Genomic DNA, 144,179 nt, shown 5'->3' with positions numbered 1-144,179 from the left:
ATCAACATATATTACTGTCTGCACAAGCCAGTGAGCATTTTCTCCCCCTGCAGCTCTTAGTGGTGAAATACAGAGTTACACAACTGTAAATGGCCCTTTGCGTGTCATTGGGGAGTGGGGGGCACAAATACACAGGGAGAGGAATTGTGAAACTGTCTGTCTGCTATAGCACTGCTGTTTCTGTCAGATTAATTAATGTTCCCCTTTCATAAGAATTATGGGAAGTTCTAAGCTTACCCACTAACCCGTGTTTGATTTTGAGTTTGAACTTGTGGCTTTAAATAATAAATACTGTACAGTAGGCTTTGTCCCAGGTGAGGCACATTAGCTACAGCATACAAGGTCAGATGATCACAGATCAGTTTCAGAGACATCTGTACGGTATTTAGATACAGTATATAATCTGTTATAAACACACATTTTGGATTACTGAAATCTGAATGGAATTGTCCATTTTCTTTTTGGTACTCTTGAAAGTGTACCTACAGTATGTGGTGGTATCTGTCTGATTATGTTTATCTCAAAGTCACACTAGAAAATAGGCCACTGTGAGTATCTGGCCATGAGAGAGCAGCTGTGACTCAGTGAGGACATTTTGAGAAGGCAGCAGCAATCATACAGTCGTGTAATTTTCCACCCCCTCTTGAATGAGCAATAATTTCCTGTGCATCCTGTGCCGGTTGAAAACATTGCACGCTCTTCCTCACAGTGCTGTAAGACTAAAAGTCCTGCTTTATTACTCTGCGATTCACTACCTTACTGATAGAGTATGTGTCAACATCTCAATAGACTACATTCTACATGTCTGAATCTTTCTCAGGCATTGGTTGTCCATGTGTGATTTAAATACTCTGTTCTCCCTGGATTTGAAAAACATTGCACGCTCAAACAAAGAACCCACGTTTTTTCTCCTGTCTTGCTGGAATTTCCTCAGGAATGTTCAATCTTGTTAGTATTTCTTGTGCTTAACTGAAGTTAAGGAACAGTAAAAATAATATTGTTCACTAAGATTTATACACTTGCTGTTAGCCATTGGAGTATACTCTTAGAAAAATGTGTTCTTTGGTGTGCTGTATAGAACGTTTAGGTGTTCCATGTATGAAGCAAGCGATAGAACCCTTTTTGGTTCTATATGGAACCTTTTTCCAAGACTATACAACATAGACAAATGTGATTACTTCAGAGCCAATGTTTTTGCGCAGTGTATACAACAGACATTAACAAATCAAAAGTTTATCTGTAGCGGTCCACTTCTGTCATTTTTCTTCTCTTGTTTTTATCACCATACCTATGCTATCTGGAATAACAATAAATCATCAGGTTTGACTTGCTCTCCCCAAAAGCAGATTTATAGAAAAATCACAAGGTTTTATATCAGGAGTGAATGTAGAGATGTAAAGATGCTGAAGGTTTATGGTCTCTCTCAAGACGTCACAGTTAGTCTAATTGAGGGGGTGGGTGTGTAAAGATCAAATCCACGCTGATTTATTACGTTTTAAAATGTCTGCATGAAAGTTCCCAAATGTTGTTAAAACTCAAGAGTTAGTGTGTTGCCAAAATATCTGAAATTGCCCCCCTAAGGGAGTTTCCCAAACTCAGCACGAACCTGCTGTTCTTGTAATTTAGTCAAAATTTACTTAGATGCAAATGCTGCTACCAGCCAGTCTCATCTTCTAAGTTTGTAATTAGTGGTTGTGCCGAGGATTCAGGGGCAGACTGGGACAAAAATTCAGCCCTGGAATTTTAGCCACACCAGCCCCCATCCACATAATAATTCACATTTCCCTTTGCTGCCGGATACTTTCCCTATTGTAGCAAACTGGCTCAAATTAAGATCATACATTGGTGTGTCTCTATTTTCTTCCTACCTCCACTGTACTCACCTCTGAGCTGTCTCTGCTAAGCCTCCTTTCCCACAGCACTGGTAACAGAAGACCAGGGGACCCCACTGCCTGTGCTGGGCCCAGCAGCATCCTAGTTGTGAATTAATAAACACATGTATTAGATAAAAAATAACAACAATTACTGAATAAATGCTTAATAGACGACCATTGGCCCATAATACCTTATAAAATCCTCGGAGTGCCTGGCTGTCATACATGTCCTCCCCTATCTTAAGGGTTAATTACTATTACATACAGTGCCTTCGGAAAGTATTCAGACCTCTTGACTTTTTCCACATTTTGTTACATTACAGCCTTATTCTAAAATGTATTAAGTCGTTTTTTCCCCCTCATCAATCTACACACAATACCCCATAATGACAAAGCAAAAACGGGTTTTCATTTTTTTTTTGCTAATTTATTAAAAATTAAAAATGGAAATATCACATTTACATACGTATTCAGACCCTTTACTTACTACTTTGTTGAAGCACCTTTGGCAGCGATTACAGCATCAAGTTTTCTTGGGTTTGACGCTACAAGCTTGGCACACCTGTATTTGGGGAGTTTCTCCCATTCTTCTCTGCAGATCCTCTCAAGCTCTGTCAGGTTGGATGGGGAGCATCACTGCGCAGCTATTTTCAGGTCTCTTCAGAGATGTTAGATCTGGTTCAAGTCCAGGCTCTAGCTGGGCCACTCAAGGACATTCAGAGACTTGTCCTGAAGCCACTCCTGCGTTGTCTTGGCTTTGTGCTTAGGGTCGTTGTCCTGTTGGAAGGTGAACCTTTGTCCCAATCTGAGGTCCTGAGTGCTCTGGAGCAGGTTTTCATCAAGGATCTCTCTGTACTTTTCTCCATTCATCTTTTCCTCGATCCTGACTAGTCTGGCCACTCTTACCATAAAGGCTTGATTGGTGGAGTGCTGCAGAGGTGGTTGTCCTTCTGGAAAGTTCTTCCATCTCCACAGAGGAACTATAGAGCTCTATAGAGCTCTGTCAGAGTGACCATCGGGTTCTTGGTCACTCTGGCCAAGGCCTTTCTCCCCCGATTGCTTAGTTTGACTGGGCGGCCAGCTCGAGGAAGAGTCTTGGTGGTTCCAAATGTCTTCCATTTAAGAATGATGGAGACCAATGTGTTCTTTCCAAATCATGTCCAATCAATTGAATTTAGCACAGCTACTCCAATCAAGTTGTAGAAACATCTCAAGGATGATCAATGGAAACAGGATGCACCTGAGCTCAATTTTGAGTCTCATAGCAAAGGGTCTGAATACTTATGTAAATATGGTATTTCTGTTTTTTTACATTTTTTAATACATTTTCAATATTATTTAAAAACCTTTTTTCACTTTGAAATTCTGGGGTATTGTGTGTAGATTGCTGAGGAAACGTATTTAAAATATCAATTTTAGAATAAGGCTGTAACGTAACAAAATGTAGAAAAAATCAAGGGGTCTGAATATTTTCCGAAGGCACTGTATATATTATAGAGGAGCCAAAATATTAAGAAACTGTCAGTACATCTCTACAGCCTTTTAGCGAACGAAGTAGGCTTTCCAGCCTCCAGTGGCGATGCCTATGTAATGTAATCCGACACCAGAGTCACTCGTTACTACATCTCATAAACTTATACCCACTCGCTGACTGAAGAGACTGAGATTCAGAAACATTGACAAAACAATTAAAATAAAGTATTTTATTTGACCTTTAACAGAGGATTATTTAGCAATTATTACACATTAATTCAGTGTTTCATTGTAATACATTATAACTTTAATAAAAAGCAGTAGCACAGTATTTAATGTCTTATAGATGGCTATTGGCTTATGCGTTATAAAAGCCAATCTAACAACCTTTTAGGCTATTGCAAGTTAGTGTCCGTCATATGTGTTCCCTCGAACCCCCCCTTCCCTAATTAGGCCTCCGTGTTAATTAGCCTACTATTTCATACGATATATCCCCCAAATATTAACTGGCAGCATTAGGCTACATATGTGTCTTTTGTCTGTTTTCTCCCTACCTCGACTGCGCTGTCTTCTACAGCAGAAGCTGATCCGTCGGTGCTAAGCCTAGCATCATTTCTCAGTACAGTCACACAACTCAGCAGAACCAGAATTTTTGGAGAATAAGTTTGTTAATTTCACACATTTAGCAGCGTAGGCCTCGAGGCATCACCTTTTTACAATCCATGATCTGGGCTGACTGATGACAGAGTCAGAGCGGGTGTCTTTACTGAGGTATGTTTGAGTTTGAATGTGACATTTTTTGTGACCTCAGCTCAGCCAATCAGAAATCCGGGCCGTCCCAAATGCTCCAATATATTATTGACAATAAAGAAATTGCACAAAAATCTTTCAAACCAAATCTTGACAGGCACATGGGCCGCCGGCCATGTCCGTTTTTTTTATTATTTTGTTTTGTTTTTACCAGCCAGCCCAACAAAAAGATGGTCTGGCCCATCTGGCATTTGCCAGAATTGCCAGATGGACAATTTGCCTGTGTGAGGCTTGATTTATACACAGATGTTATAGATAAAAACCGCACCAGAGCACCTGCTCTGGGGCCTCAGGTTAATCTAATTGTATAACTAGTTTTACATGAACCAAGGCTTTGGATTCAGAGCTATGTCACTCTCTCAGGGCTCACTACAGTGAAGAAGACAAATAAGCTGAAGTCAATAAAACAGCAGACAGCATTCCAAATGAGCACCGTATTCTAGCCTGACTGGTCTGTCTGTAGGCTTATTCACAATATCCCAGAGCAGAACTGTGTGCACTTTCTTCTTCCTCTTTGCATTATTTCCTTCCTAGAGCCACTCTGTGGAAGTGAGCACATGTTTCCAGGCAACAGCTCCAACACCAGGACAGAAAGAGGATGTGGGAGGTTGAGGCTCAGAAAGCAAATCACTTGAAGGATTTATGCATGGTTTAAATTGGTTGATCCTTTCAGTAGGATACCACTCTGCCAACTTAAACCACGGTCATCAGCAGGATATAAATCGGCAACTAGACTACATTAACAAGTTTCCCCTGGCTTGTACAAGCTCAGAAATCGGTCATTAAGGGAACTTAAAAGGAGTTTGACTCAGTTCTTGTGCTTTAACCTCCAACAAAGGCAGTTTCACAGTGGCAGCTCTCCATCCCTTTGATCTGGACAGGAAAATAGACACACACATATCGGATGACCCAATAACACATCAGAGCTCTGCCACATGTAGCTGGAGGCAGTGGTGGAAAAAGTATCCAATTGTCATACTTGAGTAAAGTAAACATACCTTAATAGAAAATGACTCTAGTAAAAATGAAAGTCACCCAGTAAAATACTACTTGAGTAAAAATATATTTAAGTATTAAAAGTAAATGTAATTGCTAAAATATACTTAAGTATCAAAAGTAAAAGTATAAATAATTTCAAATACCTTACATAAATTCCTTCATGTTTTTAGACAGGGGCATAATCCAACACTCAGACATAATTTACAATACAGAGCATGAGGGGCGGCAGGTAGCCTAGTTGTTAGAGCGTTGGGCCAGTAACCTGAAGGTTGCTCGATCAAATCCCCGACCTGACAAGGTAAGAATCTGTTGTTCTGCCCCTGAACGAGGCAGGGGCAGTCCTAGTCCTAGGCTGTCATTGTAAATAACAATTTGTTCTTAACTGACTTGCCTGGTTAATAAAATAAATGTGTGTTTAGTGAGTCTGCCAGATCAGAGGCAGTAGGGATGTTCTCTTGATAAGTACATGAATTGGACCAATTGCCTGTCCTGCTAAGCATTCAAAATGTAACAAGTACTTGTATGGAGTAAGAAGTACATTGTTTTCTTTAGGAATGTAGAGAAGTAAAAGTAAAAGTTGTCAAAAATATACAGATACCCCCAAAAACTACTTAACGAGTACTTTAAAGTATTTTTACATAAGTACTTTACACCACTTGCTGGAGGCATATCATGACTTTCTTTACCCTCAAATTACTGTAAGGGTTAAAGTAGAATTGTGTTTACAGAGCAACAACCCCGCTAAGCACTCCATCATTGTGTCTATGATCACAATAAATGGTCACCAAATGTCATGGACAGAGTCCAGCAGTCCTTTTTTCTGAAGAGTGGCACAGATCCTTCAGGTCTGATGGAGATGTTCTCTTTGTGGTCAGCAACACAGTGTATTTATGTTTGTAGAGTGGTCTTATGCAGATGTCAGGCTATCCTCCAGGACATGTGCTGTTTTCCTCTGGAACATGACACCTGTCTATTCTGAGCATGACTTCCCTGAAAGCTGCCTTACCGGCTCCACTATTCCTTCCCTGTGGTTATACAGTGTCATATAAACCTCTCGGTACCATTCTGAAATATGGAACAGGATCTCTGGATCCAATCGCTTCTGCTGACTGAATGTCTGTCTGACTGTCTGGGGGAATGTCAGTTACCAAAAAATCTGCCTTGTGCAGTCACTTCTCACCGTAAGAGTCTTGATCTCACTCACGTTGTGAGGACCTCATGTTACTGTATGGCCTATTGGTGTAATGATTGCACTGAATATGGCATCAGTCCAGTGTTTCCCTGATTTTTCAATGTCGATTTAAGAACATCAGAGCATTCTTTGTGTGGGATCTTTATACATGGCGAGAGTTCACTGCGTTTGTCAGCTATTTGCTCATTTATTTGTGTGAAATGAAGAAAATAATGTGCCACTGAATGAGGTCAAACTATTGTGCTAAGTGGATTACATACTGTATGTCAAACTTCAAATAGCTGGACAGACAGTATTTATGTGCTTTGTGTGTCTGAAGTTTGTCCAGATAAATCTTTCTCCAAGTCCAAGAGGACATGTGGTTAATACACACTGCGTGGGTCAGACAGGCCACCAGACGGCAGACAGCTGCTTCACCTCTCCAGTGCCTGCTTCTGTGTAAATTCATTATTTTCTCCTCTCTAGATGAATGACATTCCAAGGGGCCGGCCAGATAACGCCGTGTTTTTAACCGTGTCCAAGACGCTCTCTTTTGTTTTGGCACCGCTACCTGAAGAAGCAGCCAGATTTCTCAGAGTTGAGATAGTACAAGCGAGTTATGAGGGCTGGAGAGGGGCAGAGTTGTTGGCGGGATGCTGGAACATATGGTTTTCTTAGATTGTTGTCCAGCTCTGAGGCGTAATGTCTGCTTATCAGGGGTTGAGGGCTTCCTTCCTGGTTTCCTTCAGTTCTCTCGGTAATTAACTGCATTACGTGTCATTCCCAGCCCTCCCACTGTTTTCCTTTGAGTCGTCAGCTTCCCATTGTCTTTTGATAGCTTGAGGCTGTGTGGAGCAACACAGATGGACATCACGTCATTGTTTTGTGTTTTACTGGTCTAGCAGTATGTACTATATTGCTCAGTTTCTATGGCCATGGCTGATGTAGCAATAGGCCCACTTATGAAGTTATTGGCCAGTGTTTACTGCCTAATACCATGTATTGCCTGGTTGGTTGTTATTAGACCAAGTCTTAATACACCCTGCCACTGGTGTTGTTGTAAAGGTATTTTAGGTCTTAAGGTGACTTGGGATTCTCCTCATTAAATGCGCTCCACTACCAGTCTCATTGCATGGAGATGCATGTGTAACTGAGGAGGGGTTTAAGTCACAGCTGATGGCTAATATGGTATGGAAATTAAACATATTTTGATTCTTATCAAGAATATGTAAGCGCAAGAGCAACCATGAGAGCGTCAGCTATAACAAAAATGTAATAAATGAAACATTTCAGAACATTGGTTAAATAGCTAGTGTTTGAATAATTGTTTTGTTCTCAAAGAAAATGTGCCGATGATTTACAGGTTAATAATGCGTATACAGGTATGTGTGTGTTTTGAGGGAGTGTTTGTCTCTGACTATCTCCTTTTAGCTGTTCTGCCTTGGCAGGCCAGCTGTAACAGGTACATACTTCACATCTCTGGAATTCCTCCTCTGGAAACTGATTGCATGTGCACTCATCCCTCTGAAACATGCACTGGATTACTTGAACTCAGAAAAACCTTCAGGAGATATACTATATACTATAGCTCTGCCTCAGTTTCTCTGTAGACTATACTCTGTCAGAGTCATGAGTCAAGTGTCTTTGAATAACAAAGTTATGAGAACTATTATCTAATACAATAACAGGTAACTGAGACACCTGTGCTGTATTGTGAAAGCACCAGTGATGGGATGGTTTGTTTGATTCATTGTTAAATTTATATTACAGGCATAAAATGAGTAGCCAGTGTTTGCAAATGGATTAGTAATTAGCCAAGTCATAGATGGGCAGATATGATTTAAAAAACAGGTATGATTGTTGAAACCTGTACAGTATGGTGAAATCGAGCGCCCAGGTTCGCGTAAAAACTGCTTGGAATGGCCATTGATCCCAGCTGCGGTCTGCTCTTTGTGTCTCTCTCTCTCGCTCTTTCTCTCTCTCTCTTTTTTTGTGTGTGGGTTTTTTACGGGTGCTCTGTGGCTTGGTGCTGTCTGCCTGCGGATTGCCTTTCCATGCTGTCAGATGGAGATCATGGGTGAGGTCATGGGATTCCATCTGGGACAATGTAGCCTCAGCTCTTCTAGCTGACCGTACAGTGCCTTCGAAAGTATTCAGACCACTTGACTTTTTCCACATTTTGTTACGTTAGTGCCTTATTCTAAAATAAAAAACGTAAATATCACATTTACATAAGTATTCAGACACTTTACTCAGTACTTTGTTGAAGCACCTTTGGCAGCGATTACAGCATTGAGTATTCTTGGGTATGACGCTACAAGCTTGGCACACCTTTATTTGGGGAGTTTCTCTCATTCATCTCTGCCGATCCTCTCAAGCTCTGTGAAATTGGATGGGGATCGTTGCTGCGCAGCTATTTCAGGTCTCTCCAGAGATGTTAGATCTGATTCAAGTCCGATCTCCGGCTGTGCCACTCAAGGACATTCAGAGACTTCCCGAAGCCAGTCCTGCGTTGTCTTGGCTGTGTCCTTAGGGTCGTTGTCCTGTTGGAAGGTGAACCTTTGCCCCAGTCTGAGATCCTGAGCGCGATGGAGAAGGTTTTCATCAAGGATCTCTCTGTACTTTGGTCCGTTCATCTTTGTCTCGATCCTGACTAGTCTCCCAGTCCCTGCCGCTGAAAAACATTCCCACAGCATGATACTGCCACCACCATGCTTCACTGTAGGGATGGTGCCAGGTTTCCTCCAGATGTGATGCTTGGCATTCAGGCCAAAGAGTTCAATCGTGGTTTCCTGATACCAGAGAATCTTCTTTCGAATGGTCTGAGAGTCTTTAGGTGCCTTTTGACAAACTCCAAGCGGGCTGTCATGTGCCTTTTACTGAGGAGTGGCTTCCGTCTGGTCACTCTACCATAAAGGCCTGATTTATGCTGAGATGGTTGTCCTGCTGGAAGGCTCTCCCATCTCCACAGAGGAACTCTAGATTCAGTTTCTTGGTCAACTCCCTGACCAAGGCTTTTCTCCCCCAATTGCTCAGCTCTAGGAAGAGTCTTGGTGGTTCAAAACATTTTCCATTTAAGAAAGATGGAGGCCACTGTGTTCTTGGGGACCGTCAATGCTGCATACATTTTTTGGTATCCTTCCCCAAATCTGTGCCCTGACACAATCCTGCCCCGAGGCTCTACGGACAATTCCTTTGACCCCATGGCTTGGTTTTCACTCTGACACGCACTGTCAACTGTGGGACCCTATATCGACAGGTGTGTACCTATCCAAATCATGTCCAATAAATTGAATGATCACAAATACTCCAATCAAGTTGTAGAAACATCTCAAGGATGATCAATGGGAACAGAATGCACCTGAGCTCAGTTTCGAGTTTCATAGCAAAGGCTCTGAATACTTATGTAAGTAAGGTATTTCTCGTTTCATTTGTATTTATTTTTTAATTTGCTAACATTTCTAAAAACCTGTTTTTGCTTTGTCATTATGGGGTATTGTGTGTAGATTGATGAGGGAAAAACGTTTATTTAATTCATTTTAGAATAAGGCTGTAACGTAACAAAATATATAAAAAGTCAAGGGGTCTGAATACTTTCCGAAGGCGCTGTAAGGGCAGTGTGCGCTAGCTTCCATTAACCAACACAGAAAGACCTCTCCAGCAGGTGTTAATACTATAGCTTTTTAAACAATTCCTGAAGCTTGGAGCACAAACCCCTGGTTGTATTTCAACTTTCCAAGCAGAAGTTGTAGTTACTGTATGTCTTAGTTGGAAATGGTCTGATATTGTGATAGCCACATATTAAAATTGCTTCCTGAAATGTTGTTTTGGGAGTACAACTACTTGTTAATGGAAGCCCAAGCGATTGTTTACTGTAGTTCAACAGAAGTCCTTAAGTGGGTATTATGAAATCTATACAGAAAAAACTGTTGCAAATACCATCATGTGGTCACATCCAACAAGACCAATATAACCAGAGGACAAAGCGGGCCATTCATTCTATCCACTACAGGATTTTCTCACCATTTGCTGTAGTTATTTCAACAATGGTGTGAATGCAGATGTTGTCTTGTATCACACCTTGCAGGGCAAAGGGAACAACCTTACGCCACAGCAGAATAATAATACACCCTTTGCATAAACAAACGACCCTGCCCCAAACTAATTAAAGCACCTGTATGCTGTGCTGAGCCCCTCCCAGCCATCTCTCAGCACTCATAAACATTACATCACAAAAACACACTGATAAAGGACCACAGAATGGGCCCAGAGTCATGAGCACGCCATTGGATAACTGTGGTTGAACCATTGACAGAGCTCGGTAGGCGTTGCCTCTGGTTCCTTGTTGATAGAGCAGTTCAGTGTCATGTGAGGCATGTAGCGTTGGAATGCGGTCTGTGGCTTGACTGTCTCCAGAGAGAGGCCTATAGGGTTTTGTATCTGACACTGGGACAGGAGCCGGGGGTCACTATGGTGTGTGTATCAGCCTGGGGGACAGAAGTTGACACCCCTCCCACATTGTCCTCAATACGAGCTGGCATCCCATTATCCAGGATGAATGACTGTAAGGCAAAGAAACAACAACAGCAAACAGGATGAAAAATATACAGCTAGTTTGGGCCAAACAGGATTCTGTAAGATAGGATGCTTTTGTTTGTATGAGAACTGTTTTCAGTGACCACAAATAGTGCTCATGTTCCAGGAAAAATCTATATTTTGGTATTTCTTTCATTAGTCCACGTTATATAGTCCCAAAATACATAATCATGAGTGACACTTTGCTTCTTGAAAATCCTATATCTTGAAAACTTGACTGCTGACATGCAAAACATTTTGAGACTGTATCAACAGTGGACTAATGAAAAAAATACCTAAAGATCATTTTTGAGTGGATTTTTCCTTTTAAGTATGCCTATTTAGAGTTGTTTCCCAAAACGCATCCCTGAAAGCTGTCTGAGAACTAAGACTCGGTTCAAGGACTTGACAACAGAAGACAAGTCTCATGTATGGAGTTGCTTATCATGTGTCAGTGACATAATAACACTTTTCTTCATGGACAGATGGCATATCGTTCTCTCAACACCTGCTGCACAGTGGAAGAGGAGAGGTGGTGTCACTTGGCACAACTCCAGTAGGCAGCAGAGCAGATACCCTACATGACCCTTTGCTGCTATAACAGCCTCCACTCTTCTGGGAAGGCTTTCCATTAGATGTTGGAACATTGCTGCGGGGACTTGCTTCCATTCAACAACAAAAGCATTAGTGAGGTTCTTCCACACCGATCTCGACAAACCCTTTCTGTATGAACCTCGCTTTGTGCACGGGGGCATTGTCATGCTGAAACAGGAAAGGGCCTTCCCCAAACTGTTGCCACAAAGTTGGAAGCACATAATTGTCTAGAATGTTATTGTATGCTGTAGCGTTAAGATTTCCCTTCACTGGAACTAAGGGGTCTAGCACGGAACCATGAAAAACAGCCCCAGACCATTTGTCCTCCTCCACCAAACTTTACAGTTGGCACTATGCATTCGGGCAGGTAGCGTTCTCCTGGCATCTGCCAAACCTAGATTTGTCCGTTGAACTGCCAGATGGTGAAACGTGATTCATCACTCCAGAGAATGCATTTCCACTGTTCCAGAGTCCAATGGCGTTGAGCTTTCCACCACTCCAGCTGACGGTTGGCATTGTGCATGGCGATCTTAGGCTTGTGTGTGGCTGCTCGGCCATGGAAACCCATTTCATGAAGCCCCAGACTAACAATTATTGTGCTGACTTTGCTTCCAGAGGCAGTTTGGAACTAGTGAAGCTACGCGCTTCAACACTTGGTGGTCCCATTCTGTGAGCTTGTGTGGCCTACCACTTCGCGGCTGAGCTGTTGTTGCTCCTAGACATTTCCACTTCACAATAACAGCACTTACAGTTGACCGTGGCAGCTCTAGCAGGGCAGACGTTTGACAAACTGACTTGTTGGAAAGGTCACGTCCTATGACGGTGCCAGGTTCAAAGTCACTCAGCTGTTCATTACGGGCCATTCTACTGCCAATGTTTGTCTATGGAGATTGCATGGCGGTGTGCTCAATTTTATACACCTGTCAGCAACGGGTGTGGCTGAAATAGCCGAATCCACTCATTTGAAGGGGTGTCCACACACTTTTGTATATATAGTGTACCTCCCCCAGGCCCTGTAGTGTTAGTTGAGGTGGAGAGTGGGGTCGGCACGGCAGCAGGTCCTGCTGGGCTGGGCTCACCTCTCCCATGGCCAAGCACAGGCCAGCCCTCTCTATGGATGATTTGAATATCAAATGAATGCTGTTCCCAAACCTCACAGAAGCCATGGTCCCCACCCAAAACGTTCCCATATTTTTAGGAGAAGTTTCCATCTTTTGCTTTGATGTTGTGCTCTGGTGTGGATTCCCTGGCATGATTTTCAAATGTTTGATTTGTGGTTTTTGAAGGAGGGGATTGGGTTATTTTTCTTGTGTCAGTTTCATTTTTCAATATATGGTGTGTGAGGGTAATGCTAAATGTAAAAGTAAGTATATGTGACCCTCAATCATAATTATTGAAAAGTTTTCGGTCTCTCTCAGTTAAGGTGTGGCCTGAGTACCACCCTGGCCACTCAATGATACAGAGAGGTTGTCCTCAAACTAATATTCTGTTTCACTTTTATCCTTCGGACCTGTCGAGACATCAATATTATCAGTGGGAATTCAAAGGCTTTGAAATCCTAGAGGGGAGCGAAAAAAATACACAGGTCTCAACATTATCTCAGAGCATTTCATATTATTATGTACATAAATCCGTGGACATTACATTTAGTGTGTGTTACGTTTCGTATGGTATGTATTCATTTGTAGATGTTTGTATGATATGTTAAGAATGACAATTCATTGATAAGTTACGTATTGCAATTCGTACAATATGTTATGAATTTGCAAAACATACAATATGTTATGCATTTGCTAAACCTCTAATATGTTACAAATTCCCATTTGTTGTGGCTAATGTTATCTAGGTTGCTAATGATAACATTTATTTTTTAGGGGTTAAGGTTAGGGTTAAGGTTAGGAGTTAGGTTAGGGTTAGGGTTAGGAGTTAGGTTAGGGTTAGGGGTAGCTAAAAGAGTTAAGGTTAGGGTTAGGGAAAGAGTTAGGTAAAATGCTAAGTAATTGCAAAGTAGCTAAAAAGTAGTAAGTAGTTGCAAATCTGCTAATTAGTAAAAATGCATATCACTCATACTAATTTGAGTGTCCTGGTTGTACACTTACTATGTAATGTAGACCTATGAGAGCAGTCTACAACTCTAGGTAGTATATCCAGGGCTAGGAGGTGTCCCTCTTCAAATGATTTAAAAAAAAAAAAACATTTTTTACATCTGTCGAGTTTTCAGCTGGAGAGCAAAAGCCGCAAGACAAGCACTTTTTTCTCCCTGATTAGCAGTATGTCCGTGTCCACTAGTGCCAAGTCAGTGATGTGCAAACAGGCATGGACAGAACTGTCTGTCCTCAATGAGCTGTCTGGTATTTTTATCCATAGATTTGGTCATTAGAATGAAACAAACTGTATTTTGTAGATGGAAGCCATGATTCATTATTGTGTTGATATTCTCTGTGTTACTGTATGACCTCCTGTATGTCATTTAGTTCATAGAAATGGGAATACTGCATGTTTTGAAGCAGGTTTCTATTTTGAGCTTTTGAACTTTGGCAGTGACTTTTGGAAATCCATTGTTGTCCAGAAATGAAGACAATCATTATCCCAGGATCTATCTATAAACAATCAGTTAGTATGGCATGCTGTATTAGTTTGTCAGCAAGTAAAAATGCTTTCCATGAGAATTCAAACACATCTATTCTTACATTGGAAATGTTACAATGCATTATCTAATGCCAAATGTTTCAATCTGTAAGTCAGTGATTTGAAGTAAAATAAATGCAATGAAACCCATTCTGTAGAAAACCAGTGATTGTTGCAGGCTGGTTAATTGACTGTCTCCCTAATTATCTTCCTCATGCCCTATATGAACTAGTCTATTCCCTCTGTGATTATTCTGAAGAAGGCTATTGAAAGCCGAAACGTCAACCTTTTAAACTTACCTAGTAAAACTAATATTTTTTTATATGGTTAGGGAGGGTTGTCCCTTTTCCTGTCCAATATTTGACTGTTTAAACAATTTTTCCACTGTTCCATAAAGCCATCTGTTAAGGATTCTACACTTCTAAAGGCCGTGCGATGACATCAGACTCAATATGTTTTCTCTGTACCTCCTCAGATTGGGCAGGACCATGGGGGCCAGGCTGTGGGTTTAGCCACTGAGACAGCTGGGGGAGAGCGAGAGAGGAGGAAAGGCAAGCCAGCACCAGCCAAGCACCCTGCACTCCTGGTGGGGAAGATGGGGGAGACAGAGGAGGAGAAGGACCAGGCAGGGAAGCTGTTTGAGAATTTCATCCAGGCCTCTACCTGTAAGGGCACCCTGCAGTCCTTCAACCTCCTGTGCAGGCTGCTGGATCTAGACCCTCAGGACCATGAGACATTCTACTGTAGTCTGAAGACCAGGCTCACCTCCTGGAGGGCCAAGGCCCTCTGGACCAAGCTGGACAAGAGAACCTGCCACAAGGAGTACAAGAAGGGCCAGGCTTGTGTGGGCACCAAGGTAAGCAAACAGCCACTCACCATGACATTCAAAGAACACTTGTTTTATATCATACAGAGGTGTTGAATATACCTTTGGTGTTATTGGTACACTGTAGACAGAGCTCTGTTGCATGGAAGTCTTTGGAGACAAAAGAGACAAAGAACTCCAAGACCATCAGTGTGAAAATTGTCTTGACAGTGCACAGTGCACACCCTACAGTAGTCTGAAATAAGATCCCAATATATTCATGTGGAAGTCATATTTATGAATGTTATGCATTTCACTTCTCTTTGTGTAGCTGTGAGTTGTATGACTGGTCTGACCCATTGGCTTATGATTAATCCGGATTGAAGTCACAATAGTGAGGTGTGACTGATTCTCTGCATTTTTCCCAGCTGTAATCGGTTTTAGACAATCGGTAGTTTGTCCTTCCTTAGTAGAGAAGTGCTCTGTCATAGGGAGGGTAGTGACTTAGGCAACGTCATGGTCTTCACTTTAAAGTGCACCTGTCAGGACACATTAAATCCGCTACTATCCTTTACTGCAGCTGACGCATATAAACAGCTGAGAAAGTGTGTTCTTCTGGTCAGACAGAACTCGAAGTTCATCTCAGAACACACACACACACACACACACACACACACACACACACACACACACACACACACACACACACACACACACACACACACACACACACACACACACACACACACACACACACACACACACACTGCCCACAATCAAACAAACACACACAGACACTTAGGGCGTCAGCATGCTTCAGTTCAGTTGGTGCCAGTTCGAACTCACCTAGGCGAACCGAACAAGCGTGCTCACATAGTCCCTTGAAAAACTAGAAAAAAGTGGCAAAGGTACTGTTTGTACATTTTGAGACCCCATAGCCAGTATATACTTCCTCAAAATAGTTAGAATTAATCTAAGATAACTCAACAAATCTGTCATTAATTTTGACGTTTTTGCAGAGGATAACTTGGGCAATTTTATATCAAACTAAGATGTTTGGTTGCAGATGCACTATTTTTCTAAATGTGCCCAAACAGCCGAAAACCCCCTCCAAAACGAACAAAAAAAACACCACAAAATGTCATCGTAATATATTCACAATCTCTTCTGAACTGTTTCGGCTGGAAAGCATGCCAGTGCCTTTACTGTAACTTACTCCCTCCCCTTTACTGTAACTCACTCCCTCCTGCACTATCCTTATTCCTCCTCATCCACAGCTCTACAGAGTCTTGCCTCTTACAGCACCCTCAATCAGTCACCAGAATGCTTTCATAACACACATCCACAGACAGAATCACTCAGCAAGTGTGATTATTTTCCTTGGTTGTACTTAGGGGGCTGTGTTCTTTATTGGGCCCTCCTAAAAGGTTGGAACCATGCCCAGATTGTTATTAAAGTGTGTTTTAAGTTATCGAAAATAAGACAGGTTTTACAAGTTCTCTCTGATACCAGCTATAAACCAGCTTGGAACACCATATACCCCCTTGATCTGAGAGTATGCCATGATTAGGTGCTATTCCAGTTCTATTGAACCTTTCATTAAAGTGTCTGATTGTCTTTAGTCCCATGCCAAAGAGTTTCAGCTAGGTTTCCTCAGTCTGACAAGCCACAGGACAGCGTAGAATGGTCTTATTTATCAAAGTAATAAAACAGATGTACAGTCTCTTGGTTCTGGGTAATTAACCATACTGTTGGTACAGTAGGAGAGACTCACGTAAGTATTTGATTTACGCTGGCTGTGTGGATGGAAACAGGAACGCCCTTGTAATAAAATTGAGGCTAGAATTAAACTTACCCTCACTTCTTACGTTTCAAGTCTGTTTACAGAATTGGAGATTTAAGGAGTAAAATAATTGACGGACATCTCCCACAGATAGTGGTACAGCATGTGGCTCTCCTGTTGTGATTAATTGCGGCCCACCTGCCATAACTTGATAAATGACTTTACTTTACTTTCTTCAGAAGGAGTGGATGGCTTAAGCGATGTGTTAGGGTTTGGTGGTGGTTCACAGGTAATAATAATGTGATAACATTTCTCACCCAGCCTCCAAATGCCTGCTGGAGCTACAATCTGTATAGGATATGAAGTCATCCCCAGTTTGTTACTGCATACAGCTGGCTATAATGCTAAGGACACACACGTACTGTTGGTTTCTTATATATACGTTTTTAATGAGGAACACAATGAAGGCCCACATTTATTTATTTTTTAAATACGAAGCAGATACACTGAACAGAATGGTCAGAGAACATATGTTACTGGGCTTAAGCTCTTTCACTGATTATGCTGTTAAATGTAAGCGCTTTAGGCCTATTGAAGTGGCTTCTTGAGCCCGAGATCTGACAAGCTTATTTTATTAGTATCAGAGTTGCTTTGTGCTCGTCTCATCTGAGAGGTCTGGAGAAGTGAGTTGGAGTGGGAAGAGGCCCAGTGAGAGAGACGGTTAGTTTTCCAGGGCGGTGCCACTGTCCAGTGCCAGATTCTATGGAAACTATTTGAACCGGCTATGTCCTGAAGGTGAGCTCCTGACCTGCACTTCAGCGCCAGTATACCTCAGCAAAATACAGACACTGTTTTCTATTAAGAGACTGATTTGTCTGTTCTCTGCATTTTTAAACATTATAATTATCAGGCAATCAAACTCCACATTATGACACATACTATCATTGCAATAATAGCCTAGTTAAATCATATGGCAAATAGCATGATAATTTGTAGTCTCAGTTGTGCAAACACAAAGCTCCTTGAGCTCGGTAATATGTTTGGAATGGTTTTGCATTCATGAAATGCCTTCAATCATAAGTGCTACATTTCATTTCCTTTTTCTTATGTGAACTGTTATGCCTGTATAATGTTGGCACATACCTCATGTATGAAGCACATGGAAACGTTTTCATTATATTATTGTTTATTACCCTGTTATTCAGTTCCCCAGTCTCCTGCCTTTTAGACTAAACTACAGCAAAGACATGAACTCTTTACTTCACAACCCACTGAATGCGGGTTAGAATTAAAGACAGAACAACTGTTTTTTAAGGATTATTATTTTCCCCCTCATTGTAGAGGAGCTCTCCTTTATAACAGGTTGTCTTTGTCATGCTCGTAAATCTCACCCTAGATGGCCCATCATTGAACAGTGTGTCATTAACATTTCCATGCTTGGCATCCTCCCTTAACAATTGTGACATCTTGACAGATGGACCTATTTTCCCTTAATTATATGGTTTGATACTGTGGAAAATTGTGCATTCACTGAGCAAATAATTCACTGTATGGAACCTTCTACGGTATGATTTGAAAGTTCAGAGACACAGTGTGCCCTTCTTGCCTGTTTCTCAGGCCTATTTCATGCCCAGACAGGAGTATTGCTCCTTTTCTCCTGTTCTAATTCCCATCGAGTCCCAGATGGCTGTCTGCGAGGGTTGCCAGTTCATGTTGTGGCTCTCCCGGTGGTCTCTCTCAGTTGATTGAGTACCTTAAGTCTGACGTTTTGTCCTAAAACAGCGTGAGCCACCATCGTGCGCTGGGCCAAGCTAGTGAGGCATCACATCATGTCTGCATGTGCACGGGCTCCGCTCGCTCGCTCGCTCACTCACACAGTCAGTTTGTTTTACTCTGGTGAAGCCAGAATAAGCATGTGTGTTAAGGAGCTCCACTCAGCCCAGTGTTGGGGGGTGTTCCTGTCACTCTAACCTGGCTGACCCGGTGAAGTGGCTGGACAGCATGTACACACTAGAGCCCACCAGTCAGCTAATGTCTTAGACCTTAGAGGACATACTATACTCCTTAAAGAGATATAGCTGTAGAGTTTAACGAGTCATTTGTATTCATTCAAAAACAGTGCCATTAAGGAGGATAATGTTTGGTTCAGCAGTATCCTATAGTCTTGAGCTCTATAGATTGATCAGGATTCCAGGAGACAATAATTGCCAACTGCCTGACATTGTGTCCACTTTCCATTTTGATAAGCATGTTTGAGTTGACCTCTAGTCTACATTCTGCATGATGTGAGTATGATAAACTGTGTACGTGACCAATAAACTTTGATTTGATTTTGATTGACAGCTAATAGGGCTCCAGGTGCAGTAATGTAATGAACGGGAGAGAAGTGAAAGGTGAATTGGGGGGGTGGGGATCTTCCACTCCTGGTGAGGGTGAGCGGGTGAGGTCACAGGTGGGGGACAGACAGGAAGTAGCTGTGGTCTGACTCAGCAGAACTGCAGTGGGCCCTCAGGAAGCCCTCCCATCTGCGATAACACAGCACCGCATAGAAACAGGAAAAACAAACCACTCATCTCTCATAGCACCATAGAGACAGACTAAAACAAAAGTAGTGCTTTGATAGTGATTATCTAGTTCATATCAGGTTTGATAATACCCCACATTGTGGGATGTGTGGTTAGGCACATCTGAATAAACTGAGCTAATGTTGTTCTGTGTTTGTGAATAAGGCATTGTTCCATATGTTTTTTTCTTTTTCCTCTGTGGCGGTGGATGCTTAACACACCTGGCACGTCTCAGTGACTGTCTGATTCTCCTGACAATGGTTAAAGAGCCCATTCACTTTAATCACCCGTCGTGATGAAAAGAACTGGGCCAGGCCTGTTCAGACACAGCCACGTGCAGCCACCTGGGTTTGGCTAGTATACCTGATGAGTATTGAATACCTCATACTCTTACCCCTAGGCTGCTAATGTTATGTTCTCCTTCGCCTTCTGATGACACCCTGCAGCAGACTCACACACGCAGAATGAGAAAACAGAATGACTAAAGCCCAATATTATTTTTATTGCTGGGAGCAGCGGTACCATTTATGGTGTTGTCTGGGCAGCTGGCACGTTTAGCTCTGTAAACAGCACCCAGAGAGAGAGAGAGAGAGAGAGAGAGAGAGAGAGAGAGAGAGAGAGAGAGAGAGAGAGAGAGAGAGAGAGAGAGAGAGAGAGAGAGAGAGAGAGAGAGAGAGAGAGAGAGAGAGAGAGAGAGAGAGAGAGAGAGAGAGAGAGAGACAGAACGAGACAGAACGAGACAGAGAGAAGGATAGAGAAAAAGAGAGAGAGAATACCCCATTCAGCACATAGCTACAGTATTCAAACATGATAAGGCTCCCGAAGCTGGGGCTGAAACACGACCGTGTCACAATATTGACCGGATTGACACCTCCTGTGAGTTCCTGTGGCTCTTCAGGCAAACACACAGGGCGACAGGAAGTGAGTCCTGCTGTTCAAATATACTGCTGGCCCTTCCTGCACACAGGGGGGGTTTAGAGGTCAGGTGTGTGGGTTGACTGGACTGGGGAGGAAATAAGGGATCTAAAATGAATAGGTCACAGTGGGCTGAGATGGCTGAGCCTGGTTGAGAGAGGCTCTGATTGGTTATAAGGTTAAGGAAACAGGAAGCCGCCCAACTCGTTGGCCACTGCAGGGGCTACTGTCTGACTCAGGAGTGGTTGGATGGTGAGATGATTCCTCAGAAGAACTAACACTCCCAAAAAGTTCCTTCTCATCCTTTCTAGAAGGCTGGATGAAGTCATGTTCTCACCACACATTCTCAGAAGGATCCTTTAACCCAAAATAACTGACTTCATGCATATTTGAGTAGGCAGATGAGTGAGGCAGATGCATGAATCATGTCTTTGATATGACTAGGCTGTAACAAGGATCTACGGTTGAGGTAATGACACATACTCTCCCAGCGCTGGGTCAGAGTAACACACACTATACTGTCACCATAAACATCCACCCCAGGCACTTTACTTGACAATATACAGTAAACACTCAACTCATCCCCTCATATTTAATCTGCTATTGAGTATGTCTACAGGTTTAAACAATGATTCTATTTTCAGTAAGTATTATATGATGGTGATAAGGTACGTGTACAGTATATGATCTCTTCGGCAGGCATATGGTTATGATGCACACGTATTGTATTTTGTGTAACAGAAATGTGACTATGAAATACAATTTTGAGTCCTTTCTTTGCACTCATAATGATAATGGTGTCCCTCTGTCATTCTTGTCCCTGCAGTGCCTGATCATCGGGGGAGGCCCATGTGGCTTGCGGACGGCCATCGAGCTGGCTCTTCTGGGGGCCAAGGTCGTGGTGATTGAGAAGAGGGACACCTTCTCCAGGAACAATGTGCTGCACCTGTGGCCCTACACCATCCACGACCTCAAGGGCCTCGGGGCCAAGAAGTTCTACGGCAAATTCTGTGCTGGAGCCATAGACCACATCAGTAAGTACTTTTACATGTGGGGTAAACATCTCATCAGGAAACCTTTCCGCCCGTACAGCCATAACAGTTGTTATTAATAACAGCCATTTCCCATAGCCCGACATGTACTTACTTTTGCAATGGAATATTTTGCTTATCGATATTGTTAGATTCAGCTTATGATTATGCTATTGTATCCTATTCCCCTCCAAAGCAATTTTTTGTCTGGTAGCCTTGATGCTGCCAAGCCCTTCCATTGCATAATGTCAAGGTTGTGAGCCATAGAAGGTGAACCTTCCATCTGCTCTGAGCTACAGAGATACAAAGCATAGCTGCCAACTGCTGGTGTTGAAGGCAAATCTTTCTACAGCTCTCAAGTGACAGAGGCCAAAGGCCAAGTTTTGTTGTGTGTATAATGTGTAAATGCATGGATGCCTGTGCAGTGTGCATGTACTAGGTACTGTATTAGATAAGGCAGAAAATACAGCTGGGTTTCTTGCATGGTTCTAAGAACTCCTGATTCTTGTCTGTGTTTGCCAGGTATTCGTCAGCTCCAGCTCATGCTGCTGAAGATCGCCCTGCTCGTAGCTGTGGAGTTCCATGTCAATGTGGAGTTTGTCAAACTGCTGGAACCTCCAGAGAACCAGGAGAATGATGGTGAGTGGCAGCCCACTTACAGGCCGTCACTTACAGTAGCTGTATGTCCATTGAACTCCATCAACATTGGCCTAGTACCCATCAACCCATCATCCCTGCTCCTTCCTGCTAACCATTAAGGATCTTTTGGATGTAGTTCAGGGGTTCAGGCAAGGGCTAGTTTACATCATTTGGTACCAGACTTCCAAAATCTGGTTGAAGGGCTTCATGCAATGCATTTGGAGAACATCAACAGTGCACCTTAACATGAGCCTTGCATCAGCAACAGTCAGTAAGACCGATACAGATGGTTTTAATTTGAGCCAGTTTGCTACAGCAGGAAAATAATCATGCAGCAACAGGAAATGTGAATTGTTATGTGGATTACAATTAATGGACATTTTTGTAGAGTTTGATACATTATTCTTAAGGAAAAATCAAGTCTGAAATTTCGAAGTGGAAATTACAAACTTCAGAAGCCTTTTGAAAAACCTCAAATACACCACAAGTTTAAAATGTCCTGCATTGCAGGAAAGTTCTCCTGCAACAGGGTGATCAAATTAAGATCCTACATCTGTATGTGGCTGCCCAGAGGATCCCAACACAGTAGATTCTCTCCCACACCATAGCATTCTGCTGCTTTCCATCACTGTACCTTGAGCTACAGGGAGTTACTGAAGTCCATAACTAGTACCTGTTGGAGTAGTTCTGCCTCCCCATTCAACAGTGTATCTCCTTGGCAACCAGCAGTAAACAGCAGCACTGTAACAGCAGTGCACTGATCACCCTTTATTTGATATTTGCATTGCCATGGAAATCAAGATGTTTAAAAGTAATAATCATTGCTTCGCCATTCCTATTCAGCTGCTAATGGTTAGCAACCTCCCCAGATGCTAATGTTATTTTATGGTTGCTGCTGAGCAGAGCACACAGTAAATTCAGTGAGCAGAGCAGACCTAGTGGCTTTGTTTAAGGAGCAGCAGAGCCAAATTACGGCCGTGGAAGTTAATTAAGAGCTGATTAGCCAGTGTAATTACAACCGTGCCACCTCGGCTAAGTTCTTATAACAGTACAGTACTAGCTGCTTCAAGATGTGAACGCTGCGGGGTGTGTGGTGATGTGGCGCCGAGCTGAAAGGCTGGCTAGCTGAAATACCTCTACACTTGACCCCCCTCCCTCCTACAGAGCTTTGCTGATTGGACTCCTGGACTGGAGGTCATTAGCTATCCCATGTGGCCTCGACAGCGACATCAACCAACTGATAAAAACAAGAGTCTTTACTAAATTTGGATACAGAATGGTCCCCTTACATTTGCTGTCACAGGGTGCTCGGTGTCCTTGATATGATGGAATGCGTTTTTGACATGGTGATATTACACAGCTGATAGACAGCCAACCCAACGCTGCTGGGGTCTCACACTGCCTCTGTGGCTGACATCATTCACCACATTTGATCCACTACGTGCTAAAATGTTGTGATGTATTGAATTATATACTGTAGATGGCTAATGCCCTGGTATCAATTATACACTACAAGTGAGACTGACATTTTTATTTATTTATTATTTAACCAGGCAAGTCAGTTAAGAACAAATTCTTATTTACAATGACATGCTAGGAACAGTGGGTTAACTGCCTTGTTCAGGGGCAGAACGATAGATTTTTACCTTGTCAGCTCGGGGATTCGATCTAGCAACCTTTCGGTTACTGGCCCAACACGCTAACCACTAGGCTACCTGCCGCCCCACATTAGCACGCTATAGTCTGCTGAGCTAAATTACACAATGTGTGTGACCTCTGTGTCACCCTCTTTGTTGAGAGCTGTCAGGATCAGCAAACCATTTTCACCACTGGTGTTGATAGGCATCATAAACATTGTTCCCCAGAAATAACAGGCCAAAAGAGCAACCAAGTAAATATTGTGTCTGTTTCTCTAGCCCATGTCCTCTCATTCTCTCTATCTGGGTTGAACTCTACCCGTTTGTATACTGATAAGTATGTTTGTTTGAGGTGTGTGTCCCTGTGAATGTGGAGCTGTACTAACCCTCTCTCCCCTCTTCTCCTCCCTTCCTGCTCTCTCTCCTCTCCTCTGTCTGTGTTTCAGGGCCTGGCTGGAGAGCTGAGATCAGGCCTGCCGATCACCCCGTGGCTAGTATTGACTTTGACGTGGTGGTGGGGGCTGATGGGAGGAGAAATACCCTGGAAGGTGAGAACTCTGGAGGGATGGGAGGGTGACGGGCTGTATCCATGCAGAGTATATCTACATACCGTTAATGACCTGACCCCAGACATAGGATATGGTGATATGGTACTGTATATGATATCATGTGATGACATCCGTGGAATGGCTCTCTCTGAGATTGCTCAATATGTTTACTTAACACTACTTGCTCCGAAGCTAAATTTAGCTCCAAGTTAAAATGCAGTTGGATGTTATCTGGAGCACCTTCAAACACAATTTCTATATTGAAAAGTATGTTTATGTTGCTTTGTTGACAGTAGCTTGTTTCAAATAATATCCAGGACACCTTTCACATATAATTATTTTGTCTGGATAACAGCCTAACAACTGTAACTAAGAAACATACGATTGTTATTGGCTGCGGCCTTTGGCTACACAAAGCATCCATTTAAAAAAGCATAGTCTCATCCAAGAAAGTTAGAAAGCCATAAAATCAAGCTCACCTCTGTAAAACGATACCCTATGTCATTAATCTCTCCTTCAAAGGGCAAGGTTACACATGAAATCACCATATCTCTGTACCTTAATAAAAAAGATCTGGGACCCTGTTTGTGTAGTCATCTGGATGCTGTTCAACAGTTGATGCATGCATGTTGAACTCTCCCTCACAGATGCCTGTCATCCCCTCACCAATCCACATCAGATGCTTATTCCTAAAAAGGGCATTTTCTGTCTCCAAACAATGAGGCGTTTAGGTCATCGTCTGATGACGAAAAGCCTGAGGAAAACTTTCTTTTTAGAAGTCCTTCTACTTTTGAACTGCCATGCAAGCCCTGTCTGAGAGGAGGGTTAAATATACCGCAATCTGTTCTGTACCCAGCTAATTGTCTGAGAGGAATACAGCTGCATTGGAAAGAGTGATGTGAGGGGGGGAAATGCCCCAGTGAATTAGCAGTGACCGTAATGGAACATTTCTGGCTCATATTAAAATGCTACCTCCTCCTAGAAAAGCGTCTCTCAGAAGCTCATACATTATTTTGTAGGAGGAAGAGAGGCTGAACACATTAGAACATTCATCCTCCTTTCCTTCCTGCGTCACAGGTCTAGAGGTAATGAGGAGGTATTTTCTTTCACTAAAGGGCTTTGGTACAGAACCCTCCTCTTCCCCAGGACAGATATAAGCATACTAACATGTGGCCTGTGGGACATACATCCTGGAGTGACATATCCTGGGTATTGGCTGTGGTTGGTTGCCTTTTCCAGGCTTTAGGAGCTTTGGTAGAGCTTTGACACCACAAAAAGACTTTTAAAAATTATATCACCATATTCTCTTTCACAAAGGCAAGGTTTTGCATGTCATTTAAAAAGTAGGTTTTTTATAAAACCGTAACTGTGAGAATAGCAGCAACAGGAACCCAAGTGAATAGCAGTCTGGCATTAAAAGTCTAAGCCCATGCTTCAGTCTATTTTAAGGCTTGTCTGCAGTTATGTTTGGCCCTGGATAGGACACAGAAAGTTAATATTAAATGAGCCTCTAAAATGTCTCCATTAAAAAAAAAGAAATTCAGGATCAGTGAGAGGATAGCATTAAACTTCAATGCAAGAAGCATTTCCCCAATGTTTATATCTGAAGAGGAACTGATTGTGTTCCATTGTTGTAGATATCCTTAATAGCAGAAGTGTACGCAATTGCAGCCCATAATAGTACATATTGTAAAATCTCACTGGGAAAAAACGAGACTGCGCCTTCTCTTACAATTGTCCAGTTCATGTAAGGAGTGGCTGCACTCTACTCCACCTGATGTTGTGAAAGTTAATCAACCTGGAAAACATATTTATTAGATCATAACATTTTAGTACTGACCCAACTCTCCCGCCAAGGTTTTTGTTCCCCTGGTGATGTAAACAGTATCACCTCGGTAACAAGCCTCTCTGATCCTAAAATAACTGGCCTGTGATTACAGCTCAGTGCTAGATTTCCTCTGGATTAGTATGACTCCGCTGGCCAGAGAATATTAACATCTCATCTCTCTCTCTCTTTCTCTATCCCTCTCTCTCTCTTTCTCGGCCTCTCTCTCTTTCTCTCTCTCCCTCTTTCTCTCGCTCTCAGGGTTCAAGAGGAAGGAGTTCCGTGGTAAGCTGGCTATCGCCATCACGGCCAACTTTGTCAACAGGAACACCACGGCCGAGGCCAAGGTGGAGGAGATCAGCGGTGTGGCCTTCATCTTTAACCAGAAGTTCTTCCTGGACCTCAAAGAGGAGACAGGTGGGCCTGAGATCCCCCACAGCCAATGAGTCAGCCAGAGGAGCATACTGCCCCTAGAATGCACTTAAATCCACACATTGTCAAACAACAGCAATCTTCAACCCTGTCACTTTCATGGGGGGTTTTAACTTTCCTGTCTGTGTCTGTCATTTGTTGCAGGTATTGACCTGGAGAACATTGTGTACTACAAGGACAACACACACTACTTTGTCATGACAGCGAAGAAGCAGAGCCTACTGGACAAGGGGGTCATCATTCATGTGAGCAAACATTGTTTAGATCAGGGATCATCAACTAGATTCAGACGCGGGCCGATTTGTCTTGCTGTCTGAGGGTGTTGCATTCAGATGTGTGTGAGAGAGAGAGGAAGAGAACTAGAGAGAGGGGGAGAGAGAAGGAGAGGTGAGGAGTTAATAGAGGAGGGTGCCGGGTCGGAGGAATCTCATCCTTGGTGGTCTGCCAGCTGAACAGCCCATGAGCTGGGCGGGCACCACAATGACATCCATGAAAGCTAAGTGTTATAAACATCCCTAAAGGAGCACATATTTCACTGGCTTATGACTCCCTCTCAGCGCCTGCTCTCACTTCAATTGCCAGGGTTCTTCATGAGTCATCGAATGAATTCATTCATAAAGACAATGTGGGACTTTGAGACTGGCGTCACAGTACAATTTAAAGAGCATCCATCTTTAATGGTCCTCTAATATACGAGCTGAATAACTGTTATTACACCTAGGGTATCAATGTTGCATCTCCTTTTGCCTCTTTTACTTCATCCTTTTGGTCATGGTCTGTCATAAACACAATTCCCCTGACTTTGTCTCGTAGGACTACATAGACACAGAGATGCTGCTGAGCAGTGAGAATGTGAACCAGGAAGCTCTGCTGGGTTACGCCCGTGAAGCTGCTGACTTTGGCACCAACTACCAGCTTCCCACACTGGACTTTGCCATAAATGCCTGTGGCCAGCCGGACGTGGCCATGTTTGACTTCACCAGCATGTATGCCTCGGAGAACGCAGCGCTGGTCAGAGAACGCTTCGGACATCAGCTACTGGTGGCACTGGTTGGGGACAGCTTGTTAGAGGTGAGGAGGCTGTGACAACAGGGTTCAATCATGCTTTAAAATGGTTGGACAAAATGTACTGTTATGCTGATGTTATGTGTCTGTGTGCAGCCGTTCTGGCCTATGGGTACAGGGTGTGCGAGAGGCTTCCTGGCTGCTTTTGACTCAGCCTGGATGGTGAAAAGGTGGGCTGAGGGCAGGACCCCTCTGGAGGTGCTAGCTGAGAGGTCAGTGGTCAGCACACACACACACACACACACACACACACACACACACACACACACACCACACACACACACACACACACACACACACACACAAATACAAACACATACTAAATATATATATTTCTCCAGGGAGAGTCTTTACAGAATCCTGCCGCAGACAACCACTGAAAACATTGGCAAAAACTTTGAGCAGTACACCATTGACCCTGGGACTCGGTATCCCAACCTCATCTCCACCTGTGTCAGGCAAAACCAGGTACGAAGGCCGTTCTCAAGGATCACATTGCTTACTGCAGTATTCACTTTCTGCTGTCACCAATATCAGATTCACCCTTAACATTAACACAAGAAGGATGGACTGTGCTTGTCTTCTTATCTCTTCTTATCTCTTCTCATCTATTCTTCTGCCTAAATCTCAGCTGTGTCTCTTTGTTATTTCTTCCAGGTGCGTCACCTGTACATCAATGGGGAGCTGCCAGTGAAGTCGTGCTCTCTGGAGCGTAATGCTACAATACGTCGCCCTGTGAACCTGGCCAGACGAGGTGAGCCACACGATACAAGAGAGGCCAGAGAGACTGTGGAGTTGGGAGGCTTTAGTACAGTGTGTTTGGATACCGCTGTCTAGTATGGACTTACCTCTGATCCAGTGCATGGCTCCAACCCAAATATCTGCAGCACTCATTCATTCAGTGGCCCGCATGAATCTCTGCTTAGGAAATAAGTTGCCGTCTGAGGTTTGTTTTTTTCAATGATCTATGGTGAGAGGGGAGTTTTGGTGAAGCCTCTTGACTGTGGACAGGGTCATATAGGGTACAGACCCCCCCCCCCCCCCCCCCCCAGACCTAACAAAGTCTAGCTGGTTACGTTTCAAGATATTTTTGGCCATGTTATTTTCATGTTAAAGATGAATACTGTCTCCATCATCAGAAAATGTTTTTTTCCATGTATACAGTATATCTTTAAGCACACCCTGGCCTCTACATAATGCACTAAATACAATGTTACACAACTATTGGTCCTATTACACAATGACAGACAGGTTCGACATGTCCTGACAGAGTCATATGCATACTTCAGCCCCTATTCTAACTTACCTCTTATCAGTCTTACCTCTCATTAACGTCACCTGCTGTCACTGTCCCACATCTATGATCTAACTTCCTGTTAGCTCTGTGTTTGTGTTGCCGGGTGAGTGGGTGGGTGGCTGTTAGCTGGGTTGTGGTTAGTATTTATTTGGATCCCCATCAGCTTTCGCAGAAGCATCAGCTACTCTTCCTGGTGTCCACGAAACCACAACACATGACAAGTGACAAAACACTGATACACTGATAGACAAGGACAGTCACACAAATGTAAAATGGGGCAATGGAAAACAAACATCTATGTTCTTCTTATTGGACCAACTTAGGTATTGCCTCCCTTTTTCACGCCGTTTTCTCCCTACTGAACACCTTGTTCCTGTCTGTGTGTGTAGAGTCGGAGATCAGGCCGGGCAGGCTGCTGACGTGGTGTCAGAAACAGACCGAGGGCTACAGGAACGTGAGCGTGACAGACCTGACCACCTCGTGGCAGAGCGGCCTGGCTCTCTGTGCTCTCATCCACCGGTTCAGATCCCACCTCATGTATGTAGAGCAACACACTGCAACACACAACTACCCTGTAAACCACCACAGTAAGACTGGCTTCATGTACCTTACTGTAACTGTAAATGACCTCCATGTGTGAGACTTCTTCATGTCACACCCTGGCATGTAGCACTTCGTCATTGTAAGTCGATAGACTGGCTCCTCATAAAATGCCTCTATGGTATATTGTGTAATGGGGAATTTCCTCATTAGGCTAACATTTACATCAAGACACCAGTAATAGCAAAACTTCTTACACCAACACCGTAATATTGTCTCCTTCTGACGGTGTCTAATGTAAACCATGCCAGGCATGAAAGTATGTCAATGTGTGTCCTGGTGTACTATCTACACACAAGCCCCTGCCTCTCACTCACAAACCGTCTTTGTGTGAGAGTAAATGTAAGTGATGGGTGTGAATGACTTTTGAGCTTCATCGAAGAGCCTTTTTCCTGATGTCAGTTCTCTCTCTCTGTTACTGATAGGTGTGATGAAACAGAGCACACAGAAGACACAACCGCTTTTAGAGAAACCCTATAGTATGTGAAAGGGAGTTTGGAAAGCATAACTATGTATTACATGTCACACTCAGTATGTAGGGCAGTTTGTTATTTATGACTTCTTCTTTGTGGTAAAGTGAGGGCTACACTGCTAGTCTAGAACTGTTTCATAACTTCTATTTTGACACCAGCTTAGTCTTATAAAGCCTTCACCTAGTTACCCACACACCATTACAACAACATCGCGTGATATCATTACAATCGGTTTCCCTCAGAGAGTTTGATTCGCTGAATGAGGAGGATTCGGCTAACAACCTCCAGCTGGCATGTGACCTGGCTGAGCGGGAGTTTGGGATCCGGCCCTTCACCACTGGGGAGGAGATGGCTGCTGGTCAGGAACCAGACAAGACGAGAATGGTCACCTACCTCTCCAAGTTCTATGAGCTGTTCCGCGGCACCCCTCTCCCCGTCTCAGGTACGCCACACACCCCTCTCCCCGTCTCAGGTACGCCTCACACCCCTCTCCCCGTCTCAGGTATGCCTCACACCCCTCACCCCGTCTCAGGTACGCCTCACACCCCTCACCCCGTCTCAGGTACGCCTCACACCCCTCTCCCCGTCTCAGGTACGCCTCACACCCCTCACCCCGTCTCAGGTACGCCTCACACCCCTCTCCCCATCTCAGGTACGCCTCACACCCCTCACCCCATCCCCCAGCAGACACGTGTGTCCTGAAGCCCCAGACTTCAGATTTCACTCCCGCGCACACACACACACACACACACACACACACACACACACACACACACACACACACACACACACACACACACACACACCACACACACACACACACACACACACACACACACACAGTAGCAGCCCTTTATATCATCAGGTCTTTTTAAAAGGCTCCTTCCCATGTCAGAGTTATTTTTAAATGCAGCAGAAGCGTTTGGCTCTGAACACTTCATTAGGAGGAGCGGACAGGGCGGAGAGGCATACTCCCCCTGTAGACACACACTCACACACACATTCATGCTACACTTACATCACAACGGCTGCCACCAAACTCTCATTATTATTGCTAAATACTGCACAATTTAAATACCAGCACCCCTATCCCCCTTCCCCATAATGAGTGTAAATATTGGACTATAAATTGTGCCTTCCTGTATTATACTTATGGTAAAATATTTATTCTATTCTACTGAGCCATTTACTTGTTGTTCGTATTCTTATCATTTCTTATTTCTTATTGTTGTTGCATTGTTGAGAAGGAACCTGCAAGTAAGCATTTATTTGTTCTGTGTATACCATGTGTAGCCTGTACATACAACTAATAACAAAACCTGATACTTCATATTTTAACACCTCGTCATTGTCACCCTCGAAGGCCCTACCACTCCACTGTGTCCACTGTATTAAAAGCCCAGCCTCTCACTTTTTTTGTTTTCACCGGGGCCATTTCTTTACATATCAAGCTGTTTCTGTCCTTAATGTAATTCATCCCTTTGCTTCTGGGCTGACCCCTGCTTTCTTTCAGATAGCTTATGTCTTTCTAGAGACACTTTAGCTGGTGTATAAGAGGGTATGAGATTTCATCTAGCTTCCTTTGAAAGGAGGTCTGCGTTGCACAACCCTATCAGTCATGTTGTCTGGCATGAGAGGAATGCACATCTGCCCAGCACAGTGCAGGTTACCTTACAGATAGTTTCTGAGTCTAGGATGCCTGGAGAGAAAACACTACACCTTACTCCCGTTTCTGGTCTGAGATGCCTAAGGTGAACAGAGCATATTATTGCCACAGGGACATCAGTTGTACTAGCTTTATGGTCTCTGAGAGGTTACATGATATGCCTCTATCCACAGTAAAGCTGGTTGCCCACATGACGGAATGAGGATGTACTATTTAGCAATAATTGTATACATTCCTATGATCTGAAGTGAATTGTTCCCAGTATTGGTTTCCACAAAAAAGCCTTTTATTTATTAGGTGGCATTTCTCAGGAAAAGCAGATGGTCTTACCCCATCTGGTTCTTTCCAACACAATAATATTAGGTTTCTTTTAGACGTAATGTAAAAAAAACATTGGCCATTGCTTTTATTTGGCATTCATGGCTGAGCTCCGTGGATTATATCATACCTTTTAATGCATTCGTGTTTCATTGCAGATTCTAGAGGGGCCGACGAAAACAGTGAAGACTATCCTTCAAAGGCAGTCAGAAGTATGAACAAAGTTCTGAACTTGGTACCAAGAAAAAGGGTACCAAAGGTAATCACACTCGTCTCTCAAAGGTGCCTGTCTGCCTTGAGAGCCTTTTCAGCCTCCATGTGTTATCATTTTAAAAGTCATTTCATTTGAATAAGTGGACTGTATTGGGGCCTTCCACAAGTTAAATGTATAAAGACAGATCATTCTTCTCGAGTTTTTTTGAGATGGGCTCTTTTTAATTAGTTCACTTTCATGTTGAATCTTTTTACCATTGAGTGCAGTCGGACATATTTTGTCATATACTATGGCCTGTTTGTTTTCTTTCAGGATGAGAAGAAGCTAGAAGATACTGACCCAACGTACAAAAGGAGACGAAAAGTCTGCAGTTATTTGGAAGAGGTAGTTATTATCATCAAGCTACAATTTCATAATGACATTCTAAGCGCACCAATGTTAAATACGACAAAATACTACTTATTTTGGCCCTGATAACTCAAGTCACTATTTCTCATGACAGGCAACCAACTTCTCCAGTCAGAGTGCGTCTTGTGTGGGTGAGGGGAGGGAGGTGAAGGAGAACAAGGTCCGCTCCATGGCCAGCCAGCTCCTGTCCAAGTTTGAGGAGAGCAACCCCAGCTTCACCCTCCGGAGACAGGTCAGAACCACCAAGATATGTCCCTCATCCCCCCTCCTCAGGACTTTGTCAGTGTTGGACAGTGTCCTCCATAGCTTATACAGTACTGTAGTATGGTATAGTACCTGGCATGTTTGTTGTCAGATGCTTTATACCACAGTGTGCTATAGAACAGAGGCGTCCCTACAGACACCCTAGTTCGATTCCAGGCTGTATCACAACCGGCTGTGATTGGGAGTCCCGTAGGGCTGTGCACAATTTGCCCAGTGTCGTCCGGGTTTGGCCGGTTATGGCCGTCATTGTAAATAAGAATTTGTTCTTAACTGTTTGGTGAGATACTTAACTTATCTCGCAAGTCACTTTTTCTCTTTTCTTCCTTTTCTGTCTTTCTACTAACCTTTTTCCTTGGCTTTGATTCTGGCTGACAAACCCCATCAGTCTCAGTGTGATTGGGGTTCTGGGAGGGCCCCTCGGCCGCGCTCCATGGACATGACTGAGACCCCACGCTTCACCAACCTCAGGCAGCAGACCCCACTCAACCCTCCCCCCAAGACACAGGTAGAGGACTGGAGCAGGCCTGGTCAACATACTGTAATACACACACATACCCACGCTAATACACTCTGCAGAACACACACTGTCACTCAGTTTTGGTATACACTCACTCACAAACCAGTCATCACCTACCTGGGGTGAGATTGTTTAATGCTCCCTGTGGGTTGGAAATGAAAAATAAGCCCCCCAGTGAAGTAGATTCACACGATAAAGAAAAGCATGGGGCATAAATCTCCCTCCTATTCTCTCCAGCTGTTAAACTACTGGAGCCTGTTAGCTGCAATTGCTTCTTGTTTTTTCATCAAGCTCACCCTGATTTGATGGAGAGCCATAGAACTGCAGCTCACATGTGCTGTGTGTTTCCAGTTTCCGTCTGCAACCTGTGCCAAATATGCAGCTGAGTGCATTGCTCGACCCCCACCACAGCCTCCTCCCAAACCCAAGCTCTCTCCCCAGCTCCAAGCCCAGCTTCAGTCTCAGCACCAGCCCCAACCCCAGTTCCAGCCCCAACCGAAGCTCCAACCCCCATCCATCCTAAATCCCACACTCAGGAAGGTCAGACAGGCTGATCAGACATGTGCTCAGACGCAACCCCAGATGCAGCCTCAAAAGCCAGAGAGCACAGAGTACCCTGGCTACTCTCCCTCCTGCCACTCAGCAGTCCTAGCCATGTCTAGAATGCTCCAACGCCTTCAGGAAGTGGAGGAAAAGATCACCCAGGTGACCTATTCCCCTCTCCTTTCCTCTCCTTTCCTCTCCTTTCCTTTCCTCTCCTTTCCTTTCCATCTGTCTGTTTCTCTTTGTCTGCTCTGTCTTTTTCTATTGTTACTGCCTCCTACTGTGTGATCATATAAGACATCCTTTTTAGGAAAAGGCTGAATATGAATGTTGAGATAATCATCGTGATTATACATTTAGCATTGTATAGCACATAGTCAGCTGGTGAAGTCAACCCCTAATCATCCACACTGACCACAATGGCAAGAACAGACCCACATCCCTGGCAGAGACAAAGAGGCACAGAGGCTGCTGACTGGCAAGTTTAGCCAGTGGGCTGCCCTTGTGGCCTTGTTCTGTGCCAGGCCTGTGTGTCTGTCTGTCTCTGTCTGGGTCTCAGTCTGGGTCTCTGTCTGGGTCTCAGTCTGGGTCTCTGTCTGGGTCTCAGTCTGCTGTTCCAGGAGCACAGGTATAAGAGTGGAGTCATCTCTGCTGGTGTGTCAAATTAGTGTTATAAACACTGCCACTCTACTCCACACAGCAACACTATTGTTCCCCACCATCCAATAAACAATGGGAAAGCAGGACCAAAGTCCACTTATCATGCTTGATCAATACCTTTGACATTTTAGTCATTTGGCAGACGCTCTTATCCAGAGCGATTTACAATAATGAGTGCATACATTTCCTACTTTTTTTTCTCCGTACATTATAACGGATTTGGGAGTTTATAATTACTATTCAGACTCATTCATCAGACAGGGAGTATGTGGTACTGTGTTGCGGGTGCAGCTTTCTCTTTCTGATGCCTGTTCTTTGTCTCTGTGTCTCATGGTATGTGTCCTGCAGAAGAAAGCTCAGACCCAGAATGCTAGAGAGTTTCACAATAAAAGTATCAAGGAGAAAGCGGTCCACCTGAGAGCACTGTTCTCTGGGGATGTGACCTCTACGTCCCAGGTGACTATCTGACCCCTGTACTCTGACCCCTCACCTCTCCCGTCCCTCAGTGTGTTTGTCGTGTTGCACGCTCAGTCTTGTTTGGCATTACTGTTGCTGCACAGAGTTCATATAATCCTCCCTGTGTTGAAATTCAACATCCATCATCTCCAGAAGCATTACCTTTTTGGCGATGTCTTCATCAGCTGCTCAGAGTCTATAGCAACAGAACACAGCCAGCGCAGGTGATTTCAGGTTATTGTAGGACACAGTGTTCTGTTATACAGATGTCGGATCTTAATTTGAGACAGTTTGCTAAAACAGGAAAATAATCCTGCAGCAACAGGAAATTTGAATTATTATGTGGATTATAATTAATGGCCATTGTTTGTTTTTTTGTGTTGATACATTTTTCGTTAGGGCAAAGAAAGTCTGACATTTTAAAGTGGAAATTACAAACTTTAGAAACCTTTTTAAACCTTGAATACATTACAAGTTTGCATTTCCTGCTGTGCAAGAAAATTCTCAGCAACAAAATAGTGATCAAATTAAGATCCTACATCTGTAATTTATATCGTCCTTCACTGTCTGTCAATATATGCCTGTTTACGTTGTGGGTTTCAACAAGGCTTTCTTAAAACAATATAACGCCCTGTGAAAACACATCAGGCAATTCGTTGTTTAAGCAGAAATCATCGTGATCGTATACTCCCACTGAGACAGACCTGCAGAAGAGAGCTCAGGCTGAAAACTAGGTAGCCTCCTCTCTCAGCTCTGTCTGTGATGGCAATTCACCTACTCTGTGTGCTCAGAGACTCAGAGGGTTTCAGCATGGACACTGTTGAAAGGTTGCACTGGGTTCTCTGTGCTTCACTGGAAGAGGCTGCAGTCATCAAGCAAGGTGTTTAGTGCTGGAGTAGTCATCATACTGCAATTTCCATTACAGGAAAAGGTATTTCCATGGTATTTTATCATCAAAAAAGATACTGCTCACCTTCTTTAAATGAGTTTCCATCTCAGTGGAAACCAGGGTAAGCTGTTGTGTTGAGGCTCAGCAGGTTGGGGTTTAGTTAATACTATGATAGGATAGTGCCACGGAATACCTTTGCTTAAAGCCTATCCCCCTGTGCACGCCAGTTCTCATTGTAACTTATATCTAATTACTAACACTCAAAGCTCTCCTTTAACAATCCTCTCCCTCTTTTTTCATTTGCAAATCTCCTCTGTCCCATTCCTCACCTAGCCTGATTCTGATAAACAGGCCATTCCCTCAGAGTCTGATCCCATCCTCCCTAACCCCAGTCCAGAAGTCACCTCATTACACCTTTACCCAGAAATCACCCTTTCTACCTTCTCACCTCCTCATCGCTATTCCTCGTTCTCATCCTGTCTGCCCCAACCTCAGGTAAAGAATAACCACATCCATGTCTGTCTCACTGTCTTGTATGTGTCCCTATCACTGTGTGTCATGCTACAACCTTTGTGATCATTCAACATTTATCATGAAGAAATACACATTTTATCTATATCACTCTGAGTTTCCATTTCAATGGAATGCAGTGTCATGGAATACCAGGCGCTTGAGGCCCAAACCACTAAGCATGCAAACTCTAATTTAACTCCCATCTGATGCTCATAATATCTTCCTCTCTTTGACTTTTCCATTCCCACACTAGTCTGGATCTGCTGGACAAGGTCAGACCATTCCCTCACCTCACATCCTCCCTGCTCCCCGTCCTAAAATCTCTTCATCACTACTTTGTCCAGAAATCACCCTTTCTACATTTTCAACCCCTCATACATATTCTCCATCCTCCTCTTCCTCCTCTTCCTGTCTACTTCAACATCAGGTATAAATAACCACATGGATGTCTGTGTTTCAGCATGTCAAATCAAATCAGATTATATTTGTCACATGCGCAGAATACAACAGGTGTAGACCTTACAGTGAAATGCTTGCTGTGTCCCTATCGTTGTGTGTCATGCTAAAACCTCTGTGATCATTCAATATTCATCATGCAGAGATATTGCATGTCTTTAATCTATAGCACTATAGCTGAGTTGACGTCAAAATGGAATGTAGTGTTCTTGAGTTGAGACTAAGCAGGTTGGGGCTTGGTCAATAGGACGGTAGAGTGCCATGGAATACCAGGTACTGTAGGCCATCAAACTGAGCATGCCAACTATCATTTAACCTATCTGATTCTCAAAGTCTCTCTTTTAAAAGTCCTCTCCCTCTTTGACTTTCCATTCCCATTCCCACCCTAGCCTGGATCTGCTGAACAGACCATTCCCTCTCCTCCCATCCTCCCTGCTCCCACTCCTAAAGTCACTTCCCTTCTTTGTCCAGAAATCACCCTTTCTACCTTCTCACTCCCTCAAACCATTTTTTCATCCTCATCCATTCTACTCCAACTCAAGGTGAAAACAAGCACATCCATTTCTCACCATCTGTCTGTCATGATGAAACCCATATCCCCTAATGGCAGAGCAAACATTATGCTAGTATTTTGATGCACTAACCTATCCCTTATCTGTCACTGAACTGTTCAACTAAGTTTTCTTCTCTGTTTCCTCTAATTCCTTCATTCTTCATGGAAAACCAAAGACCAGTCAATCTGGGGCACTAGATATGCAGCTTTGTAAGAAAGAAACGCTAAGAGATCCCTTGAATGAGTCACATGTGGTGAGTGCCTCTTGTGTGCCTCCAAACCATAGCACTATTTATGGCCACATCATTTCTATATGCAGAGCCTGCTGCCTCAGAGAAACACAAAATGAAGGGCTGTCTGTTTGATTTTAAACATGATGTAATCTGGTTAATTATATATATTTTAGAAGTATATATTTGTTTAACTTCTAATCTCATTTGAATGTAACTTACAGTTGTAGTTATTAACATCACAGTCATGTTGCTGTTTCAGTGTCACAGCAGTGGCTCCACATATGTATCCCAACAACAACGCACTGCAATACTCCAACCAAAGCCAGAACCTGGTTTTAATAACGTCAAACAGGTATTTTGCCCCCAGCGCCACATGCCTGCTAAAGTAACTTGTACTATCCTCTAAATCACAAAGGACACGTGTAGACACAAAGGTCTTGCATGCAAGAAGCATTTGAGATGTTTTTTAGCAATCCTGGGGCCTCTCATGCTAAGGTTGAATATATTTTTGTGGTGCTGCACTTTGTGGGTTAGACTGCCCCTCCCTGTCCACAGATTTCTGATCATTTTGAGCCAGCGCCGTGCAGTCAGTGCAATCTGAAGCATCCAGACAGGCTCACTAGCTAACCATAATGAGAAAACATTCCCTCCTCTTCTGTGGCCATACTTTTGAGCTGAGACTCTTATTTTGATGAAAGAACTTTACTAATTTCCCCAACAGCGGCCTTAGTCAGAGAACAAAGTAGTCAAAACTATCTATCTATCTATCTATCTATCTATCTATCTATCTATCTATCTATCTATCTATCTATCTATCTATCTATCTATCTATCTATCTATCTATCTATCTATCTATCTATCTATCTATCTATCTATCTATCTATCTATCTATCTATCTATCTATCTATCTATCTATCTATCTATCTATCTATCTATCTATCTATCTATCTATCTATCTATCTGTCTGTCTGTCTGTCTGTCTGTCTGTCTGTCTGTCTGTCTGTCTGTCTGTCTGTCTGTCTGTCTGTCTGTCTGTCTGTCTGTCTGTCTGTCTGTCTGTCTGTCTGTCTGTCTGTCTGTCTGTCTGTCTGTCTGTCTGTCTGTCTGTCTGTCTGTCTGTCTGTCTGTCTGTACGATGTGGACTATCACTTTTGCTTTCATCATTCTGACCTTTATTCTTACTCTCTTTCTCTCTTCCTCCCTCTCGTCCTCCCTGTCTTCCTCCTGTCTTTTCCTCCTTGCTGCATGTCAGCGGACGGTGGGGAAGGTGTCTCTGGCTATAGCAGCCAGGGCTGAGACGCTGGTCACCCTCTATGAGACTGACCACAGGCCTAAAGCCTCCTCCCCCTGTTCACCCCCAGCCTCTGCGCCTCTGTCTCCGGTAAGCATGTCTGGCTGAGCATGCAGCCACTCAGACTGTACCAGCCTTGAACAACAGCCCTTATCTAGGTGAAGAACATAGACTATGTCCCAGGCCCTGGCTCTGAGTCAGATGAAGAGAGATTGTGTAAAATAAGGATTGGGATGAATATTCTTTGCAGGACTCTATGACTCATTATGCTTTGTGAACTAAAGGCCAAACTCGGCCATAAGGCCTTTTAGGGTCAAAGTTGTGGAATCTGACACAAGTGCATCACTCCCTCATTATCGTCATTTTCTGGGCTGACAACGTTTGTAGCACTGTCTGCCTCTCTGTTCTGTTTCCCAGGGTTCCTTGCGGAGGGAGTTCCCCGGGTCTGGTGACAAGTGTCACTCCTGTCAGAAGCGCGTGTACGTGGTGGAGAGGATCAGTGCTGAGGGACTTTATTTCCACAGGGAGTGCTTTTGCTGTGACACCTGTGGCTCCGTCCTGCGCCAGGGAGGCCATGCTTTCGACTCTGAGCAGGGTATGTGTTTCCCATCACTAAGGTTTAGATGTTCGCTTACTGTCAATCAATCAATCTATCAAATCAGCAGTTGTAACAAAGTGCTATACAGATACCAAGCCTAAAATCCCAAAGAGCAAGCAATGCAGATGTAGTGGCACGGTGGCTAGGAAAAACTCCCTAGAAAGGCAGGAGCCTAGGAAGAAACCTAGAGAGGAACCAGGCAAGAAACCAGGCTCTGAGGGGTGGCCAGTCCTCTTCTGTCTGTGCCGGGTAGAGATAATGAACTGTTTATTTGCCAATTTTTCTAAATCCTCCTTTGATCATGTTCAATTAGGCAAGTTATACTGCAAGCTGCACTTCACACACCGTAAAAATGGAATGAACCATCGGAGGACATTCAATTCACATCTGGTAATTGTTCTGGATCATTCAATCATCCACTTGCCATTGTCATTTTGATGTTAATTTGTGGGACATCTTTGTGACTAAATGGGTCTCTCCCTCAGGGTCAGAATGGAGCCGAGGTTCAGGAGGGACCAAGGAGACAGACTCCCGACTGTGACACAACAGAAGGCCTGCAGAGCCAGTCACCAGGTACCTTCAGCTCCCGCCTGAGGAAGAGCCTGAGCTGGCCCCTGAGTGTGACCCGGGCTGTGTGTGACTCCCCCCGCCTCCTGTCTCGCTGGGTGCATGGTACGGCCCATGCTGTGGGCCTCCACTTTAGAGCCAATGCGCAGGACTATGTCTTCCTGTATGAGCTGCTGAGCCTGGGAGTGCCCCTGCTGTTCATGCTCCAGGAGGTGCTGCTGCAGATGTACTCTGAAACCGGGCCTGTCTCCCAGTCCATCCAGCCCCTACTGCTGTGGCTGGAGGAACACCTAGGCCACAGGCTCATGTAGAGGCCCACCAGGGAGGGAAGCCTAATCCTAACCCTATCCCTAACCCTCGTGCAATAGGGTCTGAAGCCTGGCCGAACATTAACTGGCGTAGCTTGCATTTGTGACATGTCATATGATGGCAAGCTACCATTTGACCATGTGTACAAGCACCTTCTTAATATTTTCTCACAGAATATGTAGCTGTGAGTGCATTAGATCTAGTCCTACACCAACCAAAGAACAAATGACATTTCCCAAGCAGTAGCTTGGTTTGTGATACGTGTGATGTTTTCATGAACATTACATTTTTCTTTATGATGAGGGGTAATGTGCTGTACATGGTTTCATGGTGGTCTAAATCATTTACGGTATGTGGTTGATATGACTGCTGAAATCATCCAATCTATATTACTCTAGAGTTGAGTCTTTCAACAACTGGCTGTCAACATTGAGCCAGTTAATACATGGCTTAACTCAGGTTATGACAGAGTTTTTGTGTGGAAAAAGTAATCTAATTGAAAAGACTGACTTGAAGCACTTTAACTTGGGGAGCTGCCTTGACCTGTGGCTGATGCCTGATGAATGGTGTGGGAGTTAATGGCTGCCTAATGGCTGTCCAGGCCTTGGATAATGACTAGTGCTGACGCTGCACGTTTACTAAACCCTGCTGAACTCACAGGTCGGGGTCGGGGGCCAATGTGGATCTGTGCTCGACAAGGTTTTCTCATCTTTTTTTCAATTTCAATATGTTTTTATTGTAAGATCTCGTATGACACCATGACCGTAGTGTACTTTCGCTACACATTATAATAACTTTTATTGCTTTATTTTATGGCCCAGTGCCTCCAGTATTTTTGTGCATTGTCCGTTGTACTTAAAAAGGGGAAGAGGCTTCATGGCCATGGGCTTCGGTTTACTACCCCAGTTCATGGACTGTTTAATGCTTACTCATTGCTGCCACCTGTTGGTGAAACAGATGCAAGGCCAAATTCAATTTACTGTATGATGAGGTGGAATAAGAGACAATCTTCTAAAGAGTTGTTGTATGTTTGTAATAGAGGAGGTTTTTCTTCATTTTTGTTATTTTGTACAGGTCTATTTCACTTCAATATGTTTTTCATAATGTTAAGAATATTGCTGAAAGGAATTGTTCAGAAGGACTGAATCTGACATGATAACACAGGCTATGTTTGAATGCTGTGGTGTGTATGTGCTTGCCACTAATCTCACTGTTAATAACCATGTTAAGTATGATAGCAGGATCTCAGCTTTACTACCAATACAAATTCCAAAGATACAGTTGGTGCACTTTAAAAATGAGAAGTGTTTTCAGCCCTAACCAGAAGTTACATCATTCATGCAGTACACTGTACAGTGCTAAATTGCATGTTGTTGAACAGCACAATCTCATGTTATCTAACAATTACAATGTTTCTATGCATTTTAACTGGATTTCATCCTTCCTCTGATTTTTGTCTATTCTAACCTACTATATTTCCTTCCTTTCATTTCTATTCTTGTTCACTTGAAGTCTATTTTCAACTTTCTGATGATGAGCCTCCTGATTGGTTAGGAGACATGCCGTTCTGAAGGTGATCACCTGCATGGTCACATGGTTTTGTGAATAATGTTTTGGAGTGGATGCTTTGTTAGATTAGTCCCAGTTACTGTCAGCATTTCCACACACAAGTAAAAAATGCTTCTAACCCCTGTGTTTGAGCTACAGACAGCAGTTTTTAGCATTTGATTTTTCTATTTTGTCTGCATCAGGCGATATTAGATCCCAAAAACGGTTCTTCTCACAAAAATGTCTAATCTACAAACTATTATGACCGTACTATGAAAGGCTGAGACTCTCACAAACACGTACATGTAATCTGGTCTGCTCTACAACGCTCATAAGCCAATCAAGAGTTGTTAGGAGGTAAGGTGTTCTTCTTCGTAGATCATAGGAAATCTCAGGACATAGTGTCTATAAACTCACATAGTTGCTGTCACAAACTCCATAGTCCACACAGTTGTCACTGACTAGTTGGATATTCATTTCCCACTAAGCAAACCATTTTCGAATTTACAATTGTAATTATTATAAATTCATTTTTAAATCAGCTTTTTTGGGGGCTGGACCTTGTTTTTTTTATTGACCTTTGTCAATAAAACTCATGAATGCAACTGTTTATGTCAAATGTTATGTTCTACTTGTAGCCCTGGTTGTCCTGAAAATAAAATGGTAAAACACTTCAATGTGAGGCTAAATATGTGGGAATCCCGGGAACCTATGAAGTTATTAAACTACTCATGTCTGTGTCCTGCACACCCAGCAGGACCATAACTACAGCACACACTTGTTATAGGTTGAAACACATCATAATACCATGATGTTCAAAGTCACACCTTCTAAGAGACTGTCTTTTCAGTGTCTGCATGCATAACAAGGAAACTGTGGTGTTTGGACTGCTTTGGTCTTCCCAAGTGCATGTTGAAAGATTGACAGACAGCTTTCTGTCATGTAAAGGCATGCCACTTTTTCTCCCATCTTTTGCCATCTTTCTTTCTCTCTTCCAGAAGCTGTCACCCAGGATAACTTTTTCTTGACCCACACAAACAAAGGGAATGAATCTCCCAACAGGTTCATAACTCATGTTGTCTTAAATGAATACATTGAATAATGTTTTATGGGACTTCAAATGCAGCCTGCTTTTCTCATGGAGATTCTGTGTTGCTTTATGTATGACCTAAAGCAACAAATGTAAATACATTACCTGATTGATTTGTCATCTTGATCCAGTTTACTGTCATTCTTTCATAATATCACAATGTTGTTCTCCCCATGGTTTGATATGGCACATAGAATAGTACAAATAGGTCAATGAGTCAAGCCGTTCAGCATGACGTAGTATACAGGCTCAATATTCAAAGTAAACCCTAAACATGAACTCCTCTTTAAGAGCATGTCTCCTATATTTAGTCTACTTACCATGTCTAGTCTCCTAAATTAAAATGTATGATTGGATGGGTTAAGTTCCTCTGTCCCATTCTCAGTGCTGACAACGCCCCAGACGGACATGTTCCTGGAGCTCTTTCTGGATCCGTGAGAGCCAGAAAGGATTCTTTGGTGATGATGTCACAGGGGACATGTCAAACCATACAACTCTCTCCCCAGCCAGCCCACTGTAGTCCTGCCAGATATGGCTCATGGTTCTCACAGGAGGGAGTCAGTTCTCTTCCTCCATATGCGTCTCATCTCTCATCATACCTGGTTAAGATGTTTTATTGTCACATACAGTACACAGGATAGGTGCAGTGAAATGTGTTGTGTTACAGGGTCAGTCAGTCATAGTAGTACAGCACCCCTGGAGCAAATTAGGGTTAAGTGCCTTGCTCAAGGGCACTTCGACAGACTTTTCACCTTGTCGGCTCAGGTATACGAACCAGAGACTTTCGCTTACTGGCCCAACGCTCTAACCTCTACGCTACATGCCACACCACTAGAATACCTTTTTTTTTAAGCATCTACTTTAGAATTTGAAGTGTTTTTTTTTTATTGTGTGTACTGTTTATAAAGAATACAATTATTTCAAAGGAAACATACAATCAATGTATTATACCTGCTGCCAAAGCATGTGTCCTTGGCTGTATTATCATCAGTATCCAATACCTTCCATTAGCTTTGCTTTTAAGGGGAAAGCTTGATTTAATGTAATCCCAACAGAGGTACATACTATTGAAGCACTCTTTTTTCTAGTATCATCCACTTGTCCCTTCAACCTATCACCATGGAAACCAAAAAAACCTTCAGCCAACAATTTTGCAAGCCCTGATGATGCTGCTTGTAAAAATGTCTGTTTCCCTGAGTCCTCAGAGCCTCTCACACAAACATTAGAGGGAGATGTTCTAAACCAAACTTCAACTTTAAGCATACTGTTGACCTGGTACATCTGCTAGACCGAGGCTGGATGGGCCTGGACATTTTGTTCAGAAACGTTGCATCACACAGTGTGACGGACCAATGGTGTGTGTGCTGTGATGTAATCAAAGCTACTGGGGTTAGCAGGTTATGCCTCACTCCCTCCTCCAGTACAGCAGAGATCAGGGAGAAGCTGAGGAAATGTGACCCCTAAAAACATTGAAAGGTCTACAGAAGGCCACGTGATCCTTGAATAAATAATAATGGAGGTTTGTAAAAGCAATGTATTCAGTGAGATAAAACATGACACATACAGGTATGTGTCTCTTTGGTGTTGTATAAAAGTAGATATTTTATTTTATTAATCTGCTGCCTTCAGAACATTCAACCCTTAGCATAGATTTGAGATTGTCAATTGAGAAATGCCAACCGTTTTACCTCAGCCATTGGAGCTATCAAGTCAAGGGTGAATGTGCATAGCTGACATTATTTAGTAATTGAGTGATCAACAGGACAGAATATAATACATGTTTTGTAAAAAATGAAAAAAACTGTTTATGCAAGCGGGATCCCGGGGCAAGCTTCAATTTTTTAAGTGGCATTTGAGCTATTTAATGTCTCCAGAAATTACAGAACAATTACTTGCAAAGGGAAATTACACTCAACTGAAGTGGCACACTCTCTTGACAGTCAATTAGAGTTGACTGCCTTGACATGGCATTTTCTATTCAGCAGCCGTGCTTTGTAAATCACTGCCTTATAGTAATATGCAACTGGTTAAGTTAAGGGACTGAGAACTGTTTTTCCTATCTGACCTGGATGAGACTAACTTTGAGCCTCTGATGCCACCCACTGGCGGAATCACTGTTTCCAATAACAGTGGGATATGGCTCCACTTTCTACTCTGACTCACACCTTCCCCTCAGCCTGATCCCTGATCTATGTCACTGTCCCAGGAGAGGGAGGCTGATGAGACATTAATATATAGTGCCTGTATGTGCGTGCATGTGTGTTTGCCTGTGTCTCTCACTCTCCCCTACTTTGTCTCTCCTCTGCCACTATACTGCATGTCTGCCTCTGTCTGTGAAGGTCTCCCTCTCTTGTCTCCACCTTTTCCTTTTCCTGTTGTACCTCTTGCCCCTTCCTTCCTCTTCTGTCATCACCCGTTGCTGTGCAGCTCTGCTACGTAATAGCAATACCCTCTGGACTCCAGTTCTCACAGTAACTATTGTGATCTCAATTCTGGGAAAATAAACTAAATGGGTCAAATGAGGTTATCTAAGTTATTAACTGATCACTTATGAGTCATTTACGGGTTGGCAACTACCATCTACTACAGCTCATAACAGTGTAATTGAATGATTCTATCCTACTGATTCTATTTCATGTCCTCTAACATGTAATTGGAACAGGTAACCACTAGAAAGCACTGTTGTTTAGAAAGAGGCTCATATCAAGAGATCATGGAAATGACCCAAAAATGCCTCTATGTAATCGTCTAATATGTGGGTTCAGGCATTGGCCAGCGTAAACATGTTTAAAAGAACCAAGGCCTACAGCATACCAATAGAATCTGAACACTTTCTTTCTCTTTCTCTCTCCAACTTTCTCACTTGTTCAGCTCACTGAACCAGTTAAACCATCAGCTTCAGGCAGGTTTATGTTGGTATCACAATATGCATGGTGGCTGATTTGATATCTCTCCTATCAGACCATACTGGCTGCTCCATGCTTAATGTCATTTACAACAGGATGAAATCTTGCCTGAATAATCGTATTGCTCAAGGGAGGGTCTGTTTGATCCCCAGTGTTCGGCTCCCATTATATGGCTCACCTCTCTATTGTAAGATAAGGCAGCTTGGTGACAAACAGGCCAAGTTTTACAGGACAGACTGCATTATCTTCCCAATGGAAAGGTTAAGGTGCTCTGAATACCATGACCATCAGTCACATCTCAATCTGACAAACAATGTGACCGTGTGCCAACCTGTCAGATCCAACATGTGACCAATACTGACACAGATTCTAATGAAATCTATCAGTTGAAGGAAATTAAAAAGTTCAGTTTCTATTTTGGGAACTTGCTGAATAGCTAGCTATCAGTTGTGATAACCACTTCTATTAATTTGTTTCATACATTTTGTATAACCACACCTCTTGACGTCAGTTATTTAACATGGAACAGATGCCTGGGCAAGTGGAGGTACCAGATGCTATATAATACAGTACCTAAGGGTTATCTGCCTATTAACTGGCTAGTGATATTAAATTAAATTACCAGCTGAGAACAAATCATGCAAAGTCATTTAGACTCGGCACACACTCCTTGCTTACGTAATTGAAGAGAACAGAGATGCAGTTTAAAAGCATTTAGCCCAACCAAACTGCACAGATGATCTCTTTGGCATTGGATTACTTGTCTGTCACGGACACAGCATTTAATGCCTGGAGATAAAATTGGTGAGAGCTGGGCTTAATTGAGACCAGTTATGAAGGGCAAGTCAAGTATCACAGTGATAACTCAAGTCTGTTTTGATGTGTGCACATGTGTTCGTGTGTGTCACCGCTGCATCTGAGGAGCCCTCTGCCTGTGAACCTGACAGTCCTTAACCTGGTCACCGTTCTGAAATAACAGCAGTGCATCAGTCAAAATGCATGTTGTTAATTCAGTACGTTATGATCAGCGTGTTCTGGGAGTCCACCTGCGAGCCGCACTCATGACCTAAGGTCTCAGATGAGACAGTAGTCCATGGTGTAGGGTGACAGGGTGCATGGCCCTGGATGGTGGATAGAGGTGGGACTCCAGTGAGAGGAAAGGGAGGGTTTTATAGTTGTGTTCTTTGTTATTCTTTGTGTCTGTGGAGATGACCACAGCGGGGAGTTTAGGAGGCACAGAGGAGGCCGGATGCTGAGGTCGAGGGGATGTGGAGGTATAAGGAGGAGGGCTGTGGGCTCATGCCTCCCACTCCTCTTTAACGTGCTCCTCATGCCTCACACCACAGCAGGATCCTTCAGCACGGGGGAAAATCTAACAGAGCTGACACGGCCATGGGGGGAACACATGCACTCACAAATAATCATACAAGCCCTATCAAAGATCTCTCTCATTAATTGTATCTAGTCTAAAGAGTTACATTCCCACCTCCGCATGTGATCAACACAACAGAAGCTGCAGGGACATGTTGAATGTGATTTCAGAAACGTTTCTCTAACAGCAGAGCAAAGACCGATACGAGGTTTCAGTCACGCAAAATATGTGAAGTGGCCCTGCTCTTACCCCTCACTGTCTTTCACAGAACTGAGTATGGCACAGCAAGGGGCATTGGTAGAATGCTGGTGTAAAATGGAATCCACCGCAGAGGTCACTGTTCGTTGTTGTATCTGCCTGTCCTCTCTGCTCATCCCCGTGGACTGCAATGTGACTGTGGATTGACCCTGAGAGCATTTCATATTTTCATGTAAATGCCCTTATCTTAAATGGAGAAAAAAAACTGTCGTTCACACAGGTTATATAATAACAATGATTAGCATTAAAAAAGAATAGCAATCTGAGGCTGAAATTGCAATGAAATTACAGAAGCTGTGAGCGGCAATGAAAATAGAACGCTGTGGAGAGGATAAATAAATACAATTCACAATTTCATTTTCTTAGCACTTTCCAAATCATTCCCTTAAATGAAACAAGACAAATGTTCCCATCGGCAAAAAACACATTGTTACAGTAAATGTATCTCAGAAGAGTAATATCTACATGTGTTAATTATAAACCATGTTTCAGGAGAAATACTGTATGTAGGACTCTATTCCTTTTGCTGTATGACTCCTGATGGCAGAAGAAAAATCTATAAGTTAGTAAGCATGCTCTTAGTCATATCAGTTGAGTGCTAATACGAGTCAATTTGATTATGTAATTCTTAAAGCCTGCCTTAAAACAAGCTTCTATGAGCATATCTGTCCATCTCTTGTCATATGACAGAACGTCAGTCTAGTGAGAAATGCATTTGAAAGCTTGGTCAGATGGGTCAAACTCAATGTTAGAGCTCTTGGGTGAAGTGGCCCCAGACGTCCTGACCAGAGGGGCTCCTCACTGTCTGCACCAGGGCCATGCCACAGATAGTCCAACAGTACTGCATGGGAAATGTCTCCTCTAATGACAGCCCAGGGCAAGGCCAGGGCCATTGTGCATTTTGTTTACATGGCTTTGTTCACATAATTGTATCAGAGAGGGCAAAAGGGCTGCACTGGCTGCACAATAGGCCTTTTGTTAACCCAACGTTTTTCATAAAACTAGACAGCAAGAGTATGTTACTACTAACGTAAAAACAACACACAAAAATGTATTTATTATCATCTGCATATTTGATTACATCCCAAGATGTTGGAGGTAAATAATGTGGCAGAAATGTGTAGGCTTGTGTTGTCAAGTAGAGGCTTGAATGTCATTGCTTTACTAACAGCTCCCACTTGCCTGGTCAGCTGTGCTAGCTAGACCAAGTTCACCAGATCATTAGCAGAACGAGGTAAATAAGCGATCATGTATTGATCTGGCTTAACACTGATTGAGTCCGCTGCCTTGTCTTACCCATTCTCCCCCACTAAGGATGGGGGTTCCTTGAACAAGTTTATTACACTCCATGTTAGGACTGCAGAACAAGTGTGCTGTATATCATTGGTGATATTTCCTATATTGGCCTTGTTCTAGAAACATGGAAACTCATGTTTACCAAAAGTAAAAGAAAACGGATGGAGAATTATATTGCTGAAAGTAATTAAATCTGGATAGCGGAAAATACGTTTGATAATTTCGTTGGACTTAATTTTCCTATGAATAGAATCGAAAACCCTCTGATTATTTTATATTATCGGCTCATGCTTCACTATACCGTTATTCCTCATAGCTGGACATAGGCTACCTTATTTTTCCATATCCATAAAAAGTGGGTGGGAACGGGATGTGTACGGGAATCAAATAACAGGGAGAAGTCGGATGGCTGCGCAAATACTTGGAATTCCGGTTCCGTCGTTGTCTATTCCGTAAACTTTGACAAGCAGAAAGTTGTGTTTCTATGATAGGCTGGCTACAACAGTCTCAATAGCTTGAATATCCAGTAAAAACTGGAAATGGCTTCTTCGCCACAGAAATCACCTTCTTCTCCCAAATCTCCGACTCCAAAATCACCACCTTCAAGAAAAAAAGATGACTCTTTCCTCGGAAAACTTGGGGGAACTTTGGCCAGAAGAAAAAAGGCAAAAGAAGGTTAGTTCATTAGGCTATATTTTTATTATTATTAAGGCATCTACATAAAAAGGTTGACGTCACGAAAGCTAAATTAAATAAAAAAAATAAAAAATAATACGATTCCTGTTGAACAGTAAGCTACTTTGGCTATATGCTATAAATAGCCACATTCCACCGTTTTTTTCTTCAGAATGAATCATTTTGTTGAATAGATTAATGACAGTTTTTGCGTGAAAACAAGTTAAGAAACGTTGCTATATGGTGCTTTCAAGACAACTGGGAACTCGGAAAAAAATAGGTCAAATCATGACGTATGTGATCTTCATGTCGGAAAGTCGGGGCTCTAGAAAGATGCCCGAGTTCCCGACTTTGAATTCTGAGGTGGATGAAAAAAAAACATTCTCCGTCGGAGCTCGTTCCCAGTTGTCATGAACACACTGAAGATTGAAGTCGGAGATTTCTGAGTTACAGTTGTTTTGAACGCGGCAATAGTATAGGCTGAGTAGTAATTGCTGAGGTGTGTCTATTTCCATGACGTCATTTTGTTATTACATCAACGGGGATGGTGATTGAAAGGCCCTCTTCATGTTTGATGTCTGAATCGATCATCAAATAACTGTGATAATAATTTTGATGATTTTGTTTTTGGTGAGGGGGACAGGATCTGTTTGAGTTGTATTACATTGTGTTTGTCCAAGCCATAGCAGAAGAAGGCTGTGTGTGTCTGTGTTTACAGTACACATGGCTGAGCTACTGCCATGTAAGGATAAGAGGCTGCTGATATTCCATCACAGATGTGTTCACCAAGGAATGAGGAAAAAGTCACATGCTCTCTCCATCACAACCACTGCCTGAGTTCAGACCAGAGGCTGCCAAGGCTTTCATAGTTTCACATTTATTTCCCTGTGGCTCAGTTGGTAGAGCATGGTGTGTGCAACGCCAGGGTTGTGGGTTCAATTCCCACAGGGGGCCAGTACTAAAAAAAAAAGAAAAGAAATGTAATGTATGCATTCACTACTGTAAGTCGCTCTGGATAAGAGCGTCTGCTAAATGACTAAAATGTAAATGTAAAAAAAATGTAAATCATACCTTCAATTAGGTATTAATTAGACAAGCGCTTGAGTTTTCGTTTAATATTTTTGGTAAATGAGCAAGCATCAAGTATGATTAAATGTCTGAAGCACTATTATTGTTTATAATGTTTCTTGGAAGACACTTTGACCCATTTTTATTCATTACATTTGAAGCGTATCTTTTGATAAAGACATGCCCTATATATACTCCTGAGGGGCATGTGAAAGTGAGTGTGCAGCTGAGCCCCATTCACCAAAATACTGAACTGATGTTGTCCAACCTGGTCCTGTAGGGGTCTGTTCTATGGAGGGCCTCTCCACTGCCATGACAGCCACATACAATATTTCAATTATATGAGCGTTATTGTAAACCATGTTGTGTCTCTGCCTGTGAACCGAGGAGCAGTCCTTTCAGATCAGAAAGACGGAGACAGACAGAGAGGTTTACATTATCCAGATGATGCTTTTGCGTTGGTTAAACAATTTGTTGAAGAACCAAATGGATGCAGCTCTTTTAGTGTGAGGAAGGAGGAAGGTGTCTCTGTGGGTTAGGCCTGAACAGCAGAGGGAGATCTTGGTGTTGATTACTAACAGGATGTTGACATCTCCAGGGGGCGCTTTCTCTGTTTGGGAGGAAACTGAAGAAAAAAAAACAATCGTAGTTTGTTCTGCAGGCCTTTATCACATTATGTTATGCAGCTCTGCATCAGTGCTATAGTGATCTTACTGACATATCAACTGGTCCGGACAGGAACTAGCAGTGCTGGCACCATGGCCAGGCAGAGTGGTCAGGTTGTCACATCACCTGTGTGAATTCCCCACATGTGCCAATTTGCACGACGCCAGGCGAGGTAAGTGAAATGATCAGGGAAGGAGGCGGATGCTCAGGATAGCAGCGTGAGACCGAGCCTAGATCTATGAACGCCTAGCAACTGGAGGGAGAAGATGGCCTTGTCCTGTGTGGGGCGATGTGTCTCAGAGAGAAAGCTTTTTTTCAAAGAGGTAATGGCTATCAGCATGGTCTGAGGTATCAGAGCAACTGACCATGAATGCTTAGTTAATAGACATACACTCTCTTACATCTCCTCAAATTTACAGTAATAGTGTGATTGGCTCATTCTGGGAATCTCCCCATGTAGTATTATCACTGGCTACAATGAGGCGCTTCATCTTATTGATCAAAGCTAGACTGAGCTCTCTCTCTCCTGGCTAACCCGAACGTGACCAAAGAGAACCGGTTATAATTAGAGACATGCGTTGTGAGCCAACTCTTCCTGGTAAGACCAATGTGCCATAATACTGACAACCTGGCATGAAGAGCACAGCTTAACCTGAAGAAAAGAGCCCTAAATTGGGTGGAATGAGTGTAGAGGACAACCTTAGGTGAGTGGAGGAAAGACTCACTCGCTCTGTTATTTGTGTACATGTGAGCTTTACTGCTGAGATGATGAGGGCCGATGTTGTGTGTTCCTGATGCTATTTGACTTGCCCTCCGATTTTCTCTGCTGGACACATTTTTTATGCCTATTAACTCAATGGAGGTCTCAGCACAGTTGTATAATAATTAGCCTGTCACACATTGAGTCAGGCCACTAAAGGTCTCTGCTTCTCTGCTTTTGCAGTGTCTGAGCTCCAGGAGGAGGGCATGAATGCCATCAACCTGCCGCTCAGCCCCATCCCCTTTGAGCTGGACCCAGAGGACACCATGCTGGGTAAGGCCTCCATCTTCACTCCTGCAGTGTATCGCATGCCCACACACACAGACACACACACACACACACATACTCTCTCTTTCTCGCTCTCTCAAATCAAATTTTATTTGTCACATGCGCCGAATACAACAAGTGTAGACCTTACTGTGAAATGCCTACTTACAAGCCCTTAACCACCATTGCAGTTCAAGAAGAGTTAAGAATATATTTACCAAATAAACTCAAGTAAAAAATAAAAACTAACACAATAACATAACAATAACGAGGCTATATACAGGGAGTACCGGTACCGAGTCAGTGTGCAGGTTAGTTGAGGTCATTTTTACAGCAGTCTTATGGCTTGAGGGTAGAAGCTGGTAAGTAGGCGTTTGGTCCTAGACTTGGCGCTCCGGTACCGCTTGCCGTGCGGTAGCAGAGAAAACAGTCTATGACTTGGGTGACTGGAGTCTCTGACAATTTTATGGGCTTTCCTCTGACACCGCCTATTATATAGGTCCTGGATGGCAGGAAGCTTGGCCCCAGTAATGTACTGGGCCGTACTCACTACCCTCTGTAGCGCCTTACGATCAGATGCCGAGCAGTTGCCATACCAGGTGGTGATGCAACCGGTCAGGATGCTCTCAATGGTGCAGCTGTAGAACTTTTTGAGGATCTGGGGACCCATGCCAAATCTTTTCAGTCTCCTGAGGGGGAAAAGGTTTTGTTGTGCCCTCTTCACGACTGTCTTGGTGTGTTTGGACCATGATAGTTCGTAGCTGATGTGGACACCAAGGAACTTGAAACTCTCGAGCTGCTCCACTACAGCCCTGTTGATGTTAATGGGGGCCTGTTTGGCCCACCTTTTCCTGTAGCCCACGATCAGCTCCTTTGTCTTGCTCACAGTGAGGGAGAGGTTGTTGTCCTGGCACCACACTGCCAGTTCTCTGACCTCCTCCCTATAGGCCATCTTCATCGTTGTGTCGTCATTAAACTCTCGTGCTCTTTCTCATTGTCTATATTCTAAGTGTGTGTGGTGTGTGTGTGTGTGTGTGTGTGTGTGTGGTGTCTAGAGGAGAATGAGGTCCGCACCATGGTTGACCCTAACTCCAGGAATGACCCCAAACTGCAAGAACTGATGAAGGTGTGAGAAAAAAAAGACTGCTGTATGTCACAATCAAAGCATTGGAAAGCAATACTGTGTGCCTTGTGAATGTACAATTTGTATGTGCCTGTTAAATTCCATATAATGTTTTGTATGCAGGTACTCATAGACTGGATCAATGATGTGCTGGTGGGGGAGAGAATCATTGTCAAGGACCTGGCTGAGGACCTCTACGATGGGCAGGTTCTGCAGAAACTCTTTGGTAAAGTATTTCATTCCCTCCAAAACATCCCTTCTATGCTTGCAATGCAGCACATTAACCTCTGGTATTTATCTGATTCCGATTGGATTTGATGGTCCTCCCTGTGTTCTCATTGTATGTGACAATAAAACATATTTATTTATTTTTGTATTACAGAGAAGCTGGAGGGTGAGAGGCTGAATGTGGCTGAGGTGACCCAGTCTGAGATAGCCCAGAAGCAGAAGCTGCAAACAGTTCTGGAGAAGATCAACGACACTCTGAAGGTCTCAATCAGAAACATCAAATGGACCATTGATTGTAGGTGACATGTTTCACAGAGCGCTGTTTCATTCGAATCCCTGGTATTCTATTCATTTGTTAATGGTTTTTTTGGAATGTTTTTGATCAAAATTATTATTATGCCAATGGTGTGTGTAAAAGACAATGTAAAGGTGATGTAATAAGGTCGTTATTTTTTTACCCTGCTTGTTTGGTCATTTTGTTGGGTGACAGAGAGGCACAGAGAAAGTTCACATTGGACTAATCTGCACCCTGCTGACCCTCTGACATTATGACCATAGAAGTAATCCCTGTCTCAAGTGGTGGGAGGTCACGGTACTCAGCAGGTCAACGAAAAGAAACGTCCTTTTTCAATTAGATTTTTTGCCATGTTTATTTTTTAAGAATATGCTGAAGCCATGTTTTTTTCCCCATTGGTTTATTATTCTTTGGTGTATTGCAACCTTCTAATTCTCTTAAATTGCAGTTGAATTTTCTTTTTATCCTTTGTAGATGATCTAAAAGCACTTGAGGAAATCAATAGGATTGTTTCTGACTGTGATCAAAGGACAGCTAATCCCTTTGTTTTTCACTCATATCCTCCCATACAGGTTCTCTAAATAGTAAATGTAATATTTTTGTGGTAAATTATCATGTTTGGAATTCCATCTTTCAAGAAGCTATAATTTGCAGCTCGAGGTATCAGTCACATGAATCGCTTTGACACTACAGAAAACAAGAATGGAATGGGTTGTTAAAGTTTTCTAACAAAGGCACATTACTTCTACCCCAAAGACACAAGTTCAGTTTGTACATGACACTGAGTTCATCGTTTTGTTTTTGACCTTTGTTTAACTTTCAACTTGGCATTGTGAAAGCTGAGAGTCACCTATCTTGATAATTGTGAAAAATATAATTTCTTCTTATCTAAACCCTGCTCCAGTGTGCCAGCGTGTGCATCATCTGTTTAATGACAATGCCCAGTGGATGTACTATAACATTCCACTCATTCCTTCCCTCTTTCCTTTCCTATGTTCTCCCCTAGCTGTCCATGCTAAAAGCATCGTGGCCATTCTCCATTTATTGGTGGCGCTGTCTCAGCACTGCCGCGCCCCCATCCGTCTACCTGATCATGTGTCCATTCAAGTTGTGGTTGTACAGGTACAGTTCTTTCCTGATACATTTTGTACTATGAAAAGGGAAACCCTGAAAAAAAGTTAAATTTTTGTCAAATGTCATAATTGTCTGTTTTTCCCCACAGAAACGGGAGGGGATCCTGCAGTCTCGCCAGGTTCAGGAAGAGATCACAGGGAACACAGAGTATGTCTTCACTGTCATCCTTTTTAACTAACTATGTACAGATGTCTGGATGAAACTACCCAACTTGTCCTGTCTTCCACAAGGCCTTTATCAGACCCTCAGGGTATGAAGAGAAAATGTTGGAAAATTGTTTACAGAGGCAGCCAAGAAAATGAAGGCCAATGTTTAAGGAAAGAAGGCCTTAGAAACTTGTCAGTGAAGATTATGTTAATTGTATCATTTGCTTTCCATATTCGAAGTTAATGGAGGTATAAGTATGAGGGACGAGAACTGAACACAATCATGTACTCTGCCTTGGAAGGGTCATTCAAAACAAGGTGATTATAGGGCGAATCACATGTCTGTAAATATCTGTTTACAAATTAGTCAGCAAATGAGTCCGCTGGGCATTGAAGCAGTTTGAACTATTGAGGGACTGATGAGGGGAATGGAAGGGCCTCTCCCGGTCTCGCGTTAAAGTGGAAAGACAATGCGGACACGCCAACTCCTTGGGGGGTTGATATGGACAGTTGGAGCCCCATGCTGATGGGCAGATTTAGTGAGGGGAGGGGGGTTCGGGGGTTCTGCTCCTGCCAGCCACACCACTGCTTTATGGAGCTGCAGCTGATTAATAGTGGTCCAACGGGTGCAAATCAGCTCTGGAGATAAGAGGGAGGGGGCCCTGGGCTGTTGTCCTGCGAGGGGCAGCAGCTGCTGAAGCATGTCTCTGCTGGGGAAGATTGGACCGTGAAGACAAGCCACTGCCTCCCGGGCACATGTCCACCAGGCAGGCCCACCACACAGCGTTTGATCGGACTGCTCCTGGGATAGAACCACAACACAAATCTCTTCGTTTGTCTTTCCGCCTGGCCTTCTTGATTAGACCATCTGCATTCAGTTAATATTTTCCAGTTTAAACAAAGTCCTAGTTAATTTCTTCTTCTCATTTGAACTTGTCTGTTTCGTCTAATGTCTTTCTCCAGCGCTGTGATTACACAATACGATACCAGTGCTGAAATACTTTGGTCTCTTCTCTTGCAGGGCTCTATCAGGAAGACATGGTAAGCATTTTCACTTTGTTCAAATGAAAGAAAAAATGTGTCATTTTACCATGCATTCATTTTAGTTTATTAGCCATTACATTATTAATCTTTTATTACTTATCTGTTACTAAAATGAACATTCTGTTATTGTAATCATTTAATCTCCATTCAATTTCAGAGCGAGATGCGTTTGACACCTTGTTTGACCATGCACCAGACAAGCTGAATGTGGTGAAAAAGGCAAGTCTCCATCCTAATTCGAAAAATCGAAGGTATTCATTGTTTGTGTAACATTTAAATTGACTGAATACTTGCCCTTCTTGCAGACTCTGATCACCTTTGTGAACAAGCACTTGAACAAGTTGAATCTGGAGGTGTCTGAATTGGACACACAGGTGAGATTACTTAGTTTCCCTTTTAATATACCTGGTTATGAACATGGTCATTATTAGTATGTTTTTCTACCTGTCATGCAGTTTGCTGATGGCGTGTACCTGGTGTTGCTTATGGGACTGCTTGAGGGCTACTTTGTTCCTCTCTTCAACTTCTTCCTAACGCCAGAGCATTTTGACCAAAAGGTAGGCTACATTGTAAATCGGACTAATTTTCATCTCTTACAAATAGTTTACAGTGAGCTGCTTGCTGGGCTGGCAGGGCTCATGCTGGATCTCTTTTCCCATATAGGTGCACAATGTGGCTTTCTCCTTTGAGCTGATGCAAGATGGCGGCCTGGAGAAACCCAAGCCACGGGCAGAGGGTGGGTGACTTCATTCTGTACACATACATTGTTTCTGAAAGAAAGATATGTGACAGCAGAATTTCAACATTTTGTCTTACGGGATAAAAAAAAAGGCAGTATTTTTCCCATTGGGCGGTATTGACTCAACACTCTATATATAATCAGAGCATGCCTTCTAATCATAACAACGAAGAGAGAGCGCACATATTTCCATTTTAGTCATTCAGCAGACACTCTTATACAAAGTGAATAATAGGCACTACTTTGCTCAAGCGCAAATCAACAGATTTTTCACCTAGTCTGTCGGCTTGGGGAATCGAACCAGCAATCTTCCAGTTACTGGCCCAACGCTTTTAACCGCTAGGCTACCTGCCGCCCTATTTGATGTGGGATTACTTTTTCCCCCTGGGTATTACTATGTGACCGTTGTGTTAATTGTACTGAGGCCTGTAATAGTTTTAATGGTACGGTCAAGCACCTGTGAGTGGCACATGATGACTGCATTGGGCTGTAACATTAAGTGTTCCCCTTTAGCTTTGATTTAAAGGTGGTTGCATGCCAAATTATAGCAGTAGGCCTACTTAAAGCACACTGCAATCAAAACAGCTTCATGGAAGCATCTGTTTTTATTATGCATCTTTCCTCATAGAGTAGATGAAAGAGGCCAGTTGTGCCTCACTGGATGTAATGGGCTAATGTAGATTTTATAGGTGGTGTGTCTTAAGTATACAGTAGCTAGCAACAGGAGTTGGTTCCAGTTACAGGAGATGTTTGAAGAAGGTATCATATAGCATGTAAATCGTAGCTCTGAATCTGGGTAATTTTAGATTATTTTCTTGTAAATGTTTCCCAGACTAAAGTCTGCCTTTGGTTTTTATGATCTTTTGGCAGATATTGTGAACTGTGACCTGAAGTCTACGCTGAGGGTACTCTACAACCTCTTCACCAAATACAGAAATGTGGAATAAAGATGGGAACTTCACCGTTCATTCAGTTATATCGACGTATCTATCAAGCAAATGCCCTGTTTAGATATATATTTCAGGGCAAACACGATGCATCTAATAGGGAGAGCACACCTGTGTTAGCTTTGTCCTGCTGAAGGCTTACTAAAACACAAGTACAGCACAGTATGTTGTAAAGTATTTGGATATGAAAAGACAGATATATTTCAGTATTATTGAAGGTTAACTTAATGAATTATTGAATATGCCGTCGTATTGTTGAGTCATTGCCATGTTGAATTGCTCTTACTAGAGGTCGACCGATTATGATTTTTCAACGCCGATACCGATTTATTGGAGGACCCCAAAAAAAAGCCGGGTACCGATTAATCGGCGGATTTAAAAAATAAAAATTAAAAATCATTTATTTTATTTCTTTTTAATAATGACAATTACAACAATACTGAATGAACACTTATTTTAACTTAATATAATACATCAATAAAATCAATTTAGCCTCAGATAAATAATGAAACATGTTCAATTTGGTTTAAATAATGCAAAAACAAAGTGTTGGAGAAGAAAATAAAAGTGCAATATGTGCCATGTAAGAAAGCTAACGTTTAAGTGCCTTGCTCAGAACATGGGAACATATGAAAGCTGGTGGTTCCTTTTAACATGAGTCTTCAATATTCCCAGGTAAGACGTTTTAGGTTGTAGTTATTATAGGAATTATAGGACTATTTCTCTCTATACGATTTGTATTTCATATACCTTTGACTATTGGATGTTCTTATAGGCACTTTAGTATTGCCAGTGTAACAGTATAGCTTCCGTCCATCTCCTCGCTCCTACCTGGGCTCGAACCAGGAACACATCGACAACAGCCACCCTCGAATCAGCGTTACCCATGTAGAGCAAGGGAAACAACTACTCCAAGTGTCAGAGCAAGTGACGTTTGAAACGCTATTAGCGCGCACCCGCTAACTAGCTAGCCATTTCACATCGGTTACACCAGCCTAATCTTGGGAGTTGATAGGCTTCAAGTCATAAACAGCGCAATGCATTGCGAAGAGCTGCTGGCAAAACGCACGAAAGTGCTGTTTGAATGAATGCTTACGAGCCTGCTGGTGCCTACCACCGCTCAGTCAGACTGCTCTATCAAATCATAGACTTAATTATAATATAATAAACACACAGAAATACAAGCTTAGGTTATTAATATGGTCGAATCCGGAAACTCATCTCGAAAACAAAACGTTTTTTTCTTTCAGTGAAATACGGAGCCGGTCCGTATTCTATCTCACGGTGGCATCCCTAAGTCTAAATATTCCTGTTACATTGCACAATCTTCAATGGTATGTCATAATTACGTAAAACGAGCCAGGCAATGAACGCAAGAGCAGTGACACAATTTCATGTTAGCAGGCAATATTAACTAAATATGCAGGTTTAAAAATATATACTTGTGTATTGATTATAAAGAAAGGCATTGATGTTTATGGTTAGGTACATTGGTGCAACGACAGTGCTTTTTTCGCAAATGCGCTTGTTAAATCACCCATTTGTCGAAGTAGGCTGTGATTCGATGAGAAATTAACAGGCACCGCATCGATTATATGCAACGCAGGACACGTTAGATAAACTAGTAATATCATCAACCATGTGTAGTTAACTAGTGATAATGTTAAGATTGATAGTTTTTTATAAGATAAGTTTAATGCTAGCTAGCAACTTACCTTGGCTTCTTGCTGCCCTCGCGTAAATAGATGGCATCCTCGTGGAGTGCAATGTAAGGCAGGTGGTTAGAGCGTTGGACTAGTAACCAGAAGGTTGCAAAAACGAATCCCCGAATCCCCCCTGAACAAGGCAGTTAACCCCCGTTCCTAGGCCGTCATTGAAAATAAGAATGTGTTCTTAATCTGACTTGCCTAGTTAAATAAAGGTGTCAAAAAAAATAATATATATATATATATATATATATATATATATATATATATATATATATATATATATATATATATATATATATATATATAAAACAAAATCGGCAAATCGGTGGCCCAAAATACCGATTACCAATTGTTATGAAAACTTGAAATCGGCCCTAATTAATCGGCCATTCTGATTAATCGGTCGACCTCTAGTTCTTACCCATGTCATTCCGGGCCGACACCGTTTGAAGTCTACTTGGATTCACTTGCAACTACATGAAGGATCAGAATATTGATGTATTGATTGTATGACAGCTGGGTTTGTGCTTATCAAAGTACTTTGATACTTTACTTCCATCTTTTGAAAGAAATCAGAAGCTTTGAATTGGCTCAGAATGTTTTTGATTGTTGTGCTTAAAGCAGTGGGACCACATACAGTACGCACTATTAATTGATATACTGCCATGCTGCATATCTTTACCTTTGTTTGGTTTATGTCTAATTTTATATATTTTAATACTGGTCATTGTGCTTTAAAAATAGTCTACCTTTAGTGACATTTTGGCTCATCATTTACCAAAGATAGTCTTTTAGATAAATGATATGAAGCTGTTAGTCTTAAAAATATTTTGTACTTATGCAATCATGATGTATGGCTAATTTTGACTATTTGTTTATAATCTATTCATAAAAAAAGGTTTGCAAAGTAATGTTCCAGTGCAGTGTTTACTAAAACTACAGAACAGCAAGATCCCAGTACAGACTTCCATATATTATTTTTTTTAAGTCGAGCAGAGTATGAATTCAAACGATAAAACATACACTATATTCAACAGAACTAGCTAGTAGTGCTGAGAATGTAGTGTGGGAGTTTGACCAAAATTGATTCCGTTGTGTACTTTAATTTGAAGGTCGTAATCATTTCTTTCTATGTTGTGGTCTGAGTGCAGGTTTGATTATGGGCCTTGTGCTGTAGCAAACTTGTGGCATTCCTTCCCATGAAAACTTGTATGCTCTGTATTGTTAATATGCTATATCATCAAGTGAAATATAGAAGAGCACAAGAAAATGTGGCACCCGAGTGGCGCAGTGATCTAAGGCACTGCATCTCAGTGCTAGGGGTGTCACTACAGACACCCGGGTTCGAATCCAAGCTGCATCACAACCGGCTGTGATTGGGCTGTGCGTAATTGGCCCAGGTTTGGCCGGTGTAGGCCGTCATTGTAAATAAGAATTTGTTCTTAACTGACTTGCCTAGTTAAATACATTTTTTAAATACCATCAGGATTTGGTGGTTTTAACATAGATTGACTTTACCCAACTTTTATTACACCTGACATTGTACCGTTTCATAGACAAATAATACTGTATGGGACTGTGGATGTTGGTGGAAGTGGCTGTTTTACAACAGAACTTAGCTTACAGTATTCCCAAGAAGTAGAGGTGCTCTACATGCAATCCATGAATGAATTTGCTAACCACACACTGACGGAGTGGCTTTGCTAAGTGCTTAGCTGCGAATTGGAAGGTCACATTTTTCCTTTGAGTAACAACACTACTGAGCACAGCACATAATGCATGACAAGGTTACAATAGAAGTTTCTGTGGAATTTCTTTGTGCCTGATTTTAATCTATGTAGCATGTTTCTTTTATTTAATTGCTTCTTTTTAGGAGTTGAAATTCACTTCTTTCAATTTACAGACACGTAAGATTAGTTAAGATGCTTTTAATGTGTCATGTCAACTGATTTCATTCAGCACAGAAATGAGTGAGAGGAGAAATGAGTGAGTTACCTTATTTGAGTCTTTGAATAAAGTAGAAAATACTCATAGCTCAGTTCTTTGTTTTCTTGATATTTCTGTTTTTACTCTTGGTCATATCTCTTGTGAACTGAGTTGCTATCTTTCTATACATCATACTGTATAACCTCTGACCCTCTGTTGTCTTCATCTTGCTTTTTGTGGTACGTTTAACATATACCACTATTTCTATGAATTGAAGCTCAGAACTGAAGGCTTGGACCTTTAGGGGAGAATGTGACAATGTATTTCATGTACTTCATTGTTCTGACACATTTCTGGTCATGCTATTATCAGTCAAGCCCAGGGACTAAGAGCTCTGCGTTTTCATCAGAAAGCTGAAATGACCATCCATAATCAACCATTGTGTGCAAAGGTGTTTTGAACAGGAGCCTTGGCAGCCATTAAAGTAATTACCCTCCCATCGCATCTTCTACATCCTTCCCTCCATTCATTATATAAAATAAGCCTCTACGCATGACTAACAGACATGATACTCTCTTGCCTCCGTAGTGTAAGAGCTGCTCTTATGCTGAGAAAACAGACGCACACACAAAAGGTGAGTCAAGAAGTGAGTAATACAACTGATAAGTGGTTCATAGTTATTACAGGGTTGGCACTTTATGTTGGCATCTATTGATTGGCACCACAGATTCTGATCTGAAAGAGTGAATTGGTCCTTCATTGAAGTTACTTGAAGGCTCCTATTTTCTATGTAGCATATGGGTGTACAGGCTTTACCTTGTACTCCTTTTGTATAGATGGTTTGTTAAATTTCTTGCTGAAGATTGCTTAAGCCATTTTCCCTGTGTGCAATCAGTTTTTTCCTTTCCATGATTCTTCACACATATTTCAACAATAGATTGAAAATATTGATTTATGTTTGGTAAGAGTTTTGAGATTTTCTGTAATTAAATCAGGTCAAGGGATTAGCAGATAGGCAGCAATACATATCACTTTTAGAGACAGATCATTCCTGTTTGTTGCTTAAAAAAAATTCTAAAGGGAGAGATTCTTAATTTGCTTAAGAGATGTGCAGCACTAAAGTGATTTTTTTTTAGATGGCAGGACATGAAACTCTGCTTTAAAAACATGCTTTTGTGTGATACCGTAAAACCCTCTGCCTCATACAATCTGCACTCCCATCTGTTTTTAATCACATTTTAGAAATCGGTTATGCCATAATCTCTCTCTAATGGCCGTGGTTTATTGGCAGATACCTTCTGCTGAATAGACAGTGAAGTTTGTCAATGGAAAGTCCTGCTCGGTTTAGATTAATCTACAGTTAAAGTCAGAAGTTTACATACACTTAGGTTGGAGTCATTAAAACTCATTTTTCAACCACTCCACAAATTTCTTGTTAACAAACTATAGTTTTGGCAAGTTGGTTAGGCCATGTACTTTGTGCATGACGCAAGTAATTTTCCCAACAATTGTTTACAGACAGATTATTTCACTTATAATTCACTGTATCACAATTCCAGTGGGTCAGAAGTTTACATACACTATGTTGACTGTGCCTTTAAACAGCTTGGAAAATTCCAGAAAATGATGTCATGGCTTTAGAAGCTTCTGATAGGCTAATTTACATAATTTGAGTGAATTGGAGGTGTAACTGTGGATGTATTTCAAGGCCTACCTTCAAACTCAGTGCCTCTTTGCTTGACATCATGTGAAAATCAAACAAAATCAGCCAAGACCACAGAACAAAATTGTTGACCTCCACAAGTCTGGTTCATCCTTGGGAGCAATTTCCAAACGCCTGAAGGTACCACGTTCATCTGTACAAACAATAGTATGCAAGTATAAACACCATGGGATCACGCAGCCGTCATACCGCTCAGGAAGGAGACGTGTTCTGTCTCCTAGAGATGAACGTACTTGGGTGGGAAAAGTGCAAATCAATCCCAGAACAACAGCAAAGGACCTTGTGAAGATGCTGGAGGAAACGGGTACAAAAGTATCTCTATCCACAGTAAAACGAGTCCTATATCGACATAACCTGAAAGGCCGCTCAGCAAGGAAGAAGCCACTGCATCAAAACCGCCATAAAAAAGCCAGACTACGGTTTGCAACTGCACATGGGACATAGATCATACTTTTTGGAGAATTGTCCTCTGGTCTGATGAAACACAAATAGAACTGTTTGGCCATAATGACCATTATTATGTTTGGAGGAAAAAGGGGGAGGCTTGCAAGCCAAAGAACACCCTCCGAACCGTGAAGCACGGGGGTGGCAGCATCATGTTGTGGGGGTACTTTGCTGCAGGAGGGACTGGTACACTTCACAAAATGGATGGCATCATGAGGGAGGAAATTTATGTGGATATATTGAAGCAACATCTCAAGACATCAGTCAGGAAGTTAAAGCTTGGTCGCAAATGGGTCTTCCAAATGGACAATGACCCCAAGCATACTTCCAAAGTTGTTGCCAAATGGCTTAAGGACAACAAAGTCAAGGTATTGGAGTGGCCATCACAAAGCCCTGACCTCAATCCTATAGAGAATTTGTGGGCAGAACTGAAAAAGCGTGTGCAAGCAAGGAGGCCTACAAACCTGACTCAGTAACACCAGCTCTGTCAGGGGGAATGGGCCAAACTTCACCCAACTTATTGTGGGAAGCTTGTGGAAGGCTACCTGAAATGTTTGACCCAAGTTAAACAATTTCAAGGCAATGCTACCAAATACAAATTGAGTGTATGTAAACTTCTGACCCACTGGGAATGTGATGAAAGAAATAAAAGCTGAAATAAATCATTCTCTCTACTATTATTTTGACATTTCACATTCTTAAAATAAAGTGGTGATCCTAACTGACCTACAGTGAGGGGGAAAAAGTATTTGATCCCCGCTGATTTTGTACGTTTGCCCACTGACAAAGAAAAGATCAGTCTATAATTTTAATGGTAGGTTTATTTGAACAGTGAGAGACAGAATAACAACAAAAAAATCCAGATAAACGCATGTCAAAAATGTTAAAATGATTTGCATTTTAATGAGGGAAATTATTATTTGACCCCTCTGCAGAACATGACTTAGTACTTGGTGACAAAACCCTTGTTGGCAATCAAAGGTTAGACGTTTCTTGTAGTTGGCCACCAGGTTTGCACACATCTCAGGAGGGATTTTGTCCCACTCCTCTTTGCAGATCTTCTCCAAGTCATTAAGGCTTCGAGGCTGACGTTTGGCAACTCAAACCTTCAGCTCCCTCCACAGATTTTCTATGGGATTAAGGTCTGGAGACTGGCTAGGCAACTCCAGGACCTTAATGTGCTTCTTCTTGAGCCACTCCTTTGTTGCCTTGGCCCTGTGTTTTGGGTCATTGTCATGCTGGAATACCCATCCATGACCCATTTTCAATGCCCTGGCTGAGGGAAGGAGGTTCTCACCCAAGATTTGACAGTACATGGCCCCATCCATCGTCCCTTTGATGCGGTGAAGTTGTCCTGTCCCCTTAGCAGAAAAACACCCCCAAAGCATAATGTTTCCACCTCCATGTTTGACGGTGGGGATGGTGTTCTTGGGGTCATAGGCAGCATTCCTCCTCCTCCAAACATGGCGAGTTGAGTTGATGCCAAAGAGCTCCATTTTGGTCTCATCTGACCACAACACTTTCACCCAGTTGTCCTCTGAATCATTCAGATGTTCATTGGCAAACTTCAGACGGGCATGTATATGTGCTTTCTTGAGCAGGGGGACCTTGCGGGCGCTGCAGGATTTCAGTCCTTCACGGCGTAGTGTGTTACCAATTGTTTTCTTGGTGACTATGGTCCCAGCTGCCTTGAGATCATTGACAAGATCCTCCCGTGTAGTTCTGGGCTGATTCCTCACCGTTCTCATGATCATTGCAACTCCACGAGGTGAGATCTTGCATGGAGCCCCAGGCCGAGGGAGATTGACAGTTCTTTTGTGTTTCTTCCATTTGCGAATAATCGCACCAAATGTTGTCACCTTCTCAACAAGCTGCTTGGCGATGGTCTTGTAGCCCATTCCAGCCTTGTGTAGGTCTACAATCTTGTCCCTGACATCCTTGGAGAGCTCTTTGGTCTTGGCCATGGTGGAGAGTTTGGAATCTGATTGATTGATCGCTTCTGTGGACAGGTGTCTTTTTTACAGGTAACAAGCTGCGGTTAGGAGCACTCCCTTTAAGAGTGTGCTCCTAATCTCAGCTCGTTACCTGTATAAAAGACACCTGGGAGCCAGAAATCTTTCTGATTGAGAGGGAGTCAAATACTTATTTCCCTCATTAAAATGCAAATTAATTTATAACATTTTTGACATGCGTTTTTCTGATTTTTTTTGGGTTGTTATTCTGTCTCTCACTGTTCAAATAAACCTACCATTAAAATTATAGACTGATCATTTCTTTGTCAGTGGGCAAACGTACAAAATCAGCGGGGATCAAATACTTTTTTACCTCACTGTAAGACAGGGAATTTTTACTAGGATTAAATGTCAGGAATTGAGTTTAAATGTATTTGGCTAAGATGTATGTAAACTTCCGACTTCAATTGTATCTGTTTTACATGGAATTGAATTAAAGAGAAATTTAGCGCACAAACATTTAGACGTAAAAACCTCAGCTGTTGCCTGGAGACTAGCGAAACTGGCTAAGTGTCTGCACCCACAAAGCGAGAGAGATAGAGAGAAAGAGGACGAACGGATGGACGGGCAGACTGAACTGACATACATACAGACAGAGGGTAAGAATGCACAAGGAGTGAAATTGCCCCTCCTTGTGAGAGGCCCAAGTGTACCCTCTTATCTACTGTCTGTAATTCAGTCTGCCTGCTGAATTCACTGCTGGAGTATGCAGTAATTCAAGTTTTGCCCTTTGTCACAATTTGGCCTTTTGTCAAGGCACTTTTTTGCTGTCAATTACTATTGAATGTTCATTTATATACACAGATAAATATATTTTCCAACTTTGAGTTTACATCATAATTTCCCAGCTTCATATTCAGCATGAAAAAATGACATCGTCATACTTCATTGTTTTCAACTGTCTTCAATTTATCATTGTTCAGTACATCACAATGATTGGTAATGGAAAGTTAATTTGAAGTGGGGGCTGTGTACAGTGTTGAAAGTTTTAAGGTCATATGAAGTTGGACCTTAGAGAGAAAACATTTGCAATTATGTGTCAGTCATTGACTGGGCTCCAGCTCTACTATGGCCTGGTCATACTGTAGTATGTGTTATTGACTGTACGTTTGTTTGTTAACCCATGTGTAACTCTGTGTTGTTTGTGTCACACTTTCTTTGCTTTATCTTGGCCAGGTCGCAGTTGTAAATGAGAACTTGTTCTCAACTGGCCTACCTGGTTAAATAAAGGTGAAATAAAAAATAAATAAAATAAAAGTAGTCGACATATGCAGCTCACTCAATGTTCCTTAGTATGTTCACAAAGCACTGTTTCTAAGTGACCACAAGATGGCATCTGCTAACACAGTTGGTTTGTTTGCATGATGCACTTGAATGTCTATAGTTCCCAAACAAACTCCACGACATATCCAATTTTGGCCAAAGTCAACACCAAAATGGCCACACACTATGATATACTGTTTTGTTATAATAATTTAACCTTCAGGTGTTGAGGAATCATTCTGGTATTTCATTTTCAGAAAAACATTTTACTTTATGTAAGATAAATTGATTTCACGGATCATTGATCATATTGACACAATTGACCCAGAGCCACCTTAGGTATTACCAATTTCTCTATATATTTTGATTGAAATTATGTGAGCTTTTTCCACCAGAGAGAGTGGTCCTCAGCTCCTTGCTAACCCCTCGCTTATCTTCTAATAAAGCCAATCAGTGTGCCATCAGAGCAGAGAGCCAGTGATGGTCTGCACTTGCCCTCCCAGGGCCGCCTGATTAGGAGAGGTTGGAGGGCAGGGCAGCCGGTTCACCTCTCTCCCCAACATCTCCCCATCCTCCCCAACCAGCAACACCCCAGGCCTCCCCTGGAGCAGAGGCTCCAGAAGGCTCCAGTTCAAAGCCCTGCCACACGAGACCTGTAGGGCCTTATCTGCCCAGGTGTCAGGCAGCAGGCAGCTATCCCTGGATGCTTCTGTAGTGACAAATGGTACTGTAGAGCGCAAATCCTCTGGGGTAAGACCTATGTAATTAACACTGAATGAGAAATGTGTCATATAAAAAAGTGGCCTGTTTGAATTGATATTCTAAACTTTTTTAAGATGTCAATGTTAAAAACAATGATCCGTGAACGAATACATATTTATTACAAATTAGGGCTAAATAGAATCTAACAGGATATTAATGTCCACTGCTCAAATACCAATATATTTTTTTGATACAATTATATTAGGCATATCTGTTTGGTTCCATCAATTGTCCCTGAATTATGGGAATGCCCCCCCCCCCCCCCCTCCCCCACTAAAATCCTTGCTGTTAGATTTCTGTCCTCTGTTATTCCACCCCCACTCCTATTGCTCTGTGGCCACACCCAGTCATAAAATAGTTTGAAGGCTGTGTGTGAATAAGGGGGTGGGGACAGAAACCTGCACTGTCTGTTTTGGGGTAAACAGTTCAGTCGTGTTGAGCACTGTCTTCTCCCCTCACCACATGCAGTGATCCTTTGTAAAGATGCACACAGATTCAATGATTAGTCTAGGTATAATTTGCCAGCGGAGACGCACGAGAATTTCAGATGTTACATTTTCACGTGCACTGATAAATAATTCAGGTCATACAGAAATGGGTTTCCATGCTGTCAGATAACACTTTTATGGCTTCATTATGACATGTAATATCTATTGAAATGTGTACTATTAACTCAGTTTAACTAGTTCACCTACACATAGGAAGGAATAACAACACATTCTACACTGAAATGAGTGTTGGTTCAATATTGTACCTTGTCAAATGCAGTCCCAACTGGGTACAAACATGCACACACACACATTTTCATATGGCCACATTTCCTGTATGCAATCTGCCCGGCGACTCATGTGCCCGATAAGGCAATGAGAACAGGCTCTGATGTAAGGCTATGAACCATTTTACAGTTTGCCATTATGCTGGGATCCGTCGGTGGGCTTCCTGGATATGCAGGGCTAATATTTAACAAGGAGCTTGTGAAACACTGTCGACAGATGACCCCATGACTGTGAATGAATCACCGCTGTGACTGTACTCAGGTGTTGGGGTGGTGTCACATGTGCTGTGCTAGCAGAGTTTGTTCCTCCAGGGCTTGCTGCATTTGCATAGATAAGACTCCCGTTTGATGGTTAATAGGTTGGTATTGAGGGAACAGACACCACCCTGGAGAAGAGAGAAGCTGATAAGATAAGGGGCCCTTGGAAAGCAGACATGCAGCCGGTAGTTAAGAATCACAGCTTAAAGTAGAGCTCCGCCAAGATTATGCAATTGAGACTGCCTGATATAAGGAATATTGAAGTGAACCACAATTTAAATGAAATTGCAAATGAGGATGTTGTTGACTGGCAATCCATGTGTGTGTGATACTAACTATAGTTCAAGAACAAAACCCCACCTCTCTCCCTCTTCACCCACCTCTCTCTCTTGCCCGCTCTCTTCCTCTGTCTCTCTTTTCTAAACATGCACAGACAGGTGTTACAAGTGTTGATGGATGTCTTCAAAAGGCCAGCCGTTCATCTTCATAGATCCCTCTTTATAAGAATTGGTGTCAAAACATTGCCTCCTAATGGATGGCTTGCACGGACACGATCAGACATGTAGCCCAAACTAGGTTTGCTGTAAGCAAACTTGCTCTATGGTCTTCGACATGTCTTATGATTGTCTGCTCTCCCATATTACCAGTTTGTACTTCATAATTAAACCCCCCCCCCCCCCCCACCCCCCCCCCCCTGTGGTTGTGTGGTGGCACTGGCATGGTTCTCTCCACAGGCTCACAAGGTCTAGCCAACAGTTATATCCTGCTTGTGTCTCAGATGATACTGTATTGAATATATAGTTCTGAAGATATAAGGCCTACTGATGTTACATTTACAACACATGCAGCTACCGAAGTATGAGAGGCAGGTGACAGATGTTCAACCTGATAAATGTTTCTAAATGTGCTCCATTTCATGTCCCAGCTGTGGAAGTGTCAAATAAAAAATATCAGTGTTGTATTCACGTCATATATTTATCAAGCAACAACATTTCAAATGACTGACATGGTTGTGATAAAGGTATCATACTTGTACTACTTGTATTCAGCATTATTGAGGTAGATGATTAAAATAGAATGAACTAACTCCACAGAGAAATTCCATCTTCTTTCTCCCACCAATTTGAATTCGACGTGTCCTGTGAGGTCATTCTTCTTATTTTCCCCCCGCTTGTCCCTCCTATCTACCATAATCTAGGGCTGTTCGGTTCGGGATGACGCCACCTTTGCTCCGCCCCCAATGCAAACTCGCTCTTCGCGTTCATTTCATTCCTGTTCTCATTCCGAGCATTCTTCGCATCTCTGTCCGTGCGTTGTCGATTCACGTACACATATCTGGCTGACCCAGAAACACAACAATAACTTTACACAGTTTACAAAAACTATAATATCCCACATTAGACAAACAAAGGGGGACGAATTTTATAACAAATAACAATAACGGAGGTGTTTGAGGTAAGTTTCAATGTAGTTAATAATATGCAAAATGGTTGCAGACTAATACTGTTATGATGAAGTTGCGCCTTTCATTACAAATGAGAAGTAATGTATGGTATTAGAATGAGTGGGCATATTTTTATATTACAATAAAAGTGTGTGTCGGTGAGATTTTAGGTTGCCGTTTCTTGTCGCTGTTGCAACAGGGTGCTTTCACTTTGTCCACTCAGTGTTGTATTCGACTGACACGAAAATCTTTGACATTTTTCACATTTTTGTAAAGAAGCCCGACCATACGCCCTATTATATCACAGTAAGTCCAGTGCATGAACCTCAAACTCCTAACAAGATTCCGGATACGATTGGACGTACATTATTTTATGAATGACAATTTTGGACAAGATGACGGATCAAAATGTTGCTGTTTTCTTCTCCTTAGTTGGCTCAGCCGGGAGTTGGAGATTTCAGTGGAACATTTTCGGAGCAGTGCAAAAACATTCTGCTGAAAGACTTGTTGCTCCAACACCTTTGGTCGTGTATTTTATCCATCGTACCTTGAAGTCACTGTAAGTATATTTTTTGTTCTTTTATCAGGTTTAGGCTACAGAAATTCCATCAAATTCTTTGCATTCCATTTTCCACATGCGGAATTGATTCAACCGATCATAGGCAAGATCCATCAATTTTGCCGAATTGATTAGATGTGTCTTTTAAGATAATAATTTTTGATCATCTTTGACAGTAGAAGATTATGGCCTACATTTAAACACATATTGCCCATGTGTTCTCACAGTGTAGGATAGTGGGCCGGGCAACATACTTTTAGAGAATATAATTTATAAAACACATCTTTTGCATTTACAAAATAATCTGAAAATGTTATTACATAATTTTGGTGTTCTAGTGTTGGTGAATGAAAACATTTGATATCTGTTTGGATTCAATGCTAGGTTTTTCTTGCTTTTGGACACTATTGAAACGTTGCAACAAAACAAAAAACGACCATTGATACCCAGTTCTTATTTGCAACTCTCTTTGTCTGTTTAGTTTTTAAACAATTGGTAATTCAATATTGATTTGAACTATTTCAAAAATAAATTCTTACAAGTAGGCTATTGTGGGCTCTGAGCTATGTTAATGTCTGCTTCATTGCTCTGTTCGATCCTTGTTTTCCATATCCGCCTTTTTTCGGGATACATTGTTGCCTGCTCAGCTAAAATCTGAATAAATCACAGGGATGGGGGTCGCATTATGTAGCCAAGGCCACTTCTATGTGTAATAAAGTTTCATCGCATCCGAAGAAACCGTGTGATCCGATGCATATTACATGTAGGCCTATAACGTTAATCTCAGGAAAGTCTTGATCAAGATTAAGGAAGATTATGTAGCTTTCTATTGCTTTAGAATTTCGTAATATACATGAATTACCTATAGATTACACAGATGCTCAACTGTTGCTATTTTAAGGATGAATTTGTTGGGGGAAACTTTGCGGGAAACTTTGCACTGCCTTTTATTGTAGGCTGTGTGGATGTAGTGGTTTGCGCTGATGCTATTACGGAGCTTTAAAACATATGAATATGATAGGTTATGTAGTCTGACTGCCCTCACTTGAACCAAATGCTAAACGTCATCTAGGTCACACCATCAGATACAATTTCAATATAGGTTGACTAATAGTTAAGCACATATATTTTATAGAGTAGGCTATGCAATTATTGTGTAATTAACTTATAGTGTTGTTTATATTATCTCAAAGAATGTAAATATTCAAATATAACTGTATATGCTTGTTGGTGAATATAGAAGGTGAAATGTCTTGGTTATTTTGATGCGTGGCGATATCTACTTCATTGTAACTAAACAAACCAAACTGCATGAGGGTATTCTTTGGCTGTGCAAGTTCTCTGGTATAGAGTGGAATTCACCTCTTAATACTCTTAAGTTCCCCTATTGTGTGATTGGGGAAAGACCTCCTTTCTTGCAGTTAATTATAGTCTTATATTTCAGTTTGTCTCTCTTGAAAATAGGGGCCAGCAAGATACAATGTGTTAGTTGTTGATTCCTCTAACTAGGCTATTAGAATTTACTACATGAATTAGGTTGACTTCTATCAGACTTAACCCCTGACATGTCATGATGTTGAGAAGTAAAGCTGCTTGCTGTAGGGGGGAAATCAGGACCAGCAATAGATGCTTTGTTTTCTGCTTATGCAACAAGTGGACCTGTTGGACACTAGCCTGCATGGCATTTCCAAGTGCAAGAATAGTACATTGTCTTTGCTTGAATCCATTAGTTTTTACTTTTGAAAGTGGGCTTACGAATTCCAATTTTACCAGATGATATCAGTTGAACCCCAAATTTGTGAAATTAAGAATGATATTAATTATCTGGAATTTCTCTTATTCCAAAGTAATACCATCTAAACTTATGTTAAAACCCAATCACATAAACATATAAGATTGATAAAAAATAACAAGTCAATGTACGTTATGGCAATATGTATTGAAGGTATTTTCAACTTGGCATTTAACACAGATAGACTGTAGCCTACTAAGCCCTTCCCCCTTTTCTAAACATAAGCATAGTTTTTTGTTATAACATTAATTTAGCCCCAATGACTCACCGGACAGGTATTTGTTAGCACTCAATTTTACATGTGCAGTTTCAATGTGGTGGAAGTGAGCTTCACAAATGCATTACATCGTACAAAAACACATATAAGCTTAAAGCTGTTTATTAAAACAATAATAAAGCGTTTTCCCCGTCCCTGTTTCGCTAAAAAGCTAAGGGATGAGGCTGGAGAAATGTAACCACTTTCAAATTCATAGACAGAGCAATGGATGCAAGGACTGACCACCCATGATATGAAATATGTAGTTTAACCATGTTTTGAGGCTATACAGTATTTGTTTACATTTGCGTTGTTTACCAACATTGGAGTTAAACAAGCTTATATTTTGGGTTCTGGTGGGGTACGACAGTTGACCTAATCTCATAACACATTTATAAGTTATATTCTTCAAGAATCAATGGGTATACAGTGACTTCGGGAAGTATTCAGAACCCTTGACTTTTCCCACATGTTGTTAGGATACAGCCTTATTTTAAAATTGGTTAAATATACTTATATTCTCAGCAATCTACACACAATGCCCCATAATGACAAAGTGAAAACATGTTTTAGAATTTTTTGGAAATGTATTAAAAATAAAAAACAAAAATACATTATTTACATAAGTATTCAGACCCTTTGCTATGAGACTCGAAATTGAGCTCAGGTGCATCCTGTTTCCATTGATCATCCTTGAGATGTTTCTACAACTTGATTGAAGTCTACCTGTGGTAAATTCAATTGATTGAACATGATTTGGAAAGGCACACACCTGTGTATATAAGGTCCCACAGTTGACAGTGCATGTCAGAGCAAAAACCAAGGGTACCAAAACATTTCTGCAGTATTCTTAAATGGAAGATGTTTGGAACAACCAAAACTCTTCCTAGAGCTGGCCGAACTGAGCAATCGGGGGAGAAGGGCTCTTTATTTAACTAGGCAAGTCAGTTAAGAACAAATTCTAATTTACAATGACGGCCTACCGGGGAACAGAGGGATAACTGTCTTGTTCAGGGGCAGAAAGACAGATTTTTACCTTGTCAGCTCGGGGATTCGATCCAGCAACCTTTCGGTTACTGGCCCAATGCTCTAACCACCAGGCTACCTGCCGCCCCAAAACCTTACAACCATCTCTGCAGCACTCCAACAATCAGGCCTTTATGGTAGAGTGACCAGGCGGAAGCCACTCCTCAGTAAAAAGCACATGACAGCCCGCTTGGAGTTTGCCAAAAGACACCTAAAGACTCTCAGACCATGAGAAACAAGATTTTCTGGTCTAATGAAACCAAAATTGAACTCTTTGGCCTGAATGCCAAGCATCACGTCTGGAGGAAACCTGGCACCATCCCTACGGTGAAGCATGGTGGTGGCAGCATCATGCTGTGGGGATGTTTGTCAGCGGAAGGGACTGGGAGACTCGTCAGGATCGAGGTAAAGATGAACGGAGTAAAGTACAGAGAGATCCTTGATGAAAACCTGCTCCAGAGCGCTCAGGACCTCAGACTGGGTCGAAGGTTCACCTTCCAACAGGACAACGAGCCTAAGCACACAGCCAAGACAACGCAGGACTGGCTTCGGGACAAGTATTTGAATGTCCTTGAGTGGCCCAGACAGAGCTTGGACATGAACCTGATTGAACATCTCTGGAGAGACCTGAAAATAGCTGTGCAGCAATGCTCCCCATCCAACCTGACAGAGCTTGAGAGATCTGCAGAGAGGAATGGGAGAAACTCCCCAAATACAGGTGTGCCAAGCTTGTAGTGTCATACCCAAGAAGACTCAAGGCTGTAATCACTGCCAAAGGTGCTTTAACAAAGTACAGAGTAAATGGTCTGAATAAATATGTAAATTTGATATTTCCGTTTTTTGGTTTTAATAAATTAGCAAAAATGATAAAAACCTGTTTTTGCTTTGTCATTATGGGGTATTGTGTGTAGATTGATGAGGGGGGAAAACAATTTAATCAATTTTAGAATAAGGCTGTAATATAACAAGATGTGTAAAAAGTCAAGGGGTCTGAATACTATCCGAATGCACGGTATATCATTAATTTATCATTAAAAAAATGGATGTAGCAACTAAGGATTCTAGCTTTAAAACATGCTCAAAAATGTGAGTTTTTGAACCTCAACATTCAGTAGTTGTACGCAGACCACCTCTCTCTGAATACACATGCCTTTTTATAGATCCCACCACTGTAATGTTTTGGCTAGGAATGTGGAAGTCTCAGGGCCGGGAAAATAAGAATATAGTCTTTCACTTGTGAAATGTAGAGAGAATATGTGCATTGCTGAGGCCTTGAGTGGACTGGATTACTTCTGGGAGCAGCGAGAGACCCATTGTCTTTCCTGTTGTCAAGACTGAGTGTGTGCGAGGCTGTTGAGCTGCTAAGCGCAAACAAGCCCGTTCTCATTGACATCTGCTTGGGTCATTTTCTGCACCTGTTTGAAAAAATGCAAATATCAACATTTGCTCTAGCTTGTACTGCTCTGAGATTTCATGCCAACGACCATTAGTCAACTTGTGGTTCTACGTCCTGGCCAGGCCATTGTTATGTCAAAAACAGGCTGTACTGACTATGACACCATATGGCTCTTGTATACTTCCGATAAGCTATCTGTTCCCTTACCTTATCAATAGCGTTTTATATGCTTCATATTTGAGTCACCATCTGTTGTAGGACAGTGTGTGTGTGAGTTATTGTAGGTGAGCGCATGTGTATGTGTATTTGTGCACATACGTGATTCCTTCTTACCTTGAAATTCCTGGCCTTGAATTGCACTTCAAGGTTTACTAAGCGAACAAATACGTTCATAGTTTTGTTAGCAAGTTCACCTAGACAAGGCATCAGTAGGTATGAATGAACCACACATGGGCATTACCACATCATTTACAATCAGCAAGCTGGTTTTTCCCTCTGTGGTCATGGGTCATTGTGAACATGTAAACTGTAGTGGGATTACAGCCCAAAGCAAACAGGCACGTCCTGTCTTTTTAATATACTACTAAGTCATAATTTCCTATTAAAATCCATCTGCGGTCAAAACTAATTAAGAGTTATCATAGGAAAAAAGAATGCCATGGAAACTGTTGGATGTTTGAGTGCATTGGTTTTGTGCAGGGGGATTGTACTTGGGCTGGTGCCACATATCAAGTTTTCCTTCACAATGTCATTTTATGTATTTATTTAGTAGTATAGGTTGGCATGGAAGACATTTATTTTCTTCAGAAAATCTATTTTTCAACCCTCTTACATTTGTTGCATTCTTTAAGAAATGGAAACAGCTGTTAGGAATAAAGGCCTAAACTGATCAAAAGCACAATTACCCATACCCAACAAATATTTTCTATTTCCTGTATGATAACAGTATGAGAAATGCCTTGTGGGAATCTGAATTGCACAAAGCATTCCTTTATCTAATCAAGGGAAGAATTGATGAAATGAAAGGATGCTGCTTTTGTTATAGCTACACAAAACAAGAGGAGTAGGGCGAGTAAAAGAGATGTGATCTGTAATTTAATCTGGACACAGGGTCGTTAATTGTGTAATTACATGCAGACATTTAGCAGGGGAGGGACTCATCGTCACATCATTGTGTCTGTGATCGGATTGCATGCTTCGCTAAAACACACTACCGTACTGCTGGGTTCCAGTCACTCTGCACCCTGAGGTAAACTCTGTTCTAGAAAGAGAATTTTGCAGTATGGTCTGCTGCTCAACAGTTTCAGTAAGGCCTCAGAGAGGCCGATGTAGAGTGCCACCAAAAAGGAAAAGCTGGCTCAAAGCCACTGACGTCATCTAAGTAAATCTGCTTCAGGACTGCAGTCATAAAATGACTGCCAGCTAGAGTGCACTTTGGCCTTGTCAAGTGTAATTCACTTTTTCTACATATGTATAATTATGGCGAACAGCTTTTGTATTCATTTGTTTGTCCCACTTTGTCTTTTGGTATATTGACCTTTACCTCATCATATGTTAATTTTCAAAAGGTCCAAAGCACTTTCTCTCGAGATAAGCCAAAGAGTCAAAGAAACCTTAAAAAGCTAAGTTGTAGAGCATTATACTGCCATACTGTTGCAGGAAATCTGGGGAAAATAAGAAGGAAAGAGAAAAATAAAATGTAAGAGCTTTCCTCATCTTTAGAAGTCATACAGTAAAGAAACCACTGTTTCAGCACTTTACAATTATAGTCTCATAATTCATACCATATGTCAGCCTCAGTCAGTTTCTCAGGAAAGTCGTCTTAATCACGTCTTATTAAACTGTAATGATTTGGAAGTTATTGGGAAATTGTTATAAGTACCTTCCCTACTTTCACACTCTCCTAACTCTTCTTTTTTGCATGGGAAAAAGTCATTTAAATGAGCTACCACATGACCAGACACACATAAGAAGCAATATCTAATCCATGAATCATTAGATGAGTCAGTTCCTGAAACCACTATAAACCTTCAAGTTGTTGGCCACAGCTGAAAGCAGGAAATCCAGGCTTCAATAATTTCCTTTCCCAGTGCAGGCTATGCTAGTGGTTTAGTGCCCACTAGCAATAGGAAGATGTACGCCCGTAGAACAAAGGCCCTCAGTCACTTCATTTACTGAAACTGTTTATAATTTGTGGTCTGTATTCAAATGTGGGCTGTCCAGGCTCTCTGGCACCGTATTCCCCAGTCCTCTCTTGTAATAAATCCCTACAAGGCCTTTCATTAATGGCTGCTGTATTGTTATCATGGCCGACAGAGATCAGGCAGGCTCGCTCTGCCCTGAAGCTGCCCTGGATTCAGGCGAGGCACAGACAGACTTTGGGTGAGCTCCCAACATTAGTATGCACTCTGTGCCCAGTGAATGAGTTTGAACTCTAGCCCGAAGCACAGCATTCGTAGGTTTCTTTACGGCTTAGATCTGTGTATGTAAATACTACTGCAAGCATGTTTGGCTGGGAAAGCTGGGATACATTGGCCTATTATGATTACACCTCATAAACAGTTTAATTGCTCCGTCTGAGGACCATACAGTACATATTGCTTTGGTCCATTTTTGCGTTGATGCTGGATGTGGCTATGGACTACAGCATGTTGAGACATTCCTTGCATTTATTAAAAATGTTTTCTCAAAATGTTCTGACAAAGTTGTGTGTTTTGGTATCGTTTTGCCCTGATAAATAAATTATATTACAAGGTAAGCACTTCAATAGAGTTCCCCTCCTTACATTTTGGGCTTCAAATAGGGAAATTATCATTGTCAATGTAAAACTTAGTTTCTTTCAATAATTGTTCAATGGTTTTTTGTTTGTGTGTACTGCATGCTTAATTGAAAAAGCTCATGAAATGAATTAAAGCGTTGTGCTGAAGTTGGGTGAAAAATTCAGTTGAGTAAATCAGAGTTTGAGAAAACCTTGAGTGAGGTTTGAGCTTTTGTTTGCCACTGGCACTGGCAGATTTATATGCTATTTGTTTCGTACAGTGACTCAATATGTACTTAACCAAGCCAGGTCAACAAGGAATTTTCTCCATCAAATTACCTTGGAGCTTCATGGGGATGATGTGTCTCATCTGGCCAAGCTTTCCTTTAAGTACCAATAAACTGGACAGCATCCGCCACACAATGAACAGCAAACAAAATAGTTTCTAGAAAATTACATTTTACCTTTCTGCCGGTAGCACCTTGGTAGTAGGGGCTCGTTTATGGCAGATGGAGGCCCAAATAGACGTCCTTCCTGAGATGGAGGGATCTGTGATGGTGAGTGAGGTGTGGAGGAGCAAGGATGCAGATGGTGGTCTTCATGCTCATCACTGATTTGTTTTTTCATGCTTATCCACAGTGTCCTGACTGAGCCCGCACCCAGCCTGAAGCCTCCAGACTGCTCTGCTCTCATAACTGTCAGGGGATCCTTTATCTGCCGGACGTTTATTTACAGCTTTAATTTCCTGCGCTTTATGCGCTCCCCCTTCTCTCCTCACTAGTGTGATGCGACCATGTGCAGATGTTGGAATGCCCTGCATATTTTTGACAAACAGAAGTTTATTGCGTCGAATGCATTGATTTCCAACATTGTTGCGGTTGGATGGCATGTTTTTATGTCATGGATTTGTAGTTTATAATTTCTGATGTGAAGAATTTATCATGGTCACATTTTTTAGCAGATCATTTGCTAATTTTCTGAATAGACATCTACAGTAAAAGACTGATGGAAATGTGTCCCCTGTACTCCCACTGTATCTGATGTGATGCCCAGGTCTAGAAGGTTCTACTTGATTCTGATACGTTGTGAGGCAGGTGGGGACTGGGAGAGCTTCTTTGACAGTGCCTGTAAATCAATCCCATTCTCTACCGAGTAGAGATTGATCCCCGAGCGGGCGGCCCGTTGGTCGGGCGCTGGGCGGCGGGCTCTAGGCCTCACATTTGAGTGGGATATTATCAGACAGATTCACTGCACCCAAGCCTGCTGGTTTAAAGAGGCATGAAATAAACGCTTGGCCATTGCCAATAACAGAGGGAGCATTAGCGAGCTACTCTACTGAACCTTTTGCTCCCTGCATTGGGAGATTGGTATTGAAAACCTTGTTCATTCATTTATCAGCACTCCATACCCAGCAGATTTATTCATGAAACCTGGAGAAAAATCCCAAACTACATAGATCAATCGGTTTGTCCCTGTGTACGGCTAGACATTCTTGTGTTCCCCTGCACACCTTGTCATTTTCCCCTCCTTAAAGAGGCTACAGCAGAACAAATATTGTGCCAATTGGACATTTTTGCAATACTGGCGCGCTGGGTTCGGTCAGTCAAAACTTGCGTCCATAGTCATAGATGGGGTAAAGCTTTTAATAAGTGTCACGACTTCTGCCGAAGTCGATGCCCCTCCTTGTTCGGGTGGTGCTCGGCGGTCGACGTCACCGGTCTTCTAGCCATCAATGATCCATTTTTCATTTTCCATTGGTTTTGTCTTGTCTTCCTACACACCTGGTTCCAATCCCATTCATTACATGTTGTGTATTTAACCCTTTGTTTCCCCTCATGTCCTTGTCAGAGATTGTTTGTTGTTATGTGTTCGTGTTGTCGGATTGGTGCACGATGGGTTATTGTACCCATGGTTATTTTATTATGTACTTTGGTTTTGGAGTTTGTTTTTAACTTTATTTAACTACTCCAGTTATACCAAATTTGTTTCTCCTGCGCTTGACTTCCCTGCCACCTACACACACGACGTTGACAGAATCTCTGACCCCTATATGAAGTCAGCAGGAGAAGGTACCACGGACATGGAGGTGGAGGAGCGCGTCCAGAAGCATGCGGAGAAGCTTCACCATCTGTGCGCCGCCATGGATCGCGTTGTCCAGAATATGGACCGCTGGGAGAGACAGGGAGTTCTTCCAGCACCTCCACCAGCCCAACCGGGGTCTATCCTGAGTGCCCCTTTTCAACCTGAACCCAGTGGAATCCGTCTATCAATGCCACAGGGGTACGACGGAAGTGCTGCCAACCTACCAGGGTTTCCTCCTCCAATTAAACCTTTATCTGGCCATGGTCCACCCAGTTCCATCAGACCGTGAGAAGAGTTTCGCCCTCGTCTCATGCCTCACCGGGAGAGCCCTGGAGTGGGCCAGCGCTGTGTGTGGAGAGGGAGATGCGGCGTTGGACCGTTTTGAGAAGTTCACCCGCCGTTTTCGGGCAGTCTTCGACCACCCACCCGAGGGCAGAGCGGTGGGTGAGCGCCTCTACCATCTGAGGCAGGAGACGAGGAGCGTCCAGGAGTTTGCCCTGGAGTTCAGGACCATGGCAGCCAGTGTGGGATGGAATCACAGGGCCCTGATCGACCATTACCGCTGCAGTCTGCGTGAGGACGTCCGTCGGGAGCTGGCCTGCAGAGACACCACCCTCACCTTCGACCAGCTGGAGGATCTGTCCATCCGGCTGGACAACCTGCTGGCTGCTTGCGGACGTCCAGATCGGGGTCTGGTGGTTCCATCCTCCCGCACCCCCTCTCCTATATCCATGGAGCTGGGAGGGAGGGTGCACAGGGAGACCGGAGGGGGATCCTGCTCGTGCACCATCTGTGGACGCAGAGGTCACACTGCTGGTCGGTGCCGGGTTGGTTCCTCTGGGAATTGAGGCAGCAGGCAGGGCGCTCTGGCGCCACCCCAGGTGAGTAGGCACCATTCTCACCCAGAGCCCTCTGTTGCACAGATATTTGTGTCTGTCACTTTTCCTGAATTTTCCCTGCGTTCCCAGCATAAGGCGCTAGTAGATTTAGGCGCGGTTGGGAATTTCATTGATCAAGCATTTGCTCATAGTTTAGGGATCCCCATTGTACCTGTGGATGTGCCTTTCCCAGTTCACACATTAGATAGTCGACCATTAGGGTCAGGGTTTATCAGGGAGGCCACAGCCTCTTTGAGTATGGTGACGCAGGGGGGTCACAAGGAAAAATTTGTCTTTTGATTATTGACACTCCTGCGTGTCCCGTGGTGCTGGGCCTACCTTGGTTAACTTGTCATAACCCCACTTTTTCTTGGCCACAGAGGGCTCTCATGGGGTGGTCGCGAGAGTGCTCAGGTAGGTGTGTAGGGGTTTCCGTTGTTGCTACTACGGTGGAAAGCCCAGACCAGGTCTCCACCGTGCGCATTCCCGCTGAATATGTCGATTTGGCTCTCGCCTTCTGTAAAAAGACGGCGACTCAATTACCACCCCATTGACAGGGGGATTGTATGATAAGTCTCATGGTAGACACTGCACTTCCCAGGAGTCACGTGTATCCCCTGTCGCAAGCGGAGACGGTGGCTATGGAGACATATGTCTCCGAATCCCTGCGTCAGGGGTACATTCGGTCCTTCATTTCCCCCATCTCCTCGAGTTTATTTTTTGTGATGAAGGATGGAGGTTTGCACCCATGCATTGACTATCGAGGTCTCAATACAATCACGGTGGGGTACAGTTACCCTCTACCTCTGATCGCCATGGCGATTGAGTCAATGCACGGGCGTGCTTCTTCACTAAACTGGATCTCAGGAGTGCGTACAACCTGGTGCGTATCCGAGACGGAGATGAGTGGAAGACAGCATTTAGTACCACCTCAGGGCATTATGAGTACCTCGTCATGCCGTACGGGTTGAGGAATGCTCCGTCAGTCTTCCAATCCTTTGTAGACAAGATTTTCAGGAACCTGCATGGGCAGGGTGTAGTGGTGTATATCGATGACATTCTGATATACTCCGCTACACACGCCGAGCGTGTGTCCCTGGTGCGCAGAGAGCTTGGTCGCCTGTTGGAGCATGACCTTTACGTCAAGGCTGAGAAATGCCCTGCTTTCAACAGTCCGTCTCCTTCTTAGGGTATCACCTTTCCACGTCTGGAGTGGAGATGGAAAGTGACCGCATTGCAGCCGTGTGTAATTGGCCGACTCCCACCACGGTGAAGGAGGTGCAGCGATTTTTAGGGTTTGCCAACTACTACCGGAGGTTTATCTGGGGTTTTGGTCAGGTAGCTGCTCCCATTACCTCACTGCTGAAGGGGGGCCCGGTGCGCTTGCAGTGGTTGGCTGGGGCGGACAGGCCTTTTAGGCACCTGAAGGCTCTGTTTACCGCTGCTCCTGTGTTGGCTCATCTGAATCCCTCTTTGCAATTCATAGTGGAGGTGGACGCATCTGAGGCTGGGATAGGAGCTGTGCTCTCTCAGCGCTCGGGTACACCAGCTAAGCTCCGCCCCTGTGCCTTCTTCTCTAAGAAGCTCAGCCCACCCATTTTGTGTTTACCCTCTCTTACAGACCAGGCTCTCAGAACGTTAAGGCAGATGCACTGTCCCGGCTGTATGACACAGAGGAGCGGTCCATGGATCCCACTCTCATACTCCCAGCCTCTTGTTTGGTGGCACCGGTAATGTGGGAGCTGGACGCGGACATTGAGCGGGCGTCACGTGCAGAGCCTGTTCCCCCTCAGGGTCCAGCTGGGCGTCTGTACGTTCCGTCTGCTGTCCGGGACCGATTGATCTACTGGGCTCACACGTTACCCTCCTCTGGTCATCCTGGGATCGGTCGGACGATGCGGTGTCTTAGTGGGAGGTACTGGTGGCCCACTTTAGCTAAGGACGTGAGGGTTTATGTTTCCTCCTGCTCAGTGTGCGCCCAGTGCAAGGCTCCTAGACACCTACCCAGAGGTAAGTTACAACCCTTACCCGTTCCACAACGGCCGTGGTCGCACTTGTCGGTGGATTTCCTAACCAATCTTCCACCTTCACAAGGTAACACCATGATCCTGGTCGTTGTGGATCGTTTTTCTAAGTCCTGTCGTCTCCTCCCTTTGCCCGGTCTCCCTACGGCCCTACAAACTGCGGAGGCTCTGTTTACACACGTCTTCCGGCACTACGGGGTGCCTGAGGATATAGTGTCTGATCGGAGTCCCCAGTTCACGTCAAGGGTCTGGAAGGCATTTATGGAACGTCTGGGGGTCTCGGTCAGCCTTACCTCTGGTTTTCACCCTGAGAGTAACGGGCAGGTGGAGAGAGTTAACCAGGATGTGGGTAGGTTTCTGAGGTCTTATTGCCAGGACCGGCTGGGGGAGTGGGCGGCGTTCGTGCCCTGGGCAGAGATGGCCCAGAACTCGCTCCGCTACTCCTCCACTAACCTCTCTCCCTTTCAGTCTGTGTTGGGGTATCAGCCGGTTCTGGCCCCTTGGCATCAGAGTCAGACCGAGGCTCCTGCGGTGGACGACTGGTTCCGGCGCGCGGAGGAAACCTGGGACGCCGCTCACGTCCACCTTCAGCGCGCCGTACGGCGCCAGAAAGTTGGCGCAGACCGTCACCGCAGTGAGGCCCCAGTGTTCGCACCGGGGGACCGGGTCTGGCTCTCAACCTGAAACCTGCCCCTCCGCCTGCCATCCCGGAAGCTGAGTCTGCGGTTTGTGGGGCCGTTTAAAGTCCTGAGGAGAGTGAATGAGGTATGTTATAGGTTAAAGCTCCCCCCATTACCGCATTAACCCCTCGTTCCATTTGTCTCTCCTCAGGCCTGTGGTGGCTGGCCCACTCCAGGTGGCTGAGGTGCGGGAGGTTCCTCCGCCCCCTCTGGACATTGAGGGGGCCCCGGCGTACTCTGTTCGATCCATCCTGTATTCGAGACATCGGGCGAGGGGCCTTCAGTACCTCGTGGACTGGGAGGGGTACGGTCCGGAGGAGAGATGCTGGGTTCCGGTGGAGGATGTGTTAGATCCTTCCCTGTTGCGAGAGTTCCATCGTCTCCATCCGGATCGCCCTGCACCTCGTCCTCCGGGTCGTCCCCGAGGCCGGTGTCGACGCACTGCTGGAGCCGCGCGTCGGTGGGGGGGGGGGGTACTGTCACAACTTCTGCCGTAGTCGATGCCCCTCCTTGTTCGGGTGGTGCTCTGCGGTCGACGTCACCGGTTTTCTAGCCATCATTGATCCATTTTTCATTTTCCATTGGTTTTGTCTTGTCTTCCTACACACCTGGTTCCAATCCCATTCATTACATGTTGTGTATTTAACCCTTTGTTTCCCCTCATGTCCTTGTCAGAGATTGTTTGTTGTTATGTGCTCGTGTTGTCGGATTGGTGCGCGATGGGTTATTGTACCCATGTTTATTTTATTATGTACTTTGGTTTTGGAGTTTGTTTTTAACTTTATTAATCTACTCCAGTTATACCAAGTTTGTTTCTCCTGCGCCTGACTTCCCTGCCACCTACACACACGATGTTGACAATAAGCCTGTTTCAGAAAGAATAGATGTCTAACAGAAGAAACGTCATATTTCAATGTTGCTAGGTGTGTTCATCTAAGAAATGTAAAGCTTTCTGAATGTTTGAATTGTATCATTTCATGAATGTTCTATAACTTTATATCTCAAGGTCCATACCGTACAGAAAGGGTTTCTGCTCGTCATTCTTGATACATGCCATTCCAGTTATAATGAAGATGTTTTGATGAAGCAAACTGTAAATGGAATCTCAGTAATGTCCCATCATGGTAATATGCATAATTGGATACTTTTTGTTCCAAACATGAGGGCTTTGGCATACATTCAACATTACTGAAATAATTAGCCGAAGCCCATGGTACGCCTTTAAAACTCACAGCGAACATTGAGTTTTGTAATCACATGGTAATTATAGTTCTCCACAGTGCAGGCTTAACTACTATGGGTCATTATGGGGTGCGCAAAAGCCATTCACAGGATCATTATTGCACCCTCTGAGATAACAGCACAAAAGGACTCCACATGGAAAATTACATTTGAGACCTCTCATCTGCTATTTCATTACCCAGGTCTGTATGATCGGTGAAATGGGTTCTTTTAATTTAAGGAGCTGGATTCCATTTTAGCGTGAACGAGAGTGGTTTATGTAATCTGCCGATAAGTGTCATCTCCCATAATGCCATGTCACAACTATGGCCCAACCCTTGCCGTTTGCATTCACTTGTTGCCCGCTTTTGTCCTTATCTTGCTAATAAGACCATTTCCATGGTTCCGACCTTGGTGTGATAGGAGTATGCAATTATCTGTTAAGGCCCCAAGTGTTTCTACAGGTGACATTCCTACCTCTCTCTTTGGCCAGGATAATTAGTGTTCAGATTCTCAGACACTAGGAGACCAGCTCAATAGGAAACCTCACAGTCCCCATGTACCTCTCACATCTCAGGACTATCTGACTGATGCCACATGGTGTTGAAGACCTGGCATCTGGGGACAGGGATGGAGATGGAATCTGGGCGTACATAGTTTTGAGCATGAATTCTGTGATGCACTCTCTCAATCCATGTTTCAGAAGTATTTTTCACAAAAATGATGTATTTACTAATTCCTAACATCTTTTAGTTCTCTACTTATCACATTTGACTGTTGACAGCATTATTACCTTCAAATAAAATCTGAATGGTCACATGCGCCGAATACAACAGGTATAGTAGACTTTACATTGAAACGCTTACCTTCGAGCCCATTCCCAACAATGCAGAGTTAAAAAGGTACCTTCTAACAGCGTCAGTAATGGCTGTTCTTCCTTGTGGGCCTGGTGGCTACTGGAGGTTTTGTGATAAACAAGGTGTAACATGGTGTCCTGGGGATATGTGGAGTCTATGAACACCAGTAACAGGAATAAACAAGGAGATGGGTCTGTTCCATGACAGCCTGTGTGATGAGGTGATAATGATTCTCACTACCACAGAGTCTTCTGCAGGAATAAAAGAACCCGGACCCACTCAGCAGAGAGTGAGCAGACACAACAAAATATGCACACTCTCACACAGATGTGTGCCATATAAATGTGAAAGGTCGGTGGAGATTATGGGGTTATTAAGGGGTTATTTTTATGTTAGCTTAATTGAATAAAAATTGTATGATTGCATTTAACATTTACATTTAAGTCATTTAGCAGACGCTCTTATCCAGAGCGACTTACAAATTGGTGCATTCACCTTATAATATCCAGTGGAACAACCACTTTACAATAGTGCATCTAAATCTTTTAAGGGGGGGGGTAGAAGGATTACTTTATCCTATCCCAGGTATTCCTTGAAGAGGTGGGGTTTCAGGTGTCTCCGGAAGGTGGTGATTGACTCCGCTGTCCTGGCGTCGTGAGGGAGCTTGTTCCACCATTGGGGTGCCAGAGCAGCGAACAGTTTTGACTGGGCTGAGCGGGAACTGTGCTTCCTCAGAGGTAGGGAGGCGAGCAGGCCAGAGGTGGATGAACGGAGTGCCCTTGTTTGGGTGTAGGGCCTGATCAGAGCCTGAAGGTACGGCGGTGCCGTTCCCCTCACAGCTCCGTAGGCAAGCACCATGGTCTTGTAGCGGATGCGAGCTTCGACTGGAAGCCAGTGGAGAGAGCGGAGGAGCGGGGTGACGTGAGAGAACTTGGGAAGGTTGAACACCAGACGGGCTGCGGCGTTCTGGATGAGTTGTAGGGGTTTAATGGCACAGGCAGGGAGCCCAGCCAGCAGCGAGTTGCAATAATCCAGACGGGAGATGACAAGTAGAGCATGAACCTACATGTTGTAGAGCATGAACCTACAGGATCGGGTCACCGCCTTGATGTTGGTGGAGAACGACAGGGTGTTGTCCAGAGTCACGCCAAGGCTCTTAGCACTCTGGGAGGAGGACACAAGGGAGTTGTCAACCGTGATGGCGAGATCATGGAACGGGCAGTCCTTCCCCGGGAGGAAGAGCAGCTCCGTCTTGCCGAGGTTCAGCTTGAGGTGGTGATCGGGCAGTCCACACTGATATGTCTGCCAGACATGCAGAGATGCGATTCGCCACCTGGTTGTCAGAAGGGGGAAAGGAGAAGATTAATTGTGTGTCATCTGCATAGCAATGATATGAGAGACCATGTGAGGATATGACAGAGCCAAGTGACTTGGTGTATAGCGAGAATAGGAGTGGGCCAAGAACAGAGCCCTGGGGGACACCAGTGGTGAGAGCACGTGGTGCGGAGACAGATTCTCGCCACGCCACCTGGTAGGAGCGACCTGTCAGGTAGGACGCAATCCAAGCGTGGGCGGCGCCGGAGATGCCCAGCTCGGAGAGGGTGGAGAGGAGGATCTGATGGTTCACGGTATCAAAGGCAGCAGATAGGTCTAGAAGGATGAGAGCAGAGGAGAGAGAGTTAGCTTTAGCAGTGCGGAGAGCCTCCGTGACACAGAGAAGAGCAGTCTCAGTTGAATGCCCAGTCTTGAAACCTGACTGATTAGGATCAAGAAGGTCATTCTGAGAGAGATAGCAAGAGAGCTGGCCAAGGACGGCGCGTTCAAGAGTTTTGGAGAGAAAGGAAAGAAGGGATACTGGTCTGTAGTTGTTGACATCGGAGGGATCGAGTGTAGGTTTTTTCAGAAGGGGTGCAACTCTCGCTCTCTTGAAGACGGAAGGGACGTAGCCAGCGGTCAAGGATGAGTTGATGAGCGAGGTGAGGTAGGGGAGAAGGTCTCCGGAAATGGTCTGGAGAAGAGAGGAGGGGATAGGGTCAAGTGGGCAGGTTGTTGGGCGGCCGGCCGTCACAAGACGCGAGATTTCATCTGGAGAGAGAGGGGAGAAAGAGGTCAAAGCACAGGGTAGGGCAGTGTGAGCAGGACCAGCAGTGTCGTTTGACTTAGCAAACGAGGATCGGATGTCATCAACCTTCTTTTCAAAATGGTTGACGAAGTCATCTGCAGAGAGGGAGGAGGGGGGGGAGGGGGAGGAGGATTCAGAAGGGAGGAGAAGGTAGCAAAGAGCTTCCTAGGGTTAGAGGCAGATGCTTGGAGTTTAGAGTGGTAGAAAGTGGCTTTAGCAGCAGAGACAGAAGAGGAAAATGTAGAGAGGAGGGAGTGAAAGGATGCCAGGTCCGCAGGGAGGCGAGTTTTCCTCCATTTCCGCTCGGCTGCCCGGAGCCCTGTTCTGTGAGCTCGCAGTGAGTCGTCGAGCCACGGAGCAGGAGGGGAGGACCGAGCCGGCCTGGAGGATAGGGGACAGAGGAAATCAAAGGATGCAGAGAGGGAGGAGAGGAGGGTTGAGGAGGCAGAATCAGGAGATAGGTTGGAGAAGGTTTGAGCAGAGGGAAGAGATGATAGGATGGAAGAGGAGAGAGTAGCGGGAGAGAGAGAGCGAAGGTTGGGACGGCGCAATACCATCCGAGTAGGGGCAGAGTGAGAAGTGTTGGATGAGAGCGAGAGGGGAAAGGATACAAGGTAGTGGTCGGAGACTTGGAGGGGAGTTGCGATGAGATTAGTGGAAGAACAGCATCTAGTAAAGATGAGGTCAAGCGTATTGCCTGCCTTGTGAGTAGGGGGGGAAGGTGAGAGGGTGAGGTCGAAAGAGGAGAGGAGTGGAAAGAAGGAGGCAGAGAGGAATGAGTCGAAGGTAGACGTGGGGAGGTTAAAGTCACCCAGAACTGTGAGAGGTGAGCCATCCTCAGGAAAGGAACTTATCAAGGCGTCAAGCTCATTGATGAACTCTCCAAGGGAACCTGGAGGGCGATAAATGATAAGGATGTTAAGCTTGAAAGGGCTGGTAACTGTGACAGCATGGAATTCAAATGAGGAGATAGACAGATGGGTCAGGGGAGAAAGAGAGAATGTCCACTTGGGAGAGATGAGGATTCCAGTGCCACCACCCCGCTGGCTCGATGCTCTAGGGGTATGCGAGAACACGTAGTCAGACGAGGAGAGAGCAGTAGGAGTAGCAGTGTTATCTGTGGTAATCCATGTTTCCGTCAGCGCCAGGAAGTCTAGGGACTGGAGGGTAGCATAGGCTGAGATGAACTCAGCCTTGTTGGCCGCAGACCGGCAGTTCCAGAGGCTGCCGGAGACCTGGAACTCCACGTGGGTCGTGCGCGCTGGGACCACCAGGTTAGAGTGGCAGCGGCCACGCGGTGTGGAGCGTTTGTATGGCCTGTGCAGAGGAGAGAGAACAGGGATAGACAGACACATAGTAGACAAGCTACAGAAGAGGCTACGCTAATGCAAATGAGATTGGAATGACAAGTGGACTACACGTCTCGAATGTTCAGGAAGTTAAGCTTACGTTGCAAAAATCTTATTGACTAAAATGATACAGTACTGCTGGCTGGTGGAGTAGGCTAGCTAGCAGTGGCTGCGTTGTTGACTTTGAACGTGTAGCTGGCTAGGTAACCTCGGTGGTTTCAGTACTACACCTTGTCATGATACAAAGCAACTTTGTAGCTAGCTAGCTAACATAACACTAATCAAGACGTTCCTTGTAGTGTATTTAGTTTCAACAATGCTGCTCGTCGGTAATAGTAGGCTGGGTTAGGAAAAATGGCGTCGCGGGGGACGGAAATAGCTGGCTAGCTAACCTCGATGGCTGGTTAGCTAACAATTATCAAGCTATGACAAAGACAACTAAGTAGCTAGCTAGGTAACACTGCACTAGTCAAATCGTTCCGTTGTAAAGTATTAGTATCTACAGCGCTGCTAGTCGGTAACGGTTGGCTAGCTGGCAGTGGGTTAATGATGACTAGGTGTGTTGAGTAAGTCTGGCGCCGCATCGCGGCTGGCTAGCTCACCTCGATAATACTCAAACTCAAACTACACAATTATCTTAGATACAGAGACAGCAAAGACAACTATGTAGCTGGCTAACTAACACTAACACCACACTAATCAAGTCGTTACGTCGTTACGTTGTAATGTAATAGTTTCTGCGGTGCTGCTAGTCGGTAGAAGTTGGCTAGCTAGCAGTGATGACTAGCTAGCTAGCAGCTAGCAGTGTTGACTACGTTAGGAGGACGAAGATAGCTAGCCACGATAATTACTCAGTTACTCTAAACTACACAATTATCTTTGATACAAAGACGGCTATGTAGCTAGCTAAGAAGAGTTGCTCAGATCAAACAAATCAAGCCGTTGTAATGTAGTGAAGTGTAATATTTCCTGTGGAGCGAAGCGTGGTGCGACTGCTCGCTCCAAACCGGAAGTGTTATTGTAGTTTGAAAAATCTTTTTGAATTGACGCAATAACCTTATTCATAATCCTTGGCAATAACCTTATTCACAAGAAGCTTGTTTTAAAACATGGGTTGGAATGTACTCAACATAGTTGTATCGTAAATTAAAATGTCAAACCAAGCCATATATGGTTTGGCTTGGGAGTTTACTAGGGTTACAAAGACATTGGAATCAGAATATAAAATATTAGGAACACCTGCTTTTTCCATTACATAAACTGACCAGGTGAATCCAGGTGAAAGCTAGGATCCCTTATTGATGTCACTTGTTAAATCCACTTCAATCAGTGTAGTTGAAGAGGAGGAGACAGGTTAACTTCCCTGGGCTAGGTGGGACGCTTGCCACCCTAGTCAACAGCCAGTGGAATCGTGTGGCACAAAATACAAATACCTCAAAAATGCTATAACTTCAATTTCTCAAACATATGACTATTTTACACCATTTTAAAGACAAGACTCTCGTTAATCTAACCAGATTGTCCGATTTCAAAAAGGCTTTACAGCGAAAGCAAAACATTAGATTATGTCAGGAGAGTACCGTGCCAAAAATAATCACACAGCCATTTTCAAAGCAAGCATATATGTCACAAAAACCAAAACCACAGCTAAATGCAGCACTAACCTTTGATGATCTTCATCAGATGACACTCCTAGGACATTATGTTATACAATACATGCATGTTTTGTTCAATCAAGTTCATATTTATATCAAAAACCAGCTTTTTACATTAGCATGTGACGTTCAGAACTAGCATACCCACCGCAAACTTCCGGTGAATTTACTAAATTACTCACGATAAACGTTCACAAAATACATAACAATTATTTTTAGATACAGAACTCCTTTATGCAATCGCGGTGTCAGATTTTAAAATAGCTTTTTGGCGAAAGAACATTTTGCAATATTCTAAGTACATAGCCCGGCCATCACGGCTAGCTATTTAGACACCCACCAAGTTTGGGGCTCACCAAACTCAGAATGACTATTAGAAAAAATTGGATTACCTTTGCTGTTCTTCGTCAGAATGCACTCCCAGGACTTCTACTTCAACAACAAATGTTGTTTTGGTTCCAAATAATCCATAGTTATATTCAAATAGCTCCGTTTTGTTCGTGTGTTCAGGTCACTATCCGAAGGGTCACTATCCGAAGGCGAGCACATTTCGTGACAAAAAAATTCTAAATATTCCATTACCGTACTTCGAAGCATGTCAAACGCTGTTTAAAATTAAATTTTCTCGTTTCTGGACAAGAGTAGTAACCAGTTTAAATCATGTGCGTTTTTTATCCGGCCGTGCAAATACTGCCCCCTAGCCCCAACAGGTTAAAGAAGGATTGTTAAGTCTTGAGACAATTGAGACATGGATTGTGTATCTGTGCCATTCAGAGGGTGAATGGGCAAGACAAAATATTTAAGTTCCTTTGAATGGGGAATGGTACTAGGTGCCAGGCGCACCGGTTTGTGTCAAGAACTGCAACGCTGCTGGGTTTTTCACGCTCAACAGTTTCCCGTGTGTATCAAGAATGGTCCACCACCAGAAGGATATCCAACCAACTTGACACAACTGTGAGAAGCATTGGAGTCAACATGGGCCAGCATCTCTATGGAACGCTTTCGACACCTTGTGGAGCCCATGACCTGACAACTCAATGTTAGGAAGGTGTTCCTAATGTTTTGTATACTCAGTGTAGATGCTTATTATCTGTCCAAAAGTAATCTTGTTGTAGTTGTATTGTCATTGCTAAGGAAAAGCAGGACACAGAAAACATTCAATTATGGGAAGAATGTCTCCCCCCTGAATGTTGTACATTTGACAATCTCAAACTTTTTTCCGTAGTGGTTTCCTTTGTTAGCGAAATCTCTTTTCTCCATCTTTTCCAATGACCTTGAGAGAGCGTGACACGTAAAATTGGCCCAAAGTGAAATTCTATGATTGTCAACATCTTTTGAATTGTCCATCCTATATTACTAGTGCAGTGAGCCGAGTCTTTGTATCTTTGGATAGCGCTATCGCCTTTGGAGTTCCAGTAAGGTTTTTTTTGGCAAGCACCCAGATTAGACAGTTCACTTCTCTAGGGACTAAACATATCAATCATGATATAGTTTGTGTCATGTTTTATTACAGAATACGGTTGAATTTTTCCCCCCTGGTATTTTACAAATGTTTACAAAACCCGGTATTTCCTGCCAAAACCGGAAGTGTCATTCGAAAGCATTATAAAGCATTAAAAAGCATGTCTGGATTTGATTGGAGCTTTGATGAGTATGAAAATTCAAACCTGATGCTACCTGAGCCTGATGAGACATATATTAAATACATTTTATGAGCCCTACATTAAAGACTTTTAGCCCAAGCCTAAAAAAGGCCAAATGCCGTTATCCAATACATAGAGTGTCTTTGGAAAGTATTCAGACTCCTTGACATTTTCCACATTTTGTTACGTTACAGCCTTATTCTAAAATGGAATAGATGGTGAGAGACAGAATGCGAGAGAGTGCTTGCGTGTGCACTGATTTAAAGCAACGATATTCGAGTGATAGGCTTTTTTAAAACTGCAGCTGCAATTAAAAAAATTATAATCTTTACAATTAAAAAAACAAGCTGACCCCCGAAAGCCAGGTGGAGATGTGTAAATTACACACGCATTCAGTCTTTATATTGCTGTAGCATAGATTATTCTGCAGCAAATGTAGGCCTTCCTGTCATAAGAAAAAAAGTTACCATGATGAGATGATAAGTCTACGTGCATTGTGAGCTGCGCTCCATACTGAGATGGACTGTCTGTCCCCACCCTCAGCGTTGATTCATCACGCAGAGGCCGTAGAGAAGCCAGATTTAGGCATCGCATTTAATTTAACAGTTGCATTTCACACCATTGTCACGTGTGCTCCCTCTCCGGCCTCTAGGTCACCAGGCTGCTAGTTATGGGTCACACCTGTCACCATCGTTACTCGCACCTGCGCGTCTTCAGACTCACCTGGACTCCATCACCTCCCTGATTAACTTCCCTATATATATGTCACTCCCTTTGGTTCCTTCCCCAGGTGTCATTGTTTCTCTTTCATGTCTGTGCGTTGTTTGTGTTTCTTGTTTTGTATTATGTTTAGTTTATTGATTAAATCACTCACTCCCTGAACTTGCTTCCTGACTCTCAGCGCACTCGTTACAACCATGCTGTTCATATAAATCATTTATTATAATTTACCATTTTCTCATACTTATTTATCCCGGGAAAAGGGAGTGGTTTGGGCGGTAAATCCTGGAAAATCTCAGTAACCAGGTTCCCGCCATTCAACCGTATCACTGAACTCTCTGAGGTATAAGTTGTAATTTTCTTTGTTTATGCATGTTGATAAATAGATTTTTGCCCTGATTCGCTCTATCACTCTCTTGCTTTCTCACTTTCTTTTTTCTATCATTCTCTCTCTCTCGCCATCTTTCTCTCTCTCTGTCTCCCTCCTCTCTCTCTCTCTCTCTCTCTCTCTCTCACACTCTCTTTCTCTCCCTGTCTCTCTCTCTCTCCCTCTTTATATCTCTTGTGTAATAATGGATGAGACACATCAGTGCCTTATCATCCAACCAGAACAGATACCAGAAATCCTGCCATCAAACAACAGCCACGTGGTGTATCCTGTTAAGCTTCCATCGTTTTTTTTTACAGATCCAAATCCCCAATCCTTGAACTGTTGGTGTGTGTGTGTGCCTGTGTGTGTGTGTGTGTGTGTGTGTGTGTGTGTGTGTGTGTGTGTGTGTGTGTGTGTGTGTGTGTGTGTGTGTGTGTGTGTGTGTGTGTGTGTGTGTGTGTGTGTGTGTGTGTGTGTGTGTGTGTGTGTGTGTGTGTGTGTGTGTGTGTGTGTGTAGATGTCTGTAAGTTGTGAAAGAGGCGTGTAGGGGCACATCCTGGCTGCAATGATTGGGGAGACTTTTCAGAGAGGGGTACAGCCTTAGGAGAACCTGTGAACACACACACAGATACAATGAACACAACCTTTTGGTGAGGAAAGCTATTGAACTCCACTATGATATTATAAGTACATCAATACAAAACTATATAATCATAGGCCTGGCTTATGACCGTGCCACTGAGATTTAAAAGCATTGAATTTGCCATCCACAGTGTTAGGCTCTTAGAGAAGGGAAATCCTCATTTCCAATTTTATGTTAGAGTAGACACGATGCAAGAAATCATCTATTGTATGTGAAGAGGGTTACAGGAATATGTGTGAGGAGAAAAGTATACGCTTTGAGTACACGCTGTTGTTTCATCATTGATTTGATTTTTGGGAATTAAATTAATCAAATTAATTTAAAGTGGTTGCATTATAGTCATCACATACTTTTCATGTGGAGTTTTGTTGATGTCTGTGTTCTTGTCCATTAGTCTTGTCATTATGATGACTGGAACAGTTGGGTTTAGTTGAGTTGGGAATTTGATTAGAGTTTTACGGAAATATTTCCAGACATTCAATTAACTGTAATAACTCACAAAAGCCACAATGCTCTTTACTTGCTGAAGGTTGCAGGTGTTCGTATTGTTTCATCATTTTTGTACTATTACGCAGAAATATATGAATGGAGCCAGATTGAGAAGCTCTCATCTACCATACAGTTCCATTATTACAGCCAAATGCATTTTAATTAAGCATCTTTCTACTTTGTAGACATGCTGTAGGGCAGCTAATGCAATGTTGCTCTACCAGTCTAGCTCCATAATTGTATTGAAAAGTGTACAGCAAACACCTGCTTATAGTTAGTTATAGGTTAGTGCACACCAGATGAAATGATCATGTTTTTTGGTGGGCTATGAATGATGTACGATCGAGAGAAAGCGCCTCTCCCTGGGTGGGAATGGGATTTGTCTGTAGCCTATGGTGTCCTTGTTCTGGGTATGTCTGAAATGCTTCCCCTGCTTTGAGAGCGAGGTGTAGCGACAGCAGCCGAGCCACAGTATATTGTTGCATGACTAATCTCTGTCTCCCATCTGCCACTGGGGCCTGGACAAACATCACCACTTCAGCATCATCTGGAGACATATTGCACTAATCACAACACTCGTCTCTCTCCTGGTCCAAACACACACACAGCCAGCTCAGCATAGCATACCTGTTATGGCTAAAGCACCCAGGCACATTCCCCTATGAGTGTATTTATACATAAGGCTGTGTAACATAGACTAAATATTAGAGACACACTTGTTTGATTGCTGTAAAAAGTTCTTAACAGCACAGTAACTCTGTTAGGTTACTATGCTCTTGGCCTGGTGTGCATTTAGATTTGGCTCAGTTCAGCTACATGTTGTATTGGTGAATTTCTTTCCCTTGCCTTTCATTGCTCAAGTCTATAGGGGACAGCAATGATTTATGTTCGTCATGTAAGTGTTTTAGAGATGAAAAGTCAAGGTCTTGGGACTCAGCAAATCCTCCATTCTCTCCTATCAAGAAAGAGAAGTGTTTTATTTTCTTTTTGTAAACATGCCCCTGCGTTTGTTCCTCCATTAAGACAGCTGAGTGATCATAGTTTAGAGGACGTTCATTAGAAGAATAGTCAAGGTGTTCTATGATATTCGTCTTGTGTTTAAAAACATGTTTTATTAGTAAAAGAATGTGCAAACTTTCAGCAAACAATGTCTACTGCTATGCTCTACTGATGATCTCACTCTGTTCAAAACGTCAAGAACGACTCACTTGTCAATGTCGAGAGATCAATGAAACAAAGGGTTATCAGTAATTGAAACATAAAGACATACACGTCAAACTCTGGCTAATTGAGTGAACCCGATCTCATGTTTCCTCAGCATGCTCAAGGAGGTGATCATCCGCTTGGACCCAGAGCACATCTGGTTGTCGAAGGTGCTCTCCTGAGAGATGCTCCTTATGGAATAGTGACAGAGGTCAATTATTTAGGGGGATTTATTACTACGCCAAATGACTGCAGAGTCACTTCAGCCATGCCCAGTGATTAAGCTGTTTTAACTCAATAGATTTATCTGTTGTTCTCTAACACTTGTTCAGGTTAATAGACTACAGCGTGCTAATGACAGTGTTAGGTTAAAGTCATTAATTCAGGGGACATACTGTAGAGTGCTTCTGGCTGTGGTGTCTTTGTGGGAAATAAACTTCTTAACGCCCTTGACAATGTATTATTCCATTGAATTGACTTTGGCGAATGGTGGCAATAAACGTACCAATAACAAGAGAAATGGGTATTCTATGACACCAATATGTCATAGAATTATGCGGACATTGATTATATCACAATGTAACTGCCAATAAGTAAATGCATTTGTAAATAGCATTGACTTACTGTAGATCTGCCAGCTGTACGATGTGGATGCTTCTACTGGCCAAGAGAGGTACTCCTGAGCCCCTTTGCTGCCTCAGTCTTTTAAACTCTTTGTGATTACATGGCATGGAGTGTGTGCCGCTGTTTCTCCCCTCAGAGTAATCCTGCAGCAGATGCGGCTGCACACCATCCTCAGCAATGGATGGAGGAGAGAGAAAAGGTTTATTTATAGTGGTTATATTAACAACATTAATTTAGAGTACCACTTAAAATGAATGAATTAGCCTACCAAGTTCTATTATACCATTTCAATGTTATGTATTACCCCTTCACCCCTACCCCCGTCGATCTTTATACCCCAGATTCAAATATTTTCTGCTCTATTATTTTCATGTAGCAATATGATAGGCCAAGGATTTATGCTGCCCTTCCCTAGCGGTAAATGCTAGTTGTGGTTGAGAGCTCAGCTTTTTTTTGGACGGGGGTGGGGTGGTGGATTCAATAATTCATTGCACGCTTCAGTGTAACAGTATTCATTTCCTGGTGTGGCGCGTTAGGGGAAACCACCTGTAGAAAAGCGGGGAAACATTAGCCCATTGTGGGATGAACATGGCCATGAGCTCACTAAACACCCCTCCAAATGTCAGTGTTGTTTCCCTCTTTTGGAGGGAAATCATGAGCTAGCATGGAAACCAGACGTGTCCAGACACTCACGTTAGCTCTCGCTCTCTTTCTCTCTCTCGCTCTCTCTTTTCTCTCTCTCTATTTTCTCTCTCTCTCTCCATTTATCATTTTTCTCTCTTTCTGAATGGTGAACCCCTGGAAAGAGCATTCACAACCATTTAAGAAAAATAAATACTGTATCACAGAGAAGACTCATTTTTCAGAATCCCTTACGGCAATGGCATTGGCAATGACAAATGCAAAGGCGTGTTTTTAAAAGGTCCTCTCAAAAATACCACTATTACAACTTGACTGGGTTTGACTTGTTGAAGAAGTTAAGAAAACATCTTGCTTGAGATTAGGTATTACAATCATGACCGTGCTGGATGTGATTACCAGTGGAGTTTATTATTCAGTCTGGGTGGAGTGAGCAAGGCTGGAGAAAAAGCCCAAGCCATTTAGTGGTCGAAATGGACGTTTTTTCCCCTCCCTCATCAGTCTGTGAGTAAGTTCTGCAGTGTCAGCAGTCAGCTCACAAAAACGGAATTCAGTAAACGCTCCCTCCACTCTCTGGGAGGTTTTTTTCTTCTCCCAAACAGCTTGCTCCCATCCCCCCTTTCCCCCCTCACGAACCGACATTCTAGAAGAAACATATGCTGCTAGTCCCACTTCACAACAGCTTGTGCTGCTTGAATAGGATCTTGCCTAGAGAGGAAGCGGTCGTCTGGAAGGGGAGAGGAGGATAGGGAGGGAGAGGGGAAGATAGGGAGGGACACTGGGAAGTGTGGGGGGGGGGGGGGGGGGTTGCTAGAGTGAAGGGCTACAAAAACATCCACCAAATGAACTCCCCAGTTGTGATTTTCACCGTTAAAATTCAAAAATTCAACTCAGCATGATTGTCTACAGCAATACATAAGAACCTACATTGCTTTTATGAGTCACTTTGTGGACAATCGTTTTGATTGAGGAGAGATGGACACTTTCAGTTTAGGTACTTTTCTGCCTCCTCTTTCGCTTACAGTCTAGCAGTTTGAATGAGTTTTTAATGGGGATCTAATTCAGAGCAGGTTGTTTACGCAGCATAAATGCAAAGAAATTGAGGAATCTCACAGTGGAATTTTCTATGTCAAGGGAATTCACAATGTGGAAAACAGACTCTTTCCTTGAACAAAGAGGACAGGGGATATTTTTTCCCGTTTGAAATTTAAAGTGGTACAGATATGGTTGTGTCCTTTCTTGAGTGGGCTTCTCTATTTCTTTTTGCCTCATAAACATTCTACAGTTCTCCTACATGAATTTCATCCAGATTTAAGAGTCTATTTGACAGTCCTGACAGCTGGTATAAAAAGGCTTCAACTGCTCCTGTGCAGGAGATGCCAGGTGCGCTGTATGTGTTTTAGGGTTATGTTCTCATTAGATATTTTATGTCTGCAGTCTTGTATTTTTTATTTGCCTGCTTATCTATTTTGGAAAGTAAAGGAGATGATTCTACTACAACAAGCTAAAAATGTATCCTGTGATGAAGTCGCTGCATGTGACCTCCATCACATCATTTGTTTTAAATGGGAGCTAACATTAAGTATTTTCAATAGTACCATTTAAAATGTCAGACAAAAACTAGCATAAAGGAACGTTTCAGTCCCTTCCATGGCATCTAGTAAAACTGTACCACAGTCATCCTAATCCTAACATTGGTAGATAGCTAGGCCAAGAATCCTCTCCTGTTTGGCTCACCACACTATTGACCAGTGGCCATGAGCAGAGTGTTGTCGTCTTGGAGGCAGATGCCTGTGCTTTGGAGAGTGACGGATGGTTTGTGTTTGTTTATTTGGGAATTCCAGATCTCTCCTTACTGTGCTCCAGGCTTCAGCTTGGAGATCCCAAGCACCACCATGGACCCCAGCAGCTGGAGCGGCAGTGAGAGCCCTGCCGAGGACATGGAGAGGATGAGCGATTCGGCAGACAAGCCACTGGACAATGACGCCGAGGGGGTGTGGAGCCCCGACATCGAGCAGAGCTTTCAGGAGGCGCTGGCCATCTATCCCCCCTGTGGGCGCAGGAAGATCATTCTATCTGACGAGGGAAAGATGTACGGTAAGTACATGGGGTCAGGGATGTGGGTTGGTACATGGGTTCCGGGATGTGGGTTGGTACATTGGGTCAGGGATGTGGGTTGGTACATGGGGTCAGGGATGTGGGTTGGTACATGGGGTCAGGGATGTGGGTTGGTACATGGGGTCAGGGATGTGGGTTGGTACATGGGGTCAGGGATGTGGGTTGGTACATGGGGTCAGGGATGTGGGTTGGTACATGGAGTCAGGGATGTGGGTTGGTACATGGGAGGAAGAGCGAGGATACCCTCCTTTGTAATTATATATTACTATTTTTTATTATGTAAATGTTTTAAGATGGTAGTCACAACATTTCACTTTTAAAACCAATTGCATATCATCATTACACACTCAAATAATCTTGGTATGGGACCTTAAAAAGTGCCCAAAGTGACTGAGGAAGATTTTCAGAGAGATTCAGCGTTGATAAATGTCAATCAGGAATTAATTTGTGGGACTTACAGTCTGTTAAGGGCTCCTTGGCGGTAGCCATACATTCATGTCCCTTCTCTGCAGAAGTAGGAGTCTATAAGTAAAGCAGCATTAACTATTAGGCAGGGGCAGATGGTACTGTGGCTGCCACCAGCTGTGGCTGCCACCAACCCCCCCCTCCCCCATTCCTGGCTGGGTGATGTCATGGAAAGAGGGAATATTTTCTTTCTGCAGTGTTGGACTCTCTCACAGCCTGTCAGTGTCAAGTGAAAGCAGAAAGCCCCTCGGGGTGTTAGTTTGCAGCTGTCATGTGACCCCTCCGGCCAAACCAAATGTAAAGTCTAGGAGTGGCAGCGAAGCCCCCTCAGCTGCCGGTACAAAGAGGCTTCAGACCACCCGACCAACCAGCTCACCACCCCAGCACCACCTCCTCTCTCCTACAAGCCGAATGGGAGTGCCAAAGAAACTCACTCACACTCTCCTTGCTCAGGATTAGAGCATAACAAATAGGTTTGCCTAGCAAGTTTTAAATGATTAACGCTAAGGACAAGACTCACTAGTGCAGACTGGACACGCCAGTCTCGTTTTTGGTTGGATGCATTCTTCTCTCCGATAAGAGATCAAATGGCCACCATCAGACAGTTATATTTTAGCTCAGGCACTTCTACCATTTCAAATTCCACAAAACAGCATTTAACATAAAACAGCACATTTTGTGTCAAATGCAAACCTTGGGAGAATTGATAGGCCTTTGCTGGCTCTGCTGATGCATAAAGAATATGATAATAACCAATTCAAGGTTATTAATTTTCATAAAAGTCCATTGTCTTCTGCTCTGTTTGTTTCCAGTGCTGTGTAAAGGGAAGTGCCATGCAGAGTGGTGTTTACAGCTATTCCGTCAGTGGTTGTGTTATTGGTGGTATTGAATGTACCTTGACCTGCCTGAGATCAGGGGGATTGAGCGGAGGTCAACCATGCCAGATGTGCTGGGTATCCGGTTGCATATATACTCACTAGCATAATCCACTGTGTCCCCGGACTGGCCTTTCACTGTGCCCTGAGCCAGAGATGTCAGCCACTCACAGTGAAATATTGACTGAAATATACACTCAGTGGCCAGTTTTATTAGGTACGTCGTTCACAGAAATGGTTCGCTCCTACAGACAGTCAGTCACTTGGCTTGCTATATAAAGCAGGCAGACTAGCATCAAGGCATTCCGTTACTGTTCGATTGAACATTACAATGGGCAAAACAAGTGACCTAAGCGAATTTGCCTTGTGTCAACAGTACAGGCTGGTGGTAGTGGTGTACTGGTGGGGGAATGTTTCCTGGCAGATGTTAGGTCCCTTGATAACAATTGAGTAACAATTGAACACCACAGCATATCATGCCCCAAAGAAGTCAGGCTGTTCTGGAGGCAACATGCGTAGGTGTGTAAATCTAGTGGGATGATCCTTGTTTTGAAATATTGCTTCAAGTACCACTGAAGTTTATCAAGGGATGTGTTAATGGATAATTGATTATGTGAGTAACACTCTCTTAATTTTCATGCTGCACAATTCAATTGCTTTTCTGCAGCACAATGGCCAACGGATTCAAAGATGTGAAGACAACAAGCTTACATGCTGCACATGAAAGCTCTATACAAGGTTGTTTGTTGTGCCTTGGAAACAGACTGGGTCGAGTGCCAGTGTTCAGCTGTGTGAAAGAGCTTTTGAAAGACAGTGTGTAGAGGAAGATTTGTTTTTGTTTTTTTCAGGGGGCTAGGGAGGAGTGGGGACGTGGTCTTCTTTCAGTGCCTAACTAACACAAAGTTTGGTGGGACTTTGAGGCGGGAGGGCGGGGAGGGGAGCAGATTGGAACTGGTCTCAGTGTGTTTGTGGGCTTTTTCTGGGGGCAAGGCTAGCTGTTCTGTTCAGCCCTGCAGCTGTTGCTGGGTCCTAGTGCCAAACCCATCATAGCGTGAACTGTGACCCCACTCATACTTACTGAGCCATTAAGGGGACTGTAGCACTGCCCAGTATGGAAAATAGGCTGCCTTTTTACTGGGACTGTTTTTATTTTAAAAAACATGGGTATAGTGTTTGTTTACATATTATGACTGTGTAATTAAGGAAATAGTAAGAAATATTAAACATCTTACCTTCAAGCAATTTCACCAAAATAATTTCACTCAAATGTTATTGTTTTATTAAGAAATACTATTTGCACAAAAATGTAATAATTATTAAACATTGAAATTGTATTATTATTATTATTAGAAGAATACCCTCTAAAAATTGGCAGTCTGCTATGGATGTAGTCACTGGTGTTGTAAACTGTGGAAAGATGCAGCTCTCAATGAGGCAATGTTGTCTCACAGGAGACACTGTGTCTGACTGGAGAGCCAAGAGGAATCTCACAACCCAGCCTCTTCATCTCCCTCAGGAATCTCACACCTTCCTTCCTTTCTCACCAATCATGAATTGTTGGGATATCTGTATGATGCCGGTGTCATTCTTTAAAAAACAGAGAACAATGGGGATATCTGTAGAGGTAGCCCCCGTGAAAGCAGATTTACCAGCAAGAGCCTCATCTTTAGACATACCGACCTGTTGCATTTCCCAGAGAAAAACTGAAGCGTTTTGTTTATGATGTTAGATATGTGTCTGTTTCTCCCTGCATGCTACAGATTTCCATTAGTGAGGTGCTCTAGCTCGCAGGGCATCACTTCAGAATGCCACCAGAGATGATGAGAAAGCCATGAAGTGGTCCTCAGTGCTGATGGAGGGCATTGATTGGTCTGAAACGCCACAGTGATTTGTGTTTTAAGAGGGCGAGCCGGGCCCTGCCAACCATAGAGCATCTCCCCTCACACAGCCTTGTAATCCTGGTCCACAGGGTTTGGTCCTGATGGACAGACAGACAGACCACTACCGCCCCTCTCATGGCATCTGTGACAGGTGGGGGGGTGGAGACGCAGGTATTTTGGTGATGAGAGACCCTGGGGATAGTACTGGGTACCGTGCATAAAGCTCATCACAAGAGGAATCGTCCTGAGTGCCCTTAAGCCCTTTGGTACCCCCGGGCCGAGTGCAGTTAATTAGCAACAGTCTCTATAGCAACTGCCTCTTGGTTCAAAACAATGTCTAATTTCGGCTTCTTAGCCTATCATGGCGGTGTTTACCTGAAGAGCTTTCTGGTGCCCTGAGTCTCATCGGGGCTGGCGCCGTGCCCAGTCTCAGAGGTTAATTGTGACTGGGGTGAACAACAGCACAGCTGCATGGTAGGCAGAGCCTGGCCCTGGCCCTGGGCTGGCTGATGAGAGGATCATGAAAAGCACAGTGAGAAAGTGGCTGTGGCCCCAAGCCCCCAACACTGCTGCTTACTTACATAATTCACCTGCTGTGCAAGCCTCTATTTAACTCAGCCCAGAAATGGGGTTGACGCATGAAATGACATGCCCCACATTATGAATGTATTCACTGTGTATTTGCATTTACGTGCTAGCCTTGCAATACAAGTGAGTGAGTCTTTCCCATTTTACTGCTGCCAAAGAAAATCTGAATTCATTCAATTTCCCCAGGTGTTGCCTATAGTCACATTTCTTGTATTTTACGCCCATCACTTTCAAAGGATGGCTGTATCTAATTCATGTGTTCCATTGCAGAGCTCTTTAACTCTGGTGTGTGTGTTACATACCGCAGCAAATTATTCCACTTTACATCAATGTAGATAAAGCACTGGCACAGCTATCATAAACCAGTCTAAATATCACAATATGTTTGTGTTGGAGCAGTGAAGCCGTGGCAACAGTAATGATTATGATGTGTGAAACGACCATCTGTGCTCTGCTCTTGGAGGCTGTCTGATTGGGCCCTATCTGGGCCTGTCCAATCACTGTATCTGTTGAGTTTATAGGTGGAAAATGTTTACTGCTTTCTGTCATTTCAGCTTGATGACTAAGGTACAGGTAAGACAGGGCTTTACATACAATTCTGGAGATTGGTGACACTATCAGTCCACATACAGTCCACGTATGTCTTGGTCCTTCTTGTCTTTTGAAACAAAGCTTTCCCATTACTGCTATGCTGTGTGCTCTGTCATCTCATCAGTGGGCCGACCCATGCCCCTCCTACGGGCACTAAGTGGCACTTGGTTTGCAGGGATGCCAAGGATGAGTTAGGCATAATGAGCAGACCTGGCTCACCCCCGATGGCCCAGCTCTGTGCTCCTCTGGGGCCCGCCTTGCCGGCCCTGCAGTGCTTCCAGAGACAGCGAGCGGACCTGAGATCCCCCGCTGGGCGGATAATGAGGAATTCTGGGATCAGCTCAGGCTCCCTGAGTCACCTGCATTCACACAGATTGGAGTGTGCGGAACTTCAGGCCGGAGAGGCATCAGACACCTCCACAATAATCCCCTCTTTGTTCCTGAGCCATTGTGGCAATGGAGCACTGCTGTGTTTTTACACACATAAAGGAAAAATTCCAATTATATTATATTTTTCTCCTGATAAGAGGAACCCTTGAAGTGTAATCTGAGTTCAGTCTGGACAGGCTGGATGTTGGCATTGTGAGACTAGCAATGGGTTGTGTTGAATAATGTAAAGGATTTAAAGGTCATGACTTCATAAGTTGACACACCAAAGTTATGTAGTCATTCTGGGTCAGTCAGTAAAGATGTTTCTGCTTCTATCTGCCCGTCTCTCTGTTTGTTTGTTGTCCGCCCTGCCCCACTCACTACAGTATATTTACTTTATTCTCAGGGACAATGCTTCCAATTGTCTGCTCCTTAAAATTCTGTCGGATTTTCAAAGGGAGACTGTTGCAGTATAACGAGACTCACATGACATTTCAGCCTCTAAAATTCGAAGAGGGTACCTTTTATATGTGCTCTTTGTGCTGTCACTTTAAACCAAGCTCAATGCTGACAATCCTGCTGCTGCTTGCCTGCACCTGTTGTTGTTTTGTGCCCGTGGCAATGAAGAGAGACGTGTGTGTGTGTGTTCGTTCCATACGCCCAGCTCGAAGAGTATGAGGACAGGTGATACAAACAGGTCGGCTTATATTTAAAACTGGATTTCATATCACTTATGTAATCGTAATGTAATCAATTTACATTAGAAGGGATTTTAACCTAGATTCTCAGCTTTTTTGATGATCAGTACTGTTATTTTTAGTAGGGGTCTCCCCAGCATGTAGACCCCAGTGTTGACCTGTGTTGATATTGAAGTGACCCTGTGTGTGAGGTGTGACCAGGCATGGCATGTTGGCACTTGTCTTAGATTCCTGTCTCCTGCCTGCCTGCCTGCTGCATTAACCAGCCTCAGGCTGTTGGGGGATTGCACCACGCTTGGCTGCTCAGCCAGAACAATGGGCCCTGGGCTCTTGTTGTTGTTATTTGTTGACCAGTGGGTGACGGGATGCTATTGGCAGGCGCTTAAATAGTGCTAAAGAGACGGCTTACTCGCAGACGGAGCAATAGGAACAGAGATTTTATTTTATTTTGATTTTATTTTATTTGAGATTGCGTGCAACGTTTTTGAATATTGAGGATGCTTTTGGTGTATCCATATGTCAGGGTTGGATGAAGGAAAATCCTTGTAAATCTCTTTCCGCTGGATTTGTTTAGTGGCATTTAGGGACTTTTCGGTATATTATGTAAATCCATCAGCATACAGTAGCTGGTATGTCTGTTATGAACAGCAGTCTCATCTGCCACTGATGCAGCCCGGTTTGTCTTTTGTAGGTCAGGACCTCAGTTGGTTTATCAATGTCCAGACACAGGCTCCTCATCAGAATGGAATGTACCATGGAATCTCAGATGGCTTTCTTAGAGACTGTGAGAACCCCGACCAATTTATACACAGATAAAGCAGACACACATACATGCATGTAGGCTAAAACCACACACACACACACACACACACACACACACACACACACACACACACACACACACACACACACACACACAATCACGGACCTCTGTGTCCTAAAATGATCAACACTGAGGCTGTTTTTATCATTAAATGATTGTACAAAATACAATGTTTGTTTTTCCCATGTAAAGGACACAATCGGGTTTTCAAGTTCCATCCTGTTCTAACAAGAGAAGAAAGAGCGCTTTCTGAAGGTGCCATGTAATTCCTGACCTGCAGGGAAGAGAGAGGGTTACAGTGTGCTCAGTTGTGATTTGACCATAGTGAGGTTTGCTCAATGTTTTATCAGGAATGGTTTGCATGTGAGAGCAGGGTTAGGTTAGTAGGGAATATTCTGCTGCCTGTGTGTGTCAGGGATTTTATGGGGTGTGTCCCAGCAGGGAAGCCTGTGTGAGTCTCTTTAGAGCTGGGCTGGTTTCAGGTTGCACGCTCCCAATTGGCTGCTTTTGTTTGAGTAAAATGCCGGAACTCTGGGCTTCTTAAAGATGCAGTGTCTTATGCTCTCCATTTATGTACAGCATCAGTTTAACACTGATGATGGCACCATTTTATATTTATGAAACCCATTCTACTGATGAGACCAACCATTCTACAATGATAAAACCATTCGGTGTAATCAATGTTTTTATTTTTTTATTTCACCTTTGTTTAACTTCTATGGGCTAGGTGGGACACTAGACCTGCGGGACACAGCCAGTGAAATATCAGGGCGGCAAATTCAAAAACAACAAAATGTCATAATTCAACTTTCTCAAACATACAACTATTTTACACCATTTTAAAGATACACTTCTCCTTGATGTAACCACATTGTCCGATTTCAAAAAGGCTTTACAGCGAAAGCAAAACATTAGATTATGTTAGGAGAGTACATAGACAAAAATAATCACACAGCCATTTTCCAAGCAAGGACATGTGACAATAGAACCCAAAACACAGCTAAAAGAAGCACTAACCTTTGACGATCTTCATCAGATGACACTCCTAGGACATTATGTTACACAATACATGTATGTTTTGTTCAATAAAGTTCATATTTATATCCAAAAACAGCATTTTACATTGGAGCGTGATTTTCAGAAAATGTTTTCCCACCAAAACGTCCGGTGAATGTGCACATCAATTTACAAAAATACTCATCATAAACGTTGACAAAATATATAACAATTATTTAAAGAATTATAGATAGACTACCCCTGGATGCAACCGCTGTGTCAGATTTTAAAATAGCTTTACGGAGAAAGCACATTTTTCAATATTCTGAGTACATAGCTCAGCCATCACGGTGAGCTATTCAGACACCCGCCAAGTTCGGGGCACCCTAAACTCAGAATTAGTATTAGAAATATTCTCTTACCTTTGCTGATCTTCGTCAGAATGCACTCTCAGGACTGCTACTTCCACAAGAAATGTTGTTTCCATATAATCCATATTAATGTACAAATACCTCAGTTTTGTTCGTGCGTACAGATCACTTATCCAAAGGCATAACGCGCGAGTGCGGAAAAAAAATGTTCCATTACCGTACTTAGAAGCATGTCAAACGCTGTTTAAAATCAATCTTTATGGTATTTTTTATGTAAAATTGCGATAATATTCCAACCGGACAATAGCATTTTCATTCAAGAATAAAAAGAAGGAACGGCGTGCTCGCATGACCGCGCATATCCAATCCCTTTGTTGCCAGGCAGACCACTCAGTAACTGAGCTCCTATTATCTGCCCAGTGACAGGAAAATGCTCAAACCACTTTCTGAAGGCTGTTGACAGCCAATGGAAGCCTTAGGAAGTGCAACGTGACCCCACAAATACTGTAGTTTTGAAAGGGACTAGAAAGAAGAACTACAATTCTCAGATCCTCCGCTTCCTGGTTGAATTTTTCTCAGGTTTTTGCCTGGCATATGAGTTCTGTAATACTCACAGACACCATTCAAACAGTTTTAGAAACGTCAGAGTGTTTTCTATCCAAATCTACTAATAATATGCATATTCTAGTTTCTGGGCCAGAGTAAATTAGGTACATTTTTCATCCGGCCGTGAAAATACTGCCCCCTAGCCCAGACAGGTTAACCAGGTAGGCCAGTTGAGAACAAGTTCTCATTTACAACTGCGACCTGGCCAAGATAAAGCAAAGCAGTGCGACAAAAACAACACAGTTACACATGGGATGAACAAATGTAGAGTCAATAACACAATAGAAAAATCTGTATACAGTGTGTGCAAATGAAGTAAGGAGGTAAGGCAACTAATAGGCCAATAGTGGCGAAGGAATTACAATTTAGGTATTTACACTGGAGTGATATATGTGCAGATGAGGATGTGCAAGTAGAAATACTGGTGTGCAAAAGAGTCTAAAAACAAAAACAAATATGGGGATGAGGTAGGTAGTTGGTTGGATGGGCTATTTACAGATGGGCTGTGTACAGCTGCAGCGATCGGTAAGCTGCTCTGACAGCTGACACTTAAAGTTAGTGAGGGACTTATAAGTCTCCAACTTCAGTGATTTTTGCAACTCGTTCCAGTCATTGGCAGCAGAGAACTGGAGGAAAGGCAGCCAAAGGAGGTGTTGGCTTTGGGGATGACCAGTGAAATATACCTGCTGGAGCGCGTGCTATGGGTGGGTGTTGCTATGGTGACCAGTGAGCTGAGATAAGGTGGAGCTTTACCTAGCAAAGACTTATAGATGACCTGGAGCCAGTGGGTCTGGCGACGAATATGTAGCGAGGACCAGCCAACGAGAGCATACAGGTTGCAGTGGTGGGTAGTATATGGGGCTTTGGTGACAAAACGGATGGCATTGTGATAGACTGCATCCAATTTGCTGAGTAGAGTGTTGGAGGTTATTTTGTAAATGACATCGCCGAAGTCAAGGATCGGTAGGATAGTCAGTTTTACGAGGGTATGTTGGGCAGCATGAGTGAAGGAGGCTTTGTTGTGAAACAGGAAGCCGATTCTAGATTTAATGTTAGATTGGAGATGCTTAATATGAGTCTGGAAGGAGAGTTTACAGTCTAGCCAGACACCTAGGTATTTATAGTTGTCCACATATTCTAAGTCAGAACCATCCAGAGTAGTGATGCTAGTCGGGCGGGCGGGTGTGGGCAGCGATCGGTTGAAGAAAATGCATTTCATTTTACTAGCATTTAAGAGCAGTTGGAGGCTATGGAAGGAGTGTTGTATGGCGTTGAACCTCGTAACACAATAGAAAGTTTGGAGGTTTGTTAAAACAGTGTCCAAAGAAGGGCCAGATGTATACAGAATGGTGTCGTCTGCGTGGAGGTGGATCAAAGAATCACCTGCAGCAAGAGCGAAATCATTGATATATACATAGAAAAGAGTCGGCCCAAGAATTGAACCCTGTGGCACCCCCATAGAGAATACCAGAGGTCCGGACACCAGGCCCTCCGATTTGACACACTGAACTCTATCTGAGAAGTAGTTAGTGAACCAGGCGAGACAGTCATTAGAGAAACCAAGGCTGTTGAGTCTGCCGATAAGAATACGGTGATTGACAGAGTCGAAAGCCTTGGCCAGGTCGATGAAGACGGATGCACAGTACTGTCTTTTATCGATGACGGTTGTGATATCGTTTAGGACCTTGAGCGTGGCTGAGGTGCAACCGTGACCAGCTCGGAAACCAGATTGCATTGCGGAGAAGGTACGGTGGTATTCGAAATGGTCGGTGATCTGTTTGTTCACTTGGCTTTCGAAGACTTTAGAAAGGCAGGACAGGATGGATATAGGTCTGTAACAGTTTGGGTCTAGAGTGTCTCCCCCTTTGAAGAGGAGAATGACCGCGGCCGCTTTCCAATCTTAAGGAATCTCAGATGATACGAAAGAGAGGTTGAACAGACTAGTAATAGGGGTTGCAACAATGGCGGCGGATAATTTTAGGAAGAGAGGGTCCAGATTGTCTAGAATGGAATCCGTAAGAATGGAATCTGTACTGTACCTCTATATTTTTCAACCAATGCTCCTAAAGCCTGTTATTTAATGTTGGCAGCAGATGTTGAAGCCTGTGATTGTATGTCCAAGGTAAAGCCCATAGGATTCTCAAATGTATAAACTGTAAGTCTGTTTGTGAAGAGGATCATGAAGAACAGGTTGGAGATATGCTAGCCTTGCCAATACTGCAGTGTTTATCGCAGAGAAGCAGACAAAGGAGCTGCTCTTAGAAGACTTGATCACATTGAGAAATGATCACATTGGGCAGGTTTACTATCATTTATTATCATTTACTATCGTGTTTGGTCTGTATCACAGGCAGCTATCTCTTCTAGACTGATTGGAGCTGTCAGACTGTTACAGCCTTGACAGAGAGGATTGTGTGCGATTTCTCTGTTGGAAAAGGATAGAATTCCCTCACAACTTTGAGAGATAAGGTTTGTACTTTCTGCCTGTGTGAGTTAAAGAGAAGCACACAGGAGAAGGAGAGGCAGACCACATCAGGGCCACAAAGTTGGGCTTTTCATTTACACATATTGGTCGCCGCTAACAGGTTTTTCTTTGTGTTCAGATGCCGGATTGATCCTGAGAGATTGAAAATATTGATTTAACCCTGTAAGGAGGAGGGTGGGGGTGCCTCCCTGCCTGCCAGCCAGCGTCATGTTCACACATCGGCCGCGCTCCGCTACAAGTTCCTCAGGGGACTCCTAATTACCGCCGCCCTCACAGATTAGTCCAGCAGCCAGTCCGACTGTAGCCTGACTCCCTAGTTGTTTATTTCATCCCTCCCTCCTCTCTCTCCTCCTCCCCCACTACTCCTGAAAGACACACCCCGACCCAACGGCCAGGCCTGCCTCTGCAGTAATGTATGTGATGATATACTCAGTGGCTCCTAATTGATAGAGTGATTCAGATGAGTGCTGGCTGTGTTAATTGTTCCCCGGTGAGCGCATGTATTTCTCTGAGAGGGGGGAGTAGGCCTCAGCCGCAGGCTCGCCTGAGCAGGACAGGCCAGGGAGAGAGGACGTAGAGCCGGCCAGGGCCACTGAGTGATGGGTGGCGCCCCTAACTCCTCGCCCCTGTCCGAAACACAGTCAACATTTAGCAGAGGATAGCTGGTGTAATCCTCTCTGTGTCTCCATGAAGACCCGGGTCAGTAACCTGTTGATATCTGATGTCCCGTTAGCTGGAGAAAAAGTACCCCACCTTTAATCTCTCACGGTTAACCTGACTCATTACCTCAACCACTCACTGGGCTTTTAACCCACTTTAAGGTCAGTTAAAGTGAAGTATTGATTTCTTTTTGGTGTTGGCAGAAATAAATAGATTTTTAAAGAGGTATTAATTTCATACAAAGACATTATACGGAGAAATTAATTGATCCGCAGTCAGATTTCCAGCCACCGAATGATACTTTTTATCCATTAATCAGGCCTGAAGACTAAACACAGTGCCTTTGAGTGTGTGTGAGCGCCAACCTCCACTGGGTTGAATTATGGATGTGTATCAGGAGTCGCAAGAACTTGGCAAAGCCTATTCAGCTGGCCACTTTCTGCGGGTGAAAGTGATGGTCTATTACCACTGAATGCTTGTAGATCCTGGTTGCATACCATGCTGTTACTCACTGTGGAACAACAGTTATATCACACGACAATGATTAAGTAGTGGATATTGTTGGACGGCTCGACGACTGAATGAGAAACATTACTCAGGTTTGGGGTCTGCTGCCTTGTTTGTTCTTTGTTTGCTTAAGACCACAAATATAGCCTAGCCGTTCCATAGAAGAGCTCACCCTTTGTAGCCCTAACCATCAGAAGGAACTGCTTCTACTTTCTCAACCAATCAGCAAAGTCCTCACATTAGAAAGCACAAATTAACAAACTGCAGAAATGGGATAGATGAATCACTTGAAATCAGAGTGTATCTAAGAGAAAATGTGATTATAGTTCAATAAATATAAGATCTAATCTTCTCATATCTCATATCTTCTCATAAGATCTTATCTTCTCATAGATAAATACATTTTAGACAGAAGTATTAAAAATATAGGTTTATGGTAGTTTTGCAACGTATTCGTCTGCAACAGATTACTAGCACATCGTTTTTAGAAAAATACTGTAAATGTATTTGAGTAATAGTTTTGAGTAATAGTAGGCCTGTTTCTAAAATGACAATCATGTCATTACATTTGAATGTTACTTCCTGTCATTTCACATTGTATGCTAAAGGTTATGTAAGAGATTGGGAACATCATTATATCTATGTCTTTAAAAGTGGACTGGACTTTGCCTTTTTGTTTGTGGAGCTCATTTTATACATAATTTTTAATATTAAACATGATATTATGTAAACATCATCTTAAAAACATAATCTGTTCGTGTAAACCCATATGTGAGTTTAGTGAGTTATTCGAGGGCATTCATGTTTTGTAAATGGGTGATATGAATCTCTGTGGTTTCTGTCTGCCCCACTGGCCTGTTTGAGAAGTCCTGAAGAGGGGACACATGACTTAATGACTTTTTAAACCAAATTCATTAGCTCTTCACATTTATTCTTCAGTGTTACATAAGTGCCCTCATGGATTGGGTTCATTTTTTCATTTTTCTGTTTCAAATGAGCACAGAATTGTTGTGGTCTGTGGCTGTATGAATGAGAAATACCCATGTTGAGTGTTGGGGCCGAGGTCATAGCCGAAAGCAAACAGCCACTGATGTTCTATTTCTTTCTCCCAGAGACGTTAAGGAGCCTGCCCTACATTTACACAGGCACACAGCAGGCTCTACAAATCAAATAGTCAAATCATGGATTGTGGAATTTTGGGTGGAGGCTACAATGGATGTACAGACTGCAGATGACAAATCAGAATCCCTCAGTACGTTTCACTTAAAATAATTCATAACAACATTCTTGAAAACTATTTGCACAAAAAGAAAAAACATATGATCTTTATTAATCCTTGTTTCCTCTAACTCAGCAGCATGGCACCATGCGATGGATTATCAAAGCAAGCTGAGTGAGTAGAATATAGAGGATGTGTATACGTGTGTTTGCGTGTGACCGTGCCCTCTCAGCAGGAGGCAGATGGACGCACACACAGACGGCCTCTCTGGAAGATATATAGGCTTAGATATATAGGGTTAAACGTTCAGTTTGTGAAAGCTAGGAGGGATGGGTGGGACATGTGTATGTGTATGTCATCGTGGGGGGTGGGGTAAACTATTGTGACCCTAAAAATGTCCCGAGTGTGTGTGATCGTCGACGTGCTGACTTTGGCCTTGAAGTCTTTCTTAGGGCACCACGCTTTAAATGGGGGGGTTAAGCCACCCATAATAAGTAGCTGGTTGGCTGGAGTCAGATGTTGGGATCAGCAGACGTTATCTTCTTTCTAAATGGATTTCACTGCCCCCTCTCCCTCTGACATTAATTATTACTGATGAGAGAGCAGGAATTTGAAGAAAAGGGGGAGGAGGAAGAGGGGAGGGGAGGGAGTTTCTTTGAGCCACACCTTCACGGGGAAACACCTGTAGGATCTTAGCAACTTCAAACCTTTATTTTTAGAAGCACTGGAATTGTTTCAGCTAGCCTCTCACTCAAAGGGCAGACCTATTGTTTTGTTCACCTTGGCAGTTCAGCAATAATTGTTTTTGTACAATTAACACCAATACAAACAACATACTTTTGCTGTGTGGTTATGTTTAATGATTATACAATCTGGGCTTTCGTTATGTAAAAATATTTGTTTTATTATTATGTACATATTCAAATGTAGGTTACTTGAAACTGACAGCCAAATGTAGGATACCATTGTCTGTCACCTGTTCAACTTCCAGGCCACAAGTCTCCTTTATTGTTAGTGACAGATTCTCCTCTTGGCAAGCGCTGTTTCCCAGTGTGCCGCTGTTCTTGTCAAGTTAAAGGCTTTCTGCCTCCTCTACCCACACCCTGATCCAGCCAGGGACCCTCCTGCTGAATGCCTCCATATTGTTGGTTTAGTCTATTGTGATGCTAATGTCAGCCTGAGACCCCTGAGTCATCTATCAGGGATGACAAGGAAGTCAGGCCTATTGTCTGAGCCTGCTACTCCATCCACATAGAGAGAGAGGCTGGCCTCTGGCCCACACTGCATTCTGGGACAAGAAACCCAATGGAAAAGGATCAATGCCACTCTTACTCTGCCTAGACAGGAAAACTGTCTATCCATTTACATTGACAAGCATTCATGTGATCAACACTTACATAGATGTCTGTGTCTGTAGAGGGAGGGTGGGATATATATATATATATACACTGCTCAAAAAAATAAAGGGAACACTTAAACAACACAATGTAACTCCAAGTCAATCACACTTCTGTGAAATCAAACTGTCCACTTAGGAAGCAACACTGATTGACAATACATTTCACATGCTGTTGTGCAAATGGAATAGACAACAGGTGGAAATTATAGGCAATTAGCAAGACACCCCCAATAAAGGAGTGGTTCTGCAGGTGGTGACCACAGACCACTTCTCAGTTCCTATGCTTCCTGGCTGATGTTTTGGTCACTTTTGAATGCTGGCGGTGCTTTCACTCTAGTGGTAGCATGACACGGAGTCTACAACCCACACAAGTGGCTCAGGTAGTGCAGCTCATCCAGGATGGCACATCAATGCGAGCTGTGGCAAGAAGGTTTGCTGTGTCTGTCAGCGTAGTGTCCAGAGCATGGAGGCGCTACCAGGAGACAGGCCAGTACATCAGGAGACGTGGAGGAGGCAGTAGGAAGGCAACAACCCAGCAGCAGGACCGCTACCTCCGCCTTTGTGCAAGGAGGAGCTGGAGGAGCACTGCCAGAGCCCTGCAAAATGACCTCCAGCAGGCCACAAATGTGCATGTGTCTGCTCAAACGGTCAGAAACAGACTCCATGAGGGTGGTATGAGGGCCCGACGTCCACAGGTGGGGGTTGTGCTTACAGCCCAACACCGTGCAGGACGTTTGGCATTTGCCAGAGAACACCAAGATCGGCAAATTCGCCACTGGCGCCCTGTGCTCTTCACAGAGGAAAGCAGGTTCACACTGAGCACATGTGACAGACGTGACAGAGTCTGGAGATGCCGTGGAGAACGTTCTGCTGCCTGCAACATCCTCCAGCATGACCGGTTTGGCGGTGGGTCAGTCATGGTGTGGGGTGGCATTTCCTTGGGGGGCCGCACAGCCCTCCATGTGCTCGCCAGAGGTAGCCTGACTGCCATTAGGTACCGAGATGAGATCCTCAGACCCCTTGTGAGACCATATGCTGGTGCGGTTGGCCCTGGGTTCCTCCTAATGCAAGACAATGCTAGACCTCATGTGGCTGGAGTGTGTCAGCAGTTCCTGCAAGAGGAAGGCATTGATGCCATGGACTGGCCCGCCCGTTCCCCAGACCTGAATCCAATTGAGCACATCTGGGACATCATGTCTCGCTCCATCCACCAACGCCACGTTGCACCACAGACTGTCCAGGAGTTGGCGGATGCTTTAGTCCAGGTCTGGGAGGAGATCCCTCAGGAGACCATCCGCCACCTCATCAGGAGCATGCCCAGGCATTGTAGGGAGGTCATACAGGCACGTGGAGGCCACACACACTACTGAGCCTTATTTTGACTTGTTTTAAGGACATTACATCAAAGTTGGATCAGCCTGTAGTGTGGTTTTCCACTTTAATTTTGAGTGTGACTCCAAATCCAGACCTCCATGGGTTGATAAATTGGATTTCCATTGATTCTTTTTGTGTGATTTTGTTGTCAGCACATTCAACTATGTAAAGAAAAAAGTATTTAATAAGATTATTTCATTCATTCAGATCTAGGATGTATTATTTTAGTGTTCCCTTTATTTTTTTGAGCAGTGTATATATATATATATATATATATATATATATATATATATATATATAGAGAGAGAGCGAGAGAGCGAGAGAGCGAGAGAGCGAGAGAGAGAGAGAGAGAGAGAGACGGAAGGAAGGAAGGAAGGAAGGAAGGAAGGAAGGAAGGAAGGAAGGAAGGAAGGAAGGAAGGAAGGAAGGAAGGAAGGAAGGAAGCACTTTCTCTGGTTTGAGAAAGTCCCCTGTAGTGCTCCTTGACTTACAAATGAATGTTTTGAGACAGGAGAATGTGAAATAGGTACTTTACCCAGTAGTTTCCTACAGCACAAGGTTCTAAATATTGGGTTGAGATAATGACTGAGCAGTGCCGTAACATCTTACAGCGTGTTAAGCTTTCACAAGGCTAATTCAGGTTCAGCCTGGGCGAAATCACATTGGTGGTTCGTTTTGGGCTTTGACAAGTGACACTTGAGAAAATTACATTGTAATGAGAATGAATGATAGATATGTTTGGCGGGGTGTGTGGGCGAGAGGTTGCCCCCTGTGCTGTTCAAGGCGTGTCTCGTGCTCCTACTAAGAGGAGAGAGTTAAAACCACATGAGTGAGCGCACCGCTGGCTGACATGGAGCCAGGCCCAGCACGGTCTCAACATCCATTGACATCATCGCCCACCGCCGGACCAGATGTGACTGTGGTTGTGCCTGCATTAAACAAAAGTGCTGCTACAGGAAATGATCGCCTTTAAAAGGAGGAGGAAAAAAACCTTCAGCAAAGCGTTGTTATTACCACTCAAAGGACGTAACCAAGGCAGTTAAAACTTTTAATACACCATAACTTAAATTAGCCCAATGTTTATCATATGTGGGCATATTGCTCTGGGGTCTTTTCAGATTTAATCATCTTTTCATTGAAATGCCAGTGGAGATGCTTTGTTTACAATGGCCTCTGGGTGCATGATCAATGGCTAATGTATGCACATCAAGCTCACTAATTGACCAGCTCACCCTCTGGAGAAATGTATCTCATCACTGCCATGGGTGAGAACATGTGTGTCTGGGCTGAGTTCAAGTCCTGAAGGGTCAGCTCCATTTTTGAGCAAAATTAAGCTCTCATACCATATATATTTAGTGGATATTATGGCCACATGACCCAGGCTTTTGATCTATCTCATTCCCTTCTTCAGATGAGGCTCTAGCACTGATGTTTAAAATATATATATATATATATGTATATATATATATATATATATATATATATTTTAAACATCAGTATATATATTTAACTAGGCAAATTAGTTAAGAACAAATTCTTATTTACAGTGACGGCCTAGGAACAGTTGGTTAACTGCCTCGTTCAGGGGCAGAATGACAGATTTTTACCTTGTCAGCTCAGGGATTTGATCTAGCAACCTTTTGGTTACTGGCCCAACACTCTAATCACTAGGCTACCTGCCGCCCCCATGTTCTCCTGGCAGGTGACAATAGTCAGGCCACAGCACCACCTGTCTTCCCCCGGTGTCACTCACCACTCATAAGTACTTTAGAATATGGGCTGAAGCAGAAGGACATGTGGCCTACACATGTGGGATGAACTAACTTCAACTCAAACGTCAATATACTGTGTCTCCTGCAAGATTCAGCTTCTCTCCTTTCCATAGAGCAGCTAATGATGGAAGTTTTGTTAGCAGTGATTAGTTTGAATACAGAGACAGTAATGTGATGAGAACGGAAGAGGAGAGAGAGTCAAGACATATAAATGATGCGAAGGGCTTACCCAGAAAAACTTCCAAAAGGACTCATTCAAGGTAGAAAGGAGTTGGAGCGCTCAACAAAAAATGACACAGTGAGGATTTTCGAATTGTTGAGAAAGACTCTATAAAGTTCAGAGGAAATGTTTGCTAAAGAGCGAGTTCAACTCTGAGTAATGCTAATGTTAATCAAAGTAGTGTGATGGAACATTGTCAGAATACGCACAGGGAAAGTGGAGGAGTTGTAAATAAACTGTGAGTCTGTTCTTTTTTGGGGGCAGCAGGCTCCAGCAGCACCAGAGGGGATATGAGTGGGGAGGGGTAGAGGCAGTGTGGGGGCTGGCGGTAGGGGGATGTTGGATGGGGGCTAGGAGCAAGCAGACACAGCAGCTGTGTAAACCCCAACAGTCCAGGGGGATAGAGCGGGGGGTTGGTGGGGGGGGGGGCTTTCCAGCTAGGCCAGTTAACCTCATTGACTACTGCAGTCTCACTGAAAAAACATGGTCTTCTTTTTACAGTTTTAATGGTGGAACGTGTTATGTGCTACAATAACTACATACCTGAGATGTTTCAAACCATGAAAGAAGTGGTGCTGCTGTATGAACCATGACATCTAATAGGCCTAAGCAGCAGGTCATCATCCATCACATGTTGAATTGAAACATTATCCACCTTTAACGTCCGGCAAACATTACCGGAGCATCGGCTCTCGAACCAACAGGCTCCGAGACAGCTTTTACCCCCAAGCTATTAGAATGCTAAATAGCCATAAGACTGCTAAATAGTTCATTAATGGTTACCCGGACTATCTGCACTGACCCTATCTTGCACTGACTCTATATACACACTATATACTCACTCACTCACTCACTCACAGTACACCGACACTCTCACACAAATCCCACAAGCATTCACACACACACACACACACACACACACACACACACACACACACACACACACACACACACACACACACACACACACACACACACACACACACTCTTTTACAGTCATCATGTGCTGCTGCTACTCTGTTCTTTATTTTACTCTTATTATTGTCTATCCTGATGCCTAGTCACTTTACCCTGCCTTCATGTATATATCTACCTCAAATACCTTATTATTATCTATCCTGATGCCTAGTCACTTTACCCTGCCTTCATGTTCATATCTACCTCAAATACCTTATTATTATCTATCCTGATGCCTAGTCACTTTACCCTGCCTTCATGTACATATCTACCTCAAATACCTTATTATTATCTATCCTGATGCCTAGTCACTTTACCCTGCCTTCATGTACATATCTACCTCAAATACCTTATTATTGTCTATCCTGATGCCTAGTCACTTTACCCTGCCTTCATGTACATATCTACCTCAAATACCTTATTATTGTCTATCCTGATGCCTAGTCACTTTACCCTGCCTTCATGTACATATCTACCTCAAATACCTTATTATTGTCTATCCTGATGCCTAGTCACTTTACCCTGCCTTCATGTACATATCTACCTTAAATACCTTATTATTATCTATCCTGATGCCTAGTCACTTTACCCTGCCTTCATGTACATATCTACCTCAAATACCTTATTATTATCTATCCTGATACCTAGTCACTTTACCCTGCCTTCATGTACATATCTACCTCAAATACCTTATTATTGTCTATCCTGATGACTAGTCACTTTACCCTGCCTTCATGTACATATCTACCTCAAATACCTTATTATTGTCTATCCTGATGCCTAGTCACTTTACCCTGCCTTCATGTACATATCTACCTCAAATACCTTATTATTATCTATCCTGATGCTTAGTCACTTTACCCTGCCTTCATGTACATATCTACCTCAAATACCTTATTATTATCTATCCTGATGCTTAGTCACTTTACCCTGCCTTCATGTACATATCTACCTCAAATACCTTATTATTGTCTATCCTGATACCTAATCACTTTACCCTGCCTTCATGTACATATCTACCTCAAATACCTTATTATTGTCTATCCTGATACCTAGTCACTTTACCCTGCCTTCATGTACATATCTACCTTAAATACCTTATTATTATCTATCCTGATGCCTAGTTACTTTACCCTGCCTTCATGTACATATCTACCTCAAATACCTTATTATTATCTATCCTGATACCTAGTCACTTTACCCTGCCTTCATGTACATATCTACCTCAAATACCTTATTATTATCTATCCTGATGCCTAGTCACTTTACCCTGCCTTCATGTACATATCTACCTCATACCTTATTATTATCTATCCTGATGCCTAGTCACTTTACCCTGCCTTCATGTACATATCTACCTCAAATACCTTATTATTGTCTATCCTGATGACTAGTCACTTTACCCTGCCTTCATGTACATATCTACCTCAAATACCTTATTATTATCTATCCTGATGCCTAGTCACTTTACCCTGCCTTCATGTACATATCTACCTCAAATACCTTATTATTATCTATCCTGATACCTAGTCACTTTACCCTGCCTTCATGTACATATCTACCTCAAATACCTTATTATTATCTATCCTGATGCTTAGTCACTTTACCCTGCCTTCATGTACATATCTACCTCAAATACCTTATTATTATCTATCCTGATGTCTAGTCACTTTACCCTGCCTTCATGTACATATCTACCTCAAATACCTTATTATTTTCTATCCTGATGTCTAGTCACTTTACCCTGCCTTCATGTACATATCTACCTCAAATACCTTATTATTGTCTATCCTGATGACTAGTCACTTTACCCTGCCTTCATGTACATATCTACCTCAAATACCTTATTATTATCTATCCTGATACCTAGTCACTTTACCCTGCCTTCATGTACATATCTACCTCAAATACCTTATTATTGTCTATCCTGATGACTAGTCACTTTACCCTGCCTTCATGTACATATCTACCTCATACCTTATTATTATCTATCCTGATGACTAGTCACTTTACCCTGCCTTCATGTTCATATCTACCTCAAATACCTTATTATTATCTATCCTGATGCCTAGTCACTTTACCCTGCCTTCATGTACATATCTACCTCAAATACCTTATTATTATCTATCCTGATGCCTAGTCACTTTACCCTGCCTTCATGTACATATCTACCTCAAATACCTTATTATTGTCTATCCTGATGCCTAGTCACTTTACCCTGCCTTCATGTACATATCTACCTCAAATACCTTATTATTGTCTATCCTGATGCCTAGTCACTTTACCCTGCCTTCATGTACATATCTACCTCAAATACCTTATTATTGTCTATCCTGATGCCTAGTCACTTTACCCTGCCTTCATGTACATATCTACCTTAAATACCTTATTATTATCTATCCTGATGCCTAGTCACTTTACCCTGCCTTCATGTACATATCTACCTCAAATACCTTATTATTATCTATCCTGATACCTAGTCACTTTACCCTGCCTTCATGTACATATCTACCTCAAATACCTTATTATTGTCTATCCTGATGACTAGTCACTTTACCCTGCCTTCATGTACATATCTACCTCAAATACCTTATTATTATCTATCCTGATACCTAGTCACTTTACCCTGCCTTCATGTACATATCTACCTTAAATACCTTATTATTATCTATCCTGATGCCTAGTCACTTTACCCTGCCTTCATGTACATATCTACCTCAAATACCTTATTATTATCTATCCTGATGCCTAGTCACTTTACCCTGCCTTCATGTACATATCTACCTCAAATACCTTATTATTATCTATCCTGATGCCTAGTCACTTTACCCTGCCTTCATGTACATATCTACCTCAAATACCTTATTATTATCTATCCTGATGCCTAGTCACTTTACCCTGCCTTCATGTACATATCTACCTGAAATACCTCATCTGATACTGGTACTCCCTTTATATAGCTCCACAGTGATCTGGTCTGGTACTCCCTGTATATAGCTCCACATTGATCTGGAACTGGTACTCCCTGTATATAGCTCCACATTGTTCTGGTACTGGTACTCCCTGTATATTGCTCCACATTGATCTGGTACTGGTACTCCCTGTATATTGCTCCACATTGATCTGGTACTGGTACTCCCTGTATATAGCTCCACATTGATCTGGTACTGGTACTCCCTGTATATAGCTCCACATTGATCTGGTACTGGTACTCCCTGTATATAGCTCCACATTGATCTGGTACTGGTACTCTCTGTATATAGCTGCACATTGATCTGGTACTGGTAGTCGCTGTATATAGCTCCATTCTTGTGTATTTTATTCCTCTTGTGTTCCATTTTTTTTAATGATTATTTTTAAACTCTGCATCGTTGGGAAGGGCTCGGCTCGTAAGCGAGCATTTCACAGTTAAGTCTACACCCGTTGTATTCAGCTCATGTGACAAATACAATTTGATTTGATTTTTGATTGCAGGGGCAGAAAAAGTGCATTCCTGTGGTCAGGCTTGAGTGGACTGTGACTTTATTCTCTATTACTATTGTAACACACCCAGCAGGATTGGGACCAGGGTGAGGCTGTCCCAGGATCCTCCCAGGGAGGAAGGATGCTAAGGGCCAAATTAGATTTCTGTCTGAATGAAGAATCAGCTGCTGGGGGACAATCCCAGGAAGAGTGGACCAACTGGCTCTTTGTGGTGTGGTGGTTTGAGTGCCATTGATATGGCCCAGGACCTTCAGGGTCATTGAGAGTCAGAGGAGACTCCACAGAGCATGCCTATCAGCATGACTCTACTCTGGGGGTCACACCATAAATATCTAATCCTTTTCCTGCTGCTTTGAGTGACAACAAAACCCCTCCTTCAAGAGTTAACTCCCTCAGTCAACCCCCATCCCCTCGTCATGACTTTCCCCGTTTTTCACCAGTGGTGCACAACTATCCACCCGTCAACCTGAGTGAAAATGAAATCACGTGTCCTTACGCTGGTCCCAACTCCCAAAGATTGAGAGCTTCCCCTCTCAGCAATTCTCTTCCAGCCCTCTGTAACTCAGGCGGATGCCCAGGGCATCATCGGTTACGATGCAGGGTTACTTTTGCCCAGCGGGAAACCTCTGGAGGAGAGATGCAGAGAAGCCAGGCCAACGTAAAAGTCTGGTCCTGCGTTGGGAGAAGGTGTTAGCCAACATGTTGACAGACAGTGGAGTAAAACAGGCTGCTGCAGCATCTTTAGGGGTCGTAATTCATCCCAGTCGTATACCTCACTAAAGAAGATGAACAGCTCACGTCAGCTCAGACTCTTACCTCCCACAGAGTTGAAATAAGCATGTGTGATGAAGCAGAGATGGGAGCCTGATGTTCATGTGGAGGAAAGGGTCTATCTTGATTCACAACAACTTTCAACTCCCAAATGCTATTGGTTCTTACTGTTTAGGGCATATAAATCTGTTGATTCTTATTTGTATTGATTGTACTCATTTGTATGAATGTAATTACTTCTTTCACTTTAGTTAAGTCAAAACGTTCATGGCATCGAAAAGCTTGTTTGATCCAATGGCAATTGTTTCCAATTATGTTATGTGCTTTTAAAAGAAGAAATTAAAAACCCAAAGATTTGCTTGAAACCAACGGTACTTGAAAAGTGTGAATGAAAAGTAAAGAGAGAGGGAGAAAGAAAGTCATGTGGCACTGCTTAGGTTCCGGTGAAATGAAAAGGCCTGACTTATAAATGTTGAACTATTTTTATTTATTTATTTATTTTATTTATTTAACCTTTATTTAACTAGGCAAGTCAGTTAAGAACAAATTCTTATTTACAATGACTGCCTACCCCGGCCAAACCCGGAATTAGAACTCTCAACAGGGGTAACTTCTCTACCGTGCGACTCCAGGCTCTGTGCCACATCTCCCAGAGTAAAACACAAGTGTTGATTAGTTTATGGGAGACACAGTATTGCCCCTTAGAAACTTTTTGTGTAGGGGAAGGGCGGTTGAATAAAGTGGATTCAGAGTGCTGAATGTGGCCAGTTGCTGTTTTAGCAAATGTTGTTTTGCAGTGGAAACACAGGAAAGAAAGCAGGCTTGCCAAGACCCGCTGAGCAGTCTTTTTTCAGCCTGGTGAAGAAAAAAAAGAAAATTCAGCAGTAAGCATTTGTGTGCTTTGATCTAGGAATCAGGCGTCTACGTGAATGCCCTTATTGTCATGTTATGTGTACACAGTGTGTGAATTATTGAAAATAGCGCGGCCCCGAGGTTCATCTGGGAGAGATTACAGCGCAGGAACACTGGGAGGCCCGGGCCGGGATTGAAATCCCCCAGATGCTGTTTATTTTTCCAGGGGAAGGAGACCTGATTCAGTCACCCTGGCCTTGTCTAAATGCTCCGTGTGAGGAGGCGAGATTTGGGTCACGACTCTCGCCACACCCCTCCTCCTGTTGCCTCGCCTACAACAATCCCCAGCCCCCGTCACGCAGCAGAGCAACACCTGTCTGGGTGTGCCAGACACATGGAGCAAGGTGTTGTGCTACACAACATGTGTTTACTTAACTTCTTCAGTTTTTTTTTGTGCGTTGATTTAAATGTGCTATTTTGAAAAGGCACTGGTTAAATCTGCTACATCTTTCAAAAGAAACTGAACATTTGAAATGCTTGTATATAGAGCTAGTAGTGAAACTAGGGGTTAATACATTTGATAAAATAGTGAAAGCAAACATCTTGGCATCCAAACCCCTCTGGCATCCAATAATAAGACTGAGAGAGACAGCCAGAGAGCGGGGGGGGGGGGGGGGGGGGGAGGTGAGAAAGAGAGAGACTCCCTCTCCCTTGACAGGTGTTGTTCATGGCAGTAACTCAAGGGGCAATACCCAGACTGAACGTCCTTTCATCTGGCACACCTGAACAGAGCGCGCTCCCTGGGTTCACAGCAGGTGGAGGCTACTGCCTGGCTGCCTCGGTGTGACATTACACAAACAACAGGCAGCACATACAGCCCCAGCCTAACAACCCAGACCTGCCTGCCTGCCACCTCCACTACACTTGTTCTATACTTCACTTTATTCACCATCCTCATGTGCAGCATCTGCATTAGGCGGTCCATCCACTGCCTTTCACAGGAAATGTTGTAGCTTTTCCATTCTGAGAACACAGTCACTGCTCCGTAGCCAATGTACCGTTGTATATTGATGATGCTAAGTGAAATATCAAGACACGGCCTTTCATTGAGCTGGAGAAAAAAAGCCTGTTTGCTTGTTTAAAGGACGTGTTGCATTACATAGGAGGGAGAAGTAGGTCCATGGCATTGGTTGCCTTCAGCTGGACACATAATTAGAGTGGCTCCTTACCTATAATTTGCGTAATAGTTTTGGGGTGGCGGTATGTTATTACCATATGAAAAGGCTAAGCAGGGGTCATTGTGCATCGCTGCAGCAATTAGAGGCGAGCTGAGGGCAGAAGAATGTTTGGAGCTGCCATTAATTGGAAATCACTACAAAGCCCATGCTTTAATTATCATTTAGTGAGAACAGCACTGCTTAAATTAATATATTTCCATTGCCATTATTTACAGTAACAGTATGAATGTCTGGATCAGTTTCCTTTCATAGCGTGAGGCTTTGAAGAGAATGGAATTCAATTAGATGAATTTGAAAGGCTGTATGCTTGTTGTAAGGCTTTCGCATGCTAATGCAACATGCCGCTTTTACATTTAAATGGGATTTTTGTTTGTTTGTTTGTCGAGATGTATATAGTGAGATGTAAATGTCTGATGATTATGCAGTATGATGCATATTTGACTATTGTGTGCTTCATTTGTGTCATTGTAAATTGGAAGGACACATGAAGTCCAGGATCTCAATGATGGCTTATTTTGTGGTAACCTTTCTCTCTCTCCTTGCTGTGTGCTTTCTGCAGGTCGGAATGAGCTGATAGCCCGATACATCAAGCTTCGGACTGGAAAGACGAGGACGAGGAAGCAGGTAAGAGGGGAGTGGAAATGTTTGCATGGCATGTTAAAACTGAAGAAGGCCATCACACCTGAATGTGCCTGCTGCCTGTGTCTCTGCTGGAGAGAACACAGGACACACACACTCACACACACTCACACACACTCACACAGTTGCATGGAGCTTTGCTGCATGCTTAGTCTGATGGGAGGCTGTCTTACCAGACCCTGGATGTGTTCAGTCTTCTTACAGTTATCCTGCATGAGAGGATGCTTCTTCAAAAGCTCTCTCTCACACACACCACACACACACACACACACACACACTGACTTGGACACCCTCACATTACAGTAACGCAACTATAACACACTCGTTCCGTCTGGCAGAGTGTTATAAGATGGACACATTATTCAATATTTGTTGTAAAAAATGGATTTGGTGTTTTAAAATAATCACAACAGAAACTGGATTAGGACATAGATGATAGGACATTGATCAATAACAACATTATTTTTGTCTGTTATACGTTTCCAGTTGATGTGAGCAACAGACTGTAGATATAAATAGATGTTACCCATAAGCTCCCATAATATCAGTTGGTGGGAAGGTGTCTGACCATGAGGTCCATCAGTCTGGTTGAGCAGGAAGTCATGCTTATGGCCACTGGCTCGTATGTCCATGATAAACACCCCTGTGTCCAGACTGACACTCTATAGCTGGGTGGGAATTGATCAGCCAGCTAGAGAAAGGTCATGTGTGCTATTTCTCTGTAATTCACTCTCTCAATGGGGAATCACACAAGATAGAAGGTTGTTTGCCTGCTGTAATATCATTTATGATACAACCAAAAAACACAAATATTTGATATTTAATTATTGAAGTGTTGAGATGTTAAGAAATCAGTCTCAATCAGAAATCATGGTAATTTATTTGAGTTAATTAACATAATTTGAAATATTATGATTACTTCCACATTCACTGTTCTAACTAAAGAGCCCTGTTCTGTATGAGACTAGAGAAAACAATATCAGGACATAGGTTGATTAAAATAAGGAATGTCAGCTTGAATTGTAAATGTAATCTTATTTTGGCGAGGTGGAATGGAGTACTTCACACTTCCCCATCACCCTGCTTCCCCTATTAACAGACATGCTTTTAGGCATTGATCATTCCCCGGGGTGAACTGCCTCAACAGCCACTTGTGTGTGATTGGCCTGATTAAGACCGAAAGCAGAGGAAGGAAATCCCCCTCAGACCAAGCGTTCGTCCCTCCCCCCGTCAGAAATACAGACTGACCACACATTATCTTACTATAGCCAACCACTTACATACTGAATATTTTATACAAAAGCATGACATATTTCCAAGTCTGTGTGAATGTTGAAAGCAGCATGGGCCCCTGAAACACCTTATCCGGCTCCCTTATGAATACAAGACTGTCCGATTCTCATTCAGTACACAGTCGATCACATCTGCGCCCTGTTAATGTGTGCTAAAGAGGCCTGCATCCTTCTTAATCAGCTCACTTAAGTGACAACAACAGGCAACACAATGCTTTGTGGCTGTGAGCTTGGTGTGTGGCTTGGAGATGCTTCTATTATCCTATTGGGCAGCTCAAATCCCCCTGAAGTGTTCTCAACAAAGAGATGTGTAATCCTTTTTGTATTTTTGGTGTTCTTGTTTTTTTCTCTCTTCTTTTGTTTAAAAAATGGAGGTGTCTAGTCACATACAGGTCTTAGCAAGAAAGAAAGTTCGAGAAATCTCAGCTGCCATCAAGGTACGTCTGGCTTTGCCCAGTTGCAGGGGGGCTTTTCATCGCCATGGTTACAGGCTGTTCCTTTGTTTTCCTCCCTTCCCCTACCCCGCAGGTGTCTAGTCACATTCAGGTTCTTGCCAGAAGGAAATCTCGTGAGTTTCATTCCAAGCTAAAGGTATGCGCTTTTCTGCTTTTGGGCTTGTGGTTGCTGTGCGTCGTCTTACTTCCTGTTTCCCGTGGTGACAGAGTGAATGCCTGATGCTCTGATTCCCGTAGCCTAGATCCCCTGCTTATGATTAGAATTCATAATATAACTCTCTCTCTCTCTGACACACACACGCACGCACACACACACACACACACACACACACACACACACACACACACACACACACACACACACACACACACACACACACACACACACACACACACACACACACACACACACACACACACACCTCCATAAGTGTTTTATTTCTATTTTATTTATTGTCATTGAACAATAATTGCATTTGCTTTGAAAACAATTGTAAGGATCTGTTTAAATACTTTAGGTTTTAGAATAATATTTTAGGTTTGTGAAAATATAAGATATAGTTATTACTAGTGTCCATAATGCAAGTAGATATAATGTAATGTATTAGATTTAGATATAATGTGAATGAGAAATTCAATATTCTCATGAGAGCAAGGCTTGCTAAATATTCTAAATCTGTTCCACAGAGCTGAGTGGAGACTCTCAAAAAGAGCTTAAAGAATTTCAAATTTTTTCTGTAATTTTGCCAAGAAAAATATGTTAATGTTAGCCCAGACATCCGAAAGGCAAAGTCAGCATTTTCTACAGTTAAATGAAAATGAGCCCAACCGCGTTGGATCCTTATAAAACCCTCAAAGCAAATGGCGCTCATAGTTTGTAGACTTTGTTGCTCCTTTCTTTCTGTTTGGCATGACAATGTGAACCCAGAATCAGAGGTTGGTACTGGTGTTATCTGTACTGTATGTGGGAAAGCATGTTGGCAAGATGCATTGGCTGTTGGTGAGTAGCTGAGAGCTGGAGTTCAGAGGTCATCAGCAGAAGTCTGTTTACATGTCATAAGCAGACACACTGTCAGCCACTGATGTGCTGCATGTTAAAAGGGTTTATGTTCACAGACTAAGGGTGGTCTATGAAAAAACCTTTTCCTCTTTTTTGTTGTTGCTGTTTTAACCTAATCATCTTCCCCTGTCAATGCTGAGTTAAGACCATGAGGAAGCAGCATCTCACCTGCCCTCTCTGCTGTTGTGCCAACCCTCCATATTGATAACTCATGGCTATCACATTGACATTGCTATCAGTTGCCTTCTTTTCTCTGTGTACATGTGTAGCTGTCCTATTACATTCTTCTTATGTGACTCATTTTTACCAATGTGTTGAAAATCATGTGCTAGCACCAAATATACCCTTTCAAAAATGTCTTGTGAAAAGACATATATTGTGAAAGGTGTAATCTTGTAATAAATGTACCTGTAATTCAAAACATTTTTTACAGGGGTCATTTGGCAATGTATGTGTGTTTAAGGACCTTAAAGTTTTGCCAGATTTCTTTCTCTCTCGTCTTTATGAAGGGACTACATCTTTTGACTTTCACACTTTTCCCCAGTTCCCAGTGTTCAGATGGATTAATGACCCCTCATTAGTGTGTGTGTGTGTGTGTGTGTGTGTGTGTGTGTGTGTGTGTGTGTGTGTGTGTGTGTGTGTGTGTGTGTGTGTGTGTGTGTGTGTGTGTGTGTGTGTGTGTGTGTGTGTGGTGTGTGTGTGTGTGTGAGAGTGAGTGAGTATCAGCCAGCTGTGAATGCCTGGTCTTTCAGGCACAGTGCGGCTGTCTGAGTTAAAACAGCCATCTTTTGTACGGGTCTCTGTCTACTCTCATCTAAAGCAAATTAGAGATCAGCAGCAAAGAGAAAGGCACGCGTCCCTCTCCATTTTACAGGGAACATTGCTGTATATCTGCTCTGTCTCTTTTCTTATCTGAGACATGTTGAGTGAAATGACAGTCATTATGATGCCATTCTTTGTGCTACTTCTCTCAAACCATAGCTGACCATAGTGATCAAATCCTCAGACATTCCAAGTCCACCACATTCTCCAAAATGTCCCACCCCACATTATTATTATCCAAATTTCAGTGTGACAGCAGTGCTAGTTGATTAATGAGTCTGAGGTTCCTGTACTGATACATTGTTTCAGTGTAATGTTTTGACAGAGGACATGGCATGAATACTTCAAAGTGCAGTTTGATTTGAATACACATTTGAATATTTTATACCATTTAACAATGGCATTTTTCAGTCAGGGTTTTCTTACATTTTTGTTATGACCAAAGGATATCATGTCCTAAAAGATGATTCAATAGAATTCATATCATTTTACAGGCATTATTATAATCAAATCTGATTAACTGAAATCTGATTGTTTGAATGAAATCATACGACTTTCACCTACATTGTCAAATTGATTGAAGTGATTTCTAGAAATGCTCTTTGTTATCAAGGTATTGTGTGTTGGATCATTGAAATCAAAATTCTGATTGTTAAAACATAAATTGTTACATCTTGCTAATGCAGGATTGTTGTCCAGAGGGATTGTAAAATTACAATAAAACCTTGTTTGTTTGCATTCAGGTTACAAGCATGGTAAGTATCAATGATCTGTCCAAGCTCCTGGCTCTGCTCTTGCCAGACCTGTCAGCTGGTTGAGTATCTTTGCTTCTGCTATAGTACCATAGCTGCTGCTGCAGTCCAGTGACTGTCTAGTCTGTGGGCCTCTGTCATAGCTTCACACCACTCCACCTACAGATACTGTACATCTCTTGCCAGCATGCTCGCCTTCAGCTTCTGCATGTGTTCTCATGGGGATCCTAGTTCTGTAGGGATGGCTCAGAAGTCATACTGTAAACTGCTCTACTTGTGTTGGGATAAGAAACTACATTTCTGTTTGTTTGTGCTGCTGTGTTAACACACAGTAGAAACGGAATGCCATATATAGGGTTTAGCTAGATGGTATACAGCAGACAACTGAGTGGAACTGATGCTAGTGGGTATTTCTCCACCGTTCCCTCAGCCACTAACTCCCTAACTCACTACTCCACTACTATCAATGAATTAACCTTTCTTGATATCAACATTAAATTAAATGTGATTACATTTTTTCTGATACACAAAGGCTGAGAGTAGTCCTCATGTACTGTATTGAGCTGAAGCCTTTCTCATAACGAGAAGAGTGGGGGGACGTGGTGAGAGGAGCCATGAAAGGAACTCTTAACCAAAGCTTTCGTCCTTCGGACTTTCTTTAGTCATTCTCTTTGTATGGCTAACTGTTCTGTCAGGCAGACAAATCCAGCCTTGACATAAGAACTATTGAATTATGTTATATTCAAGGAATAGCGAAGAAAGTAGTTATTATTACTCACTCTATTACCTATTCTATATGGTAGGAAGTGTGTTAGAGATAGATTAGTCAACAAGGAAACGTGCTTTTATTAAGTGCATACCCACACGTACCATTTTATACAGGAATTCAGTTTTCACCTTACTCTGTGGCACATTTCTTTGAAACAATCCACTTCAATAATGGCTGCCGCAATATGTTTGCTTTTAACGTGCATGCTGTCCGTCATTGTTGGAGGCGAGTGTGTGTGCTTGTGTGTTTAGAAGCGTGGCTGTTGTTATCACTGTTCTATGTCCCCCATCTTGCCCTCTGTGAGTGCTAAGCCTTTTGTGACTGCTGTTGAAGGATCAGACCGTGAAGGACAAAGCCCTCCAAAGCATGGCCTCCATGTCATCGGCTCAGATTGTCTCTGCCACCGCCATCCACAACAAGCTGGGCCTGCCAGGCATCCCGCGCCCAGCCTTCCCCGGAGCGGCAGGGGTAAGAGGCCCGTCGGCAACCCACTATCAGTCCACTCAGACCAACACACCACAGAGGGCACCCACCAGGCCCCCTGCTCCCCAGCCAACACAGCTGACATCCCATCCAAATCACATTATACACACCAGGGCTTTATGGAAACTGACCACATCTGATAAGCACAAAATCAAAACGAATGCTAGTCGAGATAACTACATGTATTAGTTGTGCTGCTTGGAAGTATTTTTCGGGGATGTGTGTTTGGATGTTTTGTTGTGTATTGATTTATCTAATTCTCTAGTTTTGGCAGGGCATGATATCAACAGCCCAACCTGGATCATCACAAGAGTGAGTATCATGTTCTATTCTCAGAAAACATGCAACGTGACAGTTTTCTATTTCTCTCCCCCTCTCTGTTTCTCTCTGTCACCCTCTTGCTGTTCCGCTCACTTTCTCGATCTCTGTCGCTCTCTATTTCACGTACTCGCCAATATTTTCTTTGTGGGTGCAGCAGTTGAAGGGTCCATATAGAAATGATAGATAGAAATGGATGGGCTCTCGTACAAATACTTCAGTCAGCCTTCTTTCTTCTTTGCTGTTTGTCAGTGATATGTTCAATATGTTGCTCTGTAGAAGTTCCAGACCTTTGCATTATTCCCTCTGTTTTAGCATCAAGCCGTTCACCCAACAAGCATATCCCATCCAGCCGGGAGTAACAACAACGATTTCTAGTAAGGCTTTCACTCATGCAAATGTCCTTTTTTCTTAATAAGTAGACCTATTGCGTTGTTTAAAATCTGACATTTTAATGAGCTATGGAGATACAACTCAGTTTGATATGTCAGAGAGAGTGTGTGTTACTCATGTTGGTTGTGATGCAGGCTACGAGCCCACGTCAGCCCCAGCCCCAACAGTCCCAGCGTGGCATGGCCGCTCCATTGGGACATCCAAGCTCCGGCTGGTGGAGTTCTCTGCCTTCCTGGAGCAGCAGAGAGACCAAGACTCAGTGAGTATCCTGAGTATCCTTTTATCCAGAGCGACTTACAGGAGCAATCAGGGCTAAGTGCTTGCTCAAGGGCACATCGACATATTTTTCACCTACACGGCTCTGGGATTCAAACCAGCAACCTTTATGGTTACTGGCCCAACACTCTTAACCACTAGGCTACCTGCCGCTACTCGTCACCACTCTGCATATGTATTATATGTATCTTGCATGTACCACTCTACCAGGCTACTCATCACCACTCTACACCACTACACACTGCCACTGACCTATTCACTGTATCCAGACTGGCACTACCTCAGGGTTTTTTATGGGGTTTTAATGTTGAGGGAAAAAATACCCGCACGCTCTTATAGCTCTTCTTTTTCATGAAAGCATGTAAAAGCATGTCAAGATAGGGAGGGTATTGTCCGTATTCATGGCCACTCTCATGAGACATAGCTGTCACTCATTTCCAGCTCTTATCAGCCAGTTCTGGCCCTCTCAACACACAGAGGGTCTAGCTGCACACTGTCGAGGATCAAAGAGATGAGAATGAATGCACACACTAGATTGAGTTCCCTTCGCTAGTTCTGACCGACCATACACACACAGAACACTGGGATTAGGGAAAGTAAGATGGACCACAGACCCATGTCACATCATGTGAAAAGGCACACAGACCAGCAGCCCTAAGCTCATGCCTCACATTCTTTATTGTTTGGTTTGGACGCGAGCGATCTGTCTTGGTTTGTCTGCATTCCCCCGAGAATTCTATTTTGTTATTGATATCGCATGACAACAGCCATTAATCTTGTATTTAGCTGAATATTTGAGATGGTTACATGGCCTTAAGGCTTGGCTGGAGAGGCCATGCAGCACTCTGGTACCGAAGTAAAGGGCAACAGTGACTTTGAAATAACCCTCATGATAAGATTTGACTCTCTCACAACCAGAACATTAGGACAATAGTACAGATTTAATTGTGAAGATATTCCCGGATTTGCTGGCATTCCTGCTTTTTGTTTTATGACTATATATCTTATTTATATTTTTGATCTCATAAACCATGGAGAACAGACTGACTGGTACTGTAAATTAGAATAGTTTTTCTGAGGATCTCAGCCAGCCAGATGTTCAATGGTTATTGAAAACAGAACAGTAATAAGCTGCAACTTCTGCATAAGAGATCAATACTCAAAAGCATTTTTTTATGATTTACAAATGCGTCTTTTTGATATTAGCTGTGTAAGATCCTCCTGTTTACTGTCTTTCAGTACAACAAGCACCTCTTTGTGCACATCGGACAGACGAACCACTCCTACAGCGATGCCTTGCTGGAGTCAGTGGACATTCGTCAGATTTATGACAAATTCCCTGAAAAGAAAGGAGGACTGAAGGAGCTCTTTGGCAAGGGTCCCCAGAATTCCTTCTTCCTCATCAAATTTTGGGTGAGTGTCATGTTGCTAATTATCTGCACTGGTCTGGTGACTGAATAGCACTTTAGTGTGTACAGTAGGCCTGTGTGTTTGTATGAAGAAAGAGGTAAAGAAAAGATATGGAGAAGACCAGTATTGTGGAAAGAAAAATAAACTCACAGATATTTAAACAAATATGTTCACAGAGTTACTTATTATTAATTAGCCTGTGAAATGAAACTGCTGAGATTTAATGCATTTTGTTCTGCCTTAGTATCTCCATAAAGATATATTGTATATCATTTCTCATGTTCTTTCTATAGTATAAAGCATTTCCTGTTTTACAACCCAGAGAAAACAGGATTTGTTTGGTTCCATCTCCAGTGAATGGGTTTAATCAGAGGCTAAACACTGAATATGGCTGCAGAATGCATGTTGCTATATTTGGCCTCGCATAGCAGGAGAGCTTGTGATCAAAGCGCTCGCTAATTCAGTGTAATATCTCAAAACAATGGAGTGACCTCGTTGCACTCATAATGGCTGTTTAAACATTGCATGTATTTTACCCCAATGGAAAATGCTAACTAGCGGCAGTCAACAAAGTGGGCCTCGCCGTCGCAGCCAGAACAGCCCGCTCAAATTCCTTTTGAAGTGACCGGCCAATCTGAATTTCAAATGAAAGGCACAATCTGCACAATAATTAAAGTGTAACTGCTTTGACTAATGAAGGAGGAGGATGCTATAGAAGGAGATGTGCTCTTTTTGTCCCCATAATGAACATGATGTCCTGGACCTGGAGAGCTGCCCTCAGAGCACTGCTCCTTTTCACTAGCATGAATCAGCCTCAACATAACTTCATTTAATCTCCCTTATAATCTAGTTCCAAATATGGATCACATTTACATAGTCATTCAGAGGTGGCTAAGAAGTGTGTTATTTATTTAAGACTGTCCATTCACTTGATCGCCGATGCCCCGCTAGATGGTAATACATTCACAGGTGTAGGTCATTATTTATTTGAAATAAATGACGACTTTCAATCTACACTAACATTTTTCCATTGCACGGTGCGTTCACATACAGTTCGGTTCTGCATGCCTCACTAGAGAGCAGTATTGTGATGGCCATTTTTTTGCTAAAACACATTTCTCTCACCTCATATGGATGAACAAATGAGACACATTTCTGTCTTACCAACGACTAATATTGTGTTATTTGTGGTTCCCAGGCTGACTTGAACTGCAACATTCAGGATGAAGCGGGGGCTTTCTATGGAGTGACCAGTCAGTATGAGAGCTCCGAGAACATGACAATCACCTGCTCAACTAAGGTGTGCTCCTTTGGCAAGCAGGTGGTCGAGAAGGTGGAGGTGGGTAAAAAAAAAACATTCTGTAAATTACATATACAGTCACCTGTTGATATCAGTATATGTGGAGGACGAAGAAGCTCACACCTGGTTAGGTGAGGTGCTGGCAAGCAAAGTAGAACCCTTCAAAATGAAAAGCTTCATGCTCTAGGAGTTAAGATGCAATAATTTATTACCAACGTTCCGACAGCCAAGCTGTCTTCATCAGGGTTTAATGACAAACACTGCGGGTCACTAGTTTATATAGTTTGGAAGGACACACACAGGTGTCTGTAATCATGGCCAGCTGTGGCATAATTTCATTGGTCGATTTACAAATATCAATAGAACATGTAAAAAAGCATGAATGGATTACATACGATCATGGATACAATTAGGCTACATCATATAGTCCTACAATCATATAGTCCTACAATCATTACAAGAATGGCTTCAGATCAAACTCTACGATGAGATCTTTAAATTAAAGACCCAGGTGGCCTCTAGTTTTATCAATAAATTGTCAAGGTTACCCCCTCTCTTAGGGAGGGTGACGTGTTCTATCAGTATATGCGTCACACATTTCTGGATGTTGGTTCTCTCTCTCTCCAGACGGAGTATGCCCGGTTTGAGAACGGACGCTTTGTGTACAGGATAAGCCGGTCTCCCATGTGTGAATACATGATCAACTTTATCCACAAGCTCAAACACCTGCCTGAAAAATACATGATGAACAGTGTCCTGGAGAACTTCACCATTCTTTTGGTAAGGATTCATTCCTGTCCTGTCCTGTCCTGTCCTGTCCGTCCTACTACTGCTTCCTAAAGCAGCCAATTACAAAAGCCTCTCTCACTACTCTAACCTGTGCCTAGGACCCTCCCTCTCCTTTACCCTAGCTTTCTGCTGGGCTCCTTTGGCTCCAGCGAACCTGAAAAGAGGAGCTCTGACTGGGACCTGAGATGAGCCTTGCTCCGTTCACCTGCATTCCTCACATTCCACAGGGGATGGAACGCAGTGTGAGGAGCCTTATCATCTGCAGGGGAGAGGAAGGGAGGAGGGGAGGGGAGCGATCAGAGGGGGTGGGGACCCCTGTTATTAGCCATCACATGGGGGCTTAAAGTCCTATTCTCCACTGGAGAGATAGCTCTTTTTAATGCATGTGTGGGTGTGCACTCTCAACCCTGCCCCGGTTTTGTTTGTTTCATTTTTTCCACCCACTCCTTTAAATTCCTTAGATTTACAAATTGACTTGTTTTTGTCACACTGTTTGCTGATTGACATCTGTCCGTGGGCCTTTTAACATCGGAAAAGTCCTTTTCCTGAGACCCATATTCCTCTCCAGAGACTGCTCATTACATTACATGGAGTGGGATTGCGTTAGGTCTGAATGACTAACATGACATCTCTGTCTCTTCCAGGTGGTGACGAACAGGGACACACAGGAGACTCTGCTGTGTATGGCGTGTGTGTTCGAGGTGTCGAACAGCGAGCACGGTGCGCAGCATCATATCTACCGACTGGTGAAGGAATGAGACTCCTGAACCCCCTGAATCCTCCCTTTACATAGACTAAAGAACCTCAAAACAAAGTGACAGTGCCTCTAGCTGAAAATCACACATGCACTGCTTTTCGGTCACATTTTGGGTGAAGCCTATTGTTAGTCATTTCTTTGTATATTAATGTATGTATTTGATGTTTGACTGCAGCTGTGAATTGCGGTACAGTTGTTCTATGTTTTGATACAGGAGAAATTCTTCATTTTGAGGAATGGCGAGTCAATCTTTGTTTGTAGGATGTACATATAAAAGAGGCAGTATGTAAGGAATCAGTTGGTTGGGTTTAATTTGGTCAGCAGACATTATGTGTGTGTTGTCTTCTTCCGCTTTGATCTTGTAATGTACACTTAGAAAACACTAGGAAGATGTTGTCTGTTCCCCATGGGTCCTGTAAACTACATGTATATCTGTAGTTGATTTGTGAGCATATAGGTCACAGGAGGTTGGTGGTCACCTTAATCGGGGAGGACGGGCTCGTGGTAACGACTGGAGTGGAATCAGTGGAATGGTATCAAATACATCAAACACAGTTTCCAGGTGTTTGATGCCATTCCATCTGCTCCGTTCTGGCCATTATTATGAGCCGTTCTCCACTCAGCAGCCTCCTGTGTTATAGATATACAAACCGTACATACACACTTGACCAATAGGTTTTCCAAAGAAAAGCATTTTAAAAAACATTTTGGGGATAATAAAATTGCTTCGCGAAAGTTAGTCGAAGGCAAGTGATTGTGAGCATCATAATAGTGAAGTTATTGCTTTACAAAAGCATCTGTTTCTTTCAGGGAAATAAGATACCGGTCCCTGTGGACAATCCACGTCTTAGACACTAGCAGCAGAATGAATGCACTGTGATTACACTACAGAGGCCTAGTTCAACCTGTGTCTGCCTCAGACACGGCTTTACAAGTCTTACATTGCAATAAGGAAACCATACACCTATCCTGTTCCAATGTCCTACGCTACAAACGAGTCCCTCTCTTCTGAGAAGACAGTCATTAAAATGGATTTGATTCTAAAAACAAGAAAGCACTACTTTAGCTACTCTGAGTGGACTGTCACCTTGTCCTAAGCACTTGGTTCCCCTTCTAGGACATGCCGATTTTAACTTTTACGTTTTTCTTTTAGGTGTGTGGTTTAAGGTTTTAGGATATCCTGAAATAACCGTGAGAAAATGGATCACTTCTTAGACAGTGGGCTGTGTTCAGTATGCAGTTACATTGCCTCTGAACAGATTATGCATTTTGTCTGGTCATTGCAGTCCTAGCCAGTGTCGCTGCCTTTACGTTCACACCTCCCCATGAATCTGTGGCCTACACCAATTCCGAGCCTTAAACATGTTACGGACGTGTGAATTCCAAAAGATGCCACTAAAGCTGTGATCTCTTTCCTAAGCTGGGTGACTAATTTTCACATCTTGTAGGAATTCTACTACAGTACAATCTGCCAAAGTGTAACAGTGTACAGTGCCTTATTGTATGGTGTCAAACTGGCCTTGGTTCACTTTTAAGAATGTATTTTGTTTTTAACACGCACAAAAAATATATTTAAAATCACTCACCAATATACATATTGGTACAAAATTTTACCACACACACACACACACACGAGTTAAACGGAGTTACTTTTTAACATAAATAAGAACTGACTTTGCCTTTCCTGTTTTGAAAGACCAAAAATACAGAGATACATACGATCTCTAGACATGTCCTGCACTGTAGCATGGAAGTGCCTTTGGTTTAGAATCTCCAGCAATGAAAATACTAAATAATTACGAATTAAGCATTGCTAAACCAAAAAGAGATGTAATGAAACCAATCACCACATTGCCTTGCTGAAGGTCTGTACTAGATGACAAGGGACAGTGAGTGAGTCGATTCATGGTGAAATAAATTATATATTAATATAATTTGGTTTTAATAAATTATCTGTTAAGAAGAGTACCTGTACTATTCATGTGTGTAAAGTTATAGTCTGTGAAAGGCCTGTTTGACCAGACAGCAACTGATAGAATGGATGCTGGTGACTCGTTCCAGCAGCTGTGAAGTCACATAGGCTTACAACTTTACCTTAAAGAAGAGATACATGTTTCCTGATTCTTACTAAATTATTTATGGGAACATCTTATTCTGAATCATTGCCGAAAATGTTTCTGGTGGATACAGACAAAGTTGGTTCAATTGCTCAGTATTTTTGCTACAGCCCTATGGAGACTGGAGTTCAGTAGGCATATATATTTTTTTCTTTGTTAACTGTTTTATCTCCCTTTTTGCCCTGTGTACTAGTTCACGTTTATGAATGACTTACTGAGGTGTTCCTGTTTTATTGTTCTACATGTATATGATGGTTTGTGATTACATTTTGGGTATATTCCAAGCCCCAAGAGGGTGGTGATGCTGTTACTGCTACACTGCTGGTACATTTGACATGTGAGTTCCAAGCTGGAACAGCTGACTGTACCTCCCACGTCTCTGGGGACCAGAAGACTGTTGCCTTTGATCAGATGAATTGTCTAGAGGACACTCTGAATAAAATGGACATAAAGCATGGATGTGTAACGGAATCTCGACACAAACATATCAGCAGTTTAGCTCTTGTTGTTATTTGTTTGTAATTTCGTCTAAATGTAGGTACTGGTACCTTTTTTGTTGGTTATTTCCATTTTAAGATGTTGGCTTTAAAGTGAACTTTTCCATAGTTCAGATAGTATCATAAAAACAACTATTGGGTTTGTGTGCAGAGATTTTCTTTGTAAAAAGGTGCTTTGTATAAAATGATATATCCTTGCTTTTCTTGGTACAGAAGTGTGATATCTTTTCATATCCATGACAGTAAAGCGTTGGAGCAAGGGACAGAAAATAAAACCTGTTATGTGTATGTGTTCTCTACTGCATATGGTCTTGTCTTTGCTCCGTAACATTTTGATGCCTTCTTGATAAAGTGGTAGATATTTTGTAGCTTTCTAGATACTTTGTATGTATACAATATTGAAGTTAAATAAATCAGGAAAAATATGGTCTCCCTTTTTATTCTGTGAACAACTGACAGTGAGAATACAAAAAATACAGAGCATCTCCACATTAATACATTAAATTCGAACTTAACCTTTAGATAAATAAACATAATATGTAACAACACATCAGCTGTACTAACCACAAATACACAACAGAGGGAGCCATTCCCTACCTTTTGTATTGGTGCCAGCCTTGTTACAGTATCTCCATTATGTTACAGTATGTCATGTGGCAGTATTTTCAATTATGAAACTAGATTTCATAATCTGGGACAACAATTTACAAAAGAAGCCCATATAACAACAATAAGGAAGCCACTTACACAGGCTGCACTCTTTGATAAAGATTGTTTACATTTAACAGACACTCCTATCTAGAGCAACTTACATGGAGAATTAGGGTTAAGTGCCTTGCTCAAGGGCACATCATCAGATGTTTCATGTAGTCGGCTGGGGGACTCGAACCAACGACCTTTCAGTTACTGGCCCAAAGCTCTTAAGGTTCTGCTACGCTACCTGCCACCCAATATTATCATCCCTAAAGCACATCCCTCTCTCAGCTAAAGTTCTGTGCTTCGTTCATTTTGAATAAGATCTAGCATGACTATTGCACTTAATTATATATATTTTGTGAATGATTTATGAAGCGTTTGTGTCATTATAAAATGTATCACTTTCCTTTTTGCGTAACAGTTATCAAGGGTAATACTGAACGCTAACACCAGATGGAGCCATTATCAAATGAAAGACTTGTCCATCGGACCAACCTAAAAAAGACTGAAGGCCACGGTGCTGCTGTTTAGCTGTTACACTGACATGCTCATTCTGTAACACTGTTGTAAAAAGTGCTAGCATATTTCAACCTGGAGCCTAGGTATGTCTATTGCTCTCTCATTCACTCACTCACACATTGATTATACCGTGTAACGGTTTGATGTTGTAATGATTGTAACGCCAGTAGTTAGAGTGCTTACTAACCAGAGACAGAACAACTCGTTCGTCTACAGAATGCCCTCTCCCTATCCTCTCTCTCCACTGACACTGTCCACATAATATCTAACAGATGTCTGTCTGTCTGTCTGGCTCATGTGTGTGAGAGGATCTGATTATGGAGTCATTTTTAAATCCATGCACAGTGCACCAGTGTAATCTTCCCAGGGGTCAAAGCCCTGCCAGATTTGGACTACTACACTTCCTGTGTTTCTAGGGAGTCCTTTTACACAGCTGTATCTGAGTACAAGAGGAAGAATACTGGACACTCATAATGGGTGTAAAATGTTCCCTACTATGGTCTTGATTCATGGTGTAGCTGTCCTTACTTGACAGGTACCAGCAGGGGGTCAGAATTTCTCTCTTAATTCCAGATAAATCCTGGAGATCAAGGTTAGAACGCTGCCTTCTGAATGAACCAGGAAGTGGTTGTCTAAGTGTCAGACAGTCTTCCCATTCGGGACAGAGGTCATTTCAACGTCTAGTTTTGGTTTACATTTGGTTGACTTGTCATCTAACAAGAGTTCAATGTGAAATCAACAAAGAATGTCACCATGTAATTGGATTTAGATGAAAAGTTAGGTGAAAAAAATACGAAATTCCCTTACGTTTCCCATGTTGATTCAGTGTAATCACAATGAATTATTTTTGTTGAAATTACGTGGAAACAACATTGATTCAACTAGTCGTCCCCCCACTGGGTTGTTATGTTGATTATGATGATCAGCATGTATGAATAGAAAAGTGAGATGAGGCAATATATTGTGGAACCCCGCGAAGCTGGCTCAATACAATCGCTTTCCTTTTACCATCTGTTTGTTGGGGTGATTGTCAGTGAAGTGAAATATGTGTTTCACCCAGAGAAGATGCATGGTGCAATGTATTAGGCTATAGCCTTCTATACTGATGTGTGTAAGTTAGTCTTACCTTGTACACTGCATGCTAATGCATTTGGTTTAAAAAATGTAAGATAACATCTTCTGATTTAGGGATGTCAGTACCTTATTTCACACCTCCCATTGTCACTATTTGAAGTGTTGCATAACCCCCAGGGCTGTCTGCTGGTTATGTCGCATCAGCCAAGGCACCAGCCAAGGTACATCAGCCAAGGTACAGTAAATTATTATAAATTAATATTAGTAATAATACTACATGTGCATGTATACAATTATTATTATAAGTGTTGTTATAATTTTGCATATCACTACTATTGTTATTGATGTGGTAGTTGTAATTATTGTTATCATTATTAGTTGTAGTATTAGTCGTTTGTTGTTGTTATTCATTGATAATAGTGTTGTTGTTGTTGTTATCATGTTTTATCAAAATACGCAATCAGGTTCTCTGGGAGAGTAACAAACTTTATGGGCGGTGTTTCTTGTTGTGTTTAGGAACTGTAAAGTTGTCATGTGATCAAAGCAGAGCGAGTCTCGGGTTGTACGCACAGCGCGCAAAGGGCGCAGTTGAGTGTGCTTACTTAGACACAGAGCAAACAGCCACAGCGGCTACATGGACTTCCCATCCGCTACCAACTACTTGAGGGAACGCGTAAAATGAAACATGTATCTCAGAATGTTGGATGTTGCTTTTTATTCTAACGTATGCGGATGTACAATTAATTTAGCACTTACATGACGAAACTCTGTTCTAATCCGTTTCCCTCTTCAAAAAACGGAATTTGAATGGTATTCTAAAGGGGAATAACGTTTCGTTTTAGTTTATGATGGAGTCCAAGGAAAGTAAGATATCTGTGTGGGTTTGCCGAGAGGAGAAGCTTGTCTCCGGACTGTCAAAGCGCACAACCTGTGCAGATGTGGTCAATGTGCTCCTAGAAGATCAAAACTTGAAACAATGTGTCTCTGCAGCCATGCTCTCGGGATCACCCCAGTCCTATTGCATCGTAGAAAAATGGAGAGGATCTGAGAGAATTTTGCCGAACAAAACAAAGATCCTTCGACTTTGGGGCGCGTGGGGAGAGGAGCAGGAGAACGTGCGGTTTGTGTTGGTTAAAAATGAGGCTTCTTTGGCTGACCACGGACCCCGGAGCGCAGAGGCGCGTGTGGTGCTCAGCAAGGAGAGCCCGTGCATTTACAAGGGGACAGCAAGAGCCACCATGGGCTTTTCACCTGAGAAACAACGTCGGATTGTCAGGAAAGCTTTCAGAAAGTTGGATAAAATAAATAACAAGAGGGCGCAAACCGTGTCCAAGGATGCGCCCACTGGGGAGAAAATGGAAACTTTGGTTCACCTGGTCATATCCCAGGACCACACAATCCGCCAACAGATCCAGAGAATTAAAGAACTGGACAGAGAGATAGAAAGGTATGAAGCTAAAGTTCATTTTGACAGAATGAAAATGCATGGGATCAATTACGTGCAGGACACATACTTAGTGGATGCGCATTCTGACGCGCTCTCCAAGCAGGAGGGCGAGAAGCCGTGCTCAGCGGAGGCTGTTGCCCAGTTTGAGGAGTATGCCCAACGGTGTGAGGAGGTGATTAGACTTCAGGATGAATTGGCTGAGCACGAAGCGCTCATGGACAGCATTACTGTGGAGATCCAAGAGGAACTTAACCAGAGGTGGATGAAGCGAAGGCAAGAGGAGCTGTCAAGTAAAGAGGTGGAACCCAGTGCGGGAGAGACCGCTATGTGGGTATCAACAGCCCATGCGACACACACAGACACGTTAGCCCTCGAGGCTGACACATCATTCGAGAACGATTTTCTTCTGGAGGAGGAGAGGATCAAAACGCAGCTGGATACTAGTTTATACATTGGACTGCGCTTGAACACGGATTTGGAGGCTATTAGGAGTGATTTGAATCTAACCCATGATATTTGGGGGGCGAAAGAAAAGGAGATACGGGATTTGCTGGAGAAAGTGAACTCATTGTATATAGAGGATGACGAGACACAAGGCGAAGACAATGACCGCAACTCTGTGGTTACTGAGGCAGCAATGATGCGTCTCCTGGAGACGAAAAGCGAGTGGGTGGAGCAAGCCAGGGGGCTTTCAAAGACATGCAATGCCAACGATGACGATTCAGACACTGGCCTGAGCTCCATGCACAGTCAGGACTCGGATAACCCACCTGTGTGCGAGTCATTGGTATGAATTGCCAGGATGCTTCAAATTCTATTGACAATTATGGGACATAATTACTGTATGTCTAAAAACTCAGGGATCTGACATAGAGTATATCCCCACAATGAACAACACAATATAATGTATTCAAAAATGTATTGACTATTATATAGCTTACCCCAATACATAGTCAAAATACTTGGTCACTTAAATATATGCAATTATAGCTATTCACGTATTTTGCTGCCTTTTCTCTATATAAAACCCTTTGACCTGTGCCAGGACACACCTCAATGTTATCATGTTATTGGTTAAGGAATGGACATCTTTGTGTTTGCAAGACTAAACAGACTTAAAATAGACCATGCTAAATGTAACACTGATCAAGTGCTAAATCTAGTTGGAAGTGAAGTAGTGCTCTGCACTTATCCAATGTGATTTTGTGGACACACTGATGAGTCTTAAGTATGAAGGGTGTATGACATACTAAAATAAAGATAATTTAAAAAGCTTATGCGCAATTGCTTCATTGAAATGTGTAGAAAATTACTTTTCCTTGCCTAATCAATACCAAGTCTGCAAATTGTATGCATCAGGAAAGAGTTTGGGAAGAGTAAAAAGTATAGGATGATGTTAAATAATGTATGTGTATGCATGTGTGTGTGTGTGTGTGTGTGTGTGTGTGTGTGTGTGTGTGTGTGTGTGTGTGTGTGTGTGTGTGTGTGTGTGTGTGTGTGTGTGTGTGTGTGTGTGTGTGTGTGTGTGTGTGTGTGATGTGTGTGTGTGGTGTGCGTGCATGCATGTGCGTATGTGTGAGAGTGTGTGGATGCATGCATCACTGTTTGTGTGTGTGTGTGTGTGTGTGTGTGTGTGTGTGTGTGTGTGTGTGTGTGTGTGTGTGTGTGTGTGTGTGTGTGTGTGTGTGTGTGTGTTCATGCCCTTGCGACCATGTGTGCTTGAGGGAGACGGTAGGTAGGGTATGGGGTGGCATATGTACTTTAGAGAGACGGTAGGTAGGGTAAGGGGGTGGCATATGTACTTTAGAGAGACGGTAGGTAGGGTAAGGGGTGGCATGCAGCATTACGCAATGGGATGAAAACTCCAAGCAGATGCTGGGCTCACACAGCGCAAACCAGAGCATGTACAGTACATAACGGATCAGGGATACATACAGGAC

At 43.0% G+C, this 144,179-nt stretch overlaps 4 protein-coding genes across 20 annotated transcripts in view; all 4 read left to right on the top strand.

The window, feature by feature from the left end:
* mical2a (microtubule associated monooxygenase, calponin and LIM domain containing 2a) overlaps positions 1 to 42,957 on the top strand; it is a 45,943-nt gene extending 2,986 nt beyond the window's left edge. The window contains exons 2-30 of one of the 7 annotated variants that reach the window (XM_014175302.3): positions 14,600 to 14,980; positions 21,018 to 21,225; positions 21,745 to 21,861; positions 23,945 to 24,046; positions 26,133 to 26,288; positions 26,448 to 26,548; positions 27,117 to 27,374; positions 27,465 to 27,580; positions 27,710 to 27,836; positions 28,026 to 28,122; positions 29,055 to 29,202; positions 29,981 to 30,180; positions 31,881 to 31,981; positions 32,249 to 32,320; positions 32,439 to 32,576; positions 32,994 to 33,113; positions 33,477 to 33,830; positions 34,677 to 34,784; positions 36,007 to 36,168; positions 36,440 to 36,613; positions 37,032 to 37,184; positions 37,372 to 37,449; positions 37,688 to 37,780; positions 38,681 to 38,809; positions 39,137 to 39,314; positions 39,631 to 39,707; positions 39,803 to 39,890; positions 41,706 to 41,766; positions 42,740 to 42,957. In XM_014175302.3, coding sequence (XP_014030777.3) covers positions 14,720 to 14,980; positions 21,018 to 21,225; positions 21,745 to 21,861; positions 23,945 to 24,046; positions 26,133 to 26,288; positions 26,448 to 26,548; positions 27,117 to 27,374; positions 27,465 to 27,580; positions 27,710 to 27,836; positions 28,026 to 28,122; positions 29,055 to 29,202; positions 29,981 to 30,180; positions 31,881 to 31,981; positions 32,249 to 32,320; positions 32,439 to 32,576; positions 32,994 to 33,113; positions 33,477 to 33,830; positions 34,677 to 34,784; positions 36,007 to 36,168; positions 36,440 to 36,613; positions 37,032 to 37,184; positions 37,372 to 37,449; positions 37,688 to 37,780; positions 38,681 to 38,809; positions 39,137 to 39,314; positions 39,631 to 39,707; positions 39,803 to 39,890; positions 41,706 to 41,764 — 3,975 coding nt within the window. In that variant the 5' untranslated portion in view covers positions 14,600 to 14,719 and the 3' untranslated portion in view covers positions 41,765 to 41,766; positions 42,740 to 42,957. Of the gene's footprint in view, positions 1 to 14,599; positions 14,981 to 21,017; positions 21,226 to 21,744; positions 21,862 to 23,944; positions 24,047 to 26,132; positions 26,289 to 26,447; positions 26,549 to 27,116; positions 27,375 to 27,464; positions 27,581 to 27,709; positions 27,837 to 28,025; positions 28,123 to 29,054; positions 29,203 to 29,980; positions 30,181 to 31,880; positions 31,982 to 32,248; positions 32,321 to 32,438; positions 32,577 to 32,993; positions 33,114 to 33,476; positions 33,831 to 34,676; positions 34,785 to 36,006; positions 36,169 to 36,439; positions 36,614 to 37,031; positions 37,185 to 37,371; positions 37,450 to 37,687; positions 37,781 to 38,680; positions 38,810 to 39,136; positions 39,315 to 39,630; positions 39,708 to 39,802 lie in introns of all 7 variants that reach the window. The other 6 variants (XM_014175297.3, XM_014175303.3, XM_014175304.3 and 3 more) reach the window with 6 other exon arrangements.
* A 6,072-nt stretch (positions 42,958 to 49,029) lies between these two features.
* LOC106587194 (alpha-parvin) lies at positions 49,030 to 61,497 on the top strand. Its single transcript, XM_014175312.3, has 13 exons — positions 49,030 to 49,338; positions 52,016 to 52,105; positions 53,155 to 53,225; positions 53,346 to 53,448; positions 53,605 to 53,745; positions 54,752 to 54,867; positions 54,968 to 55,026; positions 56,047 to 56,066; positions 56,227 to 56,288; positions 56,375 to 56,443; positions 56,525 to 56,626; positions 56,733 to 56,805; positions 57,679 to 61,497. The coding sequence occupies exons 1-13, from the start codon at positions 49,203 to 49,205 to the stop codon at positions 57,753 to 57,755; spliced, it is 1,119 nt and encodes a 372-aa protein (XP_014030787.1). The 5' UTR covers positions 49,030 to 49,202; the 3' UTR covers positions 57,756 to 61,497.
* An 8,392-nt stretch (positions 61,498 to 69,889) lies between these two features.
* Positions 69,890 to 138,933, top strand: tead1b (TEA domain family member 1b). Of its 11 annotated transcripts, none has more exons than XM_045708885.2 (16): positions 69,901 to 70,082; positions 70,348 to 70,377; positions 70,504 to 70,630; positions 98,924 to 99,154; positions 124,934 to 124,998; positions 126,680 to 126,742; positions 126,834 to 126,896; positions 129,386 to 129,397; positions 130,497 to 130,631; positions 130,912 to 130,958; positions 131,280 to 131,341; positions 131,492 to 131,616; positions 132,873 to 133,046; positions 134,242 to 134,382; positions 134,971 to 135,123; positions 135,777 to 138,933. In XM_045708885.2, exons 4-16 carry the CDS (start codon positions 98,953 to 98,955, stop codon positions 135,888 to 135,890), a joined length of 1,356 nt encoding a protein of 451 aa, XP_045564841.1. In that variant the 5' UTR covers positions 69,901 to 70,082; positions 70,348 to 70,377; positions 70,504 to 70,630; positions 98,924 to 98,952; the 3' UTR covers positions 135,891 to 138,933. The 11 variants fall into 11 exon arrangements, with proteins under 11 accessions (XP_014030790.1, XP_014030791.1, XP_014030794.1 ...); XM_014175314.3 differs by having other exon boundaries at positions 98,902 to 99,154; XM_014175315.3 differs by lacking the exon at positions 70,348 to 70,377 and having other exon boundaries at positions 69,890 to 70,082.
* A 2,405-nt stretch (positions 138,934 to 141,338) lies between these two features.
* On the top strand, positions 141,339 to 143,516 carry LOC106587197 (ras association domain-containing protein 10-like). Its single transcript, XM_014175325.3, has one exon. The coding sequence runs from the start codon at positions 141,638 to 141,640 to the stop codon at positions 143,030 to 143,032; it is 1,395 nt and encodes a 464-aa protein (XP_014030800.2). The 5' UTR covers positions 141,339 to 141,637; the 3' UTR covers positions 143,033 to 143,516.
* The last annotated feature ends 663 nt before the right edge of the window (positions 143,517 to 144,179 follow it).

Source organism: Salmo salar, chromosome 26, assembly GCF_965601325.2.
Source record: "Salmo salar chromosome 26, fSalSal1, whole genome shotgun sequence".
In the NCBI taxonomy this organism is placed as follows: Eukaryota; Metazoa; Chordata; class Actinopteri; order Salmoniformes; family Salmonidae; genus Salmo; species Salmo salar.
Note: the sequence above shows the minus strand (reverse complement) of the source record. Positions and strands in the feature narration are given on the sequence as shown.

What these genes read in the sequence shown, in the direction of transcription:
- LOC106587194 (XM_014175312.3), top strand. Translation starts at nt 49,203, where the DNA reads ATGGCTTCTTCGCCACAGAAATCACCTTCTTCTCCCAAATCTCCGACT. An exon ending in CCCAGAGGACACCATGCTGG is followed by an intron (nt 52,106 to 53,154) that starts GTAAGGCCTCCA and finishes TGTGGTGTCTAG; the next exon opens with AGGAGAATGAGGTCCGCACC. An exon ending in AGCTGAATGTGGTGAAAAAG is followed by an intron (nt 56,289 to 56,374) that starts GCAAGTCTCCAT and finishes CCCTTCTTGCAG; the next exon opens with ACTCTGATCACCTTTGTGAA.
- tead1b (XM_014175315.3), top strand. Translation starts at nt 98,953, where the DNA reads ATGGACCCCAGCAGCTGGAGCGGCAGTGAGAGCCCTGCCGAGGACATG. An exon ending in AAATCTCAGCTGCCATCAAG is followed by an intron (nt 126,743 to 126,833) that starts GTACGTCTGGCT and finishes CCTACCCCGCAG; the next exon opens with GTGTCTAGTCACATTCAGGT. An exon ending in AGGTGGTCGAGAAGGTGGAG is followed by an intron (nt 134,383 to 134,970) that starts GTGGGTAAAAAA and finishes CTCTCTCTCCAG; the next exon opens with ACGGAGTATGCCCGGTTTGA.
- LOC106587197 (XM_014175325.3), top strand. Translation starts at nt 141,638, where the DNA reads ATGATGGAGTCCAAGGAAAGTAAGATATCTGTGTGGGTTTGCCGAGAG.